This window comes from Embiotoca jacksoni, unplaced genomic scaffold (assembly GCF_022577435.1).
Source record: "Embiotoca jacksoni isolate LCO1_2020_lvr unplaced genomic scaffold, fEmbJac1.0.p SCAF_16, whole genome shotgun sequence".
Taxonomy (NCBI): domain Eukaryota; kingdom Metazoa; phylum Chordata; class Actinopteri; family Embiotocidae; genus Embiotoca; species Embiotoca jacksoni.
In genome coordinates this window covers 4,665,891-4,787,786 of record NW_027185296.1, presented here as the reverse complement: position 1 = coordinate 4,787,786, position 121,896 = coordinate 4,665,891, and the positions used below count along the sequence as shown (strand labels likewise).

General features: G+C 42.4%; 3 protein-coding genes across 6 annotated transcripts; 2 read left to right on the top strand and 1 right to left on the bottom strand.

Moving 5' to 3' along the window:
• Nucleotides 1–685: 685 nt before the first annotated feature.
• On the bottom strand, nucleotides 686–16,593 carry LOC138198768 (guanine nucleotide-binding protein subunit alpha-14-like). Its single transcript, XM_069150387.1, has 8 exons — nucleotides 16,403–16,593; nucleotides 15,883–16,044; nucleotides 11,799–11,983; nucleotides 11,298–11,452; nucleotides 9,925–10,053; nucleotides 8,572–8,701; nucleotides 7,001–7,154; nucleotides 686–4,139 (listed from the first exon to the last, which is right to left on the bottom strand). The coding sequence occupies exons 2-8, from the start codon at nucleotides 16,031–16,033 to the stop codon at nucleotides 3,934–3,936; spliced, it is 1,110 nt and encodes a 369-aa protein (XP_069006488.1). The 5' UTR covers nucleotides 16,034–16,044; nucleotides 16,403–16,593; the 3' UTR covers nucleotides 686–3,933.
• Nucleotides 16,594–24,283: 7,690 nt separating this feature from the next.
• Nucleotides 24,284–57,945, top strand: LOC138198767 (guanine nucleotide-binding protein G(q) subunit alpha-like). Of its 2 annotated transcripts, XM_069150386.1 has the most exons (8): nucleotides 24,284–25,726; nucleotides 42,984–43,168; nucleotides 44,943–45,097; nucleotides 45,607–45,735; nucleotides 46,307–46,435; nucleotides 49,573–49,702; nucleotides 51,055–51,208; nucleotides 52,968–57,945. In XM_069150386.1, the coding sequence occupies exons 1-8, from the start codon at nucleotides 25,591–25,593 to the stop codon at nucleotides 53,156–53,158; spliced, it is 1,209 nt and encodes a 402-aa protein (XP_069006487.1). In that variant the 5' UTR covers nucleotides 24,284–25,590; the 3' UTR covers nucleotides 53,159–57,945. The 2 variants fall into 2 exon arrangements, with proteins under 2 accessions (XP_069006487.1, XP_069006486.1); XM_069150385.1 differs by lacking the exon at nucleotides 45,607–45,735 and having other exon boundaries at nucleotides 24,291–25,726.
• Nucleotides 57,946–59,760: 1,815 nt separating this feature from the next.
• On the top strand, nucleotides 59,761–100,674 carry tle5 (TLE family member 5, transcriptional modulator). 3 transcript variants are annotated; one of them, XM_069150382.1, is made up of 7 exons: nucleotides 59,765–60,817; nucleotides 76,654–76,742; nucleotides 80,899–80,962; nucleotides 87,489–87,533; nucleotides 93,612–93,674; nucleotides 94,595–94,669; nucleotides 96,628–100,674. In XM_069150382.1, exons 1-7 carry the CDS (start codon nucleotides 60,791–60,793, stop codon nucleotides 96,850–96,852), a joined length of 588 nt encoding a protein of 195 aa, XP_069006483.1. In that variant the 5' UTR covers nucleotides 59,765–60,790; the 3' UTR covers nucleotides 96,853–100,674. The 3 variants fall into 3 exon arrangements, with proteins under 3 accessions (XP_069006484.1, XP_069006483.1, XP_069006482.1); XM_069150381.1 differs by having other exon boundaries at nucleotides 59,768–60,817; nucleotides 96,625–100,674; XM_069150383.1 differs by lacking the exon at nucleotides 94,595–94,669 and having other exon boundaries at nucleotides 59,761–60,817; nucleotides 96,625–100,674.
• The last annotated feature ends 21,222 nt before the right edge of the window (nucleotides 100,675–121,896 follow it).

Here is a 121,896-nt window from a genome sequence, read left to right as displayed (position 1 = left end):
CTTTTGACAAAGATGTGATGGAGGCAAGATATTTTACTGTTTATTGTCCACACTGACATCACTGCCCTATAACTGAACTTCACTGGGAATGTATTGATTATAAATAACAATCATAAACCATTTAAAAATGCAAGTTTTTAATTTACCTAAACCATGTTTTTCTTATATTATGTAAACAATTTTTTTTTTACATCAGCCAACATATATGCCAGTGTGTAGGCTAATATTTTGTCTCTCAGTAATGAGGAACTACTTTGGTTCTGCAAGTCAGATGGAGGAATAAAACAGATTGAATATCTATCATCTGACTGTATGAAACCTGCGCTACCCTCATAGATACTATCTATAACATATTTTATTCAATAAAGTCTATAAAATCAGACTTTTTTAAACAGACAGTCAACATTTTGTCCTTAGTGGAGGTTTCACCTGTGTTTACAGAGGAATTTTGTCAGTCTGCACACAGACTGTTTTATGGAAATGAGTGTCAGTCTCATGCAAATCCTGCACTGTTTTGTTTGCAAACTGCAGGTAACAGCGAGCGTGTGATTGCCGCCAGTTAAGACCTTATTCGTCTTGGTGACAGAGTCTCACAGTGTGGCTGGGAGCAAACACATCACACAGACAGACAGGGAGAGTCTCCGGCCGTATCTGCCAAGCAGATAAACAAAAGAAAGCAGAGGAGTGTGTTCAAAAGTTAGTTTTTAATATTAATTCGAGAAAAAAACTATTTGCCCACTTCCTCTACCCAAGTATACACAAAATAATTCATCAAAAGTAGTTAATCAGCAAACACACTCTGTAGTCACAGCTTGTGTGCTCTTGATCAACAATATTAAAAAAATACAGCAATTGCAAATCAATCATTAGAAGTAGTCGTCAGTAAATTACAGTAAAACCTACACTTTTGTGTTTCAAGGCACCTCAAAGATTTCAAAATGTAGCTACTACATCTGAAGGCAAAGTGCAGAAGTGTGTATTTCAAAACATACACAATCAACCAAACAGCAGCTGAAACCGCCACTGTGAGCTTTCCGTCAACATCTGTTCATTTCATGAATTTCAATATCAGTTTTCCGCTAAGCACACGGTGCCTTTGACGCAGACGGGGGGTGGAACTCACACTTCTGATCAATATTATAAAACTCCCTCCTCCACCCACTGACACCGAGTTCCATCTGCCACCTCGACTTGATATCGTTCCCTCCTCAGAGCCGATCGCCTGTTCCCACCATCTTTGGGTGAACTTGTTAGATGAACGTAGGACAAACAAACTTTAAGTTCATTCACTTCTGACTTTTTAAAACTGTGATCATACTTATGGTACTGATGTTAACAAATTATTAAATGTGTATTAAGCTGACAGGAATTTTGAATAGAGATCGATGGCATGGGTGCAGCTATCTACCAACTTCAAGTAGTACTATTAGAAAGCTGTTCATGGCTGTATATTTGTGAAGTTTTCAAAAAGGCACATTAAAGAGACCAATTGTAGTGGACATATCAACATTTCTAGGTCTATTTCTTTGCACGATTTACAGTTAAAAATGTTTTTATTTATCTGATATTTAATATAGACTCTTAGTTTGGACTCCGTCTTAGTCAGGCTGTTTCAGGCCATGTTCACAGAAATACGTCATCATTTCAAAACAATCTCTGCCCAGAGGAGCATTTTAGCACTGTTTACTGAACCAATCTCCGACCACACCTGAAAACACATATCACATGACTATTCATAAAGACTGCACATGAACCTGTGATTCGGTGACGTGCAGTGTTGGTTACGTTGGTTCGGTTTAAGGCATGAGGAGGGAGGTGATTTATGTAAGAATATCAAGGCAGGTTACAGAATGTGAAGGGTCACCAAATACAGTGACACCAGCGCTCCATGTAGTTCATAATGCTGCTGCAAACGGTAAACTGTTGCAAATCATTTTAATACGAGCGTGCATCATGTGCATGTAGGCAGTAGTAGCATTATAAACTAACTTGAGGGTGATGTCGTTTGTTTACTTAAAGAAATGGGTCGTGACTAGTCAGGACAAATAGTGACTCATAAGGCCCAAAAAGGAAGTGAACTTAAGTGTCATCGTCACCGTTTTCAAAAAACCCGTCCAGACAAAAACGCAAATCTTGAACTTTTCAAACTAAAACAGTATCAGCAGCATTTTCAGTAGTCTCTGTTTTGGGGGTTCAAAGATGCTGGAAAAGTGTGGACGAAGCAAAACTTATGCATTAAAAAAACAACAACATACGAGTGTGGACGTAGACTGAGCTCCTGTCTCCTTAAGGCCTTCCTCCCTTTGAGCTAGCTCTGCTCTGATTAGGCAGTTTATGGGAGCTGCCGGCTCTGGAGGCTAAAATCCATATGCCAACAACCCACTGAAAAATCCAAGCAACCGAGGCCTCAGACTGGGTGGATGTTTGTGGGCTTATGCGAGCAATCAGACATCAATTCATGTGTTTATTTGGAGATAATTTAGCATTCAAAGCAGGCTGAAGTCGGGGCATTTCACTTGCCGGGTGCATTTTTACACACTGAAGTTTTGGAGCTTTTACCATGTGTAATATAGACTTCCCCTTTAAGCACTTGAACCAGCTTTTACTGACTTTTGTTGATAGTTGTAGGCAGCAGAAAATAGCTCCAGACATGATATTGATGAGGCAAGCAGCTGCCTGTCTTTTATAAACCCCAGAGGAGCAGGTCAGGATATCTCAAATTGATGGAGAACCTAAACATTCACCTGCAGTCTGCCTCCTTACACAGAACTGTACTGCTTTACAGTCCACTTTACAATTAAGTTTGATGAAGAAATTCATCAGTTAAAGTGGAGAAATAAGTTAAGAAATGGAAGAAAAGGTGCTTTTAACAATGCAAAACTACACTTTTAAGATACATTAGCTTGCCTTTCATCCACATCCCTTTGACTTTGACTCACCGTGATTCACACTGCGTGTGGAACAATTAAAAAAAACCAGCGCGTTCTCCTTTTTTTCCTCATGTAACACATGGAGTTGCATGATATAACATTTAACACAAAAGGAGCAAGTTGCCGGTTGCAAATTTTCCTGACCTCTAAAGGTGAACGTAAGGATATTATCACACACTACTGTCATGGCACCTTGAGAGAGGCTTAATAGGAGGAAGTTGCACTGACTCTGCTCGATAGTTGAGAGAAACGGTGACGAACAGATGTGCTGAAACAGATAATGTGGAAAGAAATATTGCCAGTGTGAGATAACTGTAATCAATAGGGATTTTGATTGGTAAACAATATAGGAAGAAAATCACAGGATGAGGAGGTCTAATGATAAAGATTGCATTTAAAGCATATATTTTGTGCCTGTGAGCTTCTACTATACCTGAATATGACTGGTGGAAACACATAGAGCATTTAAAATGTGTGTGGTAGCAGTACCAATGTGTGTGGGCCCCCGTTTCCCCTTGCCCAAGTCATTACTCTGTTAATGGCAGCACAGCACTTCATAGCATGTCTCCTCCCGCTTCAATTATGGATCAATTCAGTCACCGCATGACCCAAACACTTCTTCATCTTCAAACCCAAACAAAATCAAATTGGGGAGAAAGCTGGAAGCTGAGAGAAAGAAAGAAATGAGGGTGATTACATGTTCCTCGCTCTCTGATCAGTAATCACACAGTCTTGTGTCTCCCACTTAATGTTTGCTACTTGGGAGGACGAGGAAGGGAGAGTGGAGTAGTCGTAATGGTGGAGGTGAGAGAAAAGTAGTGGAGGAGTGGGCAGAAGCATGGCCGGTGGTCTGATTGTCCAGACTTCAGAAGAAATCCCTTTTTTGTGTGGGGATAGAAATCACATTTTGACCTTCATCAGAGCCTTCACTCATACAAGTTAGCAGTCCAGACAGACACATGAAGCATTTTCTTCCTCCTGGTTTTCACCGCTCAGTAAAAGGTCAGATGACTCCGTAATCCCTGAGAGACTTGAGCAGCACCGTGTCCTTGACGTCGCTGAAGACCCGGCGGATGTTGTTGGTGTCTGTGGCGCAGGTGAAGTGCGGGTACAGAGTCTTCCACTCCTCCCTGTTGTCACAGTTGATGGCCTGCTGCTCGTACAGCGAGCGGATGTAGTTCTTGGCGTCTTCCAGGTCCTGCCTCTTACCTGTCACAGAGGGGAGGTGAGAGACGGAGGGGGACAACAAAAAGGCAGCAGAGGAGTAAATAAAATGGGAGGGAAGATATCAGGGAACGTAGCAGTACTTTTTACAGTCAACGTTCAGGATTCGAGTGTCTTCCTTCACTGATCCTATTACATTAGAAAAAGTTCTGCTTATGTTAAGTGTTGTTCTGATTTCTATCCCAGTGAATATTACTAAGTCAACTTGATCACTACCTGTGTCAAGTCATCATGATGGTGTGATATACATGAAGCAAAAGTTGAAGCGCTGAAAATACCCTGCTCACTTCACTTGGAACATCACAACACCATCACACAACAGGAGTAGGGGTCCAAATGAGAGACAAAACTAATTAGTAATTAATTATTTTATCTATTTAGTGTCAAAGGTCCATCAAAAGGTCCCAGGGCCCCTTTGTAGCTGTTTAGGTCAAGCTACAATCAACAAGTCAAAGATATTCAATTTAAATTGACATTAAGTTGCATCTGCAACAAGATTTGGTGGATCGAATGCAAATGAATCTGCAACTATTTTGAATATAAATTCATCAGTTTAGTAATTGTTTCAGAAAATTACCAAACATTTGCGGCTTTGGATTGTTTGCTAAATAAAACCAGCTATTGGGAGGTTTTTATACCCATTTTTACTGTATTTTATACTCATAACGATAAAAAATTAGAAACAAAGCTGTGAACCATATGTGGAAAACCTGTACGCAATAGCTGTTTAGATTTATTGCAATAATATATCACTGTTTTAATAATTTCAGTGTTAAATTCAGTTTCTCACTGTTCAGAAACAGGATTAGACCTTTTAACAAAACAAATACAATACAAATGTAGTTATAGCCGCAGTAATAAGGGCCACAGAGTCTTCACACAGGAACGAAGCAGCATTACCAGGAAATATCAGCCGCTGGTTGGAGATGCTCAGAGTCGCCATTAAGGTTAAATTGATATCAAGGAGCTTGACCCTGTATGAGTCATTATTTTAGCCTGCTAATGCTGGTGGTAAAACACAGTGGATACACTGCAGACACACACACAACTGCAGGTTTTCACTTGCAGTCCTTAATTCCCTACACACACACACACACACACACACACATACACATACACACACATACACACACACACACACACACACACACATGTGTAGACCCGGTGTGTTTAGGTGGGGGTCCTCGGCTTGCGGGAAACCCAGTATCTGTGGTTGCCATGGGTAACAGAAGAAGGGAGGGTGGTGGAGGTTGCACGTGTGTGTAGGGGGGGTAGGGGGGTAGGGGAGGAGGGGCACTGTAGGGTGATGCTCTTACAGCCTTTCATACCAGCAGAGCTAAAGACTTCCGCCTCATTATTAAGTCCACCGAGTACCTGAAGTGACTCATTTATAACTGAGAGAGACAGATAAGAAAAGGAAGGAAGGAAGGAAGGAAGGAAGGAAGGAAGGAAGGAAGGAAGGAGAGAAGACAAGAAAGCAGGAAAGAAAGAAAGAAAGAAAGAAAGAAAGAAAGAAAGAAAGAAAGAAAGAAAGAAAGAAAGAAAGAAAGAAAGAAAGAAAGAAAGAAAGAAAGAACTTTCGCTATCTTTGTTGACAGCGTTGGAGAGAGACTGTTTGCAGTTGAGACTCAGGAAACACACTGGAGATGAGTTCACTTTCCAGATAATTTTTTGGAAATGATACATTTCTACTGAGTGCACTGGGATGGGATGAGATGGCGAAAGCAAATTGGCCACAGTAAAACAATATCACAGCACCGTCCACACTGTGATGAGAATAAACACCTGCAAACAACTGGCTGCAGTTGCGCCTGTTGATGCCGGTGAAACTCTTCACAGAGACACACACACACACCTCAGTAACTGGACAGGTATGCACAAACTTGTTGAATCAGTCTGTTTACTCCAAGTTTGTAATTCATTATTTATGGGGGTACATCACTGCCATAAGTCAAGAGCATGCTCTCTCAGATTGAGAGCATGATTTCTTGTTTTCACAATCAATTATTGTAATATTCTCTCTCAAAGGTCTCCCCTCGGACTCAAATAGTCGCTGCTCGCTCGCGGATTTGCTGGGTTATTTCACAAAAATCCATGGAGCGCAAGCAGAGATCTGAGAGCAGAAGTTTTGCAAGTGCACGGAAGCAGTCTGAGTGCAAGGCGGAGGGTTAAACTGGAGCAGAGGAAATGTGAGTGCAAGGGTACAGTTTTGAAAGTGAGCAGAGCAAACCTGCGAGCGAGCAGTGACTATTTTAATTCAAGGGAGACGTTTGAGAGAGAATATTACAATAGTTGATTGTGAAAACAAACTAGTCAGAGCCAGGGAATGTGACATTTAATTTAGAGTGGGAACATTCACAAGGCAAAGTGTGTTATGGCTGTAGACAGAGACAGTTTAGTGTTCCCAGGTTTAACCAAGTTTCAAGGATGAGACAAGCTTATCTGTAAATACAGAACATTCTGGAGGACAACATTATAACTGGACATGGGAGAAAGATGGATTGATAAGACACATTTACAGTTGTCACTGTCTCTCCTTGATCGATTTCTGTCTATAAACATTGTTGTTTTGCCACCCAAATTGGTGTCCTTTGACTTTTTCACTCCAAATCTACGATTTTTATCACAAAACCCAAAACTCCTCAATCCACAATTAAAGCAGCAAATCTCCATCTTCATTTTTGATTTACAACTTATCAGAATTTAGTTCTGTTTATAACCATTTATAACTAATTCTTTGATCGACTAAATGTTTCACCTCTCGTCTCGGTCTTCCAACATTTGCTGTTCCTATAGTATCAACTCACTGTAATAAATAAGAAGAAACAAATGTGAGCTGGGCTGACCTGTAAAATTGGGGAAGTATTTCTGCAGGTCAGAGGTTTGGATCTTGTCCGCCAGGATGTCGGTCTTGTTGAGGAAGAGAATGATGGAGGTGTTGAGGAACCAGGGAGAGTGGATGGTGGTGTAGAACAGAGCCAGACTCTCCTTCATGCGGTTCTGAGGAGGAGACAGGAGTTTCGATTTTATCCAGGAGTCTGCAGCGCTTTTTTGCTTCAGCTCAACAGAGAAGAATTTATTGAACATAGAAGAGTTACACAGATGTGGTTTTGAGACGATTTTGACTTAAAGACAAAGTTTTAAAGGGATGACAAGGTGAATATGAAGCAGGGAGAAATCATTCTTTTAAAGAAAGAGAAGTGGAAGTTTATCGCTGTGGACGTTAATGAATATGTTGGCGGACCAAAAAGTGTCCGAGAGGGATTAACAGTTTAGTGACAGGATGGGAGAGAAGAAGATGAAGACGAAGGTGAAAGGGCGGCTGCAGAGGCTGAGAGAGAAGAGAGAGGCTTCCTTGTACAAGAGTGAAACCTGCTGGTGGAAGGATGAAGTGACCACTGAGAGCATACAAGATACACCGATGTAGAGATTAATACATGGTCGCCAGCAGCAAATTTCAATGGATGTACTCTATTTATCCAACGTCTTGATGTCATCAAAACATCTGATCAGTTCATGAAACAGAAAAGAATGGCTCAGCGACATAATAAAAGTAGCTCCTCAACATGTAGGACACAGAAACAAATGTGGCACCAACACAGTCCTAAGAAGAAGAAGACATGAATGGAGAGAATGCAGTCCAGTACTGTAAAGTAAACATTTACAGAAATAATAGCTAAAATCAAAAAGAAAGTTTGCTGTCTCTGATTTTTTTTTAAGTGTAAAAATGCTGATAGACCTTTTAAACATATTTTCTATCACTAAAAGTCGCCTCCCAGAGTTCAGACTCTCAAACAGAGGAAACAGGTCGGTGTTGTGCAGCTCGCACAGCTTCATCTGAGGCTTCTTGATTATTTTGCTGGCAGTGGCGACTATTTTATTCCCACTTATTGCTGTTAATCCAAGCCTCCACATTAAAACACCCTCTGTCAGAGTTTGTAAACAGACTCACTGACTCACTTGAAACTGTTATATCTCCAAAAAATAAAATTGAGTTTGTTTTTTCACAGAAGTTAAAATTTGTCGTCCAAAACTGACTGAACCAAGATGTCTGAAACTTCTAACAGTTTTTACTCGCTGACTGTCAAATACAAGCGGCTCCTTCCTCTTAGTTTTATCAACTGTAATCTCTGAATTTTCTGCATCAACCCTGAAGAGCATAAACAGAAAAAAGTGGTTAAAATTAGCTCTATATGTTAATGCAGAAGTAATAATAATAAACACTGAACGGGGCCACTCTGCATAATGAGTACTTTCACTTTTGATATTTGATGCCGTACTTGATCAGAAAGATCTGGTAAACTATCTGGTAGTAAATCCTTTATCGTGTGAGTGTTCTTTCTATTTTGTCCACCCTCGGCAGCAGGAGGCTAAAGTAGGGCCACAGTGACACATTTATATGACACAGTGCTCTTACAATGGTCTCCCTCTCCTCCAGGAACTGGTCGTACTCGCTGAGGGAAGCCAGAAAGATGAGGGAGGTGACGTTCTCGAAGCAGTGGATCCACTTCCGACGCTCCGACTTCTGACCGCCAACGTCCACAATCCTGCCGGGGACCAGAGCGAGGAAGAAAGAGTCAAAACTAATTTATTCTATTCATGAAGGTAACAGTTAATAGCTGCTATTTAGCACTGATCTAGAACAATTAAAGGCAAAGTGCCAAACTAAAGAGTATCCCAAAACTTTGGGGTGTTAATATTTACAGACAGTGAACTGTGTTCTCTAAGATACATACAGAATAGTGTGAGAGAATTTAGCCAATGACAGATTTCTGTTGTTTCTGCACTTCAGATTTGAAATGATGAATGACATATTTCAGTTTGGTATCTTTGTCTCAAAAGCCTGAAAAGGACTAATTGCTTTGATTTCTTCAGGGTTACACAGAAAACCTTTTTTGTCATAATTTTTGTTGTAAAATTTCAATGATTAATCGATTAGTTAATGGACATAAAATGAATCACCGACTATTTTAACAACCAATTTATTGTTACGAGTCATTTCTTTAAATTTGTTGTCGACAAAGATTTGAAAATTAGATTAGAATTTTTTTTTTTTTTAATTTGTTTTATTATTGTATAAGCCGGGTGCAGGGTAAGCATCGTTGTAACAAAGACAAAATAATAAAAACTCCATCCATTCCCTTGTGAAACTCAATGTGCTGAAGTGTTGAACCCAAACCAACCAAACAATTGTAACTGTCCCAGTACCTGTACTTCACACTAACATGTCACTCTTCTCATTTGACTTTTCTAAAGGAAGAAATTTCCTCTTCCACTTTCTCCAAAACTCACTGTAAATCCAGAAATAAAACCAAAGATTTAAAAAGAACATATCCTGTTTATACCTTCATATATATATTCATTTGGAGGAAGTATTTATTACTTAATACTTAATATTTAGTATTTTATTTTTCATTTGAGGATTTAGGTGGATTCGTTCTTCAGGTCTGAGGAGTAGATGTCATTTCATCTGGCAACACATTGTCCCTTCGAAGTGAACTTTGGATCTTTGCCTGCTCGGCTGCCGTCTGAGCCCCCCCCACGTTCAAAATAAAACACACAGAGACACCTCACTTCCCAGCAGGAGCTCTGTACAGAGGCAATCAGAAATGTGATCCTGTTGCGTCCAAACAGTCGTGAGCAGACAAAGCTCCTGCCAGAGTCAATAGTACCACCACCCCCCCCACACACACCCCCGCCCCCAGTGCGGTGAATAGTGTCGGTATTGGATTTGTTCCTGTGAGAGGTTGGTAATCTGAGGACCGGCCACCTTAGTGTGATGGTCTTGATGGTGAAGGAGTAGTCGTGGATGCCCGTGGTGGGGAATCGAACTCGCAGAACGTCCTGTTCTGTGGGTATGTAGTCCTGGGCGGAGATGCGGTCCAGATTACTCATGTAGCTGAAAGAGAGGAAGGAGAGGAGAAAAAAAAAAAAGAAGTTTTACAGCAGCGCTAAAAAGTCAGTTTCTGATGCCAGAGGAGACGTCTAGTAAAACAAATGGCCTCTGTTTGCTTTACATCCAGCCTGAATCGTGTAAAGCAAACTGAAGCGACACAAGATGTATGATGAATTCGTGGTGATAGCAACAAACAGTGATTAAAAACACGAGAAGGGAGCACAGAGTCCACATTGGCCTGTGTACAGACGACGGCTTTATGGCTCGTGTTGATTCAAGCTGTCATTAGCTAATGTTGACTGCCTTTCCCTTATCGTGCACACACCGTGTCGACTGAGTTGCCGGGTAAACACAGAACACAACAGCAGCAGAGAAGATGGAAAGAAGAGGCAGGCTGAGTCCGGCCTTTGTTCTGTGAAACCTGAGATACTCTGAGTGTGAGGCTCATACCTACTGCTGTGTTAAATCTTTTCATGTCGATGAAAACAAACAATCTGAGGTTAACTCTGGGCTCTGAGCCTTTTTGGAGCCGACCCCCTAGTGTCCCTGGTTGGTATTGCAGTTTAAGGCATTTCCGCACTGGCCTCACTTTTCTGACCCCAAAGCTACGTCCACTTTTATCTCCAGTCTGTGGTCGGGACTAAAACTTATTTTCATCAGTCATTTTTCGGTTGATGATTTACTGGACAAATAGATTCATTGTTTGTTCCATATAATTTCAGAAAGTCATGGAAATGTTTTCCCAGAGCACGAGATAATATCTTCAAAATGGAAACCAGTAATCACAATCACAGCAGACGCACAGACTTTAAACAACTTGTCTAAACAGACTTTTTTTTTCTACGCTCACTTGTGAGTTTTGGTACAAAGGTCAGGTTTTGACAAAAGTAACACCTGCATGTGATCTGTTTTATTAAATGCCCACGTGATTTAGCATACAGTGTGTTGGAAAAACACAAACAAATAAAACATTTTTTTTTTTTTTAAAACAGGAGCAGCATATGCACTCAGTTAATAAGTGAGAAAATATGCATATAGTGTCACATCCTTTGGAACCAGTCTTAACACGGATGTCTCTAAGGTAAAGTGTGCATTAAATAATGCACTAGTTCTGCTTTTCTGATATTTATCTGTTGTTTTCTCACAGATATTCAGATGTCTATCATTGACTCCTTTATTGTGATATCACTGTTGGCAGTTTGCTGTGACAGTGTTTCATCATTAGCTAAGACAACACAGCTACTCACTACTCTGTGGAGTCCAGGAGCTGGTACTGGCAGCGCCGGCTGTAACAGGCCCGTATTCCCGAGTCTGCCCAGAGGCGGCGGATTGCGTCGACGTATCCTCGTTCCAGATGCGTGACCTGCACTGTGTTTACGTCCTGTATCCACTTGGCGTACATCTGGGGGACAGCGACAGATGTTTAGGGCGAGATGTCATGATGTACTGAATTGTTTGTGACCAAAACATTAGATATGACAGTGACAAACCTCTTAAACTAGAGGAAGCACATCCTGCTACAGGTTTCTGTGTGGAGTTTGTAGTCGAACGTGTGCTGATGGTCTATTTATAGAATACAGCATGCTGTGTGATTATCTCTGTTTCGGTGTGTTTGATGCCTCTTCTTCAGTGTGGACATAATCCCACGATTTCCACTTGATGTGATGACACCTGTGTTTATGAGTGAGTGCGTGTGCCTGTGTGTGTTGATGCTGGTGCAGGTCTGTGGCCTGGTAACCTGAGTTTACCTCGTTCTCCGGGTTGGAGTAGGGGATTCTGAGCGCTGTCATGGCTCCTGTCATGGCCTTGATGGCAGTAAAGATGTTCTGAAAGATACATTTGGCAAAGGCCTTCCTGTCCTCCTCTGAGAAGCCGCGACCGTGGATGATCCTCATCTGTCGGATGAAGGTGGTTTTGCCGCTCTCCCCAGTTCCTGAGGAGAAATAATAATGAACAAAAATACTTCCAAAATACCATCCATTAAATTAATCATTGATGTTGACTGCGGCCTTTCTTAATTCATCCTCTCTCTTTTTCTAATGGCTTCCTGGAGCTGCTCTGTTTTTCAGCCACAGTCCAAAGACAAGTTGGTCAAGTCAAGTGAATCACAGAAATGTGTGCTTTGTATGCACAAAAGAGAGCTTATTTCATAATTATGAGACAAGATCTTGAAAACGTCTGGACATGCATTTACTGATGTAAACTGTTACAAGAAACCTCAAGTATAATGTTGCCATGGATACAATAAGTAACACTGTGGGCTGCAACATATTTTTTTTTTAGCTTATATATGTTTTGATTTTGCTAAATTAGGTCTACTATGCGAGATATTAACTTCTACTGTGTATTATTTGATACACAAACAACTCACTGGATCACTGTGGTACTGCCCCATCAGGCTACTGTACATATGCTCACAATTATCAGATAATTTGCTTAGAATTATGTGATCCACATCTTGTAATTATGAGATAGTACGTCGTAAATACGAGAATACATTTCTAAGACTTTCTTTTGCGAATGCAGTATGATTCCGTTCTCCAGAGAATTATAGCACCTTTCAGATCATTGTTTTGGTTTTAAGGCAACTACAATGTTTTGTCTCAACACCTGAATCGACCCTATTTTGTACACAGCCTATTTCGAACAGAGACAACTTGCCAGTGAACAAAATGAAGCTCCTAGCAGCTAAAAAGTCATTAGATTAGATATTTTTCATAATATTGTATTAAAATTGTACTTGTCTTTTTGGCAGATCATGACTCTAAATATTGAATTGTTGTTGCCCCGTGTCTGCTGGATGTGTGGCTAAGTTACAGCTTTTTGACACCTTCACCATACATTTTTTTATAATATGCCACCGTTATGTTTGCAGTCAGTCCTGCTGTCCCCAGTAGAATAGCGAATGATAATTACTTTCATTATAAATTATTCTGTCCATCATTTTCTTGTTTGGTCTTTAAAATGTCAGAAAATTGTGGAAAACATTGACCGGTGTTAGACTGTATAAAATATACTGTTTCTTATGCTCTTATACTACTGTGCAGCTTCAGGTTTATACATCATAAAGGATCAGAATGATGGACTGTGTGCATAAACTGTATTACTGCCCACAATGTTCATGTGTGTATATGTTACTGATAAAGAGGAACAGATCACCATACCCAAAGATCTGAGTCATCAGGAAGGAGGCATACACGCACATGATAACAAAGATATAGCAGTTAGAAGATGATGTTCAGTTACATGACACCAAGGCCAGAAAAACAAGTGCACCACAAACTAGGCAGGCTTCCTGCCACCTAGAGCGCTGTCTCACAGGAATGGCTGAGATCGTGTGTCGAGAGGCTGGGACTGGCCTGTGCACCAACAAGAGAGAGTGAAGTCTAAACCACGGCCCCTTTCCAACAGTTTTTTGGACCAACAGATAACAGCACATTTTCATATAAAACTCTGTATAACAGTAAGATGGGTACTCTTCTCTGGATCGATGTTCAGCAAGCTTAACTGTGTGCTGCTCACGAACTGAGAGGTTTCCCTGTACAGGATGACTTTTGACTCTCCAATTGTTGTAATAAATCAACTTGTAGGTTGACGATTCTCGGAGTAGTTATTCTTTCACAAATCAACGAACGCGCCGACACCGGTATTTCCCAAAAGCTGAGGGTGCACCCTAAAATGTTTTGTTTTGTCCCGACCAAGAGTTCACAACTAAAAGATATTAAGTCTTATTGTCATGGAGGAATAAAGAAACAACAACAACAAAAAAATCACCTTCAAGAAGCTGGAATCAGTGACTAGGTGGTCAGAAAAACCGACTAATGGAGTTTAGAGTTGCAGATAAACATCAATTAAATGTGATGTTGAGCAGGTTGGGTTTGAATCGTACGTCTCCACTGGAAGAAAAAGTCAACCACGTTGTTGGATGAATACTCAATAAGAAATAACAGGATGCCGAAGGAGACTTTGTTCACAGTTAGCAGAGTTTTTATGTTTGTTGTTAAATAGGAGGCTTCAAACTAAAATATAGAAGTGATGTTTTAGAGAATATAATTAAAACACATCATAGATAAAGACTCTCCTTTGAGCCATTGCTGCTAAATGACTCATTCACTGATCAACTCATTAGCAACAAGCATCAGGAAGCTACAGCTTCGTTTCTCAGCTGTATTCAACGGTTACATGATAAAAAGCTAAAAGCCCTTAAAGGAAATCCATTAAACCATAACAGAAGAACAAAGTGACTGACAGATGCTGCTGAATGCTTCTCTATAACATGCACACTTTGTCTCTGCTTATCATTTCCAGAGTGAGTGGGAGAAGAAGTGCCTCAATTGTAGATGCTCAGGTGACTGAGCGGTGCTGTTTGGATGTGTCATTTTTAACGATACAGGAAATAATATTTCAATATTATCGTTGACGGGATCTCCAGATCATTGCAGGGTTTCCCCCTGATCCTTATACATCTTATTTATGTACTTGGCTGATAACAGACTAAACACAACAAACACATTACACACATTAAACATGTGACCATTTACTAGTTGTAGTTTCGCTGAGTGTTCCTTCTCTCTTTCGTTACAGTGAATTACATTTTATCAACAGTCGTGGTCTTTCAAAATAAAACACTGCTGGACACCATCAGCCCAGTTGTCGTATTAAGATGCTGTGGTTTATATCAGTGCAGAAACAACTGGTTGTTTAACTGATTATTCAATTGAAAGAAGTAAACAATACTTGTGATAAAAGATTAAATGTCATTTATAAGCAAGAAAAAAAGCCAAATATTCTCTGGTTTTGTAAAATGTAAGAATTTGCAACTTTTCTGTGTTTTATTTCATTCTAAACTGAGTATCTTTAGGTTTTGAACTTTGGGTCAAACAAAAACCATTAATCAATCATCAACACATTAATCAATAACAAGTCAAATCAATAGTTGCAGGTGTTGAATAAAAGAAATAGGATTTTTCTTTTGTCTCATAAGACTTGGAAACAATCTCATTCAGTGTGAAAAACATCCTCACTTTAGTTCCATATCAATATTGAGGAAATGCCTTGATGATTAATGAAATGATTATCAGGATAAAAAATTGTAATTCAATGAAAAATGCATCTTCCTGGACCTCCTTTTTAATTACTGAGAATTTTATGAAGTTAATTATTTTCCTTGTTCATTAATCCATTCATTAATTTACTCAATTAATCAGTTAGCTTGAGGTTGTAAAAGAAAAGTCTATCACATTTCGTTGAGACCAAAACGATGTTTTTAAATTGCTTGTTTTGTCTAGCAAACAGTAGAGAAGCCACAGATATTAAGTTATGGCCACACGACAAGTAAAAGTCCATTTGTCAGTTCATTTTTTTACGGTCGACTAATAATTTCAGCATTATGTCCCTTTAATCCAACTTTAACTATCAGCCCATTGATATCTTCAGCCCGTGAATTTGGCTGCATTTGACTTCATGAACGTAAAAGGCCGGTCTGCTGCCAGTCAGGTTCTGAGTCGTCTAACCAGTTGTAAAATAGGCTTGTAGCTATATGGGCTGTGTGTTTCTAGTCCCCAGTTTGCAGGTATAACCAGCCCCAATCCGGACCATTCTTCTCCTACTCACATGATGACACATGCCTTGCATAGTTTTGTCACTGTCTGGGCTGCAGGCTACCAAACAGGCCAAGCAGTTTTAATTTGTATACAGGGCGTTTCTTGTCAGATTTGAATGCCATCTAATGTCTATTTCACTTGCTCTACTGTGTATTTTTTCTGCGGCTCTCATGTATATTAGTGTGACGGCCTAACAGCAGTGTGAGGTGCTCTGTGTGCAGGCACTGACCCAGGAGCAGGATTTTAATCTCTTTTCTCTCCTTCTTCTTCTGATGCTTGAGGATCCTCTTGATCTCTTTGTCCACAGCGACGGTCTTCTTCTCTTCCTCGGACAGGCAGCAGGCACAGGTGCGGCGGCACCACCACCACCAGCCCGCCATGGCCGAGTGCACTGAAATTACAGTTAATGGATAACCCATCAGTTCTCATGAGCCGATAAGGGCTGACAATAAACCAAAGACGCCCAGAGCCCATTTGATATTCATAATAAAATCTATTGTGCCCCACTTGATTCATCAGGGCCTGTCAGGATTTATCACACAGCCTGAGATCTTTACACACATAAACCAGATGTTAACTTTAAATGGTTCTTTGTGTATCATGAGCTCAGTATAACGCCTCAGCCGTCTGTATCTTTAAATTCTTCACATAACTAACTGTATTTCCTATCACCTCAAGCTGCCGTGTCTATACAAGTTTGTTCGAGGGCAGTTTGGATGTTACACACGGAACACAACGCAGCTCCGTACCTCCAATCAGTGTGTCACACTCCCTGAAGATGAGCAGGTCCGGGCTCTGATTGCTCTTCGCGGTCCATGTCCCAGCGTGTCCTCCCCTGTCCCTCTCCCCCCTGCGGCTAACAGCTCCCGTCGCCGGAGCTCACAGGCGGCGTCATTATCCAGAACTGACACGGACTTTAAACACACGAAACAACCTGCAGCTCGGGAAAGTCCACCGCGCCTACATAGGAATGTGCTGCCGCCGCGTTCCGCTCAAAACACTCCGTAACGGGAATGCGCTCAGCGCGACGCAGCGGAAAGGAGGCAGGCGCGCCGAAATTGGACGCTTGCGCCTATAAAATAAGAGCACGTTGTTTCCACTCCATTTCACTGTGGGTCGATACGTAAAAGTTGACACAAATACTGACGACAATTGCACTTTACCTGAATATTGTCATTTCATGCTTTAAATTTACACATTATTTCAATATTTAACATGTACTTTTTTTTCTAACAGCTGTAATTAGGCCTGCTATTCATTACAGATTAATATCTTACATTCAAAACATATCCCGCACATTCAATGCCCTTTTCAATAATGTATAAAATAGCTACCAACAGTTTGATAGACTACAACACTGAACATTCATTAATAATAGTAGTCCACTTACTAACTCTCAGAGGGGGGATTTTCTGCCTTTGAGTCTTTACTTGTATTCTTCTTTTTTTTTACAGTTAACGGTCATATTTATTCAAGTAGTGAGTACTTAAGTAACATTTTGAAAGAATAACTATTACTTGTAAAAGAGATACTTTAATCTCAGAAAGTGATCTGAATATTTCTGGCACCAAAGCACATGTTCAAAAAGATAAAGTTTGAAGAGAAAATCCATCCTCTTTATTATCATCATTATTGTTATAAATATTTGTGTTATTATTATTATTGGTTACAGGAACATGATAAGAAAAAAACAGGGAGATGATCAAAAGTCACTATTCTCATGTCAGTCCAACAATCTGAAACTTAATTTACCCTGCAGTATGTTCTTATTGATCCAGCCATCAACTACACCTGTGGTTGTAATGACATCACATGTTACACTGTGACTGAAGTTGTGACATGCTTTAAAATATTGCCAGGGGAGGGCAGCAATAGTTTCCTTCCCTTCAGACATTGATTCATCGTTGATACTGAGCACTCCTCGGCTATATTCTTCCAAAGTAAAGAAGAAGGTCACAGGTCTTACGGATCTGTTTGTTCATGACGTGAACAGATATGACAGAGTACACAATACTACAAGTGAAACCAATACCACTACAACAACTTTTATGTAATGACCAATGTCTGTGGCTCAGTGAGGACATTTCGCCAGCCAAAGCCTGGTTCATGGTGTTTTTAATGTTTGTGACACTTTGTACATAAAATATACAGTATACAACTTCACTGGCATTGCAGCCTACCCGGCACCATTCAGAGCAATACAAGTCTCAGTAATTTCACAAGTTAAAGACAAGTTAAGGAAAAGATGAAGTGGTGTGCAGAGCAGAACAAAATTCACAAAGTTAGGTTTAATGGCAGAAGTTTTCTTTCCAGTTTGAGAATATTTCTGCAAAATAGTCACTCCAGAATAAGACTGGATAATTCAAATCACTTTTTTTTTTTTTTACTTTGTTGTTTTGCATAAGTCTATATAGTCTACAATTTGTGGCGAACACCAAAACATTAGGCCAGATATCAATATTATTTTGAAAAGATTGTACCGGAACTGGATTCTGTTGAATTCAGTTTGTTTGACAGTGGTCTGCAGGAGTGCACTGCGTCCGCGGATAAAGTTTCGACGGCTTGTTTCTGCTGCTGCAGAGGCTGCCCTGCTTCATGTTTCAGGTGAGCTGAAGTGAAATCATGGACACAGATATTTTTTATTGAATTATTCTTGAATTTTGAATTTTCTTCATCACGTTAATTTTGTGTCCTTTCTATTCACTTTTTAAAATGCTTTTCATTATATATCATATAAGAATTTCCATGCAAAACATTTTGATCAAGTTATTAAAACATTAAAAATACTAACAGCTAAATTATACAGACGTATTAGGCTACATGTGATCAAATATGATTAATTAGAACACACCCAAAGTACCTCAAACACATGACAAATCACTCACTATCAGAGCAATTTTTCATAGTGCAGCGAAGATTAAGTGTACAGCGGGTATTTTGTCACTCCTACTCCTTGGCTGCTATTTGGGTGTCAATCTTTTGTCTCGGCAGCAGAACCGGTTTTTCCAGGTGTTCATGGTTTCAGATTGTGAGATCACCTGAGCCCTGCACTGCCATGGGAACAAGGTGAGGTTAAGAGTGAGAGAGGTGTGTATGGTGGGGTCCTGTTTAGTGTTTTACAGTAAAGTAAGTGAATAGAGGTTCAATAAAAAATTTTTTGCAGTGAACACAATGAAAGTTTACAGAGGGGTTATTCCTGTAACAAAGTCCCTCAAGATACTCGCCATCTGTTTTGTATCTTGTACGGTTGATATTTGAGTAGATCTATATGTAGTTTAACAAAACGAGTTACATAATGGCACTGAAGGTGTGCCTACTGAAGTTGTAGTGTTTTTATAAGGACATCAATCTGTATTTAGTTTTTACTGTATATAAACATTAATATGATCTGATCTTTGCATGCAGTTGTGTTTTGCATTTTATGTGTTGTTGGAAATAAGAAACACACAAAAATATTTTTTTACTGTAATATATTATTTCAGTTTCATAATTATTAGCAATAGTGCTAACACTAATATTCTTTTTAGTGACTTTATTCTTTTTTTTTTTTCTTACTCCTTTTATCAAAGATGTGTTTAATATCAGTTCATCATGGCAAAACCAGTGTTAAGAAAGAAAAAAAAAAAAGGATTCAGAGTGTGAAGGAGAGAGAGAAAGGCCTAAAAAGAGTGGGCCATGAGGAACCCTGAGTGGGTGTGGCCTGACTGTAACTGTCAGCCTCATACTTCCAGGTACAGAAAGTAAATAACTGTAGTGTTCATCTGCTGACAGAGGTGAATCCAAATCTCTTAAGGATACTATACATAGTAGAATTACAGTATAAAGAGCCATTAGGTCCTGAATTATATTTTAAATCTTGAATACCTGCAGCAGTAACCGAGACTTTGTCAGCCTGTCAATGGCTGCTGAGGGAAACAGAAGATATTTTCATTTCAGAAGACTTTTGAAGAAAAGATCATTTTTGGAGACTTAAATAAACTTTCACAATTCCTCACATTAACCTAAGAGAAGCTCCTAAAATCCTTTGGAAAAAATAAGAAGCTGAAAAACACACAGACACACAACAGAATAGAAAGGCTTAGAAAAAAAATAGAAACATAGGGACATAAGAAGGTCGAGGCTTTAGTTATAAATTGCAGCTTAGTGAGATGTGGGCTGGCAGGTCTGCCTGTAATGTCATGAGTCATGTCTGAAGATTCTCGTCAGCATTTCAAGTACGAGTCTGTTGACATCCTTTTTCATTCTTTGATGTTACACTATGCATTTTTGGTATATGAGCCTCAGGAGATCAGACACCTTAGTCAACTTTAAACTTTGATTTAGATATAATACAATCACATTCGTCTTATCTTTCTAAATATTTTATTTTAATTATTGAAATGCTTAGCTGTACTGTAGTTGAATTTACTTGATTGCTTGATTATTTCTGCAGCCACACCCTGTACAGTGGTTGGACAACTGAACCAAAGTGTCAAAGGTCCACTTAACCCACAAAACCTGATGGGACTTTTAGAAATTCAATAACAGACACACAGTAACTTCTAACAGATATAAAACAACTACAAACAAACATAAAATGACAACAAACAGGCTTTAAATGACAATAAATTGACAAAAAATTACCTTAAATACACACAAGGACTACAAAGAGATTCAGAACAACAAACAGACATAAAAAAAAAAAAAAAAAAAAAAAACTACAGACAGACATAAAACAACTAAAAACAGATACAAAACAACTGCAAGTAGTCAAACGACCACAAATGAATATAAAATTACAAGAGAGGCTAAAACAACTACATAAAGACACAAAACAACACATAATGGGGTAAAATGACCTGTTGGGATACAAAATCACAACAAACACACATAAAACAACCTCACAGATGACGACACACAACATGACCTCAAATATTGTGACTATTTGTGTGTCCGACTAAATCTTTGTTGTCAAAACAGATGCAAAACAACAACAGGATGAGAAGTTTATAGTTGTTGTGTGTCTATTGGAGTCCTGCTATTATGTAAAGGGACTGCTTGTCTCCTCATCTGACAATACCCTATATAGTCTTCAAATGAGACTACAGGTAGTAAGGTTATGAATTCCTTTTAAACATAAAAGGGACACAAACCAAACACAGAGAGAACTTTGTTCAGTGTGACGCATCAAAACTTCACTGTTGCGACTCCATCGCATGTCCACAAGATGTCACTTGGCTCAACCACATTGTCTGCCGGCTCTCATTCACACAGAGGGACTTGACACGGTTGGAACTGCAACTGGTGATGACAGTGAAGCGCTTCAGAAATATTTGGCCTTTCGTCGCACTGCTCCTCGTCCCTGGTCAGAGATGAACGAAACATCAACAGGAAGAATGAGAAACCTTTAACTGAAGAGTAACAAGGAGGAGGAGTTTCCGTCATGGTTTGGGTGGATTCATGGAGGGAAACTATCACTGCTAACACACATTTTCACCTCTGAATTCACTTTCATTTAAACATTTCAAAGTTACCAACTCTGCTATACATGTACGTTTACTTAAAAATGCCTTTGAAATAGTTGTGCTTTCATTATTTCCAAATTCTGCTACTTCATGCCGCTACTTCACAACATTTCAGAGGCTACTATTGTTCTTTTAATACTTCATTTCCCAGTTACTATTAAGATGAAGAGACTTTATATGCAAACATAACATGTAAAATATAATAGTACGGGTTAAAGCCCCCCAACCGATTTAGTAGTTTAAAAAAAAGTAGCTTACATGGCGTGGCGGCCATTTTGAGCGTCTCGCCATGAAACTACAAGTTGCTGTAACTTTTATGTACATATTCTGATCTTCCTCAAACATTACAGGTTTGATAAAAGTCCCGCCCTGAAGACACCTGTATGGTAATATTCGCTCATAGTCATAGCGCCCACTGCTGGCAATAGGAAATGACATATTTCATACTTTCACGTGCTTTGTCAAACTGGTTGATCACATCGACATCAAATCGGGTCAGAATAGTTTTTAGACATTGATGATGATATATTGAGAAGCCCGTGCTTTTTTGTGAAAGGGCGTCGCCAGGGCAATGCGGCAAAGTTTGATGTTTCGCCATGACACAGGAAGTTGATGTTTAAAGTCCGGGGATGCTCCTAACCTCACAAAACTTTGCACATGCGTCAAGCACCAACTTGAGGTTTTTTTTTGTATGTTAAAACCGCTAGGGTAGGGTAGAGTAGGGTAGGGTGGGGTGGAGTTGGGTTAGGGGTCAGGGTTTGGGTTATGAGTCCGGATTAGGAGTAATGGTTAGGGTAAAGGGTCAGGGTCAGGATCAGGGTTAGGGGTAATAGTTAGGGTAGGGTTAGGGTTATGGGTCCGGGTTAGGGGCAATGGTTAGGGTAGGGTAGTGTTCTGATGAAGTTTCAGAGTGACTCCTCCTTTCTGTCTCAAGTTGCTGCTGAAGGGTGTGACTCTTTGTTTTTTAAGCTTCATATCTCTGGTTGCCACAGTGTGAAACTGATGTTTTCAATCTCCTTCCTCATTTAATTTTGCTTCTTCTCCAGCAGCTTCACCTGTCTCCTCTCATCAACCAGCTGGTTCTGGGTTTCTTCTAGTTCTTTGCCAAGTTTGATCCTCAATTTCTGCTCGCCGAAACACTTGGCTCTTTCTTTGCGAAACAGATCGCTCTGCTCCTCTTCCCAGGTCTTTGCTTTGTGGCACTCGACGGTCAAATATTCAATCTGATTCCAGAGTTCTTTGTTTTCCTTTGCTTCTGACTTCAGGTTGTTGGAGAGCTCTGTGAGGCTCTGCTCCTGAGAGACGCTGTGTTCCTCGGCCCTTTGCAGCTTAGCCTTCAGCTCTTCCACCTGTTTGAGTAGAGTTTCTCAGTAGGGCTTCTTTCTCTTGGCGTTTCCTTTCCTTTTTTGTTCCTGAGAACTTGTTAAAAATCTGCTGCCATGTAGCCCCAAATCAAACCCCAAACCTTCTTGCTGAGAGGCAACAGTGCTAACCACTGCACCACCAATCTTCCCAGGAGTTGGTCTGCATTGTGACAACTCTTTGCCTCACTGCAACTTATAACTCCACCATCCACAAATGTTCAGTCAAATGCGACCAAAATTGCCGCAGACATTCTTTGGATAATAGACATACGTGTTTCCAAGGGGGTCTGCAGTGATATTAAATATCTTCCTGTAATGTGCAGTGAATGCAAAACGTTTTCAATTTCTCCAAACGTTTCAACTTCACTAAAAGTTTAATCACCATCAACAGGCCAAGGTGGAATTTGAACCATTAATAGCAGCCTGGGTGAAGAAAATGGGAAAAGACGTCGTAGCTGTTCAGCAGATGTTGAATGAACTGAAACAGCTGGCGTTTGATGACTCAGGGTCATGGTTGTAGAAAGCAACTGGGGAATTCTTTAGTTAATTTCTAATTGTTACACAATTTATCTGATCCCATTTCATATGTGTCACATTACAAAGTACATACTGTTTTGTCATACTGGAAAACACGAGACACTTAACTTATCCTATCATCTGTAACTGAAGGATGAAAGCCACTTCAAATATTGACAGTATCTTGGATGCTGCTTGTTTTGTTTGTTGATACAAGTGTTATTTTAGGGAGAAAGCCAGAGTTGATAATCAAAGTGTTATGTAAAATTTTTTTTTTTGCTCATTTTGGTCATGAAATGTTGTGCCACCGTGTTGCAGACAGTGGTGGAAGAAATACTCAGATCTTTTACTCGAGTAAAATGATTATAACAAAGTAAAAAAAAAAGAAGAAGTTTAAATTAAAAGCGCTTTACTTATGTAAACGTTCAGAAATGTTATCAGCTAGATATAATTAAGGTATCATGTAAAAATAATTGTTACACAGAATATAAGTGACTTATCATTTATTAAATGATTAAGTTATTAGTTTTGATTTAAAACTATGTAAGTAGCAGTTTAGTGGTTTTAAAATAAAGGAAATACCATTTCGAGCACAAGTAGGTTATGACAAATTTGAAAACCAATTTTTTTTTTCATAAACAAACTGTCAGTGATGAAGGAAATATTCAGGTGCTTTACATAAGTACTAATACAGCACTGTGAAAATACTCAAGTACTACAGTAAGTAAAGGTCCTGCATTCAAAACCTTACGTAAATAAAAGTATGTAAATTTGATCACCAAATGTTAATTTTACTGTCGTGGTTATTAAGGGTAATGCTAATTTTAAGTACTTTACTGTTTGGTAGTTTAATCTATAGTAATGCATCAATGTATGATTGGACCACCGTTGTACTGTGAAAACCACATGTCTCAGGTCTTGCTTTTTAGTTTCAAGTGGGGTTTTTAAAAAGTTTCTAAGTTTATTTAGCTCAAGAAAGATGAGAATTTTCTTAAATCACGTGGGCAGGCTATATTTCATTACTCGGTTTATCAGAAAAATTAAAATAAAAAAAAATAAAAAAAATCACCAAATGGATTTCACGAGAGATGAAGGATATTGCATTTAGAAAAGTAGAAACTATAATCTGTCAGACAAACGTTTTGTTGAGTAAAAAGTACTAGATTTGCCTCTGAGATGTAGTGGAGTGGAATGAAGCTGCATTAAAAAAAAAAAAAAAAAAAAAAAAGGAAATATTCAAGTAAAGTACAAGTACCTTGAATTTCAGAGACACCCGGCTCCGTGTGGCTCCGGGTGTGCTGCTCTCTGACAGCAGATGGGCGTTGCCCGTCCAGTCAGATGTCAGTCGCCTCCGCTGACACGCCTCCAAAGAGGACGACTTCCTCTCAAGCAAACTTGGGGAATTTAACCGTCCAGGAAAGGCCCGCCTACGACGCCCACACGCTCGGTTTTCATTCGCTCTACCCGTTATCAATCAATTATATCCCAGGTGACGTCAGCGTCACCGCCACACCGGGGCCGTGAGGAGGAGTGGGTGACGAGGAGCGTCCACCAGCACCAGGAAAAAAAAAAGAGAAAAAAGACCAGGAGCCAGAAAATGCACGGACGACAAGGGTCCATTTGACTGTCAGCGATCCGTGTTTGGCTCTTTACCGGCTGGGTGTAGTTGGTGGGCGTTTGGAGAGCATTAGATGGAGGTCCTCCGTCAGCTGGAGCTGTCTGGGCTTTAGACAGTTGGCTCCCTGAGCTAACCCTAGCGAGCTAACCATTAGCCTGCCCATTTAGCTCCCCCCTTTGGGTCGCTCGGGTGTCTCCGTCTTTGCAGGGACATACCTCCCCCGGAGCAAGCACTTTTACTCGGCTCGTCGCTCGGCGAGGACCTGAGACAAGCCGGCCCACCCTGGATGGACAGTCGGACGCGGGCTCATTGTCGCTGCGCGGGCGTAACTTCCAGTGTTGGTTTCGGGGCGGCTAAGCTCGCAGTCGGCCGGGCAGCCAGCGGAGGGATCGTACAAATGTGTCCGCTGCAGCCAGCTGTGTCCCCCTGTCTCCGGGACCCGAGGTGCTAGTTTGGTGTACATTTTTTTTTGTTGACGAGGCTGAGCGAGGGAGGGATTTTATAAAAAAAAAAAAAAAAAGTGTCGTTTGCTTGGTTATAACGATCGCAGTATTTTTTTTTTTTTAACTCGCGTCTCCAAACTAAAAAAAAAACAAAAACCAGCAGCTCCTCTAGCGCATCGAATAAAAATGGTTATTTGCACCTTTGGTGGCCATCTGAGATGTTTGCGGACACGCTGCATTGCACATTTTCTGTAATCCGCTCTCGGTCTCGGTAGCCTGAGGATTTACTAACGTTTAAGCTGTCAAATATTTAACACTTGACAGCAGGTTTTTACCACCAAAACCAGGGAGGCCAGACCAAAGCAGCTCTACTCTCCGTGTCTGGATATTAACTTGTTGGGTTTTTTTTTTAAATTTTTTTTTTATTTCGCTGTGTACTTTTGTGAGAGGTGTAGCCCCTTGTTAGACAAGGCTCGTTCAGCTCATGCGGTGATGACTTTAGACTCCATGATGGCTTGTTGCCTGAGTGAGGAGGCGAAGGAGTCCAAGCGAATCAATGCCGAGATCGAGAAGCAACTCCGACGAGACAAGAGGGATGCGAGAAGGGAGCTGAAGCTGCTTCTGCTGGGTAAGTCTGCACGATCCCGACCGTCTGCTTGTTACTTCCTCTTAAAGCGCACACACAAACCTAAAAGCTCCCGATGTGATTTGTGCTGTACAGGTTTCACATGCAAGAAAAAAAAAAAAAAAAAAAGCCCTGCGCCCGCAATTCCTCTAGGCACTTTACCCAGATCACCACAGGATTTGGCTGTGATGTGATTATTCAAATCTAAATTTACATGAGGTTCAACTGTTGTTTCCAGTCTAGCGGTGGGATAGCTGAGAGCAGCCTGTGACAAGGGAATTTAAACAAGCTGACCAATATTTGTTTGTGACTGAATTACATTTTATTCTGCATAATCTCTTTCTGTTTTTCTTTAGCGCTTCCATCTTTTGTCACAGGGGTTCAAGGGAAACAGCTCTTCATCTAATAATCAGATCACAGGTTGTGGCAGCTTTAGAGGGTTTCCCCTTCCATCTCTTTGACTCCACGGCCTTTGGCGTTGACTGTGGGATTGATGAGAAGCTTTAAACGCAAGTCAGGAAAGGCATCAGCTCTTATTTTTGACCTGCATGTCGCTGCGCTTCTTTGATAGTTGTGGGTATTTGACCCAATGGCGGCCTATTACAGCTTCATTTTGACTATGGTTGGGCCTGTGGCAAGTATTTGACCATAATCGTCATCATTTTGCATAACAGTCAAAATAGTTTCCATTCATGTCTGTAAAAACAGCTGGATGAAAGTAACAGAAATGTTATTTTTTTTCATCAATATTTCCACATAATTTCTTGAAATTTGAGTCATCTCATCTCACCCCCTTCTTCTGCTGTAGTTTAAAGGCACATGATTATTTTGAGTTGCTTAACTTCTAATATTCACCTGAAGACATTTTGATGAGCATCTATTGTCATTAAGTGGCTCATCTTCTTCATAAGTTGTATGTGTATTAGTTAACTGTGATTAGGCTAGTGTAATAAAATGATCAGGAAAAGAAAAAAAAACATTAATCACAATCATTTGTATGACAATTGTGACGGCTTTGACGACGGCATGCCTTTAGTGTAACTCGCAAACACTCATAAACGACTTGTTTTTTATATACAGTATATAAGAGCAGCATTTCTTGTAAATCACGACTTTTGTTTAAGGTCGTAGAAATCTATTATTCTCAGTCTGAATTCTATAGATTTGTGACTTTGGTTTAGAAAACCGTTTTACAAGCAGCTTTCAACAATGCCCTCTTATTAACATCCTTCTTTTAGTCATCTGCCACATCACCATTGTTTTATCTGTCTGTAAAAAGGCTTAAATGATGAGCAGGAGTTGTTTTTTAATTAAGTCTGCTCCAAGGGAGGCAGCACTCTCTGGGTGTACGGTCTGGAAAGAACTGTCACTGAGGTGGCCCGCTCTGGGAAATGACTCTTCTCCAGAGAGTTTGCTGTGCCATCCGCAGACTCATTTCTATGTTTAAGTAAGAGTCACAGAGTCACTGTGCCTTTTGATGTATTATATTGACCGAAAAAGCAATTGGTTTATATTACTGTAGCCTGACGATAATAGTTTAGACAGAAGAACATCACAAGAGCTGTCGGGGATTCAGTATCATGCATAAGGATACCTCAGAGGGTCTGTGGTCTGTTGTCACAGGTGACTGAATACACAGTTCCTGTATTTAAGGATGCTTTCACTCATACCTGCATCAACATCTAACACCGACAGACATAACCGCTTATAAGAAGTAACTTTCCTTGACTAATTTCTTAAACATTTCCTATACGAGTTGTAGTATTGCTGTCACAACCTCAGTGTCAGTGCACTTTTTAAAGGAGATGTTAAAATTGTATTGGCATGTACTGCAACAGGTGCCTGTTTCACTTTTTTTTTTTTTTTTTAGAAAGACCAATTAAGAAGCCCTCTATCCACAAAGACTTTGTGGGATGTTAACAACTAGTCTGGAGACATGATTGAACCAAATAATATCTTTAACTGCATTTATTCTCAGCCATATCCTTCACCTTTAGTGATTCCCACAGCTCAGTGTTTTAAAAAAAAAATGTTTAGCAGGTTTAAAGCCTTTCATACATAATCTTCCTTCAGTTGTTTGTCTGACCAAAAGCACAGAACCCGAAAATAGACAAATGGATCCACCAAATGTTCGGTATTGTTGCTTAAACAATGACTAAAATTATAGTTCGGTTCGGCTGTTGACTAATCAATAAAGTGAGTAATCACTGTACCTCTAAACAGAAACACAATTCTCTTTCTCTTCGGGGCGACGGGGAGAAAGCGGCTGCAGGGTTTCAGAACAAATGATGCAGAGAGTTAACCTGATCCCTGATCAGATCGTTGATCTTCATGGCTGAGGGAGTGGCGCGAGCGAGAGCCTGTGAAGACGAGCAAAACTTCTGTGTTTTTCATATTTCATAAATGCGTTTCATTAATGTTTGTGTTAGTGTATGGATAGTTGTTTTTCAGGGGTTTTTACCGAAAAAACGTCAGGTTGTATCCTCTGGATTAATCGATTGATGTCAGAAATATTTTCACGAAAGCCTTCCCCGAATACTGGACTATGTTGATGTTTTGGAGTAATAGGACATGTCAGTGGGACTGAATTCTACGTATGTATAATATTGATGCACTACTGCTCCATTTGAAGAATTAAAGGCTGCGAGTCTTTTGGCCTTGCTGGCGTCATTGTGCTCGGTGCCACATCAGAAGGCATCTCCTTGTTCAGTTGACCAACATGTTGTCCAACCCTGCTTGCGGGGAAACATGTTGTTATCATCCACTTCTTCAAATATTAGTGGGACAGTGACCATTTGGAAGATGTTGATGTGGAAGGCACCCCCTCTGCATCCCCGCAAACCCACATTTGTTGCTGCAAATGTAAAATACTAATTGCAGGAGCCATGTTTTGCTTCAGCTCGTCTCTGCTGTCTCGTTATTTAAGCCTGTGTGAAAAAGGCCTCGGTTTTAATGCACTCCGGTTGTCTCATTTCATTTGGAACCTATTATGGACCTCTTTCATCCTTTTATAGAACTTCTTGCATAGTGTAGCTTTTTATTATGCCTTCGGCTGCATGTGTATTAGGCCTTGAGTCTTTTATCTCTGATGGTGTGTGACTTCTTAAATTTAGCGTTTCATTTGAGATATTTATGACTGGTTTGAAAGGAACTTACCAGTGTTGCTGGCAGAGCAGAAACATTTCTGCTGTAACCAAATATGTCCGTTTTAAGATGGAGATATTATAGTATTGCTGTGACTCACATTTGTTAAATACTCTGCTAAATCGTATATGAAGCTCAACAGGTCTTACATAGGTGTTGTCTGAAGTTTGGTTTGATGTGCCATGAAATGCTTATCTGCTACCTATAAGGAACATTGGTGGTTTTGTGTGACGTTTAAGCGGAGGCAATTATTCCCGCTGTTTATCAGCAACAGGCCGGCTTTCCTCTGTGGTGTGGTTAGCTCGTACATGGTGGAAGAGCCGGGGTCAAAGTAGTGCTCTGCCGTCTGCTCTGTAGCTAATGAAAGTCACAAGTAATTAAATGAGTACAGTCAGAGCCCAGGGAGCTGCTGTAACACCAGTTTGTGAGCTTTCTTCAGTAAATAGGACCTTTTTTTTTTAATGTGGGACTGACTGTTTGCTAATGTAACTGTGTTAAAAATGCTCATGATAATTTATCAAATTAATAATTATGATTATCGCCTTCATTTATATGCACTTTTCTGCAAGTTGCAAGTTAACAAAGAAAGGAGGATTAGACAAAAAGAGAGAGGGAAATAAAATGGAATTCTACTAAGGAATAACGGCAACATATCAAACATCAATAAAAGCTTTCTGATAAAATAAGGTTTAAAAGACACCAGAGCTGTTGCCAGTCTGATTTCAAGAGTTGTCCCACAATAACGTTATCGGACACACAATAAAGTATACGTGGGCTCTGATGATGAGTTGGCTTCCTGATCAATGGTAAGGATGTGACGGGGATCAGTACAGTGGCTGTTTGTTTCCCCGTCATCTTTAAGTTGATAAATTATGGTCTGGCTTCACAGTACATTTATATTTTTGTTTCCCTGTTTAGATCCAGAAACTAAATGCCCATGAGCTTGTGTTTTAATAACCACAAAAATAAGTATTGACAGCAGTGTTATATTGAGGTTAGAAGAATAACTTTTGTAAAAGAGAAGTTTATGGTATGCATTGTTGCACTGTGTAAACAGTGACTGGAGACGGTGAGACACCGTGGATCATCTGTGTTGATCCACTGTTGACTTAAGGTTAAGTCAGTAAAAAAACTATATATAGTTGTTTATATATGTGTGTATGTATGTATGTATGCATGTATGTATGTACGTATGTATGTATATATATATGTATGTATGTATGTATGTGTATATATATACACATGTATATGTGTATATATATCTATATATATATCTATATATATATATATATACATATATATATATATATATATATATATATGTATATATATATATGTATATACATACATACATACATACATACATACAAACACACACTTCATCTGTCAATGTGCACACCACTCAAACAGGTTGGTAGTATCTGGGTTAATGAGTATTTGTTTTTTGGCAACACCCAAGGATGTCTCATGCACAAAGCCTACCTACGCCTATTATGCTTTCTCTTAGTGAGTCGTACAGTAAGCCAAACAGATAAGCCCTGCTAGCCATATTTATTTGGATCTCCTTTGGCTGCTGCCAAGGTAACGACAGGCATGGCTGGGCTTTGTAGAAATAATATAATTGCAGACGGTACAGATAAACGGACACACACACACACACACGCACGCACACACACACACACACACACACACACACACACACACACACACACACACACACACACACACACACACAGAGGATAAAATGACCCCAGGGAGACTTGTGAAAGTGTGTGTATGCACAGTAGCATTGTGGGCCATTATAGGGATGCCCTCTGGTATCCCAGCTATCCTCAGAGGCATAATAGTGCTGCTGAAGGCAGAGTTGGCAGATCCCTTCCTGGATCCTCACTCCCACAACTGAACGTCTTAGCCAAGGTTGATAATGCTAATCATCACCCACGTGCACGTATTTCCCAGAAATCTCAAATTGCTAGACTCGCACAGCCTGACCCTGGCACACTGGTGTGACTGTGCCAACTAACTGACGGTTATTTTATCCACGTTGGTTTATATTGAAGTCGTTTTCAATTCCCCGTGAAAGTCACATGTACTTTCGGCTCCACCACACTCAGCTATAAAGTGTGTTTAAACAGATTAAACCCTTTCAACCAGTTATCCTGGCTGCACGTCACAGCTGTCAGTGGGAATGAATTGTCATTACACAGCTCGATATATTAACCCCAGGACATCTATTTACTTCTTGACCCAGTATGACTTCAGGAGCACCTTTTTTTTTTTTTTTTTTTCCCCAACTGGAAGCATTGTTAGTCATTGGGAGTTCTAACATATTATTGCACTTAGCATTATGTGAATATAGAGTACTGGACTGCTTTGTCAGAAAAATAATTTTTGTGATGAGTGATAAGTCATGCACTGTCATGTTAGGGTGTTTTTCATCGTCATATTTCGTTCAAAGTAAATACTTTGCTAATATTCTGGTCTAATTTTCAGCAGTTTGACGTCGAGGTTTGTTCATTGATTGCGTAATCAATGAATGCATTTTTTTTTAATTTTTTTTTTACAGTCACGCAATGAGTGTAGTTGCCATCAACTCTAGTTCCGTTCACCCGTGTCTACCTTCTGCTCTGCTTTAGCGCTATCTTTAGTGACATGACAAAAATGCATGGGCAACTTCTGAGCAGAAATGAAACCGGTGCGCAGGAACCAAGTCAATAAAACGGTAGATACTGGATGTAACTGCAGTTCTATGAGAACGTTGGTTCTTTGTTTATTTCAGGGGGGCTAAGTCCCTTTGGCGGGCGGCCCGCCCCTCCAAGACAACAGTAGTGGAAACTGCTGTTTCTTCAGGCCCACTGTCGGGTCTATAATTTGTTCACCAGTTATGAAGATTATTATCAGGAGTTAATCACATGTACAGAAATATTATTCAGCAAAAGTGGCCCTCAAATGATCCGATATGGCCATTGGCCCGTAGCTGTGCCGGGCTTGTACTTACTGCTAGTCAAATTCTGATGATCATGTAAAACAGGCAGCATGCTTTTAGATGAGCTTTTAAACGCAGTTATCTTTAGTCTGAAGCATTAATAATGCCGTACCACAACCAATAACCCTATCACGCTCGTAATGTACGAATAAAGCTCTGATATAAACGTAACTTTCATTTTCGGGGTTGTGATTGGCCAGTGACCAGTTATAAAAACAGTGCAACTAAAAATGTAAAGGTAGGGGTATCATTGCACCTTGCAGAAGTGCCCTTAGTATATATATATATATATATATATATATATATATTTTTTTTTTTTAGTTTTTTTTCAACACAGACTGTTTACCACTATTTTAAAGGATCACAAAAAAGAGCTTATTGTAATGGCGTTGCCCACATTCACAAAGTAAATCAGAATGTTAATGGGTTTAGTAAAGTAAAGGCAGCTTTCGTTCATCTCTCATCTTTCAGACGTGTTGGGTTTCTTTCAATGTGACATTGCAGCTCTTCACTCTGCAGTGCTGGCCCTACATCGGCATCAAGCCGACAAGACAAGAATTTGATTAAGAACTGCTGTGAAAAGTACTTATTAACATGTATGGATATGGAACATTATTCTCTTAATTATTGAAGGTTTTTATTAGAATTTTTTTTTAAATTCACTTGTTTGTAGAGTTTTAAAGTTTTCTTGATTTATAAGTTGAACTTCTATGAAGTTATACAGACCTAAAAGAAGGACTTTTAGTCCACTAAAACTACGTTGTTCAACTCTGCCGGTGCTCCGTCAGTCATCCCAGCCATTTATTTTTTCCCCAGAGGTACTATAATCCTAAACTCTTATACTTGGTAGGTGAAAAAGTTAGTTTCACAGCGAAGTACGAAGGCAAGACAGGTAGGTGTTTGTAGTTCTGCACTGTTTGTCTGGCGGCTCTGTTGGTTGAGCAAACTGATGTTGACACACCCAGAGTTTCGGCAGTTATGTGACAGTCAGGGCTGTAAAAGACTGCTCAGTCCTTCTTATGTCACCGCCTGTCTGGCTCCATATTACTGATACATATGGAGACACTAAAAACCTTTTCTATTATCTTGTAGCTTTGATCTTTGTCTGAGATGTATGGCTGCTAAAATATTGATGATGAAATAGATGACTGGTGGCTACAGTTGTGAAAAGAGCCGAGTTGTCGAATTCACCAGCAGCTTTGGCAGAGTCAGTTTCAGTTTGTTAACTGACTCCGAGACTTAATAATCACCTGATGGTCATATGGCATATGGATGAAACATCTTTATGAAGCACACCGTTGTATCATTAATTGAGCACCCCTGAGTATTTATGTGTTTGGCCGTGTGCATTTGAAAATCAGACTGGTCTGGATACCAAAAAAGACAGAGAGTTATTTTGCATGTTTACACAGCAACACATCAGCGGTGGGCAAGTTCCCAACAAAGTCTTGGACTAGGAAGAAGGAAGTGAAGTCGAAGACTGATCACAATTACATGAGGGATTGCAAACTACAAAACCTCTGTCCAGTGGGAAATACTGCTGTTCCAGTACAACAAGCTTTTTGATTAAATGGGAACCAAAATAGGCAAAATGATTAAATTGACATCCAAGTCCTTTAGAAGGAAAAGTATGCCAGGAATTTTCTCCAAACTGGAGTAGAGAGCCTGTGCCTGCCGCCCCCCCCCCTCCTCCCATCTCTCTCTCTCGTTCTTTCTCTCAGCAAAGATCTCGATGTGCTCGTCCAGTCCACTGGCAGACACATTTCAATGTCCAAATGCAGCACAGGGGAGACTTGGGTCCCCGCCCCTCGTCTTTTCCTTCCAGTCACCCTCTCATTAAGAAGGCATGTGAAAAATGACTGTCGCTATAATTGTTGTGACATGGATGGCCAGTTAGAGGGATGGCTGGGCAGGTGTCAAATGTGCCTGGTGCCCTCAAGTGTATTTGCTGCATCTTGTGGGAATGACTAAGATAGAGTGTGTGTTTTGAAGTTTCAGGTGATTTTAGGGTTGTTGTTTTTTTTAATGATGATTTCTGCCTGAGATAAACACAATTAGGGACAAATGTGTTACAGCTGTTTTACTTTGTTTTTTGTAACTCACGTGGTGCAAGTTATTGTAAACAACCCATTTCCTAGATTGAGGATCAGGAAGCTAAAATGAGAAGCCTGCAAGCCAATAAAATAACAGTGCAACGGATTCCTGCTTGGGAAGTCATTTTTAAAATCAAGTTTTAAGTCTTTTTTAATTTTTTTTATTACCTTGGGGGGTTATATTTTTGGTGCAGTTTGTCAGCAGATTTAGAGAAAAACTACCGGCCTGATTTTCAGGAAACTTTGTGGATGCGTGGGCCAAAGAGGAACCAGGTAAATTTCAGAGCAGATCTGAATCACAGGGCGGATCTACAACTTATTTTCCATTGTCATCAATAATGTGAGATCGGGCATTTGACTTATTAAATGCCGTACATGTTAATCCTGGATCCTGTACCACGTCTGATGGCATAGTAATCATATTTGGTCACTTCAACACACTCTGTGGTGCAGCTGTTAATTTCTTGCAAAGTTTCTTGATTATTTAACTTAACGTGCCAGCAAATCAGTTAGCAATGGTTTCTCTCTCTCTCTCTCTCTCTCTCTCTCTCTCTCTCTCTCTCTCTCCCCCTCCCTCCCTCCATCCCTCCCCTGTTTAGTGTGTCAGATGTTTCATCTGCCTTTCATCCCAACTGGAAGTAAACTTAGTCAATCATCCATTAGTGGGATATTAATCATCTCCTTTTGAGTGAATTGATTCATTGTTTAAGTCATTTCTTAAAGAAAATAAAAATTCACAAAATCCAGCCTGGCTCCAAATTCTCAGGTGAATGTTTGGTCTTTTATTGACCAAATGATTCATCGAAAAATGATCTAGAAAATAATTGCATATTCAGTGTTTTGCCTACATTTGTGAAAGACATGGGTGTATGTATTTGGTGGGAGGTTTGGGGGTCCTTCTCAAAGAAAATTGCACGTTTTTTCCAAGTAAAAATATGAAGATAATAAATAAACAACTCCTAAATATCTTGAAGACAAAACTTGCTAAATAATAATAATAAAAAAGGCCACGAGGAAACTACTGCAACCTTTAGATCTGGAAAAAGTTTTTTTGTTTTGTTAGTTGTGACGCTTCCACAAGGATTCGACAATAATTCAGCTTGGGTGGTTCCCAAACTGGCTTGAGAGCTGTGCCTAAGCCTTATAAAGGTGGATAAAACCCAGATACGGATCAATAATGCAAAATAATTATTAGTTGTGGTCCTAATTCCACATCTGTTGTATGTGAGATTAGTTAAGATGTCGAAAGGTGTTGTTTTTATAATGGCCACCTATTGTATATAATGATGCAATTTTTTTTGGATCAACCATTTTATATATGCCAATATCCTTATTGGATAATGTTGGTTGTTTGTTTCACTAATCATACTGCTGTAACAGAAACGATGCGTTTCCTGTGCATTTCTGAGGAAGATTCCCGCTGCTGGCCACCTAATGCTAACTTTCTTTTATACGTCCCTTGTGGTCTCGTCTCGGATGTCTGTAGCTATACATGTAACCAGCGGGAGGAGGACAACGGGGGTGGAGGCTCCATCATGTGACGGGGAACGATGACATGGGAAAAGAACATGAAACAATTTATTTTTTATCTCTCACACACACACACACACACACACACACACACACACACACACACACACACACACACACACACACACACACACACACACACACACACACTTTCCTAAACAGGCCGCTGTTACTGTATCCATAGCAGCTGTACACTGTCATCTGCCAACACAGCAATCCAGGTACCATGGTAACCCGCCGGCTTGTCCATGCACGAACAGTAAAGTTAGGAAAATAATGTTTTGGAGTGCAAATACTTCATCAGTCGGTCAGCATTTCATTGAACTGAAGTCAGTAACAAAGCGACTGACTGTCAAATTAATTTGTAGTAACAAAAGTAAAGGTACTCATTATTAAGCAGTATGGTGCAGTCACTATTATATTTCATAAAATTGTATTATTACAGATTTATTCAAATGTTTAAAAAAAAAAAGTTAGCTGTTGTAGTTTGTCTATATTGAGCAGAGTTTAATGACATAAGACTGTTGGGTAGTTAAATCTCAGAGAGCGCATCATGGAATAATGTTGTGAAATGTTGTTGATTTGACATGTAAAGTAACTCCAAATTATCCAGTGGCCAATGATGCTCAGTGACGTACAGTCAACCTCCTTTCATTCCTGATCCAACAGGAGCAGGAACTATAATCCAGGAACTATAAACCAAACAATATCTTTTGGTCAAAATACAGGTTACCTTCCTGAAAGTGTTGTTGGAAAAGTTCAGGCCACCAGACAGTCATCCAGTTCCTCTACAGTCAGACAGCCTTTCAACATTTCAGTCTTTCCCAACTCTGCGCGCTGAAGTCGACGAAGCTTCCAGTCTGATGTGCTTGGAAACGTTTTTAAGAATCATTTACTCAGAGCCCTCTTGTCCTCCTCCAGTTTATCACACTTTGCACCTCCTTCCTTTTCCTCATCTTTTGTCTCTGTTCTTTCCCTTTTAATGTGGATGCCAAACTCTACATTAAGGTACGACTCCTGATGTAAAGTAAAATGTCTGTTGTGGCCTCCAGCTGGCTCGACCCAATGAAATGGATCTGGTTCAACGATTTCTTTCCTGCTCTTTGTGCGTTAATGGTTGTTTAGCTGAATGATTAATACCCCGGTCGGTTCAGGATGTGGAGGAGCGAGACAGTTCTGCCTCGGTGAACTGTGGTACCGGGCTTTTCCTCACCTTGCAACTGTTGGCTCGGCTCAGCGTCGTCGGTCAGCTCATGTTGGTCTCAGCCCCTGAATGTTGTCTCCTGCTTTTAAAATGTTGTATACGCGCAAACCAATCCATTTTTATCCCTACGTAAACAGAGATCGTATGTCAATACACCAAAACCAAATTTTGCATAAAGCAGTAAGTGTTCTTTCATGGGCAGAACAGATGGTCACACCGTGCCAGACGGCAGCTGGCTACTCAAAACCACAGGCAACGACTTTTAACAACTCACATTAGCTTTTCCGCTAAAATGGCCTTTTCATTTAACTATCAAACAGGAGCGCGCATATCCTGCACCCGAACTGATTGAAAGAAACCCCCAAAATGTTTGCGTCGTCTCTTTCCTAAAGGCCAATTCAGGCTTTCTGCATTTCCGCAAGGGTCCACGTTGCATTAAATTCATCATCTGCTCAAGTCTGCGATGTCCTCTGACCTCTCTGCGGACTCCAAATGTGTTCCGACACAGACGGTCGCCGCTTCAAGTGCGCTGACTGCACTCGCGCCGGAAAACAAAGTGGATGTTTATTTTAGGAGAGGCTGTGGCGAGGGGAGTGACCGCTCCACACCTTTTGTAAGTCATCATTAAAAGTACAAGGACACACGGATGGCGTTAAACTCCTGGTGAAAGCGCTCTCCTTGAATATGCCCTCGCATCCATCACTGTGAAGCGATAATGTGCATCACGCGCAGCTGTGGAGTCGGTCCGTTTGTGATGGAGCAGTTGTTACCGGAATTGGGCGGCGCTTTAAATTGAATGCACGCTTTCCATTCGTGGCGCCCAAACCGACTGTGTTTGGGGCAGGAAGCAACAATAGCAGCCTCGCATCTACGGAGCAGATCAACGCCTGTGCAAAATTGTAGTATGAATGAAACTGCATGCACATCTGCTGTCCTCGTTCAGTCCACATCAAAATCCAAGAATTGGCCTTGAAGAGAGCCACCAATACTCTGGCGGCCTGCCAGCTGCTGTCACTCAAACACATCCAACAGCTCATGGAGATGAACAGGAGCATTTTTTTTTTTTTTAATGTAATCAAGGATCTCCGTTGGAAAAACCTTTTTTTTTTTTTTTTTTTTTTTTTTTTAACAGCACCACATCATCAGGGCTCGTCTCAGGCTGGATACCACAAATCTGTAACGGAAAGCCTGCGGTACAAACTGGGAAGCGTGAACTACTTGTTCTTTTATAAGATGCAGCATTTTTGGAGGTTGACCCATACTGGGAACCAAAAGTCAGGACATGTTGGCCTCTTCTGCTTTGATTTTGGCCATTTGGTATCGCACACCTTTATGACATGATGATGATGATGATGTACAACACTTATACACCTTAATGTTAAGTTTATCATGTTAAACTCGGGGTACATGGTAAAAATGAACATTATAATCTCCATGAAGACGGTTTCAGTCAACCGCATACGTTTTTAGTTGTGTACTTAAAAAAAAAAAAAAAAAGACAGATTTCTGAGTGTTACATACAAGACATTTTAAAAGTGTATTTCATATCCACTCTGTTTCCATAAAGTATACATTTAAAGCTGTAAAAGTTACTTTGACACTATTTGCTGGATAGAAAGCATGTAGTTTGGATTGTTTTACTTTTTATGGAAGCAGTGGTAATTTTGTCAACAAAAAAATATGCATCGATAACCTATTTTTCATGACAAAAAGGGACCAGAAGCACTTTAAAAGTAACCTTTGAAAACAAGGACTTCTAACAATTGTATTACTTTTATTTAGCAACAAATATAAACTAAATGTATATTATGTGAACATTTAAACATTTTTTTTTATATATTTTCTTGTTAACAAATACACATTAAACATGCCCAGTATTCAGAGCAGACTAAGATGCTTATTAGATTCAAGGCTAAATTGCCATTATTAGCTTCCATAACTTTCCCATCAGCAGAGTGGAGCGTGCTGGCTGAGAAAGTTGTGGGATTAAAAAAAAAAAAAAAAAAAAAAAAAAGTGTTGTAAAAGGTTGCATGTTTGACTGGGCTCTGCCGATACACACTGAAGCGTATCAGCTGGTGTTTTCTGCCATGTTTTTAGAGGTCCAGTGCAGGAGTTGCCATGGGAACTAGCATTACCCCTCAGGAGTAGCTCCAGCGAGTGTACAGTTGCTTGTCCGTGAGAAATGCTTCTGCTGGGTTTTCCAGTTAGGCAGCACAACGGTGGGATCTGTTGAATTAAGCTGATCATGCCTGCAAGACATATACACCCCCCCCCCTCTCTTCTGGATGTCTGTGCTTGGTAAATTCAAATACACATGAATACACACAGTCGACAAAGCGAATGTATCTGTCTCGTGTCTGCGCCCTTTATTTCTCTGCCCGACAGTTTGAAACTAATTTTTTTTTAGCAACCCTGAAAGGGAAAGCGAAGAAAATATGCACCCAGTATTTTTCTTTCATTCTCCATCCGTGGCTCACAACCCAGTAACATCCCTCCTTTCTCCTCAGCTCTTTAGTCAATGAGAAAGTGAACTATCCAGCGCTATGTCTTGACAATTGCTATTTATGTCCCTCTTTTCAAAGACGTACTCTGTCTGAAAGGGGGAAACTCCAATGTTGCCTGACCTGCTTTCTCCAGTGAAAGATCCTGTCTGGTTAGAGGGCAGGCAGCGCTCAGGGCACTCCTTCACTGTACACTCAACTGTGCTCCTCAGTCGGCCAGAGACCAAACTCGTCTCTCGTCATTCTTGGAAGACATTTCAGCTACTTTGCCTTGGGGATACTAGCTGCGCTTTACAGCACAAAGCACATCCCATTATCTAATCAGCCACTACAGTTACGCTCCGACAACGTGGCTTTAAACATGATCAGTGTCACAAGTGGGCTTTATTCACATTTATTTTCATTCCATTCACTACTGCCGGTTTACTGTTAATACACAGACTACCGTGCTGCCGTTACCGTGCAACAGCTGTTTTTTTTGCCCATGTTGGCACCGTCAATCAATGTTTTCATTAAATAATTATTTAAAATGATTGATTGATTATCAAAATAGTTGGCAATTATTGTTTGTGGATGAACTAATTAATGAATGGACTGATTGTTTCAGCTGTAGAGCCACCACGTGGAGGCCATTTTTGACTTTTTGTGAAATGTTTCGACAACTGTTCGATAGACTTCCCGAATTAAAAATTTGTCTAATGCTTAATTATTGATTAATCAAATTCCCGCTATCCTTTTTAGAGCTTGACTGTTACGAGATTTTAGGGGTTCTAATTAGTTTTTTCAAATTTTTTTGTTCTAACTTTTTTTGTCTCGTAATCAAATGTTGATGATGATGATTAGTGCTAAACATTATACCCGATAAACATCGTGAGCATGTTGGCAAATATTAATAATTTGGCACCAAAATGATACCTACATATTGCCTCACTGATCTGCCAGCATGGCTGTTTTTTTAAAAAAAAAAAAAAATTATTTTACCTGCAAGGAGCTTCACAAAGATTAATGTTTTAGATCTTGTGCTTAAATACGTATAACCTCCCGTTTGCGCGACGCACACTGTCACTGCTGTAGGAGACTTTACATACAGCAAAAGAGACCTGCAAACCATTTGGTTCACGCTACATTGAATGTTCACGTGCATGGACATGTTGACGCGGGTTTGTCAGAACATATATGTGAATACAGTCCATCTTAAATTATTGGCTGTAAACTCCTGCGGTATTGGCGCCAGGACCAAATTTGCCCGATAAAGACGGTCATAGCTACAGACGTGCAGAGAGTAGTGTGTCAGGTAAATTAACTCTTTTGTAAGAAGTATGTAAAAAAAAAATGATCAGGCTGAAGTCCTTTTGGTCTGTGAGAAAGAAAGATCGATTAAAGCAAACCATGCACTATCACGTCTCTAAAAAAAACGTGTCCCTCAGCCATGTGACTATCAGTTGGTGACTTAATTTGAATTTGTGTAAACTGGAGACTCATTTGATGAATAGAAGATGTCATCTAAAGGCTAATTCATGATGAAAATGATTGCCAGTTGCGGCCTTAGTTGAGATACGCAGAGCAAAAACAAGAGTGAAAGGTGGAGACCAGAGAGAATATATGTAGCTGAATCTGCAATGACTCAGACTCGAGTGTTGGGGGAAGTGAGATGGAGAGATGAACAGTGGAGAGCTGGAACAGGGTTGTAGAGGAAGAAAATAGTTGGTGGAATGGAGGTGGAAGAGAGGAGAATTGGTGTGGAGAGAGATCTGCATGGTGAAACCAGAGGGGGGATTTGGTTAAGGCTGCAACCTGCGTTTGGGAGTAAGTATCCCAAGTTTTGTGGCTAAATTAAAAAAAAAAAAAAAAAAAAAAAAAAAGCCCACCTGGATCTGAGTGCATCTGTTTCCTCCATGGACATGAGCAGAGAGCGCACGTAAAATGTTGTGTCCAACTCTGAAAATCGGCAACAAAGACCTTCGAGGTGCTTAAGAAAATCTACGGCAACGGAGCAACGAGTCGGGCGACGTGTTTTGAGTGACATTTTGCATCTCCGAGGGGTCGAACGTCACTGTCCAAGCTGAAAAAGGCAAATCCGGTCCGGAGCGCAACACCGAGTTCTCCTGTGATGTCCCGAGACGTCTGTGCGGAAAAACCTTCGACGCAAACAACCTGAACTTTTTGATTCTCCCAACAACAGCGTGCGAGTTTCTCGCGCTTAACAACAATCATCGCTCTCCACCACTCCTACTCACCAGATTTGGCTCTCCGATACTTACTTCTGTTCCCCCAAAAAATTTGACACAAACTTTGATGTGTTCTCTCTGCTCAAGTTTCAGGGGCGTGGGGAAATCGCTGATGTGGCCAACCAGTGGCTACAAATATGAATATAACTCGGGTGCTGATGTAGATAAAGCGACATAACTTTCGAACACTGACTTTTGAAGGTTATAGCTTCCTCCTGCTCCGTGCGCGGTACTCTGCTGCTCTCCCGGTCGCACGCAACAGAAACGTTCTCTGAATTTTGATCAACCTCTCTGTACAAAACTCATGTCAGCCGGGATCTTTGGGGTTATTTGTAGGTCTTTCTCTCCCAAGTCCAAGCGAGTTGTCTTTTCTCTGACTGGGTTTTTCTGTCCGTTTTTATACATGTGTGCATCTGTATGATGACTGATGCAAAATTGGAGATGTGAACTCGGTGTACCCGACTCTTTGTTGAGCTGAGGTGAGCCAGCAGTGGTCAGTCGGGCTTCTGTGGTAAACACTGCCAAAACAATCATTACATTGCACATCTCGGGACACTAAAACCAAGATGACCAGACACAATGGCGAGACCGTAATTAGGCTCAGAAACATCTATTTATTTTATACTTTTTGTTTAACTTATTATGTAACTTTTCATATTTCTTGATCAGCGGAGTTGCATACAGCCTGTACTGGTGAAGCAGAGACCGACTTGGCACCGAGGTCTGGTGGATCACTGCCTGGAGGCATGATGGTGCTGATTTCCTCAGTGTTTTGTATCCGCACCAGGGTGTAGGTGGACAGACGAGGTCAGCCTGTTGCCAAGACAGAACAACTTATGACCACAGAAATATGAGTTATGTAAAAAAAAAAAGAAAAAAAGGCTACTTTTAACCAGTTTCCGGTATGCCTGGTTCACCCGTTGGGAACCGTTCGGCACCCACAGGTCTTTCTTATTTTACTGCTCAGTTTACTCTTTGAGCAGCATAACATACACTTACTTGACTGCATTAGTATGAAAGAGAAAATGCAAACTAGTTCCATGATACTGTCACTGTGTAATTGATTGGGTAGTCTTGAGATTACGACTTGTTTGGTTGTTATGGCTTTGACCCATTTTTCTAATAAATGTTTGCATTCATAACTCTTATACCTGTACTACTGCTCACTACCTTCTTTGTTTGCCTCATTTAGCAGGTTTCACATTACACATGTGCACACTGCAATTATAACCGCATCTCGTTTGCAACAGTGGAGCCCGCCTTAGATATGCCCACGTCCGTCACTGAATAATCAAAACTTCCTCATTGGTTGGCCGAAAGCCCTTACTTCCTGTATTCATTTCAAAGTTGAATTCCTCATTTCAAATTGAAAGCTCTCTGGAGTTTTGTTCACAGTCCAGCCATACATGAAGTTTTGAGCTATCCTGCAGGTTACTTTTTAGTTTGTTCCATGTTTCCTGTGTCACAGCAAAATGAAAAATGCCTTTTTATGTCAACAATGGCCTTCATCTAAAGTATAAGTGATCCTGGTTTCTGTGGTCGGCTAACCTCCAGTATCTTGTCTTCCTTTCAGGTACTGGAGAGAGTGGAAAGAGCACTTTCATCAAGCAGATGAGAATAATCCATGGGTCAGGCTACACAGATGAGGACAAGAAGGGCTTCACCAAACTGGTCTACCAGAATATCTTCACCTCAATGCAGGCTATGATCCGTGCAACTGAGACCCTCAAGATCCCCTACAAGTACGAACAGAACAAGGTGTGTACTCTCAAGGGGGAAAATATTGTCCTCTGATGTGTGTATTATTTTTTTTAAATTTTTTTAAAGATGTAATTTTGGGGGCATTTTTGGCTTTATTAGAGTATTAATTATTTGAGTGAGAAAGAGACTGGATTTGTGGGAAGAGAGTCAGGAAATGACACGCAGCAAATGGTCTTCCCGGCCGGGAATTGATTTGGACCTACGGCTTCGAGCTTATGTGCCCGAATCACCTGTAGCCCTGTGATGTGTTATTGAAATGTATACCCACATATAAATGCTCATACTGGCTAAGTTTGTTCAGCACATACAATGCTGTCCTGCTACTGAGATAATAAAGCATGACTATATACAATTTTCTAAACTAAATTATTGAAATGATTAAGGACTCAGTCAGTGTCTTCATATGAGTAATGAGATCCTGCAAGAACACAGTTTTAATGTTTCTATATTTGTTTTTTTTTTCCCCTCTGTGCTCCTCTCATTGGTTAGCTGTGGGCGGGGCTCATTCAGAACGAGATGATGTCACGTACATCCTAGGACCAATCAGGATTTAGCAATGTTGGGTCTAGTATAGATCAGACTGGGACATCTGGGAACCTCGGCTTTCAGCATGTCCCCCGATGACACTTGCCGTAGACTTTAATGTAAAACAGCGGAACAAAACCAAACTATTAGAAAACCACCAGAGTTATACGAGTTTATAAATTACCCCAAAACACCATGTCAAGTAAATATATGTCCACTCTGCCTGCAATAGAACACGCTAGATGGATAAAAAAAAGTTGAATTTGATCCCTCCTTAGTCACGTCACTTCAGTCTTCCCATGTATAGAGGTGTGCCATAAAGCCCTTCTATTAGAATCTTCTTTTTTTTAGGACATGACAGGGAAAGCAATCTGAGTTTTTCACATCATCGTTGGTGCAACTAACTACACAGCAACTCTTCGGCGTAGCGTTATTATTTTAACCGGTTAGTTTAGTTTAAAGCAAAAGTTTGGAGAAAAGTCTCAACTTCCTCCGATTCTCCGTTGCTGTCAAAACGGTGTGCGGGTTTGTTTTCCCCCAGCAAAGGTCGTGGTGATGAGAGCCCACCCTGGATGACAAACTGCCGGTCTGACATGTCGGTGCGTTGGTTGGCTGCTGTCAATCAAGTCTAATCAAACCACACACACAATCCTGAAGAGGCGGATGGTTTTCTTATTACTACTACTACTACTACTACTACTACTACTACTACTACTACTACTACTAGAGCGGTTGCTTATGTAGTCGTAGTTTGATAGAAGACTCAAGTGATGTCTTGTGATGGTTGAAGTCAACGTGTTTCAATTGTCTCCTTTGAAATACTTCACCAGTAACAAGTGTGCTTGATTTTCTCAGTCTAACACTTGCGGTCCAGTTAAACCTGTGAGCCACAGTCAAATAGATCAAAAGAGTGCCAGCAAAATAACATGTGAAGCAAATTGAAATACTCTCCTCCAGTAAGCTACTATAGGCCACAACTGGTTTCTGAAAGGGAACGGGTATATGTAGGACATATAGTATAAACACTTCATTCAATAGAGTATTACAGGGGGAATACAGCTGCAGTACAAACACGTGAAATTTGAAGAGTATGTCACCTTTATCTGTCGAAACTCAGTTTAAGCTTTGGATACCCTTGTATTTATAGACTGGCACTTTAAATTTCATTCATGAATTTCAACACATCTTTCATAAATGGCAAATTGACACTTTGTGGTTAAAAGTGTGCTTTTGTTTGTTCTCCCAGAGTAACGCCCAGGTGGTGCGCGAGGTGGACGTGGAGAAGGTTTCATCGTTCGATCAGCCGTACATTAGCGCGATAAAGATGCTGTGGACCGACCCTGGCATCCAGGAGGCATACGATCGCAGGAGAGAGTACCAGCTCTCCGACTCAACCAAATAGTATGTCTGCCCTCTGTTAATCTACCAGAAGGACTAATTATTTGTTTTATGTGTAAGTGGTGAAGCAGTATCAAACGTTTTTCAGCTGTTTCCTGCTGGTGCTAAAATACCCTCGGCTGGAGGAAGGGAAGAGCGTTCACGTAGATGATTCAGGGGGAGAGACGGAAAAGAAAATGTTGGCAGATTTATAAACGACTGCTAATAATATCAAGGCTAATTCCAACCTACATTAATCCATTTCAGACTAATATGGCTCCATAAAGAGTTGAGGATAGGGGGGGGGAAATCAAAGCTAATGCATAGATGTATCATGATGTATTTCAGTATATTCTTTCTGCTACCGTTGGTAATATTGATAGTTGTTCAAATGTTTTTAATTGTATGTTGTTAGTTTTTTTTGAGTGAATGTCATGGCTTGATGTTCTTGGTACTCTCGTGTGCATGTGGTCTTGAGACGGTTGATTTGTCTACATGTGCGTCTCTGTCATTTGTTCCCTCCCATTTCGCAGTTACCTTAGCGATTTAGAACGAATAGCATCACCAGGGTACGTGCCCACTCAGCAGGATGTGCTGCGGGTCCGAGTGCCCACCACCGGCATCATTGAGTACCCATTTGACCTGGAGAACATTATCTTCAGGTACTGGTGTCGAGTGCTGCCGATGATGTCACTGGCTGGCATGCTGCACAACAATTGGTCAGCCAGTTGGAAACCGTTGATGCCGCTATCTCCATCCACCCTGTGCTGCACAGCAGGGCTCGACACTTTAACACGTCCCTGATGGTTTGCTCTCAAAGACTGGCCTCAAGAACACGCCCCGACCTTCCTTTCAAGATCAACTACAAAGGCAGCCATTATTATTTTTGCTCAGGCAGTCTTCTATCCTAAATCATCTTTTTGGAGAGAAGTTAAGAGCTTCTGCTTTCCTTAAACTTACAAACCTTCACACTGAGCACTTTGACAGGGTTAAAAGTTAAAACTGAGGATTGTTAGTCTTTGGGAGCTGCCATCATGGATGAAGCTGAATTTCTAAGAGGGGAGTAGTGGTATGAGATGTCACGTAATCCCCTCATAACTCTTGGGAATGGTCTTCTTTGGTTACATCTGGACTGATGCCCTTGCTTTTGGAGGCGGTGTGCTTTATCTACTGTTATGCTTCACTTTCTCTTTCCTCCCTCTCTCTGTCTTTTGTTGTCCTTCCTGTTTCTAGCTATCTAAGTGATCTGGATCGTATTGCTGAATCGTCCTATCTACCGACCCAACAGGACGTGCTTAGGGTTCGAATCCCAACCACTGGGATCATAGAATACCCTTTCGACTTGCAAAGCATCATTTTCAGGTAGAAGAAGACCTACATCTCTTTAACTAACCCCCATTTTTTTATTTTCTGTTTCGATGTGCTTCACATCATGTTTTATGTCCCCATTTGTGCGTTTAAACCCGATGTCTGATTATGCCCTGATCCATTCTGTTATATAAAGTTCGATCAATGTGCAAGGTTACATACGCTTTCATAAATCTAAAATGTTCAATCCAAAGATTTAAGTCAATTGACAGAAAATTCATCTGCAAAGATTTCAGTCCTGAATTTGGTTTCCGTGACAACAAGTATTAAAGCAAAAACACACCGAGCTGCTGATTTGTAGGAAATATGACAGCAGAGCAACTAGCTGATCTGTTTGCAGTGCAGCCAAACAAACTCGCATTGTTTTAAGAAATAATTTAGTCTTAAGACAATAATTAGTTGTCAATTGAGCTTTTTCCATCATACCATAAGCAACTGCCTGATGCAGTTATATTTATTTATTTATTCCTGAATAAATGTATCAAAAATGATGGGCTTGAATACCCATAAGAAGAGCCAATGGGCCATGCTGAGGACGACTTGTAACACGAGCATCTTTTGTGATGTCACAAATGTACGGAAGTCCAAACGGCTCTTCCAGAGGGCACAGTTCCTCAATAGGCTGTTTGCATTTCTCCGTGGATTGATACTTGATACTTTCACACTACTTATATAGCACCTAGACCGGCTTTATGATCAAAGAGGAAATGGAACCTCTAAGGATAATAACTTTAAGTTGTTTTTCAAGCAAAACTTACCAAACATTTCCTGTTTACTTCTCTAGCATCATAATTTGACGCCTTTTTGTCTTATATGATAGAAGGCCAACTATCTTTGGGTTTTGGAGTGTAACAATTCATTGAATGCCAGTTAATTTTCAGAAAAATTTATCATTTTAAAGATGACTTTTTTTTTTTAAGCATTTGCCTTCGTTGAGATAGAGCAGTAGACACAGACATGAAATATGGAGAAAGAACGCGGGGGAATGACATGCAGTAAAGGCCTCGCTGGCCTGCACTTGAACCTGTACATTGAAAGCAGGTCTAGATGAATGAGTCACTGTAAAATAAAGTTATGTTGATAATTATAAATGGATGCTGCATGACAATTCTCAGGCTCTATTCTGAGATGTTTGTGTGTTTTGAAAGACTCAAAAAGGGAGTATTTTTACAGAATAGTCCTTCCTAGTTTATCAGTGCAACCCGGAGAAGCAGCCTGCAGGACGTGGCACAGAGGCGGTCTTTGGACCCGCCGCCAGTACGTAGAGCAGCTTCCCTTCCTCCTTCTTTTGAAAAAAGATGAGGAGATAGAGATGGACCCGGGGAACAAGAGCGATTACAGAAGAGTGCAAATCGATAGGAAGCCATCATGTCAGCCCCCTCCTACGCTTGGAAAGGCTTGAAATAACTCTGCTTGCAATGAGGCTGTGTTGAAGAGGTTCCCAGCAGCCCCGCTGCAGCTCACCGATAGGCTCTACTCTGCTTGGCTGTGCTGCTGGTGGTGAATCACTGCACGCTTTCGGTGACATCAGTTTTGTGCTCCGAGACTGAAAAGATAAATATGAAGTGGCAATGAATGTGAGGTGTCCAAATTTAATGCAAGAAGAGTGCGATAAGGGTCTTAATTTAATGATTTCTGAGAATTTGTTGTTGCATTCCTGTAATTAAACATGGAGCGCACTCGATGCAGGATGAGAAGGTCCTCAGCTCAATATGTGGGTAGTACCAATCACATGCGGGACTATACAGCATGTGCTTGCCGTTGACAGGGCCGTAGCCGCAACAAGGAAGCCTTTCATAGACCAACAGCTCCATTAGGCTTGCTTCCTTCTCTTTTAATTGGCTTTTGAAGTCACAGAAAATGTCATTTCACTTGGTTTATCCAGCATAGGAGAGCTCGTGGAACTAAGTAGGTCACTCATCCTTGCTAGAGGAAGAAAAAAAAGGAGGTCGTCTGATGTGTAGGAGTTTTATTTTCGGCTGGCTTCTGGAGGACTCCATTTATCAAAGCCGTCCCTTCTTCTGCCCGACTCACTGACTGAGTTCACCTTTGTCTGATCAGCTTCATCGCTGAGCCGTCAAATGATATTGAGTTTTAGTTGTTCGGATGAGTAGTCAGTTTGGTCCATTGTCAGACTTAGTATTTTTTCTAGAGGCTTATTTATTTGACATAGGAGTAAAATGAGCAGATCAAGCAGCCTGCTTTTTCTCTCTTCTGCCTCTGATCCATTCGTTAAATAGCAGCAATAGTTTTTCATTCAGTTTAATTTCTAATATTCTTGGTTTTATTCATTTGAGGAGAAAGCTCATCAAAACAAAAAGGTAGACATTAAAATGTAGGAAATGGAAAACCAGTTTATCCTTGACCCAGGCCATGTGGCCCAAAATCTAAAGCTACCTAACAAACTTTGCCATCTCTTATTTAGATTTTCTTGATTGTCCCACACTCTTCAGTGTTTCTTCTATGTTTTGTTTTTTTCCTTTGTTCTTGTTCTCCAACCTTGTCTGTTGCGCCTCTTTATCATCTTATAGGCACTTCTAACCTTCCGCTGCATGCTCTTCTGCATCTGTTTTGCAGAGAGGGGAGAAGGACGCCATTGTTCGGATGCACACTTCCTTGTAGTTATTTTGGTTCACTTTTGGGAAGGGTTGCTCTGTCCTCACTGTGATTCACGCTGCAGACTCGCATTTCATGTTTCTTCTGTTTATGTTCACGATGCAAACGGGGTGTTCAGCTTGAACTATGCTAGACTCTTTGGAGATTAGTTTTGTAGTGGTCATCCATAGTAACCATCTGACCACACAGTCCTTGAAATGTGTTGACTGGTCTCCACTGGATACAAAACAGTTTTTCAAGCTGAATGTTCTTTTGCACTGCTGAGTTTTCTTCTTGAAAATCTGTCCTGAAGTGACCCAGATTCTTGGCTTGAACTTGGCTGAATCACTTCAGGGTTTTCCTTCTAGTTGCACTCTTATGCAACTTTAAACAATTTGAAATACTTGTAATACATATAATGAAATTGTCATTTGGAACATCAGTATACCGACTTGCTGTGATTCAAGTTTCATTTGATCGACACCTAAGAATTTCCAAAGATTGAACAAAAGTATCTTATCTCATGTTGCGATCAGGATGGTGGATGTGGGGGGTCAGAGGTCAGAGAGGAGGAAGTGGATCCACTGCTTTGAGAACGTCACCTCCATCATGTTCCTGGTGGCGCTCAGCGAGTACGACCAGGTCCTGGTGGAGTCCGACAACGAGGTGAGACTTGAACAGGAACTTTGACTGCCTACACAACATTTTGACACCTGTGTTTTAATAAAAAAATGTTATTGAGGTTAGATGTTTAGCTGTATTTTCACGTCATTCCCCCCACATGTACACCCACTACTGGTAAGTGATTACTGGCAAATCACTAGCAGGTTGAATGCAGGTTTTCTATGTGTTTACTCCGGAGAGATTTTGTCCATGTCGTCAGCTTGAGCTCCTCTGACTCTTCAGATAGAATTATCGCTAATAAAGTTAATGTGATCAGCCCCAGCATGCCCTCTGCTCCTCTCTCACAACCAACCCTTTCTCTGACCTAGTCATATGACAACTGCGCTTCAGAAACCAGACCCAGCTGCCTGTTTGACTCCCTACATCTGCTGGACATCAGTACAGCTTCATGGTCAAGAGTTTACCAGTGTGTCCACTCTGTCAGTAGTTTAACTGCACACATACACGCATACAGTCCACTGTGCTCGCTCGGTTGTGCTGCCCCATTCGACAGACGAGGACAGGAGCATGTTTTCATTTTTGTGTTTGTTTGCTTTCCCAAGTTGCCAAATTGTAAGATGTGCGAGCCGCAGCACACAATTCTGATGCCGTAATAAAACTTGGTTTGTTAATGGTTACCAGCTAAGACAAAGCTGGGCAGAGTTCAGGCTTCACAGTGTGCAGAGATCATCCTGTTGTGATGACAGGCTCAAGACGGAGGCGTTGACCCTGCAGCGCAGTCGGAGCCTGACGGGATTGTTTTCACACATCTTTGATTTCATCAGGTCAAACCTGGCCAGGATCATATAATGACTCTCCAGACTAAACTGTGGGAGTGATGCTGGCAGGGAGTCCGGATCAGAAAGAGGGAGACAATATGTGATAGCAGCTTTCAGTCTTTAAGTAGTTTAGATGGGTACGTTTCCAACTTCAGTTGCTGCACTTTTTTATGTTTGCTGCACAATTCTGTTTGGAGGGTTAAATCTTATATCTGGATCAATTAGCACAACCGGGAAGCGTCAATGACATTTTTGTGGTTGTTTTGACAATCTTGTTGTTACCCTGACTGTATCTCATCGGTTACTTACATAGTAGACTGTCACAGGATGTCAGCCAGCCTCAAGCTCTTTGTGTTACTGTCCTGTCAAGTCATAAAAGTAATGTCCATATTGAAGGTAGGGTTGTTATAGCAGGTCTATTTCAATGGACACTATTTATTTTTAGTTTATGTGACCAGAAATAACAAAACCCCTGTTTAATAATTGCAAAAAAGTGTTGTTTTCGAACCGCATCCTAACTTTGTGTTTCATGTCTTGTCTTCTTTTTATCCGTTTGTCCTCCCTGGTCCTCGTCAGAATCGTATGGAGGAGAGTAAAGCTCTGTTCAGGACCATCATCACATATCCCTGGTTCCAAAACTCCTCAGTCATCCTGTTCCTCAACAAGAAGGACCTGTTGGAGGAGAAGATCATGTACTCTCACCTGGTTGACTACTTCCCAGAGTTTGACGGTGATTTGATTTATTGTTTCCACTTTATTAGAATTCTTAATTACTATTTATATTTCTAATCACTGAGAATTTTATCAGCCACTTCAGATTGTAAACAACTATTGTTGTTCTAAAAAAAACAAATTTTATGGTGACTATTCCAACAGTGAAAGGGAGGGTTTCATCATCTGCACACATTTTTTTCCCCTTCAGTTATTGAATGTCATCTAGAAACCTGAATGTATTTTTTATTATAGAGTGACACCTTATGGTTATAATGCTGCATTGCAATACAATCTGATATTATGTCCCTGTAAGAATAAGTGATGCCCACTCATCCATCGTGTCACAGTCATATGTTGAGTGGTACAATGTTGTGAGAAAGTTTGTTTGTAGAATTTTCTATATTCTGCATAAATACCCCTCAAAACATCTTCAGATTTGCACACGTCATAAAAGAAAACGTGTATATATATATATATTACTTGATCATTTATTTATTGAGAAAAATGATCAAAATTTTTTTTATGCTTGATTGGAAAAAGTACGTAACCTCTAGGATTCACAGTCAATATGAAGGTGAAATTACAGTCAAGTGTTATCAATCAAGGGGATTATAATCAGGTATAAGTGGGTGCCCAAATTTCCTTTAATATACAGGGATCTATTAAAGTCTGAGCTTCACAACACGCGTTTATGGAAGTGTATAATGGCATATTTATATTCATTGTGTACAACTAGAGGAAACTCAAGACCACTGTTACTATCACCAGGAGTGGTCGACCAACAAAGATCCCTCAAAGAGCAAGGCGTGGAATCGTCCGTGAGGTCACAAAGGAACCCAGAGTAACTCTCACATTGGCTAATGTTAACGTTAATGAGTCCACCAGCAGGAGAACTCTGAACAACAAAGGTGTGCACAGCAGGGTTACAAGTTGAAAGCCACTGCTTTCCACAAATAACATTGCTGTCCATTCGCAGTTCATAAAAAAAAGATCACGTGGACAAGCCAGAAGGTTATTGGAAAAATGTTTGGTGGGCAGATGATTCCAAAATAGAACCTTTTGGTTTGAATGAGACGCATTAAGTTTGAAGAAAGGGAAACACTAAATTCACATGGTGGTGGTAGTATCATGGTTTCTGCCTGGTTTGCTTCATATAGAGCTGCACGGCTTAACCATCATTAATGGCAAAATGTATTCTGAATGTTATCAGCAAATTCTAAAGGAAAAAAGTCAGGACATCCGTCAGAGAACTCAATCTGAAGAGAAAGTGGGCCATGAAGCAAGAACATGACCCAGAGCCTACAAGTTGTTTCGCCAAAGAATGATTGAAGAAGAATAAAGTTGATGGTTCAGAATGGAAAAGTCAAATCCCGACCTTAATCCAATAGAAATGTTGTGGAAGGACCTGAATAGAGGACTGATTTAGATCTACAGTTGCCTGGAAATGTTAAGTTGCAGTTATTGCTGCACAAGTGGGACAATAATATTGGATCATTTTTCTCAAATAAATGGCTAACTATAATGTTTTTATCTCATTAGTTAATTGGTTTATTTTTATCTACTTTTAGGGATTGTGTAAAAATCTGATGATGCTTTAGGTCAAATTTATTCAAAAATATAGAAAATACCTCTGTGTGCGAGGTTAGAGGAGTTTAAGAGACCCTACAAGTCGACACTGTACTATAACCCACACTGATAAAGTGCTGACATGAAATCCTGATGAAATAGACCAAAAGAGCAGACATGAAACTCTTAACGGTCCGTCCTTTTCCCAGGTCCCCAGCGAGATGCCCAGGCAGGTCGGGAGTTCATCTTGAAGATGTTTGTGGACTTGAACCCAGACAGTGACAAGATAATCTACTCCCATTTCACGTGCGCCACCGACACGGAGAACATCCGCTTCGTCTTTGCAGCCGTCAAAGACACCATCCTGCAGCTCAACCTCAAAGAGTACAACCTGGTGTGAGGGAGAAAGAGAGAGCAGGGGGGGAGAGAGCAAGGAAGACACACACGCACACACACACACGCACGCACGCACGCATGCGCACACACACACACACACGAGTGCAGTCCACTTCTAGAAACACACATCTGCATAAAACACAGTGCTGCTCAAAGACATGAGCTTCATACTTTCCCAGACCAACACTCTCCCTGCTCTGCCCCCGTCTGTTCCCTCACGTCCTCTGTTGTTGGTTTGACCCATATTTAAAGGATAGTAATCAGTTTTGTGGTTCTATTAATTGTTCCCTTTGCACAATCCCACATGAAACACACTCAACTGTAACACTCCCTCCACTTGTCCTCCTCTCCCTGGGGTTTGGTCTACTCCTCTCGCTCCTCTTTTGGCCCCTTGCCGTGACTCACATTTTTTTTTCTTTCTTAACACTACATTATCACTCGTGCTTGTGTGTTGGAGGTGGGTAGAGGGCCTTCATTAGGTAGACAAAGCTTTCACGGACAAAGGGCTCTCTCCCGTACTTATTTAACCCATGCATGCTCTACATTACAGCATGAGGGCGTGACGCCAGGCTGCAGACCCAGGACTCTGCTCATCTGCGAAGGGTAACTAATTATGATGGTAGAAATATTTAATTAGGCAATGCTGCGGTGCAGTGAGGTACTCGGTTCCCTGGGTCTTTTGATTTTATATTTTTTTTGATTTTTTTTTTTTTTTTTTTTTAAATCTTGCCACAAATCCGAGAACAGAAGTTCTATTGAATGTAAATAAGGTTTTCATGCTGCTCACACAGAGTGAGGGCTACACGGAGATCACTACCGGTTCTCTGTGGCTTTAAATATTTGCAGCCATCTTAATTTCTCGGTCGACTGCTATCGCTCGCCACTTAAAATTGAATTGAAGTGCAACCCGCCAGAAAAAGTCACGGTGTGTTCCTTATACGCTGCCCCTCGTTTTAAAACGGGAACTTACATAATGAAGCAAACACTAGCGGTATTTACATGCTGCACATCAACTCCCCTGTAATTTAGTATGCCATTGCCATCCTGTAAATAGATTTAAGTCGCCAGTATCGCCCTCAGACACTAAGAAAACATATTTGGGAAGTGGTACTGCCAAAATTTAGCGAAGGTTTTCTCTCCTGTTGGATCATTCAAATGTTCGATGGCAAAAGCAACTCACTTTGTGTGGCATTTCTATTTGTCGACAGTTGTCTGAATCACGTGTAACTACTGTGATTTTAGTTTTGTTTGTTTCCTTTTGATGGTGAGAATAATTTTCCCGTGCACAACGTGTGAGTGACTATACCAGATTAGTACAGTGCAGTAGTCGGTTATAGATGAAATAAAGCTTTTGCGCTGCCGGTTAGCTTCAGTCACAAGTTGGTCACCATCATCCCAATGGCTTCTCTCCATATTCGCCTTTTATTTTGCCATGTTATTCGGCCTGCATTTGATAAACTCACAGATAGAAAGAGAGTAAATAGGTCTTTTTTTTTTTTGTATGTCTAATTTATCAATCAGATCCACGTGTTGTTGATACAGTAAATGAGACTTCCTCTCTAGTTTCAGCTCAAAGTTTTTCCAACCTCGAGGACGGGAGGAGATTTTATACTGCTGTAAAATATCAAAACTATTTTATGGACAAGTGTTCTATCTTTCTAATGATACTTCATATATTTAGTTGTTGCAGTTCTGTTTTGAAATGCTTGGCGAAGGAAACTCGCAGTTTCCACGTCAGGTTTTTGTGCTTTATGCAAATAGGAAAATGAAAACAGACAAAAATACTTGGTGGTTAAATATTTCCTGTTCAAGGATGCTTGCATTTTTTGTAATTTTTCAGGATATGCGTTGGCTCTTGGTACCAATCCCATATCGTGCGTCTTTGCCTGATAGTTGTTTAAATATTCCATTTAAGATGAGAGTTGTTAGATGGCTATTTTTGTCTTCACAATGTAATTCAGGTAAGTTTTCATAACTTTTTCATCACAAGGGCTACTCCTAGCAGCTTTGGTAGAAATGAAAGGACTCTATGGATGGCATAGAGCAAAAAGGTGCAATTAATTAACCTTGTGGGTGGTGGTCGTGGGGGACGGGGACGGGGCGTTCTGAATCAAAGAGGGCGTTGACATCCTGTTGAGGGTGATGGCTACAGGTTCAGTGAGGGGGGAGAACGCAGCAGTCCACGGAGGCCGACACGACGTTCCCGAGGGGACGCGTTGATGCCTTGTTCTCCATCTTTTTGCCTTCAGAGGAGGAGGAAAGCTCACGTCAGAAGAAACGGGGTTTCCCAAGGTGCAATAGCACATTTGTAGTGTCCCAGCTGTCGCACCTTACCGCCCCCCGTTGCTCCTCTTATGAAATACGTGCTGATCTTTTAGACTTTATTATATTTTCCACTGTGTGCTTATGCATATTGTTCTCTTCATTGGTAGTGTCTCCATGTTTGACTTTGGCTGTGTTGGGAGTTTAAAAAAAAAATAAAAAATAAAAGAGGGAGTGCTGGGAAATTTTTACCCTCATGTGCACATTGGAAAATGCTGGCAAGGGTCAGTGTAAACATCAGAAATTACTCCACATCCTGCTCTACTTTTTCTCTGTATGTTGAATTGTTTGCCAAATGGTTTGCGCGTAAATATTTTCATAGAACATCTGCGCGATCTGCTCAGTTTGAGAGGAATCTACTCTTCCTGTTCATTACTTCGCTTGATTCTAATCACACATTCCCAGTGGCAGTAATCTTCACACCGTTTAGACTTTGTGCATTCTGATGCGTTTAATGAAGGAGAGATGTATATTTCTGACAAGTGCCACATTTTTTTATGGGTTGAAACATCACTGATGATGTTGCAGATCTCCAACTTGTTTTTCCAGCATGTATTGGTAAAGGTTTGATCTTTGGTGCTTCAGCTAACATTTAAAAGCCTTTTTTTTTGTTTGTCCCATGCGATGCTTTTCACTCTCACTAACAGAAGCTAACTTTGTGGATGCCACAATTTTGTATTTTGATACGTGGACAAATAAACTGAAAGGCTTCATCTTAGTTTGGAAAGGAACTACTTAAAGAGCAGGTGTGTGTGTGTGTGTGTGTGTGTGTGTGTGTGTGTGTGTGTGTGTGTTTTCTCTTCCACTGCCTTCTTATAGACGAGTTACTGTCCTGCAAATGGCCCACAGGGGGCGTTGGTGAGGATGATAAACAAAACAAAGGTGACCTGTCCAGCAACAGCTGTCGGCATGATGCTATAATCTTTAAAAAAATATTGTCACATCGGTTTTTGCTTGCTGATAATGTCGACTTAACGCCTTGTCTTAATGCATCCGGCACAGACAGTCACATGGCTACACTCCCAGTGATTAGAGCCATCAGAGACGCTGGGTCAGTTATTTGAAATCATTTCCATTGATTTCTACTGTGTTTGCATTAGTTTACAAGGGATGCATTTTAAAGAAGGTTTGTACGACGATCCAGTACAAAACACTGTGCCAAGCAAAATCAATCAACAGGAAGAGGCGTCACAAATTTATTATAACTTGACCCAGATCTCTGCTCAAATTTACCGAGCCTTTTTTTTTTTTTTTTTTTTTTTTTTTAATTGATTCCTACGTTATGGTTTTGTTTTCCTTATGAAGCTTGCGCGTTAAGCCTCAGTATTAATGTATTTATTGAAACACTTGCGAAGTGAAGGTACTGAATGGCCGTTGTATTTAGATGGTTTTAACAACGAGCGAGTGAATGAAAATGCTGCGTGTTTACGTCCACCATTCTCCTCTCTCTCCCCCTCGCTCTCCCTCCCCCCCCCCTCTCTCTCCCCCCCCCCCTCTCTCTCCCTCTTTCTCTCCGCCCCCCCTCCCCCCCCTCCCCCTCCCTCCTACTCCTTTATTTGATCAGACTGTATTCTTTCCCTGGGTCGAAGGCACTGAAACTGCACCACTGCAATGGGCCTGCGTTCATGCAAATTATGTCCATTTAAGCACGCGCGTTGGTACTGTGTGTGTGTGTGTGTGTGTGTGTGTGTGTGTGTGTGTGTGTGTGTGTGTACTTTGATGGCTATTGCTTATGCTTGAGGTCCATTCTGGTGAGAGGGATGGATATACAGTGATATTAAAAGCTATCTTTGCATCTTGTTTTGTTTTTCTTTCGCAAAGTTGACACACCTTAACACACGTATTTAGGACCACTTCAGAAGACACTTTTTTTTTTTTTTTTTTTTTTTTTTTTAAAGAGTTCAAATAAACTTTGTGTAGTGGTGTACAAATTGAAAGTAATGTATTTTTCTTTGATTTTTTTTTTTTTTGATTTTTTTTTTTTTAAGTATACCAAATGTAAATTCTGTACAATGAGTGTGCCAATCCCCTTTCTTTGTAAAGCCAGACTCTTAACAAAGTGCCAATGTTGTGAAAAATCAGAGGGCCTGTGAATTTCATGGTCCAGTTTTTAAAACAAACACTAGGTATGTGATTAATTAACAAAAAAAAAACAAAAAAAAAAAGGACAGTTTTATTCTATATTTAAGATTAATGATGAACTGCTGTTTTTAAGATAAGTGTCATTTTACTTGCATGTGTTTGTCAGGTTGGGGAGGGAGTGGGTGGGTGAGATACTCTATTCATGCAATGCCCGCAAGAAAAGGGTTCTAATGGTTATTGATTTACAGTATTTTAGCCATATTTCTCTTTTTGTATGTTTCATTTCAACCACTGTTGCCTGAACCTCATTCAAACATGAAAATGATTTTTACATAGCCTTCTCCTTTAAATGTTTTAAATTGGAATAAAATATGTTCCTATACTCTCTTCTCGCATCCTTGTGCATTTCCTCTGGAGTGGGAAATCCTTTTCTTACGTATAGTAATTAAAAGACGCCACCACCTTTTTAAGTCACCTAGAATTTCCATTACGGACACATTTTCATTGACCTTTCCATAATTCTTCTGATTTCTGAATGCATTTGCCGCCATAATCGAGCACAAATGGTGCTCGAAAGATATTAACAAACACAGTACACATGTGAAGTAGTCTATTAAATGGAATAAAAATGTGCACAAATACTGATACCACCCTTCAGGATAGAAGCGGGGGTCATAAGAGGTCACTGGTTCAATTCCATGTAGTAGCTACTGATGTGACTGACTGCACTCTTTGAGCAGCATATTGTTTCCTCTCAAGTTAAGAGGATGATATTAACAGTCAGTGAGAAAGAAATCTAGCTCTGAAGTAACTTCAATCTCAAACTGCAGGTGCAATTTTTTTTCTTCATTTTCTTGAGCAATTTAACATAATATGGGAAACACCATGTCATTAACATGGAAGAACTGTGGCTCAGTGCACACAAAGGTCATGAACTATTTATAGGAGTTTAAGGGCTTTAATGACATAAAAGTGAGTTTACATTCAACAGTTTATACACATTTTACATATGCTTGTTTTTAAGCCTGATTTTGGTATATTTTGATAAATATCTCAAAGTATGAAATCAAAATAAAAGTGATTTAGTTTCCTCTTGCACAACTGTCATATTTAACCTGTAATGCTGGGTAAGAAAACTTGCATCAAATGTCATTAAACTTATGTGAATAAAACCGGTGTTTCGGAAGCAAGATATGTATAGCCGATCTATGCACTCTGACATAGGTCACCCAAACAGGTGAAAAGTTTGAGACACCTGACACACTTTGAATTGCGGCACCCTCATTTGCATAACGAGGCAGAAATGCATGAAAATCTAGAAATCAAAACATTTGAGGAAATTAATATTGGGGGGGGGGGGAGGGAGGAAATGCGAAGAGAAAAAAATTCAAAACTTAAAAAAAAAAATGTTAGAAAATCGAAAATTAAGTGACGTAAGCAAAATAGTGGAATTAATCCAAAACAAATTAAAACAGAAATGTGAAATTATGTCTCAATTTATCAATATATTAATGCCTACATCTATTAATTTTTTTAATCTAATTTTTGATGCATTAAATGGCTTATTTAATATCTATTTTTTTTAATCTAATTTTTGGTGCATTAAATGGCTTATTTAATATCGAATTTTTTTAATCTAATTTTTGGTGCATTAAATGGCTTATTTAATATTTTTTTTTATCTAATTTTTGGTGCATTAAATGGCTTATTTAATATCTTTTTTTTTATCTAATTTTTGGTGCATTAAATGGCTTATTTAATATCTATTTTTTTTAATCTAATTTTTGGTGCATTAAATGGCTTATTTAATATCTATTTTTTGGTGCATTAAATGGCTTATTTAATATCTAATTTTTTTTTAATCTAATTTTTGGTGCATTAAATGGCTTATTTAATGTCTATTTTTTTAATCAAATTTTTGGTGCATTAAATGGCTTATTTAATATCTAATTTTTTTTTTAATCTAATTTTTGGTGCATTAAATGGCTTATTTCATATTTTGACAATTTTGGTCCACCACATGCTCGGAGCAGTGCACTGACCTGCACTCGTCTCCGTCCTGTGCGCCCCGACCTGTCCACGTGAGGCGCTCGCCGCCCAGAAATCGAGCCTGAACGACGAAGGTAGATCCGCGGCGCGTAGATCCGGTCGCTCCGCTCCGCTCCCCGCTCGTCTATCCGCTGCGCTTCTATGTGGGGCGTTCAAGCTCGGTGAGCAGCGTCGCGTCGACCTACCAGCTCCAGGAACGGACTGACTTTCTGGCTTCCTCCACCAACCTCCTCCACCACCACCAACAACCTCCACCACCGCCACTGCCAAATCCGCTCGGATTCTCCAGCGCTCTTCGTTTCAAGGGATAAACGTCGAGCGTTTTAAGTCCGTTTTCAAGTTGATTTCGGCGACAAACGTAGATTTTTATTTTTTATTTCCTTTCCTCGCTCGCGCGACTAATTCGTAGCCGTTGGGACGAAACGAGCTTCAACTTAAACGAACCCGCAGACATTTTGTTATTTCTGAGAATTACATCGTGTTTTTTTTTTTTTTTTTTTTTTTTTTTCTTCTCCTTCTTCTTCTTCTTTCACTTTTTTTTTCTTCATCAGCGCGGTCGCAAGCTGACCGAAAGAACAGCGAACTGGAAGCTTTTCAAAGGGCCAAAAACTACAAGCCGAAAACAGAAAGCCGCTTCCGCTAAAGCTTTCATCCAAACGTCAGTTGTCAGTGCGCGTGCTTCTTTCTTTCTTTAACGTTTATTAATTTACATGCGCTGAGCTCGCGCCGCTGCGTCGCGTGCGTTCAGGCGGAAAAGCTCGCGACGGCGATGAATCATTTTTGACTGACAGCTTCTGAAGCATTAGCTAGCTTTAGCTTCCTAACGGTGGCTTCCTGTTCAGACACACAGAGAGAGAGAGACGGGGTCGGAAGCAGGCGCAGCTGACCGGTCTTGCATCACCCAGATAAACACACCGACTCTTTTTTTTTTTTTTTTTTTTTTTTTACCTTCGCTTCGAGCGCATCACTTATTTTCGGGGTTTGTTTGTTTTTGTTTTTGTTTTTTGTGTGTGTGTGAAGGGGGGGGAGGACCCGCTAGCTACCGTTAGCTAGTCAACCTGCTAACGCTGGACAGCTCCTGGTGTGAGGCTGGGCTAGCTTTGGACAAAGGACGGGAAAAATACACACACCGGGCACACAGTTGATCCTGTTTGGGAAGGAAAGCAACAAACAAGCAACTGACATGATGTTTCCACAATCAAGACACTCAGTAAGTGTTTTTTTTTTTAATTTGACATTTTGTTCAGCGATTATGTTTACCAAGTGTTTACCGCGGCGGGGTTTAGTTAGGGAGGCACATTATGCATGCAACTTGTTTTTAAGACAACGTGTTGTGATTAAATAGAGGTGACAGGACGTGTTGGTTTTATTTTTTTAACAAGATTAATGTTGGTTGATAACGTTTGTTTTAGTTCGGGTAAATCCTACGGAAGATATCTTATGTGGTTTCATGGAGACTTGACCTGATAGTGAACACGAAACCTGTAAAACTTTCTTCCACATGATGGTTTTTAAGTCACCCCAATCAAATCCAGCAACTCTGATGAATGAGGTCATATTTTAACAACCGTATGATTTAAAAAAAAAAAAAAAAAGTCCCACTTTTGTGTGTCAGTTCCTGTAAATTTGGTTCCATCCTCCAAAATACCAGGAAGACAAACGTAATAGCTGCAGATGTATAAAACATTCCTCCAAAAAGATAACTAAAACAACCAGACTGAACTATGTACACTGTTACAGTGGGTGTGTTTTTATGACTGGAAAATGCGCACATCTCTGTTCCCCTAAATCTCAAGTTTCCATGGTAACAGAAACTCGGTCCAGGGCATGGATTCATCACTGATGAGGGCTCTCAGCCCATTGGTCAAACATTTATGTTTAGTGACTGGCACAACTGTGTCACTTCACTATAACTTTCCAGCAGCTTTAGAGCGGCGAGTCTATCAGCCGGGGGCTCAAATTAAATAGTTGTTGTTGTTTTTTTTTTTTGCTCAAAAAGACAATAGAAGCCGAGTACTCCATCATGTTGGGGAGGCTGTAGCTCAGTCGGTAGACTGGGTTACACACCAACCACACCAACCAGAAGGTTGGTGGCTCAATCCCCGGCTCCTCCCGGCCACATGCCCAAGCGTCCCTGAGCAAGACGCTCAACCCTAAAATTGCTCCCGATGGTGGACCATCGGTGTGTTGTAAGTCGCTTTGGATAAAAGCGTCAGCTAAATGTAATGTATGGTATAAAAAGAAATATGCCCACATGGCAAATTTGGTGGCCTCTCTGTGTTTTCGCCTCTTGGTTTTGGATGACACTTCACCTTGCCCCTGCAAATATAACAAAGAGGTGTTTTGTGTAAGTGCGACGCAGGTAAACACAAAAGCAGGAAGACGGTTGTTAGAAATGATGCCCTCTGCTTCACCCTGGCAACATTTTGTTGCCCTCACTAGTTCTTTCATGGCGGGAAAGGGTAAAGTTTGTTTGCCGAAGCGAGAACCTGAATATCTTGTGACATGAATAATTTGCCCTCTGGCAGTCAGTCTGTGTGGCAGCCTGATTGTGCTCCCCCGTTGGTGCTGCTGCTGATGCGAGTTCAGACTAGGAAGCACGACGTGAGGATTTGGGAACCTCTGTTTGCCGCCTGCCTTGTCAGATCAGTGAAATCCTGTATTAGTGGTGCGTCCCAACAAGCTTCACTGCCATGTCTGAAAACTGATGTTTTGTTCAATTTCGTTAACTATGTTTGTTATCATTATGAATATGCTCGATAAAATATCTTTAATGATGTAAAATCCAGCCGTAATGCTACTTCTTCTTTATAATGAACATTAAAAAAAAAAAATCCTATCGCTAGATACAAAATTGGTATCTAGACCTAATGCTCTTGCTCTTCAACTGTTTAGTCAAGAGTGTGTAATAAGAAATATGTTGAACACTGATGACTTTCAACAATCAGACTTCAAGGACTCCTCATTTTGTAATATTCACACTGCAGCTTAGTGGCTGCTGTTGTTTTGATTCTAAAGACACGTACAGATTTAGTATGAAGTCTTTTAATCCACATCACAACAGTGTCCATGTTTTCAGTGTGAAGTTAGTGTGATTAACTCGAGCTAGTTAGATTGGGAAGACCCACCGAGTGCAGTATGTCATGAGGCAAAGTAAACCGCAGTTTGCTTTCTCTGGGATCCAAGTGAGAGGCCTCCTGAAGCACTGTGAAAAATCAGGCAACATGAGACTGAACATGGGAAAACTTTTTGAGTTTGTACTTAATGCAAATGAGCGTGAAATTCATCTCCTTAATGATTTGTCAAATAAATCAAGCCGTTGATGGAAAAAGAAGTTGTCTTTACCAGGTACGGACAGTTGTCTGTGGAGGAGATGGTTTGAGTCACATGGCGTATCTTTTGATATATCGTGAAACTAAAATCAGAGACCGTTGTTCTTATTAATTTTGATGCTAGAAGACATTACTTAGCTGCACTCCTCATTGGAGAATAATGGGGTCAAGATGTCATCTTGAAGCTCTGCCTTCAAACCAACCCTCCTTCCATTGGTTTAAGTAGTGAACCCTTCACCTCCTGACGGGGTGAGAACACCGTCACCTTTTCCGAGGTGAGAGCAGCTGGACCACTCTGCTGCTGCCTGGCGAGGAGGTTATTTTTCTAATCCAATTGAGTGCCCTTATACTGCTTGATTGAAGTATTAAGACCCCAGCACACAGGATTAAATACAGGGTTTGGGAATTTAACATGTCTCTTTGCTGGAGCTGCAGCTTAACAGACTACAACCAGTCACTCCCAACCTCTGACAAATACACCTGCGCTAACCACCCCCCACCCCACCCCCACCCCCCTCCTCCCCACCCGCCCTCCCTCCACCGTGGCTTTAGACATAAATATACTGCATACATGTCCTCCCCCTTCAGCTGCTGCCGCTGTCACAGGGGTCCATGGATGGGGAGAATGTGTGACACCCATATAGATACGAGTGTCAAAGATAAGGAGCTGGAGGATGAGAGTAACAGCGCTCCCTCATAATGACAGATGATGGATCTCTCAAACTTACTCATGCACTGCTGAATCTGCTTTCCTATTTATTTTCCTTTGCTCACTGTGTAGTATTGTCAGTGTTGAAGTTCCTGTAGGGCACATAATTTGAGCCAAAGCTTTACATTTCCGCAATTTCTATACACAATCAAGGATCCTCTCGTCGTCAGATTCGTCTAATTTAGGGGCGCAGAGGAATCTGTACTGGTGGTTGTAGTGATGGGTGGTCAGATACCATAATAATTTGATTTTTTTTTGATTTTTGATTTTATACACTTTATTAATCCCCGAGGGGAAATTTCTTCACTACAGCAGGGGGGCTCTCAGGGGGGAGCTGCTGCAGCAGGCTGCCACTAGCGCAGCGCCAGGTAACCTGACCTGAGGTGCATGTTTTTGGATGATGGGAGGAAGCCGGAGAACCCGGAGAGAACCCACGCAAGCACACGGAGAACATGCAAACTCCGCACAGAAAGGCCCAGGACCGGATTCGAACCCTGGAACCTTTTTGCTGTGAGGTGACAGTGCTAACCACTGCACCACCGTGCCGCCCTAATAATGGCGTTATATCTGAAAACAGTATTGACAACCGGGGATTTATCTTATTTCAGGTAGCTGTCTCAGTTAGACAAAAAGAAGACGGAGGTTTTCAAGGTTTAACAAGGATTCAAGGTGTATTTTATGTTAATAGGCACATTTTAATCCCTGTTGCAGGTTATGGGCACAGTTCATTGTTTTAAGAGGAAAAAGCCTCATTTGATCGTGGCATGCTGCCTGACCCAGTTGACAGCATTTGCCATATTGTTTGGGTGTTGATTAATCCTAATGCAGCTTCAACAAAGCTGGCTGTGGTGTGAAAGTGGAGCAACAGAAAGGCCTGGTGCCAAAGCCAGAGAGAAGCACAAGTAATATGGAGGCGAAATCTCTCAAGTCCCCTGAGCCAATACACGACTGTAGAGATGGCCACAGGTTGTACACACACACACACACACACACACACACACACACACACACACACACACACACACACAAAACCTCCGCCCCCCCCCCCCCCCCCCCCCTCCTGCTTGTCTCCCTTTATCACGCGTTTCCTCCCAGATCTGATGTAGTGGTGGGAGGGTCAGGGGCAGAGGGTGCACAGGCATTATTAAGCCCACTTGAATTAACAGAACAGCCCCCAGCTTTTCCTCTAAAGCCTCCAGCTGGGGGGAGCTTAATCCCCATGGTCCCCTGTCTCGCCCATTAAACAAACTCCCCCCGCCCCTGCTCCACCGCTCTGCTGCACACACACGTTCCTGTGTTTGTGCGACGTGTGTGTGTGTGTGTGTGTGTGTGTGTGTGTGTCGATGGGGGGGTATTGGACATTAGTGCGTGCACACGCATACACACAGAAGAAAGCATGAGAGAGGATGAGAACACACACACACACACACACACACACACACACATCGGCTCTCTTCTCTGCTGGTAATTACTGCTCTGGTACATGTATAGAATTAAAAGGATTTTTCCTTCGCAAAATCAACAGCAAGAACACACACACACAGACACACATACAGAGACAGACATTCTTACCAGCCTCAAGGGTCTTATCTACTTTTTGTATCTGTGGAACAAATTGAATGTGGGGCTTGACACAGGCAGGCCAGCAGATGTCTGGGTCGTTAAGGTTAGGCCGGCTGATTAGCATGACAAACACCGCCCTGCGTGCCCCCCCCCTCCCTGAACACCACCAGCCTGCAGGGGGCCCTGCTTTTGAGTGGCCAAGTTGAGGCCACGGGTCACAGGTGATGTTGATTTTTGTGAAGGGCCACAGTGGATGATTGTCAAAAGGCTTTGGGGCTGATTGAAGGGGAGGGGTGCAGACTGGGACGGCCCTTCTCTTGTTCAACACGCACACCAACTCAAGCCAGTAATATACTTTTCATGCACGCAAGTACGTGAGGGTCCACATCACGTAAATGTCCTCATCAGAAGGTGTTCGCTCTGTGTGCACACGTGCGCACCTCCAATTTGTCGTGACCTCGCGGAGCGCCGACATTGGACAGCCGTTGGAAAACCAAAATGGACGGTGAATTTAAAGAGACGGCTGTGTGAACGGTCCCATCCCCGCACGCATCCGCACAAATCAAATCTGTACATAACAGCAGCGAGAAAGCAGTCCAGTGGCAACATACACCAACTGTAAAAGTTTTAACATCACAAATAACGTTCCTGCGCGGCTCGTCACGCTTTCTTCTTCTGCAGCAGGCTTCCTGTGTGGTTTCTTGTGGGGGTTTGTACTCATTAATCCTTGTGAACATTGAACACACACCTGCAGAGAAGATCACATGCGAGTCAAAGCCCGGAGCACGCTGGAGACCCTACACGGTAGACGTGTACGGTATATGCGCTCTCTTTCTAAATAATTATTATTATTGGAGCTTGCCGTCATTAGACAGCACCAGGTTGGTCAGCTCGCCAGTGATGCTGTTTGTTCATGGTTGCCATTTTAATCAGAGCCACAGAGCGCCGCATCCGTGTGGTCTGTTAATTGTGTTTGATTCCCAACACAAAATGACACACAAAAGCACAAGTAAGTGATGCTTGAAAAACTGCAACTTAATCCCAGACATCATTTGGAAGTATTTTTTTTGGGGGGGGGGGGGGGGTAACAACACAAGTGCAACACCATCACTTCTGACTTGCCGCCGTAACCAAGAGAAGCCTCTGGCTTGAAGGAAATACTGAATCAAGGTGACAGAAAACATGTCACCACTCTGTAAATGATGCAGTTCCAATCAGTAACAGAACTTTCACCATGTGGTTATTATTGGCAGAAATAAATGTCGAGAAACTTACATGAATTGTTTAGAAATTCATAGATTAGGCTATAAAAATAATATAAACGAGCAATGCCAAATTTATATACCAAGGATATAAAAGACAGCTTAATATTATGTATGCACTTTATTGCCGTCATAAAGTGTACTGTTAGGATTAATTAAACTGCCAGATTTATAATAATCGTAAAATACAAAATGTACTTGGTAAATTATTTTTTTAGGAGAGAAATTAGAACAAGAATCGCAGGATATACAGAATATTTCATTTTACTTGGTAATTATAACAGAAAGTAGCGCTTCCCCTGAAATGTTGTTAACTATGAAGACTTGCAAGTTGAGTCGTATCTGTGTCTCTTTGTCAGCTTGGGCTGCTTCGCTTTACACAAAGTATCGCAGCAAAATTACCAGAAAGAACTTGAATATAAATAAAAACAGATGTCAGCCGAGTTGTACCATGATTTTGGTTTTGCTCAAATCTGCAGAAGCCACTGGTGTGTGTGTGTGTGTGTGTGTGTGTGTGTGTGTGTGTGTGTGTGTGTGTGTGTGTGTGTGAGAGAGTGTTTCTGCTGCATTTATGGACGAGACCTGCACGTCGATGTGGAGGTGGAATGTACAAATTTTACAAATTAATAAGTAATTGACAGCTTTGTTTGTGTGGGACGGGCTTTTGTGGTCCGTATACATTATTCGGTGTTAGCACACGGTATGTGGAGATTTTGCATGTGTGTGTTTGTGCACGACTGAAAGACGCTGTGCACGAACAGAAAAGGCAAAGTGGTAATGACTTTGTGCTAATGTGCGTTCGCGTGCACGTTTACACGCAACCAAGAGGTCACCGGGCGCTTGTGTTTGTGTGTGTGTGTGCGTGTGTGTGTGCGTGTTTGTGTGCGTGTGTGTGTGTATTTTTGTGTGGGAGTGAACGTGGGTGGTGTGTGGTGCGGGGAACTGCATCAGTATTCAGCTGTGGCTTCTGAGGAGGAGAATGTGGGAGGTGGGAAGAGAGGAGGGTGGTGTTGGGGGTGGGGGTGGGGGGGGAGGGTGGGGGGGGGGGTAAAGCTTCCCCAGAGCAGAACGGTGCAACGGGCTGGAACAAAGCGGCTCGACGGGAGGTGGCTAGATTGGCCCGGCCCGGCCCGGCCCGTAGACCTGCCAAAAACGCTACACACTGCACCAGTTGAGACGAGAGAATTTGCTGCTCCGTTTCTAAGAGTCTCAAGGCCACAAATGAAACAACACGGTGTCACAAACACACCAAGATCCTGTATTTATTTATTGTTTTTGCAGGTGTGTTCTCAGCGAGCCGATGAAAACCTCCGCCGCTCCGAGTGTTTGTCTCGGAGGGGGGAGTTGGTGCGGACGAGAATGGGGGTGGTGTCGTGTTGTATTCAGAGACCGGTATTGTCTTTGCCCTGCTGTGATGGGGCTGCTGCACATCAGCGCCTGCCAGTCCCATCATTCTGAAAAATGCTTCATAATTGCAACAGGACATCCTGTTGTGTCTCCCAGACCAATGAAATGCCTTCAATGTTTTGTGGATTGAGACTTTGTTGTGGCCAAGTTGCCACAGGTACCACCGTGAAGACTAAATATAATCGGAGACTCGCAGATTGAGTGGAAGATTTACGATTGGGAAGGCTTATTGGGCGCCGAGACACTAAACGCATTTCACAACTGGAGATTTACCGCGATGACAATCATTTTTATAGGGAGTGAGTAATCAAGATCTCAGTACCTATGCTAACAGAGGCTTTATTGCAGCGCATTCCTGAATGATGAAGCATTGTGTTGCTGTGAAAGTTGATTCTTGTTGTTGTTCTCTGACCGGAGCCCTCAGCGTCGGTGTCCGCTCTGGCAGGAGAGGCAGATGCTGAAGGCATGCGTGTGTTTGAAACAAATTCGTCTGACAGCAAGTCTAAGCAGTTGTTCCAAAAGGCCGTCACTCGAAGGCTGGGTGAAAAATAGAATACGAGAGAGAACAACATGCCGCGACGTGGACGTGCGTGTTGGATTGTTGGTTTCGGAAAGATTATTAAAGGCGTAGCGGACCGTCTGACGGACACTTTGGTTGAAGGATATTGACATCTTGACGCGCATAACACATTGACATTTCATCATTTTGCAGCATTTCAAAAGGACTCCATTGGAACTCATAAGCACATAGTTCAAATTAAATTGCTTGGATTGGAATCGGGGATAACAATGGAAAATAGTCCGAGCATTTAACACGTTTAATATGTGCACACGAAAGAACTTAAGTGCCGGCACCTCGGTCGAGTGGATAAAACAGAAGTTCCCCGGAGTCACCGACGTTCCGGCACTGCAGCTTTCTGCTCTCATTGTCCACTTACTTGTTGTGAACTTTGGGACTAATCGTCCTTTCCGCCCTCCCTGTCTTTCCTCCTTCGCTGGCTGTTGTAAGTAATAACCCTAGTTTTTACAAGCAGGCATCAATCATCCGCACAAGCGTACTGGGTGTAATCTTGAAGCCCCCCTTCTGCGAGCCTGGCTTTAATCTCAGCCATGGTCTCCAAACCCACAGTCCTGTCGGCCTCACCACTTTCCCCACTCTTGACAAATTGCCCATTTCCCTTGGCTTTGCAATCTCGGCTCTCTTTTCCTGTGGCGTGTGCGTGTGCGTACGCGTGCGCGTGTGCGTGCGCGCAGGTATAGTCTAATCGACGTTTGTGTACAAGTGCATCGGTGTTGGCAGGGCAGTGTGCCTTCAGTGTCATGTTTGTGTGTTTGTCCTATGCGCTTGGCTGGCCTCGCGCAAGGGGTCAAGACAGTTGTGCGGTGTGGGGAGGGAAGGCGAGCCGAGCCAAGGCTATGTTTGCAAGGGCACTTCACTCGAAGTGATAAAAGTAGAATAATCCCCTTTAAAGCGTCTTAACGAGGTCAAATCTGTTAGGCTGCAAGTGGGAGGTGTGTGTGTGTGTGTGTGTGTGTGTGTGTGCGTGTGTGTGTGTGTGCGTGTGTGTGTGTGTGTGTGCGTGCGTGCGTGTGTGTGTGTGTGTGTGTGTGTGTGTGTTTTGTGGGGATAACGCTGCAGAAATGGGGGGTAAGCCTCCGTTTGGTTTGCGAGAGATGATAATCAAAATCAAATTCCTGGCCGAAACAGGATTAGGCTCTCCCCACGCTCCAAAGCTCCTGTCCAGAGCGGCTGAAGACACAATCCTATTCCTCAGCCGCTCCTCTCCTCTCTCACACACATACACACACTGAGCAGCCAACATAGCGAGGCTTCCTTTTGGCCCAGACCGAGTTAGCCAGGGTGAGCTTGGATGTGGGCCAGTTAGCCCTGTCCCCCTCTCAGATCACCGGGCTCATATGCTTTAGTCCAAACACTAATCCGGGATATTTAGATGGAATTGTTGGGTTGGAGCTATTCTTAGATGGAGGATGTGATCTTGTTTGGTGCTGGTGTATTAGCAAAAGGCTTAAGCCCTCAACGTCTGGCTTTGTGAATCATGTTATGATGGATTTTTTTTTTGCTGAAAGGTTTGTCCAAATAAAGCATGTGTTCTGTTCGCCAATACACAGAGCAGACCTCGCAGGGCGAGTGCTGCACGCGAAAGACCGATACTTTAGGGGAAACAGGCTGCGAAAACACAAGCAGTTACCGACAAGGACTTCACATCCAAACCCAACTTCATTTAACTGCTCTGTGCACTTTTCATCAAAGTAGTCGTTATGGCTACACCAATAGCAGTATCGGGTATCGCGTCTGCAGTCATCGCGCTCGTGTACTTTACTCGCAATTGTAAGTGTCTTAGATACTTCAAACCCAAAATGCACTTTATGGCAGCATTATGTGGACTCAACATTTTGTCAGTGGAGGATTGCTTCCACAAGCAATCACGACAAAAGTAAAGCAGACTACGAGCTCTGCTACATTGTCAAAAGTAATAAGAAAAAGATCTCATTTACAATGTGATTTTTTTTTTGTTGTTTTTTTTGTTTTTTTTGTTTTATAATGAGCTCAACCATCAGACGGCAACAAACAACTTCGCAGCAAACATGGGTGAGGCGAGAGAAAATGTGCAGAGGCATTCGTCAGCCAGAAACAAATCACGGAAGCTCTTGATAACCGTCCAATTATGTGGGATTTTGTCGCCTTCTCAGCATTGTGGGAACAATGAGAACAAGTATGAGAGTCCCAGCCATCACCACATCACAGAGGCTCTCTGACCAAGGGTGCAATTACTTCATGAGAAAGAACATTACCGTCCTGCAGCAGCACATCTCGGCCTTCAGCTTCACCACTGAGATTTGGGCCAGCAGTGTCTCTCCTCAGCTTCCCTACGCAGTGGATCGATGTGGATTTCACCTCAGTCGTAAGAAATCAGCATAGCAGCCAAACTATAGCAGGTGTGGGTCTCCGTGTCAGTGGACTTTGATGGTAATTGATACTTTTATCGCAGACACGCTGCATTATTATTAAATACTCGTATCATTTCTCTCTATCCGCAAGTACCCAAATGCTCGCACTTGACAATAAGTGGTAGTGGTGCGTCCCTTGTATTTATCTTGAACCACACGCATGCTGCACTCGCACCTGGGCTTTAATTTACCCCTGCAGTTAGTAATCCTGCCACCAAAGTCAACTGAAAAAGGCTGATGATTATTTTGCTTTCAACACAAATACTTTTTTTTTTTTTTTTTTTTTTTTAACTTTTTTTTCCCAATTACTCGGGAAAAGTAGTATTTTTTGAACAATCACGTGTTTGCACCCATCTTCTCTTCTCAAACTGGGCAGAGGGGATCTCAGACGGACAGAGAAGGCGAGCGGCTCAAATGGCATCCTTGAGACTGTTGCTATGGAGCAAACGGACAACCTGGCATTGAGAAATAGGCCAACTGTTCGTCAGTGCGGATCTTCTGCATTCATTTAAAAGTGGGAGTGAGATAACATCCAGTCATTAGTGAGTGATTACAATGCCAAGGCTCCATCCCTGCCCCCAACACACACACACACACACACACACACACACACACACACACACACGCACAAACACACTCTGACTGAGATGTAAACAGTCAGGCAGTGCTCCAGGAAATGCAATCCCCACACTGCCGCTACCCTCAGGCAGGATTTATACTGAGGAGGATGTTTTCCCGACGTATCCTGCTGTTATTGTGTGTGTGTGCGTTTCTTTCGTTCTCGGTCTCCGTATTTGTGCATGTACTCTGCTTGTGTGTCTAAATGCTCTACTGTATTCATGTATTGTTGGTGTGTCTAATCACTGTAGTGTCATATCTGTGTGTGTGTGTGTGTGTGTGTGTGTGTGTGTGTGTGTGTGTGTGTGTGTGTGACGCTAAGCCCCTCCCTTGTAATCTCCATCCCTTACCGTCCCTTTTGTCGACTGATCTATGGAGCAGAAACAGCCTCCGTCTGATTCTTATTTAAAATCGACATTATGGTTCACAGTAGATTTCACATGGATTGGAGCAGATGATGAGGCCAAGTAGGGTGGGTGTGTCTGTGGGGCGGGGAGAGAGGTGGGGGGGGGGGTGTGTGTGTGCGATGAGTGAGTTTTGGGTTGGTGGGTGGGGGATGGGAGGGGGGTGGGGGTGGGGCAGCAATTTCCTGAAACGATGAATCCCATTTATTCGCTGAAGACTGTCTCAATTGCCTCAGCAGCGCACAAAGCTTTTTAATGCTTTAATTACGTCTCAAAGGAGCAGGGCAGAATCAAATTAGAGATTGTCCTACATTTAGGTGCCGTGCGCGCGTGCAATTGTGTGTGTGTGTGTACTATGCAAATTTTAAATGTGAGGGAGAGCGTGTGTGTGTGGGCTGCTGTATCCTTGTGTATGATTCATGGCAGTGAATATTTGTTCCTCTGGCAGCCAAGAATCGTACATAGAGGCTTATCACACCCCACACACAGATGCACACACTAAAATCTGTCCCTCACACCTATTCACTGTTGAGGCTCTCTATTTTGCTCTCTCACACACACACACACACACACACACACACACGCACTTGTCTTTCTCTGGCCCATTTACACTGTCTCGGCTATTCCTCTGCAACACAAACAAAAGCACACACACACACACACACACACACACACACACACACACACACACACACACAACCATTAGCCTAGCCTCTCTTCCACAAACATGTATTTGGTCACGCAGCATGCAGGCACCTTTTTTTGTCACAGCAGATGGCATGTGTCACAATATTACGGCAGTATTTCATTAACATTATGGGCATCCATCTGTTGTGGGCTCTCAGGCCCCAGTAGAGCACCTTGTTTTGGTCACTGACAGAGGAAGAGATAATAAACATTGTTAGCAGTGTAGATTGCAGGAGGCCGACATACTCTGGTTGTGTGGTGACAAAAGCACGAGTCAGAATTTTCCTTTCAAATCTTTTACTTTGCTGGATATTTCTCCAAGATTAGAGCTATTTTTGAAGATCTCGGTCAAAAATTGCTGAGAGAATGTACCCGGAAACCATTTCAATCTTTGCTGGCACAAAACCATTTCCCGTGACTGTTCTGATAACTATGCCACCAGTTTTATGTCTCATAGTAGGAAAGATTGTTGTGGTGAAACTGGGCTCTGTCTTTATTTCCGAGTGGAGGAGTTCTCTATTTAAGATAGTCTTTAACAACAAAACAGACTTAAATTGTCCCCGTTCTCATGTGGTATCTCGTACGGTAGGATGAACATCAACATTATCTCCAGCCAAGCTTACAAGTGAACGCCAACCATCTGCCAAATATGGCCACATGGGAGCTGGGGTCAACAAATGCCCCCTTTCTGCTAAAGACTTCTGATCTGTGTTACAAACCTGTGAAACATTTTCAAGTTGAAGGTTAAGTGTGACATTGATCTTGTTGCCCCCGGCAACCACATGTTGACCACTGCCAACCGCTATCTTTGGTCTGGTTGCCCTCACTGGTAATCACTATTCCCATATTAAGAAATGGCCGGTATCCGTTGCCCTCGTGGTGGAATCTTCTGCAGAGGTGAATGAGTAGGTACACAACGGACAGCGGGTGAAAACTTTAAAAAGAGATTCACATTCCTGAAGGCTGCAGAAGTTAATTATACCACCAAATGTAATTTAATTTACTAACACATTAGTTACCAAATGCAGAATGTTCGTGTTTCTCAGTCAGTGTTCGGCTTTTTTTTTTTTTTTTTTTTTTTTTTTTTTTGTGAAACTGAGCAACTTGCTTTCAGTGAATTGCCAATAACGTGGCCGGTTGTGTGTTTGTGTCTGTAAGCAACAAAGACAGAACCAGAAATGATTTAACGTTATTTCACATTTGTATCATCAAGTTTGATGATATTCACTGGTCTATCATCATTTCAGTTCAACCTCACTGAAACGTCGTCACTATTATATATTATATACTTTGGCAACCAAAAGCTGATGGCTGGTTTGCAGCCTGGGAACCAGTTGTAAAGATTACAATTGGAACGCTTCAGCACACTTTGTTCTGTCAAATTTTAATTTGGTCAATTAGAAATTTTTAATCATTTTTGATGCCACACACAAAAATGCCAATTTCCTGAACGAGCACTTGCACTGCTGTCCATTATACATGTCTGAATCTTCCCCTTGAAGCCTCGGTGTTTGGCTCTGTAAGGCTCTTCAAAATGCTGCTGTTCTTTTTCTTGCTTTCTTTTCCCTCGTCTTTGTCTTCTTTTGTTTCCTCTCCCTCCATCTCCGTTCCCTGCCCTGACTACCTGAGGCAGTTGACTCAGAGAAACTTTGGTATTTTAAACGTTTGCATACTGCGCTTCACAGGGAGGAAATTGGATCTTGAGCAACAACTCCTACCCTCTGGCACAGGGGGCAACCTGTACATACGCACACACACACACACGCGCGCACACACACACACGCAAACATGCACACACCGTGCAGTGTGAGTTGCTTGGCTGCCTGTAGCCATGTGCCTCATGTTCACACAGGCTCTGTGTGGCACGGACCCATATAGCCGAGCTGTTGTTTGCCGAGTTTGGTCCACGCCATACTGGCTGGAGAGATAATGGAAAAGGTTATTCTGCTTTACAGTCAGGCCCTCTGTCTCCGAGCAGCGGCTCGGTTTGTGTGTGGATTGGGGGTTTACGTGTGTGGTGGCTGAATAATAATGTCAGCACTTCTCTGACATTTGAAAGTGTAATGGCTGAGGTCACTGTGTTTGTCACAGTTTTGCTGGACTCTGTAGTTTTTGTGTTTTTTTTTTTTTTTGAGTGACCTAACTCGCCGGTGCTTCTTCCAACCTCAGTGCTTCTGAACTTCCCACGTGCAGGTGTGAATGCTTTACGTCCGTAATATAAAGGATATTTAATACGTGTCCAAACTGATATGTAATACCACGAGCATATGTTTATACCGTGGGAGGCTGAAGTAAGAATTCATCCCCAAACTTTAACCATGTTACATCTAAGTGCTGCCAACTGAGCCACAAAGCGAAAAATAGTTCAGCCTTTGAAGAAAGCAGGTCTGCTCCCACAACCTGAAGCAATCCTGTTGCTTAGCATATTCTCTGGCCGTGGTTCTGTGACTGCAAAGCAGCCTATTTGTCGTTAAAAATGAGGCCGGGCGACATGTCGTGGGGAGCAGGGTACAAAACGACAGCTCATTCCTAACAGCGACAGGCTAGCTTCCTGTAAGTGCTGCAATCTGATTTCTGATGTTTTTTTTTATGCCTGCTCAGTCATAGTGGGAAAATGTCGATTTTTCAATTTTTTTTTTTTTCTTCCCCCCACCTGACCCATTATGCAGCCTGCTGAGAAATAATGAGATTTTGTCCCTATTTGGGTTTGATGCTTGCTGTGCTCTAAAACACAACCTCTGCTGCCTGGGGAATGTAGTGTGGACAGAATTACAATAAGGGCTAATGGTTACATCCAGGCTAGGTGAAAGAACGACCGTGTAGCTTGCTGTATAAAGCTCAGACAAAGTCTTTTGGAAGTGACATGGGTGGCATATCTCTTTTATTTTCATTTACACTATGGCAGGCTCCACTGAGATGAACCAATAGCTGTGCCTCGGCTAGCGCTGCTTCACGGGACTGCATTTGGCATCATACCAATACTGTCATTTAAGACGATATTTACATATTCAGTCCAGTTATGTTGCCTTATTGTCTTGTATGAGTGAAGCACGTTAACCACTCGTGTCCCCGGGCCTCCCATTACGTCATCTTCTAAGATCCTTGTAAGGCTAGTTTGCTTCTCGGTTATTCTTTGTGTTCCTTCTTTTGAAAAGTGTTTAGGACATATCCAGTAAAGAAGACAGCTGTGGGACAGACACCGAATAGTTTGTACTGCTTATATCAAGGTAGTCTTTCTGTTTGTAATCTGCTGTTTCAGGGCTGCTTTATTGGTCTGACGAGGTTTTCGTATCTGCGTGTTGAAGAAGATCAGCACGGAGTTAAATCTTTTCAGCTCAAAGGACTCCGCCGTTCCTCCCAGACAGTCCCACTCCCTACAACAATGTTTATGAAAGTGTTTTACCGTCATTATTTACACAAGAAAGATTTATTCCAGCAGGCCAGTCGGTTTACATTTTGTCACCCAACCTGAATGTTGGAATAACAATAAGGATTGCTGAAATGACAACACGCATGGGATCGTAAGTTTTTGAGTCACTCGTGTGTCATCAATCAGTAGGCTGTTAGGGCTCACAGCATGTGCTATTGTTCGTGATAGCCCCGGGTAATAACTCTTGAGGTTGCCTGAGCACTGTGAAGACCAAGGACGGATAAAGTCTGGGTTATCTCTATAGAAGGTAAAATCGGGGTGTGTTGAAATCTTTTCGTGGCCGTGTGTGGCTCGGGCTTGTGTGCAGGCGTTTAATTTCACAGTGATTGAGATGTATAATGGAACAGTGCATACGCAGGGGTTTAAAGATCTGGCAGGAACAATGGGTGCGCATGTTTCTGCTTTTGTCTACATGGGGTTTTGTGCATTTGGCCCCTCGTATGTAGAAACATACTTGGCAACCAATTTCTTAGTAATGCAGTACTCATTGGACCGTGGCAAATTGAAAACCGCTTGATTTCATGTTCATGTTTTTAATTATTTCTCCCACTCGGCTCTTTTCCCTCATCTTTCAACCCACCTCATCTTTCCTGCTCTTTCTCTTTCCGCTCGGCTCTCACTGTTTCTTCACTCGTGTTTGTTTTTTTTTCTCTCTCTTTGGCAGGCCTCATCGCAGCAGCTGAAATTCACAACCTCTGACTCCTGCGACAGGATCAAGGACGAGTTCCAGTTCCTTCAAGCACAATACCACAGGTGCAAACAGAAACGCCTTCGTACACACTCGCACACACAAACAAACAAACGGTGAAGCAGTTACAGTTGACAGCCTGATAAGTGCAGCTCTTTTAAATAGGGAGGATACCCTCAGGCTGTACATGTATAGTGTTTTTCTGTATTGAAGGTGTTTTTGTAACGGTAGCAACTATGTTTAAATAAATGAATGGAGCTGCGATAACCAACCGTTCCACGAGAACAGATGCTTTTAATGTGGATGTGTGGATTTTTTTCATCATGCAGTTACATACAGTTGCGCTCGGAAACAGCCTGGCGCTACAGCTAGCTGATAAACAGCAACACTGAAGACCTTTATATTTGTTAAACTTCTTTATGTGACGTTTAGTGTTTTATTATTCAATAAGTTCAGACAAAAAAAAAAGATTAATAATTTAATTGAAATTGTCCTGTATAATTTAGCAACAGACAGTTCCTAGTTGGCACATATCCACCTAATAAATTCCAACTAAATGCTAAAAAAAAACCCGACCAAAATAGCAGTACTTTAATTTGCATTTTCGCTTAAAAATTCCATCGTTATTTGCAGGAAACCTTCAAGAAATGAGTTTGAAGTTGTTAGACTTGTAAAATATAGGTTTGCAGCAAAATGCGGTGTGAACGTGGGGCACCCCTCAGTAGTGTGATAAAAATTGAGATGTCTGCCTTTGTTCCACTTGCACCTCAAACTCCAGCTTCTTTATTGACTCATAGCGAAATCAATCACGTTTACCCTCGGCCATTGATCTTCCCTCGCTGCTTAAATACCGCTACAGTTCCAGAAGTCTGAGGAACTTCCAAAGTCCGACCTTCACTGATCTGTTTGATAGCCGTTCTAAAGCGGGGGGGATGCCACGGGGTCTACATCTCAGCGCGAAATCCTCTCTTTGAGAGAGCGGAGGCTTTGAAGCCCGCCTTCCTTCCTGAGGAGGTTTGGTTTGTTCCTCTGTACCTGTACTCCCAGAACCTTCCTAAGGCTTCCCTCTGCCGGTTACAGAGACAGGCGAAGCCAGATGAAAGCCTGACATACTGTGTGCAAAAGTCCCGACTCCGGTCTGATCGCTGTTGTTTGCGGAGGATTCTGAAGCTGCAATAACGCCCTGCGTCTTTCCCCTCGCCTTTTGGTTTCTGTAATTCCCACAACAGTGAGCAGCACCGTTTAACCCCCTTCAGAGAGTCAGGGCGCAGTTGAAAGAATACCTTTTTTGTCTGAGCGTACAGAACACGCATACAGTGCCTATTGACTCGGGAGGGGGAGGGGATGGGGGGGGGGGGGGGGGCGGGTCTTTGGAGCCACAGACGAGGCTTTGTAGCGCTTTGCTGCTGCGCTGCGTTTGTCTGTTGCTGAAGACTTTAAAAGGCAAATGTACCGCAGGCGTTCCCCCGGGTATAGTACCAAGCATTGTAGCTGTCGCTGTCTTCCTCTTCCCGCCCCCTCCGCACTGCCCTCCTCCCCCCCGCCCCTCGTTCACATGCATAAATAGATCAGGGAATACATAAATCAAAATAAAGATGACAGCAGGAGCGATTTAGAGACGGAAGAATCGGCAATAAAACTCCATCAAAGTGTCGTTTGAGAACAGCGGCGCAGGCCCGGGGGGTGCTGAGCACCAATCAGAGGAGGCGCGCAGCCAATCCCAGGTAGGCTGGCAGCGGGGACGCCTGTCGTCATGACAACCCACCACACAGCCTACGTATGTACACATGGATAGCAGGAAGGTTTTTTTTTTTTTTTGTAGGTGGGAAGGGGGAGCGTTTTGGATAAGTGGAGGCTGCTCATACACACACAGGAACAGGAAACGGAATAAAATCGCTCGTTACCCCCAACAAAAGAATATCACACAAACCCCCCCCCAGGATTGTGCGTGACTGGGTTACAAGGTTGAGTATCTGTTGCGTGCCATGATGCGAGCAACCATAATCATCTAACCAATGAAGGGGCTCACCATTACGTTAACTTAAAGCGGGACACGTCCGCACCTTGATAATCCGGTGGACCTTTACAATGCAACAAGTGCACATCTTCTTCTAACTAGTTAAGTTTAGGCTGCAAACAATGATTATATTAATAATAATAATTGATAAAAGTGTTAGCCCATCGATGCTAACCACAGGAAAGAATTGTGGTTGCCTCCCAGTAAAATCCTTTCAGTGGTTCACTGTTTCTTTACACATAAGCGTTCGGTGTTCTGAAACACGTCCACGCGAAGGAGGGAAGTCCTTGTTTTCAGCAGCAACAAGAACTGATGGCCGCATGAGTTGTTTCTGTTTGATAATAAGCGCACAGATACTGCATCATTAAATGTCAGTCCGCTGCAAAGTCAATATTTCAATCGATTGTTTCTAAACTTGGTGTCGACGTGACACTTTTGAATTTTTTTGAACCGTCATTAAGAAAAAGAACAAATAAAATCGTTTGTGCGACTATCGTCTTTTATTATTCCCCTCGTTTTTACCGACGCCTCGTAATAATGCGTTCCCGCCATCAGAAGGTGGCGGCAACACCCCTAAAAGCTGTTTGCCAACAGCTGTTCACCACCGGGAGAAGAAGAAGAAGAAGAAGAAGAAGAAGAAGAAGAACCTGTTACGAGGCTCAGTTTCACCCAAACAGTGCGGAACTCCTTAAAAACCAGGAGCAGCGCAACTCTTGACGGATGAAGCTGGCGTAGGCGAGGGATCGCGAAGGCCGATCGCCTTTGCCGAGCCTGAGTTTACGGTGTGAGGGAGCCTCTCTGTCTTCCGGTGCGCGTGAGGGCGCGTGGAAGTTGGGCCTCCGAACGATAATCAAACGGTTCCCGGCGAATGTCGAACAGTATGTTTGGCTCTAAATAACCGTCCCTCGCTTGGATTAGCGCTCCCCGTGTTCTCGTCAGCTCAAGCACGTTTCCTCTGCCTCTTCACACTGCGCGCTGAATCACCTTCCAGTCCCTCTGTGGCGACAGAAAAAAACAAAACATGTATTCATTATTTCATTTATACATTGAAGAACAAATAAGATATTATATAGAAAGGATCAACATGTGTATATACAATATGTAAAATAAGCCTTTACCCAAGTGTTTATAATGTCCACCAAGAACAAAACTTTAAGCCTGAACGAGGGTGAACCGTCAACCGAACCTGAAACTTCAGCCAACGCCGCAGCTGCTGCGATAATTACAGAAGAAGCACAACAGTGTGTGCATGAGTAAGCTCGCATTATCAGCTGTGTGTAACGCTGTGTTCAGTCTGCCAGTTAAGACGAAGAGCGACGAAGACTCAGCCGGCGCTCGCTATAATCGAGCCGTCATTCCTGCAGACAGCTGAGGAGAACATCCCAGCATAAATATACACGCCATCAAACAGGTTACAGACTTATCCTAAATCTGAACCTCTCGACCGTGTGTCTGCGTATATTTGGATGAGGCTTACCCCGTCCTCATATCGGATGATGTCTTCTGAGACTGGCACGCACTAACTGGCTGCTTCAATCAAAATCATCGAGGGGCTCTTTTTTTTTTTTTTTTTTTCTTTCTTTTTTTTTTCTTTTTTACCTCCGTCGTTTTTTTATTTGACAATCAGGCTGACTTGTTGACGCGTCCTCCTTTGTCCTGTCACCTCGCATGACATCAGCGCTGACATGATTACAGCTAATGGCTGTCGGAGGCGCTGGGTCGCAGGGAACGCTATAACATTATATTTAGACTTTTTACTTCGCTGCCTCTTCTCTGATTTAGAGAGCAGACATTTTGGCTCGGCTCGCCTCCGGAGTTCGGAACGAGCCCCCCCCCCACCCACCCACCCACCCCCACCCCTCGCTTCCTCCTCCTCCCGTCAGTTGACACCTGTCAAGTGCGGTGAAAACGCCGCCGCCGACTAGTAAAGCTGAGGATGATGATGGTGGTAATGATAACGACGTAGACGGCGAAGATGATATAGACGGTAATAGTGGCGGAGATGATGAGAACGGAGGTGGTGCTGATGATGATGATGAAGGTGGAGGTTGAAGGGATGATGAAAGTGATGACGGTGTCGCTGGTGAAAGAGGAGGTAATGACGAAGGGTAGAAGACACCTGGTGTCAGCACTTTGGACGGAGGACCGTCGCTCTGAATAACAAGGTCTGACTCTGTGCTGCTCTCTTTTCTTCCTCTCTGCAGTTTGAAGCTCGAGTGTGACAAGTTGGCCAGTGAGAAGTCAGAGATGCAGCGCCATTATATCATGGTGAGTCAAGCTGTGTGTGTGTGTGTGTGTGTGTGTGTGCGCGCGTGCTTTAATGTCATTTCATCTCAGTGTGTTTAATCAATGTAACACTTGATTCTTATGCAGATGTAGATCTCATGTTTTCACACACACTGTTTGCCTCCCTCCTCTTTCACCATCCTCTCTTTGCACTGCAAATAGCAAATGATCACTTCTTTATGGCTCTTTGCTCTCTAAAAGGATAATTCTGTTTTATTACAACTTGGCTCTTGTTTCCAAAGGTTTGGCTGTCTGTTGTGCAATAAGCACTCACAACAGTTGAGATAATTGCCGAGGCCTTGCAGCGAGAGCGCTGAATACAAGTCGTACGTGTTTAAAAAAAAAACTAAAAAAAAACACCCAGGTTGAACAATAAGGGAGGGTACGTTTGAGAATCCAACAATTTACTGATATCTTGATTTGATTATAATCAATTCAGCGTGAGCAAGGTCCTTTAATTCTCTTTTAAATAAATGGAGGAGATTCAGACTCACAAGCCTTGCATTAGGCGCCAAAGCATTCACCATTCACACATGACCAGAAGCTAATCTATGTTCTGGGGTCAGAGGGCGCCGCTGTGGTGTCCTTACTGTTACGTCTCCGGCACTGGAGAACATCCTCTGTGCTTCAAGTTTCCGGCATCATCCGCAACACTGATTGGCCGCCCGCCATTTGAAATGGAACAGATTAGGGACAGAGTTATTATTTTCGCCTAGTCAGACTTGACTGGAAATTTTCCAAAGTGGAAAGATGTGTGTGTGTGTGTGTGTGTGTGTGTGTGTGTGTGTGTGTGTGTGTGTGTGTGTGTGTGTGTGTGTGTGTGTGTGTGTGTGTGTGTGTGTGTGTGTGTGTGTGTGGTGTTTTGGCATCATGCTCCACATCACTAAACGGTAGCTCACCTAAATAGCTCGGTTAATTGAGGATGAACTCCAAATGAGTCCAATGTTTGTTTTAAAGCTGAACTGTGCTCACGCGATCACAGTTTCAACGAGACTGAAACTGAGAGCGTCCGTCGTTTCAGCAAATGCCCGAATGTAACATCAGTTCATGTTTAATTGATAGCCCTCTCGCGGCTGTAAAAACTGACTATGTTGTCTATCGGGAACAAAGAAAGAAGTTGGTGATGTCATCATAGAGCTGCAACCCCCTCAGTGGGAGGACGTCCGGGTAAGTAGGCAAACAAAACTTCGGACTTTTGTAGTGTTGACCGATCATAAAACGGATTTTATTATTCCAGCAGTGATTTGCAGCTGCTTCGGCATAGACGAGTAATGTCGTCCTCCCGATGGGGGCATCGGATCGGGAAAATGTCTGTGTGAAACGTTGTGTGCTCGCAAACAATATATCTTGCGGGTTATTTCCAAGGACGCGTGTATTAATGCAACCTGTCCAATCGTTTGACTGTTAACGTTTGCCGCCGTGTCCGACTTGTTTTTGGTGACTGTGCTGCGCTCAGAAACAGGAAACACGGTTGGGACATTGTTATCATGATGCTTCAAAAACAAACAAGACCATAAATTGGGATTTTTCTTATATTTTTCACTTCCTTTTTGTTTCTGGAGCTACTGCATGTGTGACTCCTCTCTCTTCCCAACCCCCCTTCATATCCTGTGTTTCCCCCATATCTCTCTCTCTGTCTCTCGCCACACACACACACACACACACACACACACACACACACACACACACACACACACACACACACACACACACACACACACACACACAGATGTGCTTGCCCGCTCCCGCTCTCCGCTCCACCTCGGGGCTAATCTCATTGTTGTTGGCCGTAGCTGTGTAGCCGTCTGATGTTTTGCCTCTAATTGATCCTCTGACTGGCTTTAATCTCATCTAATCTGCGCCGCCGCACTGCTCCACCATCAGCAGGGCAGTGCACACACACGCACACACACACATGCACACACGCACACGCACACACACACTCTCCTCTCTCTCACTTCCTCTGTATGTCTTCCAGGCAGACATGAGGACATACAGTCTCCCACACATACTCATTGTCAGAGTTATGGCAGGCGTACACACAAACACGATTATTAAAAACAAATGCAATTTCTGACATTGAAAAATGTCTTGTTGCAGTCATAGTATCTAACCTGGTTATGTTTATTTTCTTTTTCACTTCATGTTTAATTATTGTGAATTATCCAGATTATAGGTAATAGCCTACTTTACATGGGAACATTACACGGTTTGAAGAAACCCAGTTGCCCCGATTACACAAGTCTGCATGATTTCTTTGATGGTCAGGAAAATGTTCAGCAGGATGTTTCACAGCCCGCAGGCTGATTTTATCCACACAAAGTCATGAGCGGAAAAGAAAGCGCTTTCATTAGCGTATGGTATTGGCACCGATCAGTTTGTAGAGCACTGTGAAGTGAAATGCGACATGCCGCTGTTTTGTTTTTCGACTATATAGCCTTTTGCTTTCAGAAGCACTGATTTGGCTCAAAGATCACTGGTGACCTTTGTGGTGCATGTGCTAAATCAAAACCCGGAGAGAAACCAGACAAAGCAAAGACAAATTTAGAGTTCATCACCTTAAATGTTAAATGTTGTGCTGCCACATTTTCATGCATGCATTATAAGCTCAAATTTTCACATTCCTAAGGGCCGGGTTATTTTCTCTCAGACCTACTTTTTAAGACGTGCTGTCAAACCACGTGTTGTGATGTCATTGAAAAATGGGGACAACGATGCGCACTTTCAGACAAATCTCTCCAGGGAAACTTTGATATCGTTGCTTTTGGTTTTTCACATGAAAAGTACCACAAATAGTTCAGAAACACATGAAAAAAAGAGAAAGTAAAAAAACAAAAAAAAACATGTGCAATCCCTGGCTCCTCTGTCACCTCCACACAATGTGAAGTTGGATGTGAATGCCGGATTGTGGGATTCGGAATATTACAGATAACGGACAACACAGACACAGACACACCCCCCCTATCTAATTTTGGAAAGCTAGCGGGAGGGGGGTTTCTGATACTATCCCCCGATCTGACAGAATTCAGACAGACAATTAATTCTGCTTAATAAAACGTTTTTAAACTTTTAAGGCCTCCCCCTGAAGGTCAACGAATCAAATTTAAATCGGTTCTTCAAGTCGAGCAGTCTTTTTCTTTTCTTTTCTTTTTTGTTTATGGACGTTAAACCTCCCGTCTCTCGCCAGAGCAGGAAGGAGAGTTGGGTACCAGAGATGCAGGGGGAGGCGATCCAGGGTGAAGCCACTGCACTAAGTGTGAGTTTCCATTTGGCCTCAGAGCCGGCTGCTGGGAGTGGGTCGCTCAGATGGAGAGCGACCGTTCCACCGTGCGCTGCCTAAAGTGGACCGGGCAACGGGGCCCTCGGCAATCTAAAGGAAAAGCAACGCTAACTGCCGATTTTCTGATTTCCAGATAGTGAATGTGAAAAAGGAGTCGACTCTTCATATTGAACGTCCGAATCTGATTTGACTGACAAAATCAGTCGGCTACTAACCGAAGAGGAAAATATCAGGCAGCTTTTGTTTTTCCAACCTTTCTCTTGTTGACTCACAAACATTAGTGACACAGGAAATGTGTGTTATTGGTTACTGGTTCTGTTGCTTTTCATTTCAATTCAGACTGCTTTTAAAATGTGGGAAAATTGAAACATTTCATCTGGTAGCATGGGACCCGTTTAAAAATGCATTTTTCATTAAACACATAAATTAAGGTAACTAGTGAGTCATGCTAAATACACAATCATGGCATCAGACTATCTGAGAAGGATTTGGGATATTTGTCGAATAATAGAAGCAATTTGAATACAGTATCTTGGGCTGTGGGAAATTATAGCCAATATTTTTCCCAATTATCACACATTCTGTGATCAATCAAATGAGGAAATAATCAGCTGATAAATCCATATTTGTCGATTGCAGCACTATCACAGATTGAGAATAATTGTAAGGATTGGCTGAAATAATTGGTAACAAATTCCACATTTGTTTCCAATCGTAACAAATTCATTTTTTTGTTTTGTTTTTTAAATACGACGGCGCTAATTGGGTTCATGATTCCTCGACACGTCAGTATGAAACAGGCTTTATTTTGGTTACAATCAAATTGTGCGTGGACGCACATTTGCACGGATTTTCTTCAGTTCTTCAGATGTAGCTCCAAATGCTGCTTTGAAGTTGAACTATGAATGCAGTATTGTATAAACCCTCCTCCTTCACTCCCAGTGTGTACCGTGCGCACGCACACGCACACATACACACACACACACACACACACACACACACACACACACACACACACACACACACACACACACACACACACACACCATCCATGTACACGTGCACACTTTCAATCGCACTTCCACTCCATCAGTGGCAGGCCCAGTCTTGTATCCCCACAACGACCGCCCCACTCCTCCTCTAATAGCATATCAGGTTGCCCCTCTCCCCCAGCCAGCGGCAGCACCTCCATTTCCCCAGCGCTGTAATTACTTTAGGGAGCTTCCGTGTGGGCTCGAGCAACTACGGAGAAAAATACTGTGTGTGTGTGTGTGTGTGTGTGCTTGCGTATTTTTGCTTGCGCATTCACACACAAGGTACTGTCGGTGTGAGATTGAACAAAAAACAACAATGGTGTGTGCGTGTGTGTGTGCGTGTGTGCGTGTGTGTGCGTGTGTGTGTGTGTGTGTGTGTGTGTGTGTGTGTGTGTGAGAGAGAGAGGTGTGTGTGTTTGTTTTCCAGTGACAGAGCCAGTCCCCCTGCAGACAGAGTGGGTGATTAACAGGGTTGACGCCTAGAAGGTGGCCCTCTCATTAACACTGAACACTCACACTCACAGTCACACACACTCTCACACACTCTCTCTCACACACACACACACACACACACACACACACACACACACACACACTCTCTCACGCTCTCTCTCTCACACACACACACACACACACACACACACACACACACACACACACACACACAAGAGGCTCTTTCTCTACTGTCTCTCCTTTTTCTCTCAGTTTTTCTTCCTGTTTATTGAACTGTGTCTTCTCTTTACTTGGTATGTGTGCATGTTGGTGCATTTGTGAGTGGGAATATGTTTGTAGAATAAAAATGTGGGATGTTGGGTTGAGAATACTTTGTCGAAGGATGAATCTGTTTATTTTCACCCTTTGCTTTTATGAAAAAGATTTTTGCTAATTGTTCCACATATTCATTGTTAACAGTTTTCAGCGAGCACTGCTTTCATCCAAAGAGGCGGGCTTGGAAATATCACTATTTTTACTTGTCTTTGAATATAATCCTGATTTATTTATGAATATACATATATGTCTTCATATTGATAATTATGCAGAACAATTTAGTTGTCTGAATGAGCTTGGTCCTTGATGTTAGGAGCGTTTTCTACTAATTTGGCATTTCCCAAAACAGCAGTGCCACATGCACGCTGTTAAGAACTGTATTAGATTGTATTGGAGCATGTGTGTGTGTGTGTGTGTGTGTGTGTGTGTGTGTGTGTGTGTGTGTGTGTGTGTGTGTGTGTGTGTGTGTGTCTGTCTGTGTCTGTGTGTGTGTGTGACAGCTTCCTTGTCTGACATGTAGGACTAGGCACAGTGTCTGTTACCGATCTCGTCGACTTGTCTAGATAATTAATAATTATAAATAATGAATGAGGTAACAACTGTTGTGCCACGAGCAAAAATGCGCACAGCTCCCTGCTCACTTCAGAAGCACGCGTGTGGATCCTGCTGCTGCGTGACGACTGCAGGGATTTATGAAACTCAGAAACTCATTTACACAGCTATAAGCAACAAACACGTCTCCAGCAGGTGATTTGACATTTCAGATCATATTCAGTGGCAAGAGGAGACGTGCGTGATTTTCTGTGTGAATCTGTTGATGTGAACATGGTCGTGTGTCGTAGATGAAAAGACGACAACCTTGGCTGATCAATTCATTTCTGTCGGAGTAGTCTAATTTTCTGACGTCAATACTCCATCGTTTCACATCAAATGTCACTGGACAAAAAAACCCCGTTTGTGTTCATTATAAAAATGTATACTTAAAAACGCAAAGACAATAAAAACAGGAATGAGATCTGTCGTTTATTGTCCCACGGCATCTTCCGATTCTCTTTGCCGTCTTGAGTGATCACCAGTTAGTCATTAATCTGCAATCATGTCCAAGAGCTGCTTTAGTTACAATGTTTTTGGGAAACACCTCCTAGACTGGAGAAGGCTCAGATGATGGATTGTATGATCGGCTTATTTTAAGATGATTTTGGGGAATGGGACCCAAACTTTAGACTCTTCAAGTATGCCAGGTGAAAAAGAGAACTTTAGTCCTAACCTCCTCTTACATTATAATCTAAATGCACATTGACTTCCAACAGGATTCGTTACACAAAGTCAATGGTCTGTGATGAAGGCGATTTTCTGTGAACAGTTTGATATCCGTGTTGTTAAAGATTTTTTTTTTCTTGATGCTTTCCTCTCTCTTTCTCTCTAGTACTACGAGATGTCCTACGGGCTCAATATTGAGATGCACAAGCAGGTGAGTCCATATTTAGTCTTGCGAGAAATGCCTCTATTCTATTCCCATCACATAGTATGTAAAACTGTTGTATAGTCACAGAACACAGTGGGATGTCTTTTCTGCTTGCAGGACAGGCTGGATTCAGGGGCACGCATGTTTATGAAGCTCTAGGCTACAAAAATGAACATCGCAATCTTATGTACCATCTGTGTGTTGAAGGCGTTTGTGTTGCTGTAGCTGGTACAAACGTTGGTCTGTTGTCCTTGTCCTGTGCGCGGGAGGGTAGACGGTGAAAGTTTGGACATAATAGTGTTGTAAAAAGGTACATTTTCCACATTTCTCTGTGCCGGTAGCGGTATTCAGGCTTAAAGCTCCAACTTCCAACTTTGAATGTTTTCTACAAAGACGTGAGCCTCTCCGATCGTTTACCTGCACGTTGACGCATCGCTATCCGAAATGTTTTAGCTTAGTTTCTTTTAAAACATTTTTGTCACTTTGCTTCAGTAAATATCTGTAAATACTACAGTTGCCATGACATTGTTGCAACGGAAATGTTTTTCTACTAAACATGGTGCTGACAGGTTTCTTTTGCATGACTTGATTCTCTTGTTCACCTGTCTACCAGGTGTGTGTCAGGTCATTTTCTCTTTGACATGTTATGGAGACGCCGGCAAGAGATGCAAATAGGATCTTTAGTAACATTTAGTAACACGGTCACAAACAAGGCATTCATACAACATTTACTTTAGAGCAATTAGAGGAGCAGAAAGCGTCATTTTAAACTCCGTGATGGGTCGAAGTCTCAAACACAACCAGCCCTTTTTTTTTTTTTTTTTTTTTTTACAGTTCATCATTGCGCTTGCTCTCTGTTCATACTGAAGATTCAGCTTGGAGGTGTCCGTCAGCTAACCCCCCACCCCACCCCCCCCCCTCCCAGAAAAAGACTAGAACTTTTAATTCCACAACCTTGAATATCCAAAATAATAATATAATAAAACTCCACGCACTTTGTTACTCTGTTGATGCACACAGCCGTTCAGTCTAACCACACCTGAAGCCCGATGGTCGGCAGGTGAGAGTTGTAGACATAATCTCCCATCACTTTCTAATGTTCAAAGGTATTTAAACGGTGTCCTGTAGATGTGGGTGCTGAGAAGGCTTCTTTTTCTCTGCTGTCGCCAAATCAGGTTTAGTTCGTTCGATACAAAGAATTTCTACTGTAAATTTTTTTATTTTCCAAATACTGAAAAATATAAAATGCCCTTTCTGTGTTTAGTGCCCTCATTTAATACCTGCGACAGCATATTAATTCATCGGCAATGAACATGGTTATCACTTTCCCAAATTCAGTGAGGAACACAGCAGCTATAACCAGGATGGTATTTTGAAACCGAAAAGACAAAGAAGCCTTGGTTCAGGCGGGGGGGGGGGGGGGGGGGGGGGGGTGAGAAGCTGATGTCCATACATCAGTTTGTGTGGCTGAAGCTGGGGGAGTAATTTATGCTCAGCCTGTAGGAGGGCGAGAGCGATGGGCCTCCGAAAGTCCAGCCCTTATCGGTGACCTCGCCTGGCGCTGCCCGTCCACACACACAAACACACACAAACACACACAACACACACACACACACACACACACACACACACACACACACACACACTGTCTCATGATTGACGGCGCACACTGACAGCCATATTGGAAGATGCGAGTATGCTTTGATAAATGGACACACACTCGCACACTCATATACACACACACACACACATACAGAAGTAGCAGCTCCCATGATTTAAAGACCCTCACATATATGCACCCACACAGGACTGAGGTTGGAAGCACAAGATGGTCACCGTGATGCATGGTGGGCAAACACACACACACACACACACACACACACACACAGCAGAGTGTGTGTCCAGGAGGCTTTTGTGTGCCCGTGATATTATACATTTGCTCATGTACTTTCGTATTGGCTGTCTGCAATATTTTAAAAATGTCAGTGTGTGGGTTAAGCCTGCCAGCACGAACTTTGGTGTGTGTACGTGCCCTCTTCAGCGTGTGTGTGTGTGTGTGTGTGTGTGTGTGTGTGTGTGTTATTGTTCATGTTTGCTCCTGTGTGTGTGTGTGTGTGTGTTATTGTTCATGTTTGCTCCTGTGTGTGTGTGTGTGTGTGTGTGTGTGTGTGTGTGTGTGTGTGTGTGTGCTTTCTTTGTGCACAGTGTGAGTGGGTGCAGAGAATCGCTAGTTCCATTAGAGAGTTGAAATTGAAGGGGATGTGTGTCGAGGAGCATTCATGTCTAGGCCTATTGTGCAGAGCCAGTCTCCCCTCTCTCCTCCTCCTCCTCCTCCTTGTCTGCCCCTCCTCCCCCCGCCGCCCTCCCTCCTCCTCTTTCCACCTCTGTCTCTATTTCCCTCTCTTTCTTTCTCTCTGGCACTCTCACATTCAATTGCTCCCTCTTGATCACTCTGTCCTACTCAATTCAAAAAATGCCTCTCCACTCTTGTCTGTTCTCTCTGCAACTCTCTGTTTTGTCTCAGTAAGGAGAAGCGAGGTTGAGTTGTGGATGGAGCCGGGACTACGTTGAATGAAGCATTATTGTTGTTTTGTTACCTCCACCAAGAAGGTTATTTTTTAAGTGCAGTTTGTTTGTTTGTCAGCTGGATTACGAGAAAACCACCAGCCAGATTTTCTTAACTTGGCGTCGCGCGCAGCAAGGAAGAACCCGCTAATGTTTGTAGCGGATCAGAGTCACAGGGGAGATCCACGAATCTTTATTATTTTATTTTTTTTTACATTGATGAACTTTGCGAAATAGGGCCTTGGGCCTCCTAAATGCCACACATCTTAAAATCCAGTAGAGGGAAGTAAAGCACCTTGACGGGGGTCTGCGCTCTCTGAGTTCCCCACGAGTTGGCTAGTTTAATCTATTTTTGCTAATGCTAATTTGCATAGAAAGTAGTCACTATAGTTGTCTGTAGTGCAGTAAAACGTACAGTATTGCCCTCTTAAATGCAGTCGAGTTCAAGGATATAGAACAGTACTTCAATTAATGGACTAGATTAAACTCCATCGCTTCTTGTCTGATTTTTTTAAACCGTGCACAATGAACGCGTGATTCAGATTCATTTGTGGCATTTAAGGCTGCAACTGTTTGGACTCTTTTTTTTTTTTTTTTTTTTTTTAAAATACTTAAAACATGATTAAAAAAAAAAAAACTATCATGTACACCTTGTCCCGGCAGGAAGCAGTTCCACAAGACTCATGTAGCGACAAAACCAGGACACCCTGAGGAAGTCTGTGTAATGTTAGGTTTGTTTAGGCTGCCTTCCACACTTCCTTGCAACACTATTTAAATCAGCTTCAACACATTTCTGTCTCTGGTTTTTTGTTTTGTTCTCTTTTCAGTCTACATCTTAAAAATGACCAAAGGTTGCAGCTTATTTATAATCTCCAACAGCAATAAATTCAGTCTGTTGTCCTGGGATGTATAAGTGGAGTCTCCAAGCCTGCTTTTATATTGCATAGGTTCTATTTTGCACCTATATAATCTTTTTGTCAGGGAATGAGTGCTCCGGTAGCACTCGGAGCAAAGCTGGAAAGAAGGAGAGTAAAATGTAAAGCGAAGACGCGAGAGAGACAGCAGCATTTAGATAGAAAAATCTGAGGGAGAGACGCAGAAGAGAAGATGATAGAGAGCACAGATAAAAGAAGAGACAGAAGCTGGGTTAGAAAAAAAAAACAAGAGATAGACGGAATAAAAGGCCACTGAGAAAGAGGAAGAGACATAGTTAGCATGGAGCGAGTCCCGCAGAGACATTTTAGAGAGACATTTTAGAGATGCCAGGGAGATTGTATGTGTAATGATGAGCGGATAGGAGTGAATCGCTTGATGGGGAACTGTGCTCTGCATGCCTAATGACTGTTAGGAGGGCCCCTCTCTCCTCATCGCGCCGCGAATTAGGCTCTAACACAATTACTGCTGCTTTGCATATCTTGGACGGATTGGATGATTACCAACCAAATGTGATAATAGACCTGCATGTGAGAAAGATAGGGGATGTGCACAACGTGAAGAGAACCATGTGTGTGTGTGTGTGTGTGTGTGTGTGTGTGTGTGTGTGTGTGTGTGTGTGTGTGTGTGTGTGTGTGTGCGTGCGTGCGTGAACCGGCAATTGTTACTTTGTGTGTGTAATTGCGTCCGAGAGTTTTGAGAAAGAGTATTAAGTACAAGCAACTTAATTAATGAGGTGAATAAAGGGATTTGGATATGTCTGATAGACAGTATGTGTGTGTGTGTGTGTGTGTGTGTGTGTGTGTGTGTGTGTGTGTGTGTGTGTGCGCGCGCGCGAGTGCGATGAGATATATTTGCCCCAGTTTGGGAAGGTCATAGCAGATGTTTCCCATACTGATGAGAGCGTGGTCGGAATCACTGAATGACAATTTATATTTAATGAGGGTTTTAAGGATAAGTCTGACGACGGTCTGTGTTTTTTTTTTTTTCCCTCGTCAACAAAGCCCGTGAAAAGATCAAAAACCAACAACGAATTGCTTCTGCTAACATGTTCTGTCAATGCAGCCAAAGACTTGATAGAGTCCAACTCTTCTGTGTTGGACTTCCTTTGTTGTCCTAAAGCTATTTAAAGTCCCTGCACACACGGGTGTTTTCAAATATTCTACCAGACAGAGGGTGAAATGAGGTGGTGCTACAACATCCTGGTAAATACATGATGCCACCAAAGTATGTAGTGGACACGGTAACCCAACGGGCCTTTTTCCGCTTCGGACATTTGCACCTGTCGTTGGAGGAAAATCACAGTTGTTACTGATCGAACGAGTTAAGCGGGTCAGGACACTGCAGTTATTTCTCAAAGTTTGCGGAGGACGTGCGTGCACCTATTGTGGAGGGTTTTGAGGGTGTGTGTCCCCCTCCCCCCACCCGAGCACGTTTGACGTTTTTGAACTAGAAACATGCCATTTTTCAGCATTATTATTACCATATCTATGTCGAATTTTTCCAAAATTTGACAAAGCTACAGCTGAGAAAAAAAAAACAAATAACAACCAACTTGCTGAAAGAATGGAAAAGTAATTTAGTTCATTTCCTGCTGTAAACCAGCACGAACTACAGCAGGTCCCTGAAACTCAAGAAGCTGCTTTTGATTTGGGGCAAACGTGGTCATTTACACCGGCGCTTTTCGTACCGTGTCGAAACATGGTCTTTGAAAATACCGCGACCGGCTACGACGCTGAGCTGAGCTGAGCTGAGCTGAGCTGTCTTTCGCTTCCAGCTTCTGCACGTCCGGGCGGCCATGAGAAGGTCTAATCACGCACCTTAACTCAAAACACCTGTGTGGGCGGACGGATGACGCAACCGGACTGAAATGTGCTTCGCGTTCATCTCCGCGTGGAACAGCGAAAGACACGTTTGTGTGATTTAACGGCAACGCCCTCTGAATTCCAGTTTTAGAGACGGCATGTTTGGCAAATATAGTTTGTTTATAAAACGCGGTGTAATTTCCATAATTCGCGCGGCGCTGCTGCTGCCGCTGCTGCCGTTGCCGTCGAGTCACTTGCCGTGCTCGCTTTTCCTCTGCTTTCAGCAGCTCTCACGGTAACGTTGGCCAGACCGCGCCATAAGAATGTGCGGGAGCTCGAAAAACACTTCAATGAGCAACACGGCCGCACTGGATGACATATTTCTCCACTATGATGAACAAACACGCGCAAATCATCACGTCGTGTCTTTTTGAGTCCCTCATACATGAACCGTCCTGCTGCTGTAAACACTCGGAGTGTAAATGTGTAATCATCTGCAAATACCGCAGTTCCCAACAGATGATATTTACTCTTGTTTATGTACAAATTTCTGAAAAATGACAAAGTAGCTTCTTCTTTTTTTCTTTTTTTTTCTTTTCTTTTTTTATAAAAATATATTTTGGACCTTTTTTTCTTTCTTTTTTTTTTTAAAGGGAATGATCCAGGCAGGCTGGACAGGACAAGACAAGACTTAACACATTGTTTTGAATAGGATTTGTTGACAAAAGCAAAGAAAAAAAGATCAGGCTTGTCTTTTAACTAAATAACTCTCCTCCCACAGGCCGAGATAGTCAAGAGATTGAACGGGATCTGCGCTCAAGTCCTCCCCTACCTGTCTCAGGAGGTGAGTACGCGCACACACACACACACACACACACACACTGACACACACACACACTGACACAAAGACGTCACTAACCCTCTGACCCTGCGCACTATTCCTTACATCCTGGAATGAGATCATCCTCATTCCCGCCTCATTACCTCTCCACCTCCGTGACCCCTCGCTCAGCATCCCTCTTCTCTCCTCCCGTCATTCATCATCACTCACATCCTGTGTTCCTTCCCACCTCCCTTTCACTTTCACCCCGCCCCCCCCACCTTGATTCTCCTCTGCCATATTCAATCTGTCCCTTCATCACAGTTTCCCCTTCCCCCTCCCTTCTTGACCTCCTCTTCCGTTCCTCTCCTCTCCTCGCCTCGATCCCTCCCTGCTCTAACTCCTCCGTCTCCTCCTTCTCCTCCTCACCCCCTTCACGCTCCCCTTTTCTTCATACACGTGTGTGTTTGTGTGTCAGTGTAATAAATGGTTGTGTGATTCAGATAAGCCATGCTCTTATCTGCCCACCAGGGGGTCGACCTTCACCCATTACAGCACGCCAGCCGGCCATCCATTCACCGGTGTCACACAAGGCTTTTGTGTGTGTGTGTGTGTGTGTGTGTGTGTGTGTGTGTGTGTGTGTGTGTGTGTGTGTGCGTGTGTGTGTGTGTGTGCGCGTGTGCGTGTGAGAATATAGAATATATATATATTTATATATATGACTGGATGAATAGCTAAATGGACAGAGGGGGAGGTGCATCACCAGCGAGGGTTGTCAGGTCTCTGTTGGGACTATTGATATTGATCTAACCTCTCCACCTCTCTCCCCCCTAAACTCTCCACCCCTTGTTTCTGTCTGGCTTTTATTGTCTCTCTCACTTTGCCCCCCTCCCCTTTTCCCCCTCCCCTCCTCTCCTTCCCTCCCCTCCCTCACCCGTCTCCAGCACCAGCAGCAGGTCCTGGCAGCCATAGAGAGGGCCAAGCAGGTCACCCCTCCAGAGATGAACTCCATCATAAGGGTGCGATGTTCCAGCCTTGCAGCCCTGCCCAAGGGTCTGATGATGGCTAGAAAAGTGCAATTACTGTGCTTTTGCAGTTTTCTTCTATTGTTTTTTTTGTTTGTTTTTTATGACCTTTACTTACTGGCTAAACCTGGTGTGTCATCACATGGTTTTTCCTCTGCTTTTGTGCACTTAGTAGCATGGGCCAATGGAGAGATCCTAAACCACAGGCTTCCTCCTTCAGTCTGTTTTCATGAACAATTGAATATATATATATATATACATATATATATATATATATATACATATAAATATACAAATTTAAAAAAAGATATTGTGTAATTAGTCAATTTTAAAATGGCCAGTCAACATAAATCATTAGAAAATACAAACATTTAGTGACCAGCATCAATGAAATCTAATACAACGGTCTGATAATAAATGCCAGCAAAGCAAACATTTGTAATTTAAGTCTTGTTTATAAATGAAAGGACAAGAAGAAGGCCAGATGTGCTTGTCCAGACAATTGCAGTAGAAAGTTGGAGACCTGAGAAGGCCAGATTTAGAAAAAACAAATGTTAGAATTGATGCAGCAAAGGTTGGACTATCATAATTTATAGTCTCTAGTATTGGTTTATGTTCCAAAAATATTGGATTCTACGTTTTCAATAATCTAATTTAATACGGTCTTCCATTAGACCCTCTTTGCCTGGTAAATGCCCACATCTTTCTTATTCCATGCCTTCAGTACTTTTTGTGCACGTTCTCTGTTTGATTAGTAGTCTCGGCCTAAATTGAGATGAAACTAATGATTTCATTATGACATCATCAGGTATATTTTGTTTTTCAGAACCTGTTTTCCCAGACTGACTTGTATTCATGATGCGTATAGTGTTTTGTTTTTTTGAATGTGTAAAATCAGTGTACTGCCTCTTTAAAATGTCTTTGTTTGTTTTTTTTAATTACTGTGCTATAATCCTATCTACGGGATGAGTCCAATGATACCCTCTGCCATCCATTACATTGGAACAATTATAGATCAGTAGGATTAGCACGCTAGCTGAAATACTGAATCAATACAGATCGGGCATTATCCAGCTCGTCGCAATCCTTTATATCCGTGGCTTTAATGTTAGCCGTTACACTTCATCATTATCAGCCCTGTGTTAGCGAGCCCGGCTCCACCGTCACTGTGATGCCGGATTCACAGAGGTGCCTTGCTTTCGTCTTCATGCCCGCTGCTTTAGATACAGAGGGTACCGCTCTGCATGGGTCTTTGTTTAGAGCTCGAACTCTCTGATATTGTCTTTCACTAGGTGCTCACATCATGTATAACTGGAGGAAATAGAGCCTTTGAATTTTGGTTCTGCATATAAAGTACGCTGTAGGTGTAGCAGGAGCGAGCTGGGGCCGTTAGATACTGTTTATGAGAAGTCAGTCAGTACTGTCATAAAAATCAGCCCACTGATGTGTCATCATGGTGAGTGTGTGTACAACAGGGAGGGCTGCAAATGCACGCACTTGGCAGGAACAATTTGTCTTCCTGCATATTAAATTGAAATGCATTTGTGTCTCCATGGTATTTTTTGTGTATATTTTTCTGGTTTATTTTGGACCAGGTCTGTCCTCCGCGAGACCTAGTTTCTATTTTGCCCCATGCTCCCCCCCTGCACTTGGTTTCTTGTGGTTATATACAGTATATTGAAAATTGTATCTATTATGAATAAGTTATGTGTGCTGCAGACTTTCCATCTCCAACTGGGCATGTATTTTAGCAATGATATGTGCGCTCCATATACCCTGTTGTGCCTAAACTATTAGCGCTGTGCCTCGGGTTATACATTAAACATAACTTGCGATTTATAATAGGTCAGTGCGTTGCAGCTTTTGCCTTTCCTCCAGTGTTTTGCAGTGATTTGTGTGCTGGATCTACCCTGCTGTGTTTAAGCTGTGTGTGGTTGTCTTCCATGCAGCAGCAGCTCCAGGCTCACCAGCTGTCTCAGCTCCAGGGCCTGGCCCTGCCCATGACCCCCCTGCCGCTGGGCCTGAGCCAGCCGACCCTCCCCGCCGTCACCACCTCCTCCGGTCTCTTCTCCCTCTCTTCCCTGCTGGCCTCCCAAGCCCAGCTGGCCAAGGAGGAGAAAGCGTCACGTGACGGCGTCGACAGCCACCGCGAGGAGGACGGAGACAAGTCCGATTAGACGGCGTCCCCATTCAGCTCTGTTTTTGTCCAGAGACCTGAATTCCCAGATCCGAGTCTCCTTGGCCTACAGCCTCTCCCCTGGTCTCCCTCTCTTTGACCTTACCTAACACGGGCTTCAACCCCAGCTTCAGACCCCTAATCAGTCCCATCATCGGGGGGGAGCTTTGGCACCTCTTCATATTAACCATTCTTGGGTTGTTGGTTGTTGTTTTTTTTTTTATCACCATGAGACCGTCTCCCTCTTCTGTATTTCCTGTCTTTTCTTCAAACACAATATGTTTTCTTGGATCTGATTAAGCTTCATTTTTTCATTTTTTTTTTTTTTTTTTTTGAATCGGGACAACTTTCTATTTCTGTACCTTCCTGCCTTCCTGTTGCTCGGTGTCTCATTTCTTATTCCTGTTTAGTTTCAGGCTTTTTTTTTTTTCCTTTTTTTTTTCTTTCTCCATGCCTCCCTCTCTCACTCCCACTCTCCCCCAACCTCTTGCCTCTGTTCTACGCAGGTCCTTGTTAGGCAGAACTGATCTGTGAGACTGACTGCACCGCTCTGTAGGTGTTAAAACGCGGGGATTCTTTTTGGCAAGCTCGTACAACTTGTCAGACACAACACAGGATTCCTACAGACTTCATTTTCCTAAGATAAAGGTCTCGCAGAGATCAGCTGTGTTGATATTTCATGGCATTTCCGACTGCATGCATTCATTCCAAGCTAAAAGTGGGCTGTGAGTCTAAATGGTGGATTGTTAGATGAGAGAAATCTTTAAATAGTACCTGATGAAAGACAGAAATGTCCCTGAAGCTACCTTCACGTCCCCAGAAGCTACCTTCACGTCCCCTGAAGCTACCTTCACGTCCCCTGAAGCTACCTTCACGTCCCCAGAAGCTACCTTCACGTCCCCAGAAGCTACCTTCACGTCCCCTGAAGCTACCTTCACGTCCCCTGAAGCTACCTTCACGTCCCTGAAGCTACCTTCACGTCCCCTGAAGCTACCTTCATGTCCTAACCAAACACCTCTGCCCTCAGAGCAGAATCATTGTAATGAGAAGATCTCCAGTTGACAAACGAGAGATTTTGTGAATAATCCCAAAGTTTTATGGAGAAAGTAAAAGCACCTTCTTAGAGCAAACTTCACGCCAAGAGCTGTCAGAGTAGATAACAAACTGACCTTTGTCAGTAATCCCCCCCTCCCTCCCCCGACTCACAATCCTGGCCTGACCCCGCAAATCCACCCAGCACCTTTTACCGAAAGGCAACATTTCCATCAGTAGTTAAAGAGAGCCGAGGCAGCACAATAGCCTGCACCCTCCCACCACCTCTTTCATCTTTAATGTGCACTAATATTAGAGCAGACACTTAGGGGAGAGAGTGTGAATGTTGTGTGCTTGACAGCAGAGGGCAGCGTGTGTCTTTGAAGAATCCTCCTCGCTCGGTTCAGGCCGCAGCAAAAACAAGGACGAGGCGATAACGGAGTACAGGCCGTGTCACGAGGGGAACGGCTTATTTATCCCCTCTTGAGTGTACAAACTTAATATACAGACTAGACCGGTGACGTTAATCCCTGCATGCGGTCAGTCCCGGTCCCTGCCGTCACCCTGTTCTTGAGAAATGCTCTGCTTTGGTCTATTTTGGTCTCTAACTGGTCTGTTTTTACCGAGCAGCTCTGTCCCAGCATAAAACAATCACACCGTCACTCTGTACATTCACATTTAATACCGTACATTACCATTCACTGTGTCATACAGATCTGGCACGTATCCGATTCATACTACATCGTACAGGTTACTTAACACCTACATGCAACACTGAATGGGAAACCTGAACAAAGGTGTGTTCATGTAAATCACAAGTTGATTCCGCAGCTGAAACAACAACGGTAGAAACGGCAACTCTCCTGTTGTCGTGCACGCTCACACAGCTGTTGTCAGGTTGGACCTCTCGTCTGGTGCACGTTGGGTGGAAGTATATACTGCACAACAGGAAATTAATCCGCGACTATTTGGGTCAGCAACTAATCATCTTTTCTCGCGCCAAAATGTTAAAACGCCTTCGGGGGCAGCAACTGCCGAATATCAGATCGAGTCTTGGACTTGATAGTAAGACACAAGTGTTTATTTAGTTTTAGGATTAATTGGAGCTTTCAGAAAAATTCAAACAACATTTCTCAAACAGGAACATGAAGTGCAACAAAACCAACAAGAGCGACAGAGGAGACCTCCACCTCCTGACAGGAGCTCTAATCAGGCAACACAAGTGGAATCTGTGTGTTTGGACTAAAGGTGCTCAGTGGCTTCAACAGGTCAGCTGAAGCAGCCATTAAACGTCCGCTTTCTAAAATGGGTCCCACTTCTACTTTTAGAATCTTTTTGAGTACATTTCCAGATAAAAAACCGCCTCGGTGATAAGAGCAGGAAGCAACATTTGATCGGCTGCGAGTTTCGGTGTTGGTGCGTGTCAATCGGTCAGTTTGAAGACCGCCTGTGTAAAAACGTGGGTTTTAGTCATTTCAATCCGGAAACACACACCCACCTTTCATTTTGAAAACCAAACACCCAACTCACACCGGTCTCCCTCCGGCGTGATGACGCGGCACGTTTTGCTGCCGAAGCAACTTCGGGACGCGCTCACAAAATGGCAGATCCACGTGCGGGTTTCCCCATTTACGTGAGGGATTCTTTCCAAATATAAGCCTCCCGCGTTCTCAACGTTCAGATGGTGAACAGGCCTCGACTGGACGCCTCCTTCAATGACGCCCGTTGTTGTGTATGTATGTGAATACGAAAACAAGGTGTGCGCGAACACTTGTACAGGTCCGGTTGTCGATGACAAACCAGATGAAATGCGTTGCTGGTCTTACTCCCAACTAAAAGCGAACATGCTGCTCCGCTTGTGAATTGAGACTCGCAGCACGTCGTCCTCCCATCTAGCCACATACCGTATGTATCTAGCTACATACCGTACTCGTCGTAGTGATATGCAGAACCCGTAGTCGAAGCAAAACAGACACACACATCAATGCATGTCTGCGAGGGGAACTCCCAATTGATTTCTTTCTAGTGGAGACCTTCTTTCTTTTTTTCTTTTTTTTTAAAAGAATGTTTGATCCAAATTTTTCTGTGATCGATGCACTTGGTTTGTTTGTTTTCTTTTCCCCCCTTTTCTTTGTTTTTAAATATTAATCGGTATGAACTAGAGGGAGAATTACAAAGCTGACGTTATAAACGTTCCAATGAAATTCTATGTATTTGTTGAAGTAGTTGGAGGTGCTCACCTCTTTATACAGTTATACATAGAAAGCTTTACGTGTATATGGCTGCATCTTCTCTTGTCTGTCCTGGATGATTCTCGTGCTATTGTGTTACAAAACCGATGTGACACCAGGGGGGAAACTGCAGTATGTTGACTTTTGGCCCTTTCCTCTTCTTCTCTGACCCTCTCTCTTCCTCCCGTCCCCCGTCCCCCGTCCCCTTTACGTCCCCGTCCCCCTCTACGTCCACTTCCCCTTTACTCCCGCGCCGCATCCCGCCTCCCCGACTCTTTGCCCTCATAGCGTGAAGCATTGTAAGCGTTTTGAGCTTTGTAAAGGTCTTTTTTTAAATACTTATTTTGTGTATAATGTAAAACCTAAAAGTGTGTACTTTGGCAAAAAAAAAAAAGTTTTGTGTCAGAAATCATAGCTTCATTTAAACAAACAAACAAACAAAACGAAAAAAAGAAAGTATAAAAAAAAGTACAACAAACATTTACTATGAATAATATGAAATGTTCTGCAGTAAGGAAGGACTTCTGGTGCCTTACAAATAAAGTCAATCAAATCATGAACACTTTTCCGCTCTTCTTTGACTTGGTTTTAATTTAACGAGCTACGAACTGGGGGATGGAAAGCTTCCAAAGCTTTTGCTGTGACTGTGTGAGTAACTAATAACATTCGATTCCAGTAACGGCATTTATATTCCACTTTTAACTAGGACACACCTGTACTTGTGTTTTAAGTCACTCCGGTTACTGCTGGCAGTAAGAGGACGTTTATTGGGGCAATTGTCGAAGCAGGAGGCCCCGATTAAAGTATGAGCACCACCGGTTTTGCATGTTTTGAACTCATTATCTGGATGTTTTTCCAAAGCAGAGCAAATAAATTTGGTTTAATGTCCTGCATTTCAGGCATCGGCTCCTGTTCGTCCCAAAGTATGAACATCGTCTTGCGGATTGAAACTTGGCTGAGGTAGGTTATCCCGCACAGTCAATGATTCTCAGCCTCATGTGCAAGCATTTTATTTTCCCCTCATGATTACTGCGCTCTTATGGATATTTTAAGGGTATTTAGTCTTTTTTTTTCTTTCTTTTTTTACATATATCAGAACACCAATCACACTGTCCGTGTTAAAAAACAAAAACAACAAAAAAAACATTTTTATCGTAGGGTTTGCTCCGCTTTGTAGTTTCCAACCAATCTCATGATTGGCATCTTTTGGCAGCTAATTTGCAATGTACAAGTTTAAAAATAATTACAAAAAGAATCCCCTCCATAGCCTCGTCAGGCTCCAGCACACCGGTGGGGTCCAAATTATCCATTCACACACAGCAAAAATATGAAAACAACACTTTTGTTTTCACTCCCAGTTCATGAGTTGAAGTAAACGATCAAACAATTATTTATTTTTTTGTAGGCTACATAAAACATTTATTTCTCACAAATGTTGTTCACCGATTAATTAAAATCTTTCACCTTTGCCAAAAATAATCCCTCCAATCGGCAAGTGTAACAAAAGTCTTCACAAAATTTGAGAGAAATGAATCCTTTTTGTGCATAAAAAACAAGTCTGAAGGCTCTTGCGTACATTCCTGAAAAATGAGAACGAAAAAAAACAACATTTATATGTTTTTTGTTAATAGCCTTTCTGCTATTGTGAGTGCGTAGGTGCACACAAGACACTTTTTCACCCTCACCGGTCGCCATCTTGATTACGAAGCAGAGGGGGCGGGGCCACCGAGCAACTCAAACTCCTGGCTGCTGAAGAAACTGCTGTCGTTGAAGCAAACGGAAATACACTAATCCGAGTCGTGCACGTCTAATTAATAATAATAATTAAAAAAAATTTTTTTTAAAAAATCAGTAAACTGCTGTCAAAAAGAAACCATGTCTAGAAGGCACGACAACAACTTTATTTAAATAAAGTAAGCAAACAAAGCCGGCAAATATTTTGGCAGGTGTTGCGTTCAAGTGTTGTCGTTTTCGTTTCCGGTAAGTGCAGAACAACTGTGTTGGATCTGAGACAACGATGCCAGGTCGAAATAACACTTCCACAACGCGAGTAATTGTAGGAACCTGTACTCCATGGTTGTATACGGAGGAAGGCACACGAATTTGAAAAACATGTTCTGCACATGACTTAAGATGCTTCCTGATGCTTAAGACTTTTTTTTTTTTTTTTTTTTTGTAGCTTCTGAAAGTGACTGGAAAACAAAATGCACCTGGAAGGCAGAAAAATGATTTTAACATTCAAAATATGAATAATAATTAAAAAAAAAAAAAGAAGCAGTCACTCATGGTCCATTCAATAGCTGTCCTGCAGATATCGATTGAGTCACACTCGGCAGATAAAATGTTCAAATTTCAGTTTTTCTGAACACTTCAAGGACTTCTCGTCCATGCTGACTTTAAAGTAAAATAATTGACTCTAACTTTAACTTTTGCCTTTAAGTAAACTTCATGAAGTAACAGAAAAGGCTTTTTTTTGGTTGTTGTTGTTAAAACATGCAGAATCATTTAAACAGATTCACAGCACTGAACTGAAGGTTTCTTTTACCACTATTAAGAGAGACTGATTAAAACCAGATCCCTTCTGTGAGAACAACGCATTGAGTTACAGGTTGCACAGGATCAGAGGCTGTGGGCCAGACTCGCAAACACCGGCATGCCTGGATCTGGTCTGGTTTATCAAGTCTCAGCGATTTGCCTCAGGTGCTTTAGCCTGAACTTCAGCTTGTTAAATGTTGTTTGTCTTTGGGAAGCTTTTATTCAACACAACTCAAGTTCAAACACGCAACCGAATGACCCGTCTTGCATTTTGTTCGACTATCTTTTTGAGGTCCAACATCTAAATCGAGGTAACACATTATACAAGCGCTGTTGTCAGAGGACTCATTTTGCTGATGATGTCTGTGAATGAATACAGAAAGGCGGACACGTGTGTGGATGGATTCAACCAGAATCTGAAGTCTTCCCGAGTGCCTCGGGCTGCCTGCAGTTCGCAGCGCGTCCACCAGGAGGAAGTGTTGATTTACGTTTCCCACCGCCTGCACTCTGAGGTGAAACCAGCAGGTAATTGCTCCGAGGTATTCTCATGTGGTTCAGTGTTTGTGTCGCGTTGGTGGGGGGGAACTTCCTGTTCTTTAGGCTGCGTTGATGAGGGTGTATCTATTCTGCGCTGCATGTACCCAGAATTGATGTGACATCTGTGAGACAGTGGATCACGACCTGCTTAGCACCTGCACATAATCCTCATTTAGACGCTCAGTCTATTAGTGCTGAGACATAACTTGGTTTGTTGCTTTCACGGCTTCTCCTCTCTCTCTCTCTCTCTCACACACACACACACACACACACACACACACACACACACACACACACACACACGCTGACAGGCAGGTAGATGCACATCGAGTTGATTTTTTTTTTTTTAAATATATATCTTCCTGCGTGTGAATGACAGCACATTCTTGCTTCTCTTCCTCATTTCCTCCTCTATCTCTTCCCACTCTCATTGTCTTTCCTTTCCTGTCACTCTCTCCCTGTTTGCCTTTCCCCTGTGTGTCCATGCAGCCAGATGAGTGTGTGTGCTTTGAGAGTGTGTGACTGCATGTGTGTTCAGAGGCAGAAAAAAGAAAGAGAGAGAGAGCGAGAGAGGAAGGAAAGCTTTGTGAACTCTCTGAGTTCCTGGGGTTGCAGCCTTTTCTTCCGCTCGTCCTCCCTTCCTCTCTCTGTCTCTCTTCCCCGCAGACAGCTCTGGATCTGACACTTAAATAAATATGAAAGTGCCCTATTTTTTCCTCTTTCTGTCTGAGGATTCACACGCTCCTCACGAGCAGCACAGGAGGGGAGGGTTTCTCTCATCCGCTGATTTTTCTATAGAGCACATCAGAGCCTGTGGGGGTAGAGGGGTGGGGGGTGGGGGGGGTGCCACAATCATACTCAAGTTGTTTAATTAGTGGCACCTTTAAAGGATAAAGCTGAAAGCTGGTATTATTCTATGTATCTAAGTGTGAACAAATCCAATGAAAAGGACAAAACCAACAATGAACTGATCCTAACTATATTTATTCCCTTTTGTAGTTTATTCCTCTGCTCAGAGCCAATTAAAAACACGTGTGTTACACAGAAACCTTTCAAATGAAGCAATCCATGATGGAAAAAGTCAGTCTCGTTCTTGTTTTTTTGGTTTTTTTTACAGCTTCTGTCAACACTAACACAGACTCAAAGCTGAGATAGCAAGAGGCGGCTTTTCTGTATATTGTTAATGGGACTTGCTGTTGCAGGTCAGAGATGCCTGCTGCGCTACGAAGGTTTAAAAGGTGCCCACCAGGAGGAAGCTTAGAGAGGCTCGGCGTTGTGTCCTCTGACTTGTGATGTGAAAAGAGGTTCCTTTCGGCGTCCCGAATCACCGTACACACTGCGTTAAAAAGAGAAATTCGTTCACAGGGTCGTTCGGTGCTTGACTGCGTGCTAACACTCGCTGAACTGAAACACAACGGAACCGTTTAGATTCTTGGTGATCGCTGGCTTCCAGAGAAGTACCGTCGCTTTGACAGACACACCAAACCTTGTTTATATTTCTTAATATTTTTTTAAAAGTTTCCACGCTCCCGATGAACGCTGCTTTCCAATGACCGAGTCTTTTTTTTTTTTTTTTTTTAACAGGTCTACAAATGGGCATTGCTCTTGAACTTGCTGGGCCTGATTCTTCTTGATTCTGGCAGTTTGAGCTGCTGAGTATTGTTCAGGACTCACGTTCACAGTGAGAGAATCAGTGAACAGGGTTTTCCTGTCGTTGCAGCCGCATTAGCCAGCCTAACATTTAAAGTTAGTGTTTATCAGAGAAGTCTGTTAAAACAACAGGGATCTCGAAGGTGTGCGCGTTTGTGTTCACGTGACTTTGTAAAGTGTAACCAAGTGAGGAATTAATTATCTTGCGCTAACTCCCGGCTACATCAGCCAGTCTTTGTTTTGTTTTTTTTGGAGCCAGAAGTGATCATTTTTGGATGAGAGGGTGAATCTGATGAGGTCACTGCGCCCACCCACCTATACCGGAAACCCGACTACACCCCCAGACATGTCAGTCAAACTGGACACGCCTTAAAACATACCCCTCTTTGAGACCTAATATCGAAATGATTATTTCATTATTTTCCGAAGCGCTGATCGGGAGGAGTGCGTTTAGTAAATGACATCATAATGGCTTGTAAAAAGCATCCACTAAAGCAAGTTGACACTTTTTTCACGCCTCATCGGAGAACAACCACCCACTCTGAGCGGAGTATGTGCGGGATAAGTTCAACGCAGCTCGACCACAAAACGTCGTGATGTCACGGTGGGGTCTCGGGAAGACATTTGCGGCACTGCGTCAAGCCAGTCTGCGGTCATCTCGAGTCCCTCGTGACGTTCTGCTGTCACCGCTACGTAAATCCGACGCACCCTTTTTTTTTTTTTTTAACGTGGCCGCGTACTTGAAGCCGTCGGTGCTCCGCTTGCTCTTTTCCCGGCAGACACTTCACACCATTCGCCTAAGAGCTGCGCTGTCATTTGCTGCCTACGCTGCTGCTGCTGCTCGTGTTGCATTTGAATAGGAAGTCATGGTCTCTCCCTGCTGTTGTTGAAGTCAGGGCCGAAACATCAGACATCTACGCCGTCAACCATTCTGTGTGAGTGGGTCAACTGAGTCCTGATTTTAAAAGGTTCACGAGGCAACAGGTTTGGGAGGCACTTCTTTGAAGACGCTGGCTGCGAGCCTCTAAGCTGCATGAATGCATCCACACTGTGTATGTGTGTCCTGACGGGCCTGCACTGGAAAAAAACAAGCGTGTGTATGATGATGATGATGATGATGATGATGATGATGAGTCTGAGCAAAAAGAGCGAGGGAGCGATGGGGAGAGTGACGGAGAGCAAGAAGCGTCTTGATTAATCATGATTGATTCATTCAGAACCCACTCGTCTGTCTGCCCTGCCCCCCCCCCCTCCCCTCCCCCTCGCTCCCTCGCTTCCAGCTCTCCTTTATGGCTTGATTACGGAGACGTAGCCTATCTCTCATTACCTCCCCTCCTCCATCTCTCACTCCTTTTCTCCCTCTCCTTCTGACACCCCTCCACCCCGCTGAGCCAGTTTATTCATCCGTCCCCGGGAAAAGGAGGCTGTCAATCTCCGTCTGCCGCGTCTCCATCCTCTAACCCGCCGCCCATCCCTTCATCTCTCCCATCCATCACCGTCACTCTTTCTCCTCTCCCTTTCCTCTTTTTCTCTCTCTCTCTCTCTCTCTCTCTCTCTCTCTCTCTCACTCGTTCCTGCCACTTTGTGACTCGTTTATATCTAACATTTTCTCTCTTTCTCCGTTCAAAGGCTTCTGCTATTTATCTTCAACCCCCCCCCCCCCCATTTTTTTTCTTCCCTCCACCGCAATCAGAGCGATCTGTCGTTCTCTCTGTGTCTGTCAGTCATACGCAGAAATGGAAAGAAGCAAACATACAGCTCTCTCTCTCTCTCTCTCTCTCTCTCTCTCTCTCTCTCAGTGTCTCTCTCTCTCTCTCTCTCTCAGCCTCAGCTGGAGGAGCAGTCAGTGTTGACACAGCCCGGTCTAATACAGATGCTTCCAGAGATGCACCCTGGGAAACTGTCTCTCGGCCTGCTTTTCTAATCTTGTCTCCTCTCTGTACAGTTTCCCACTGCACACACACACACACACACACACACGCACACATGCACACGCACACATATACACACACATGCGCACAAATACAGACACACACACACTCACACACACGCACGCTCATTTACTTGTGTGTTTGTTTATGATCGTGAGGCAGACGCACGTACGCGTGCATGAGTTTATGTGTTCGCATGTGTGTGTACTGTCTCTGAACTTTTGTGTGTGTGTGTGTGTGTGTGTGTGCGCACGCACGCGCGCACTCGTTTGCTCCAGCAGAAACAGAGATGATACTATTCAAACTTTAATGGAGTCATATGAGATACAAACAACCTTTCTCCTCCTCCTCCTTCGCTCGCCGTCCTCCACTCTCCTTTGCTGACCTCCTTCATTTCCGTCGTTTTCTTTCTCACTTTCCTCCTCTGATATTTTCACATCCTCCTCGCTCATTTTGCATTCTCTTCATCTCAGCCCATTTCTCTCATTCCTCTTTTCCAGTTTTGTCTTTCATCTCCTGCCCCGTCTTCATGTTTGACTCATAACCGCACACGCCTCATCTCTATTACTCACCATCTATCTCTGTCGCGCGTTTCTGTCTGAGTCTTTCTTGTCTTGCTGCCTGACGGCGGCTGTCCTCAACCGATGCGTCATCGCTTTCCTTTTCTTTCTTGGACACTGGATTAGAGAATCTTGGCCGATGAAAAATGTCAATGCAGTTTTCTGTCTTACAATTGTTGAACCCTCGAGCAAAGCGTGCAAAGTAATAATTTGAGGTGTTCACTTTTTCATTTTGTCTGTTAGTTTGATGAGAAGATTGATCCCACTTTATATTTGTGCTTCAGCTGTGGAGCAAGAGAGCTTTGTGTAGACTCATTTCACGCATTGGACTGCATATAAAAATGGATGTCGTTTCCGGGTCTGAAAAACGAAGCCAATGCGGAAGTGCAATACCACCGAGGGCCACGTGGGGTTGGCACTTAAAAGGCTCTGGGTCCATCGCTCCCATTCAACTTCTCTCATGAAATACAAAGTCAATGCATTTTTTTCCACACAAGTCATTATGGTGTAATTTGTTAGAGGTCCCTCCTTCTTATTAGTTTTCTAGCAGTCCATTTAAAAATAAGCCCGTCATGAATTCGATTTTAGGCCTTAAAAAGATTTTGGGGGGGGGGGGGGGGGGCGTGTCTTTTTGATTGACAGGTCTGTGGTGCAGTCAGGTTTGTGCCATAAGTGGGCGGGGCGTGGTTTCCTCAGCTTCCCAATCAGAGCCAGATCGACCGCTTGCCCCCCACCAGCTCTTCAAAAAATGGTCACTTCACGACAACCATTTATCCATTCACCCAGCACCTTCTGTGCAGCGTCTTCGAATAAAGTGCAGTTTTCTAGATATAGTCTGAGTTTTCAGGAAGCTGCATGTGCACAGTGCTGCTTCTCAAGGGATATTTCCTTTCAGGATGGGACTCTTCCTAAAGCCACTGATTGTACATTTCTGTTTGTGTCTGAGCCGAACACATTTATTCCAAGCATGGCTAAACTTATCCTCGTCATATTTCTGTACTTAAAGGAGCAGTCAGACATTTTGAGAAATAGGATTACTTCCTTGCCAGGAGTTAGAGGAAAAGATCGATGCCAGTCACATGTCTGCAGTGTAAATATGAAACTACAGCCAGGAGCCTGCTGGGAAACAGCGAGCCTAAGTGTGGTAAGAAAATCTGTCCTCTACAGTTTCTTTCTTTTTTTAACAGATGAAACAAACAAGATATTAGTTTGTGGGCTTTGTAGGTGCTGGTATGGCTGCTTATGTCACATTTTTAAAAGCCAGGCATGCACTTGTTACGTACAACCTTGTTCTTTGGCATTGCTATGTTTTTGTTGGTAGATTATTGCCACCCGCTGACAATCAGCCGATCAAGCTGAAGCCATCGGGTCACCTGCGTCAGTGTGTGGAGCAGACGTGGAAACATGGCTCCTCGGCTCTGCAGGTGGTCACAGTCTCCTCATCTTTTTGTCCTCTGATCTCTTTTCTCAGAAATGAAGCAAACAAGCTCCCAAAATGATGGAAAAACTATTTCTCTAGTTTCCAGCTGAAACATGTGAGGATGCTCTGAATCCCCCCTCCGCCCCCCCTTCTGTCGCTCCCTCTCTGCCCCACAGTGGTAATGTTGTTCAGTGTGGAGCCCTCCCCTGTGTGGTTAGTGGGCTGTTACCCAGCTGCCTCTGATACTTCCTGCCTGTCACTTCCAATCCTGGTGACAGTGTGCCCTAAAACGCACGCACGCACGCACACACACACACACACACACACACACACACACACACACACACACACACACACACACACCATCGTTAAGGAACATTATTCAGTTGCCTGTTCAAAATATAGGCATCAATGTTTTTTGCGCACAAACCTGAAAAAACATTTGTGTATTAAGATGCACACAGTCACAAATGCAGAGGCACACACACACACACACACACACACACACACACACACACACACACACACACACACACCAACACATGCTGGCAGTCTTACACAGTATATATGAGGACATGAACATACAGGCATATGGGCCAACATACACACACACACGCACACATACACACACACGCGCACACACACACACACACACACACACACACACACACGCACACACACACACACACACACTCACACTCACATTACTGGCACAGCAGTGGAGTAGACTCCCCATCGCTGAAAGCCAAATTAATTTAGCAAGTGCCGTCTCTCCCCTCTCCCTCTCTCCAGCTCTATTTGCAGCCTGCCACACTGCTCCTTCTCCTTCTTCTCCTCCTCCTCTTCTTCGTCTCCTGGTTGCCAGAGGAGAAACCAGGTCTTCTTTTTCTCTTCCTCTACCTTCTGTCCTCCTTTGTTTCGCATCTTTTTTTGTTTTTCTTCCTTCACATTTGTCTGTAACTTCCTGGCTTTCTGTGTTTATCTGTTTATCTCAGTCTTTGTCTGCATTTCTACAAATTTCAACAAACATGTATTTAATGCACAAACACCGCATAGAAAAATATTAATTAATTATACATTCATGGAAGCCTCATTCTTGACTCTCTCCTACTGCTTTTTCCACAATAACAGTTTTGGTATTGGAGCCAGTTCCTGCAGACCATCTCACATTTCTATATATGAAATATATATATATATACATTTCGTATAACAGCAGACTTTTATATTTACTTTAATCTAACAGATGATGAGCCAATTTTGGATCTTGTGACGTGCACGAGTACATGCAAGACAACTGGTGTGTGAAATGTTTGTTTTCTGTTGTCTTGCGTACTGATGACGTTACAGCTCTGACTTGAGTTCCTTTTCTGGTTTCCAGAGAGAACCAACTTCTCAGGTCTGATTCAAACATATTTATGTTCGGTGGAAATGATCAGATTGGCTAGAAATCAGGTCCGTGAACCACAACTTAACTGGTTCTGTGACTCCCTTTATGGATGTGCTCGTGTCGTGGCGATTTATATACTTTGTTAACATGGTGACGTCTGAGAAAACTTCCACTGAGAAGAAAGAAATGGTTTAAGGCTCCGTTGTCAAATACGAGATCACACCTGAAAACTTGTTTGTTCCGTGATTGTAATGGATGATATGGTGACTGAGAACCACAGCTTTGGGTCGATGGTGTCCGGTAATGATTTTTCATTGGCCACAGCTTACATGTATTTACACTCTTATATTCGTTGTGTTGCTATACGTATTGTTTATTATTTCATGTGCTGTTAAAATGCACTCATCTTCCTGTATTGATGTTTCCTTCAGGTCTCTGAGGCTGTTTAGAGTTTAGACTGAAACACACAGGAGCCTTGAACATTGTAATGTACTTTGATCAGCTTGTGTTGTATTTAATGTTCTTAATACATAAAGGGGCTTGACTCAACTCTACCTCGGTGCATTCTGCTGCTACAAATTCAGCAACATATATGCATGTCAAAACGCTGCGAGTCTTTGATTACTTGTTATTATCATTTGTTTATTCATTCATTTTTGAGCAACCCATGCTCTCTCCTTAAATATCCTTTAATTCTTTGAAGTAAGCGATTGCTTCTTGTTGCTACAATGACCAAATGTTACCATGTTGATGAGAGAGAAGAAAAACGAAATAATTTCACTAGAAAACATATTATTATGAACACACAATTCTGGCCCCTTTTTGTTGCTTCTGTAATAGCAGATTTATTTATGTGTGCAGAGATTTAGTAGAAGAGTAGACAAAAGAAACTTCACATCGTTTATTTCCAGTGCAGCTTCAGTTTGACTGTATGTTTTGTTTTAGATGGCGAGGTTGTTAAAGGTCAAATTCACAACTTTTTAAGATGTCCACTCAGTGTTTATGGTAAATGTAGTTAATTGAAGCAATTAATTCCTGTGTCTGTGTCATAATGTCCAAGAAAGCTGAGTTTTTCCTGCTTTCCTGTCGTACCAGGATGCATTGCTCGCAAGCTTCTGTTTCCTGACCCTCAAATCCTCTGAGAGTCTCTCCCCTTGCAGCAGCCACTTAAAAAAAAAACCCGATCAGCTGACAGATAATAATGTCTGTAGAGAGCAAAGAGCTGGAAAGTAGGTGGTTATTCATTAGGAAGCTACCAGTGCTTAGCATGTACTGAAACTTTAGTAGCTGTTGTAAATATAAGCAACACGATGTGTGTGACCAACCTCACCCACTTTGTTGGCCAATGTAGCATTGGGAGACAAAAATGTTCCCTAAATGATCGTCTTGGTTTTAGATGTCTTCTCCAATTTGTGTTCAGGATCCTGAAGAAGGTTTTCAGCACACCTCCGCCTAAATAAGGAGAAAACTTTTGTACGTAGTAACACACGCACACACACACACACACGCACACACACACACACACGCGCACACACACACACACACACACACACACACACACACACACACACACACACGACTGCCTCGGACAGCAGCAACATCCAACAAAAGCTACCTACGCTGTAATGAATTGCAGCAGAATGATTCGGTTTCTGTTGGCATCGGAGGGTAATATGAGAAAAGGCTCCACGGGTCGCTGTTGGCTCAGCTGCTCCGTTTCTGGATGGTTCCACGACTATAAGAGGCGCAGCTGACGCCTCTGCTGCATTTCTGCAGCCATTTACGCTGGCTCAAGTAAATATGGCAGAAGAGATGAGTCGGCCAAATCGCTGTAAAATGCATCCTCGTCCATAACGTCCTCTGTTTTTGGAAAAGTTGCTAGTTGCAGTCTTTTTGTTGTTGCGTTGGTGCTGCATCTAGTGCGTCCCCTGACTACACAAACAGCTGCGTTAACCCGTAATTCTTCCGGCCACCAACTACATCAGTGTACACATCAAATGATGGAGCTGGTGCTGGAAAAACAACAGATTTTGCAACTGTTTCCCAGAAAGGCAGAGATTTTATGAAGAAATGTATTGCTTCATTTGACCACATTTATCATCAACAGTGAGTGGACGTCCACAGGAACAGTGGGGAATTTTCCTTTTAAACTTTAAATGCTCAGCTTTGCTGATCATCAAGCGCAAGGTAAAGGTTCTATTTAACAGTCATGTGTAGAGGCAGACTACAGCCTCAGAGCATTTTAACACACAGCAGCCATATGCCTCTTGGTTTCTCTCCTTTTCTACTGTTGTCAGTGTTGTTTTTAATCTTGAAAAAAGTGCTTTGAACCTGCAGTGCTACCCCCTCTCCCTCTCCCTCTCCCCACTTCCCACCCCCCACACATACACATCTAATTCACCCGAGCCTGGTTAATTTCTTGCCAACATCGTGCAGCGCACTTAGATCCTGGAATATGCATGTATGAGAAAAAGAGAAGAGAGAGCACTTACAGTATGTGGGTCAACATTCACAGAGACAGATGTACAGGTTGTCCCGATGTGTCGTTGACATGTTGGATATGTGCTGACAGTTTGCGGGTTCGTGGCCGGCCTGTCTCGTCCATCGCTCCCGCCTAACACCCAGTCCTCACCTGTCCCATGTGCCCCGGCTCCGTCTGCTCGGCCCTGTTGTTTCTCAAAAGCACTTTCATCTCCTGATCCTCATCACTAATTCATCCGCTTACGACCTCCGTCCATCAGCGCCAGCTCAAGTATGAAAACACTTCAGGCTAACTCGCAACAATAGTGGTCTGGCCTCCTCTTCGCGCCATGAAACCCGCTTCTTTTCCTTCTCTGATATACCTAAAAAAAATTTAAAAAATCCTTCTCCTTATCTCACTTTGCCTTTTTTCCCTTCAATTTCTCTTGAGCCACATCTGTGCCTCTCTATCTGTCCCTGTTTGGTGTTTTCGGTGTTTGGTGTTTGCCTCTTGTTTTCCCCGCTCTCTTCTGTTTTTCATTTCGGAATTGCATTTATCCGAGCTCTCCCCTAAAAGCAAGCATTACAGTGAGAGCCAATGACAAGATAATGGCCTCCTTGTAGTTAGTCTCCTAAACACAGTAACGCTAATGTTAGATCCTCTCAGCCCCTTTGTGTGCTTCACAAATTTATTCCTGCCGACATCTACTTCAGAATTCTAATTTTGTTGGTTTTCTATTTTTTCCTTTGTTATTCCTATTAAACATTTATATTACTCCTCTGCGGCACTGTTGCACAAAGATCAAGGTTACAAACAGTCTGCGCTGTTGCTCATGCACTGGGAGATATTTAGTCACATTTAGGTTTTCACATCTGGAGAGGTTTTTTTTTTTTTTCAATGTTTTTGAATTTTTTTTTTTTTTTCCCTTTCGCCATGGTCTATGGCAACCATTCAAAAGCCTTTGTATGACTTCATAAATACATGGTTGTCAGGCTGTAAAATGGTAGGTTGGCTCAATTGCTGGAATGCTGATTCCTCGGTGATACAAGTGTTTTCAGCTGTCATCTGTGATATGCTACCCGGCGTTAGCTTGCCAGCCCACATCCCGGCAGTTAGAGATCCATTTAAGTCCGTCCACATGGGATTTTACCCTCACTACGGCAGCGAGGCTCTATAATGATATCACGGTTTGTCTCAAAAACTATTCGAGGGATTGCCATGAAATCTAGTGGAAATATTTGTGGTGCTCGGAGGGTATATCCCACTGACTCGGGTGGTCCTCTGACTTTGTTTCTAGCTACTGCAGGAGGTTTACATCTCCAGTTTTGAGTGGCAGCTTCTGCATGTCTGATCATTTTGATCATCCTCTAACTTTTCATAATGTCATTGACTGTTTTCTCTCTCGCTTTCTCGCGCCACCGCAAAATGCCTGAAATATTTGTCCAATACTTTAATAACCAACTGTAATAACCAACTCATTTAAAAAGCAAGGACGGTCCTGTGTTCCTCAGCAGTACTTATCCAGGTGTAAAATTTGACAATGACCTTTCTTTTAAAAAGCACATTTTAAATGTTGTCAATTAAAGAGCGTCTCAAAAATCAGGTATTTTCTCTCTCTGCCTGATGTCGAGAAGGTCACTCATGCTTTTATTTCATTTTGGTTCATTTCTGTCGTTCACGGTATTCAGGGTTTAAAAGCCAAAATAAAACAAAATTATTTCACACCTTTGTACAAAATGCAGCTGCTCTGCTTTAACAAAGACTACAGCAGCACAACAGCCCAGTTTTAGCCTCTCTTCACGGTTACCAATGTGTTTTAAAGTTGATTTCAGGATGCTTTTGACCACATTTGAAGCACCTCATGGTTCAGCTCCCAGCTCCCAGCTCCCAGCTGTGTTGCTAAGTTGCTGCTCCGTTATGAGCCTGAACACAGACTGAGATCCTCAGAAGCGACTGCTGCGGGTTGTTAAGTCCTGAGTAAGTCAAGTGTAAAGGTGACCGGACTTTTGCGGTCAGGGTCCCTCAGCTCTGGTGCTCCGCGTCCGAGAATCTGAGGCTCTCGGGATCGGTGACACCATTTAAGTAGCTTCTTAAAACAACCAAAAAGCCTATTATTAATTGCAACACACCACTTTTTTTTTTTTCCAGCATGCCTCACCCATTGGCTAACATACTGCAGGAATTATCCCTTCCAAACACAAGCATGTTACAATGTTTACATAAGCATTTAGCTCAGAGTAATGCCAGTAACACTGTGGAGCAACCAGCGAGGCTGTAGACTGTTAGTCTCAAAAACAACACAAAAAAAAAACCCTTTTTCAAAAGTTAAAAGTTGCCAAAGTCCTGACGTCTATCAGTCTTTCATAAAAAATAAGATTTGGGGGTTTTTTTTAGGCTTTTTTTTTCTTAATTAATATACTAATTTGTTTGTCAGTTTACAAAAACATCCCTATAGCTACATGTTGTCTGTAATAGCTTTTAGCTGAAAACATGTAAACCAACCCCATTGTTGTTACAGCCACATCTAACGTCAGTGTGATTTTTATTTATGTTTTCTCCTCTTTACTTTTGGCTTTATATAGCTGCACAGTAGAGGGTGAAGCTAAAAGTGTACAAATTTAAAACTGGACCACCTATTTTTAAAACCATAAAAAAAACGTTTTTATCTGGACATTTTTTTTCAGTATTTAATGTCAGTTGCTATATCTCCTAAAATGTGTACTTTGAAATATGAGATTGAATCTAACAACTACCATCAATGTACTGGAAGCACAGCCCATATTGCTCCCTATCGCTGGTTACCGGTGCAATATATAACCAGGAGATGGCTATTCAAATGAGTTGTTTCTCCACGGTGAATCTTTGAATTGCTTTAGATGGAAGCATCTACATGTAGATGGAAAGCTACATTTTTTTTTTAATTGCTCAAATTGGGCTCTTGCTCTGTGTACATGTCTTCCTTCTGTGTTTCTGCTTGTCTTTGCTCGTCAGTCTGTTCTTACTTCCTTAACAGCACTTCATCCCTCTTACCAGCTCTTCTCCTGTTGTCCTTCCTCCCTGACTTTCACTCCTTTACTGGTGTCCTTGCTCTTCCTTTTTTTCTTCCTTCAACCTTTGACCCCTTCCTTCCCACCTGCCCTCCTCACCTTCAGTTCGACAACCTCTTCCTCTGAGTTTCTTTGCTTTGCTGCTTTCCCTCCGTGCCTAACCCCTCCTCCTCCCTCCTCCCTCCTCCCTCCTCCTCCCTCCCTGCAGTCAGCTATATGCAGCTCTGTAAATGGCAGGGAGCTGTGTGGTTGTGATGTGGTGCGACTGTGGTCTGTTTGCGCTGCCACCGCGGTTCACTCTGCTTACCAGCCTGCTGCTTCACCCTGTCTGGACCCGGCTGGTCGGCCGGATGGTTGACTGACTGCTGCGTAATTGAGGCGGTAGAGCAAATGCATGCACACGCATACAGACTCCCACTACCGCAGGCCTGCCATAAACTATCCTGGTGTTTGACTGGAGACACAGGCCAGCCATCAGAGTCTTGTTGTCGCTGTGTTTACAACTTAATGCCCTCTGTTGTCTAAATTCTCTGACAATACCACCAGTTATCATCCAATAATTACAACCTGCAGAGAGCTGGTCAGTGATAAAGCAGTAAATGATTGAAGTGATGACTCGTAGTACGTATGTATACATGTATACAGTATGATATATTGTGATATATTGTGTGTTTAGCTGCACATGTGCAGTATATCGGACAGGTAGATGTCCAGACGGAGTGGTTAATGAACTAAAGGGAAGGAGATGACGAGGCAGAGGGGGAGTGAAGAAAGTGAAGAAATCAAACACAGAAAGAAAGAAAGTGAAAGATGTTTTTAAGTAAGACATGGAGGAGGAGGAGGGGGGGAGCGCAGTAACAAGGTAATGTGCTAAAATGTGTGTTTCCGCATGTGTGTTTCTGGGTCTGCGAGGAGGCAAGAGAGAGAAACTGAGTCAGACAGAGCAGACAGAGAGGGAGTGAGGAAGAGGAAGCAGGAGGAGGGGTACTGCCAGAGGGTGAATGTTGGAACATAGAGCATGCTGTGTTGATTTGATTAAATTCAGTTCTGTTCTATTTGCAGTAGGCCTAGTTACTCAGCTATATTTGTACAGTGCTGTCTGCGGAGTTTTAACAACACCGACACAGATCTGTGGGAGAGCGGGAGGCCCGGGATTATGCTCTAAAATACACGTTTAAAAAGGATACACCAAGTTTTGGAGGGGAGATTAGCCCTGTTTGTCATTTGTCTATTGTCACTGATTCTAAATGAATCCACGCGTCCCCCATTTGGCCCTGTGCGCAGCACTCATACTTTAGCACACAGTTGTTAGTAAGAATAGGTGACAAGCTTTATCACCATTATTTATATATATATATATATATGACCATTTTACAGTGCTAAAAATAAACATCTAGCAGTGCTGTCTTAAAGTCCACTCCTGCATCTGTGCAGCTAAATCTTGCCAAGCAGAGAGCTACAATAACGTGTTGTTTCATCACTTAAACAAGACCCTCATCTAGTCTTTGTAATAGTGCATGTAGCCCTGCAGCAATCTGATTTGGACGTTTATGGCTGTATTACGATTTTACACAGCCAGTGATATGACAGAAAACCTTTACAAGGGTTTAGATTGAAAATTAAAGGGTCTAAATTGATATAAAGGTAAAATAATATGCTATATCAGTGGATCTCAAATGGTGGTCGTGCCCCAAAACTGGGTCACGAAAGTGTGTGTGGAAAAAAAAAAGTTCAGGGGGAAAAGAAAGTAAAGCTTTTATTTTGAAGTCTACAGAATTGCTGCTGCTACACATTTATACATTTATTTAGAACCCCATACATGTTACATGACCAGCATGCATTCATTATTGTTACTTATTACTGGTTTTTATTTTATTGTTTATTTTTTCAAAGTGTGTGTTAGTTGCCACATGGCTGCCCAGCAGAGTTGATCTTTCATCTAATCTACTGCCAGAAAAACAACATTCAAAGCTACAAAATCTTTATTGTCTTTTGAATCTCCTGCAGGATTTTGTTAAATGTCTGCAAGCTAATCACATATTTAAACGTCTTTTATAATTGTGACTAAATTATAGATGTATTAATGTCATGGGCACAGTTATCCAGTCCTCTCCTTTCTCCTGCAGTTCCCTCACCTGTCCACTTGCTGTCACCACTGCATGACTTTGTTGGTTTGGCAAATCATACAAGTAAAGGTTACAAACAGTCTCTTCTCAAGAGCATTATGTCAGATGATCTGGCAAGCACCTTTTTTCTTTTTGAAGCATTTTGTTGCCCTAACAGTGTCTGACACCCTCTCTAACCCCCACCCACATATCTCCACCATCCAAATTGTCTGACAATCTGTTAAACTTTCTGAAACTAGCCAATTTAAAGCAGAGATGCTGTCGAGTACGGCTCTCCATTATCCCCATTTTCTGACCCCCCCCCCCCCCTAGTGAGATCAGGAAGGCGGTTTGATGCAGCCAGGAAGAGGCTCTGCTGGCGTGTTTGAGCGAAGCCATTTAGAGATCAGCAATGGACACTTTTTAGACATTATTGGACCAAATTAGACCGTTTCAAGCACTCTGAATGCCCAACGAGCACTTTGTTTAAAGCAAACACGGGGCCATCTCAGTCACTCACAGAAACAGTACCCAAAAATAAGAGTCAGAGCAGGAGGCTGGAAATGGCTGATACAGCTGAGGAGCCCAGACATTAGCTGGTAATGACAAGTTGTGTAGGTAGTACAGCAAGCAACCAGTCGATATCTCGTCTACCCTGGAACTCCATCACAAAGCACAACCAGCAATCATTTAGCAGATGCAGGCAGAGACAACAGTCATGCAGCAGTGCGGTCGCTTGTGGTCTGAATGCCCAATGATGCCATGAAATCGTTGAGGCCTTATTAGGACCAAATGCTTCCTCATGGAGAGTTCAATAAGCAAATATTTCTTGAAAACAAATCCAATTCCAGGTGTAATGAGTAAGAGATGCAAAAAAAAAATAAAAAAAATGCTGCTTTCAAACATAATTCGCTTGAGGGAGCTGAAACCAATTTCATTAAGTCCAGTGTGCGATTCAAAGTTTCTCCGAGTGTGTTTTTGAATTTGATGGATGGATGGAGTCACTGTGTCGATGGTGAGTGTATAGCGCTCTGAGTCGATGTCTGGTGACAGCTTGGGAACAGTCAGCCAGCCAGCTCCAGTCCCAGGGGACGCTCATACGGTGTCACGCACACGCACACGCACGCACACACACACACACACATACTCAGCCCAGACTGGCTTGATGCTCGCTCAATGTCACTTTGACATTTACTCTCCCAGGCAACGCTGCTGTCACTGAGGACGATGCGTCATAAAATGGAGGCAAATTTCGTACACGGTTACCCGGTGATATACATATACAGTAACGCAATAACATGATACAATAAGGCGATCTTTAATTCGTGGACTAAATCAAATTATTTCAAGTCGCTTTTTTGTTTTTGGACATTAAATCAAAAGTTTTTGTGGCTATTAAAGTCTGCTTTCCCTTTCAAAGTGATGGATGTGGAACATATTGCACAATTGTTTTTAGCTGGATGTCCTACTTCTGCAGCCAGAAGCTCATCCGGCCAGACACACAGCTTCACTTTCTGTTAAAGTCCCAAACGAAAAACACACATTTACGTGACAGTCTTCATGACATAAACCCTCCGCCTTTCTCCTTCGTATCTGCAGGTACTCTTGCATACACACCTCTCAGACACAATTTCTATCATGCAGACACACCCAGAAATACTCATGTACACACATGCAGTCCCTGGTTACCCATGTTGTCCCAGCTTCCTGCCAGATGGTGTCATCTGGCTCTGCCCTACTTGCCAGAAAAAAATTCTACCCTAACAAGTTATTTAAAGGGCCACTTCACCCAAATTATATATATATATATAGATATAGATCTATATCTATATATATATCTATATATAGATATATATATATGAAGATTTTCAACTCAACATTAGAGATGCATCGTTTTGGTTTTATTTGTATATGTTTTCTGCCACTGACTCGTGCCCCTCCATCCTGATACGATTGTTTCTGGCTCTCAAAGCTTCGGAAAAAGTACATTTTGAAAACTAAACAGGCACACATTTTTCCACAAACACTGTCACAGTCACTCTGGATAATCCACAGGCCTCATCGTCGACAGTTAGCTGAGAGCTGCAGAAAATCACAGCGGGCCAGGCTTTGATTATGAACACAAAATGCAATAAAGTGTTTCCATTCAAGCCTCTTACATCCTTTGACTCCTGCACTTCCCTTCACCCCTCCTCCAGCTCCCACCATCCCTCCTGCCTCCTCTCTCACCTCAGACAACCTCGTTCTTCCATGTTCGTGTTCTTTTCAGTTCATATCTGTCAGCCCCTGATGATACCATTTCCTCCTTTCATTTCACCCTGTCACAGATATGGTTGCCACGGTGAACAGAAATGTTGGAGCTGAGGCGTGTGTGTGAGTTGAGGAGGGGGATCTGGGAGGAAACTAGGTTATTATTCGGGTAGGTAAGTTGTGAGCTTGATGTGGCGGTGGCTTCGTCTCAGCTGGTTAACGTTAGTGAGCTGGCTCTGTTGTCAGGTTGAACTGTGGGTGAGGGTGTGTTAGCGTGCGTGTTTTAGTCTCAGTTCAGGACAGGGTTAATATTGTGGATTAGGGTGGAAATCCCAGGTGGAACGCTTTTAGAGTCTGAACTTAATTGGCATGACATGGCCCAGGCTTTGTGCCAAGTTCTCTGTGTGTGTGTGTGTGTGTGTGTGTGTGTGTGTGTGTATATGTTTGATATGCGTGCGCATTTCCCCGCAGTGACACAGACGCGCAGTATGTGTGTGTGTGTGTGTGTGTGTGTTTGTGTGCGTACAGGGGTGTGCTGCCACTTTTAAAGATATAGTGCAAAAATGTTTGCGTGTACAGGTATGTAGAAGAGCTCTTGTATAAATGTGTAGATCATTTATGGGTTCTTCTGCATGTGCAGACATGTGAGACACGGTACAGAACGGCTGTAGGAGCAACAAAGAAGAGAGAACATCTGATGCCTTTACCTCTGACTTCATTAACTGAAATAGGGAGGATGGATGGATGGATGGATGGATGGATGGATGGAATACATAGCTAAATACAAAAAAAGTGCAAAAGAGACTGTTTTTCAAAGAGCTAAATGGTAGAAATTATAAACAAGTAGACAAGTAGAGTCCGCAGATTTACAAAAGGCAGATGAGTTGTACAGTCTGATAGCACATGGCAAGAATGTCTTCCTGTATCGTTCCATAAAACAGTGAGGTTGGATGAGTCTGTCTTTAGTTTGTCCAGCATATTATGAAAGTGGTGGGTGGCATTATCCAAGATTGTTAACAGTTTTGACCAGCTTTCTGTTCTCACCCACGTCCAGTGTGAACCAACAACAGCCCTCCTCATGAGTCTGTCAGTTTGGTTAAAAGCTCGATCAGAGGACAGGAACACAAGATCTGCATTGAAACGCTTCTTTTCAGACTTTTTTTTTTTTCAGATAAGATGCAGCCTGTGTGCACTCTGATGACCGGGCAAGAAAAAGTGGAATGTGCTTTTAACCCGGCAAGAGAGTCAGCTGACAGTTCATGTGATATGCTTTACTATCTCTTAGCAGGGTGCTGGTATACCTCTGTCTTTTTACTGACAACAAGGAAAACAGAGTGAAGTAGATCAATTTAATTTCACAGGACTTTTTTTTTTTTTTTTCTTATCTGACACCAAACAATGCTCATACTCCAGCCTCTATTTTCAGAGACAAAACATGACCATAATGATGCCTTTTTTTTTTTTTTTTATAGATTCATTACAGACAGAAAGCATCCTGCAGAATCTAAGGTGTATATTGTTTTAAAAACAGAGTTCGTACTAAACTTTGAGGCAAGTAAAATGATGTGTGCACTGAAGGCCACAATTAAGAAGTCAAGACGACACACAGGCGGACCTTATCGGACAGATTCGGCGATTTGTATGAGGTATTATTGAGCCATTTTGTTTGAAAGTCTCTTTCTAAACACACTAAGTAATAGTGGCTGGCTTGAAAAAGTAGAAATAAAGTCAAAAATGGGGCTATAATGAGAACTCTGGCTCATATTCAGCTCTGTGTGAGGCTCTGGGTTGGTCCCGCCGGTCGCTGCCAGTTTCCATTACCTAGTGCGGAGCCCGAACCCGCTCCACTTGGGCTTGGTGTGCTCTGTTTGATCAAATGGTCTTGGTGCGCTAATGTCT

Bases quoted from the DNA above. Each gene is read 5' to 3' on its own strand.
- tle5 (XM_069150381.1), top strand. From the start codon at position 60,791: ATGATGTTTCCACAATCAAGACACTCA. The intron at 87,534-93,611 runs GTGAGTCCATAT...CTCCTCCCACAG, and splicing joins ATATTGAGATGCACAAGCAG to GCCGAGATAGTCAAGAGATT. The intron at 94,670-96,624 runs GTGCGATGTTCC...TCTTCCATGCAG, and splicing joins AGATGAACTCCATCATAAGG to CAGCAGCTCCAGGCTCACCA.
- LOC138198767 (XM_069150386.1), top strand. From the start codon at position 25,591: ATGACTTTAGACTCCATGATGGCTTGTTGCCTGAGTGAGGAGGCGAAG. The intron at 45,098-45,606 runs GTATGTCTGCCC...CCCATTTCGCAG, and splicing joins CTCTCCGACTCAACCAAATA to TTACCTTAGCGATTTAGAAC. The intron at 51,209-52,967 runs GTGATTTGATTT...TCCTTTTCCCAG, and splicing joins CTACTTCCCAGAGTTTGACG to GTCCCCAGCGAGATGCCCAG.
- LOC138198768 (XM_069150387.1), bottom strand. From the start codon at position 16,033: ATGGCGGGCTGGTGGTGGTGGTGCCGCCGCACCTGTGCCTGCTGCCTG. The intron at 10,054-11,297 runs GTGAGTAGCTGT...CCTCTCTTTCAG, and splicing joins CTCCTGGACTCCACAGAGTA to CTACATGAGTAATCTGGACC. The intron at 7,155-8,571 runs GTAAGAGCACTG...TCTCCTCCTCAG, and splicing joins TGGAGGAGAGGGAGACCATT to AACCGCATGAAGGAGAGTCT.